The 130,143-nt window shown below is 48.4% G+C and overlaps 9 protein-coding genes and 2 long non-coding RNA genes across 43 annotated transcripts; 7 read left to right on the top strand and 4 right to left on the bottom strand.

Annotated features, from left to right (window-relative positions):
* The first annotated feature begins 24,720 nt into the window (after positions 1-24,720).
* CORO1A (coronin 1A) lies at positions 24,721-30,556 on the top strand. 5 transcript variants are annotated; one of them, XM_069570849.1, is made up of 12 exons: positions 24,775-25,230; positions 25,806-25,861; positions 26,771-26,969; positions 28,112-28,234; positions 28,332-28,461; positions 28,546-28,730; positions 28,889-29,008; positions 29,200-29,304; positions 29,416-29,561; positions 29,673-29,730; positions 29,826-30,041; positions 30,343-30,556. In XM_069570849.1, exons 3-12 carry the CDS (start codon positions 26,772-26,774, stop codon positions 30,445-30,447), a joined length of 1,386 nt encoding a protein of 461 aa, XP_069426950.1. In that variant the 5' UTR covers positions 24,775-25,230; positions 25,806-25,861; position 26,771; the 3' UTR covers positions 30,448-30,556. The 5 variants fall into 5 exon arrangements, with proteins under 5 accessions (XP_069426949.1, XP_069426950.1, XP_069426951.1 ...); XM_069570850.1 differs by having other exon boundaries at positions 25,002-25,230; positions 25,830-25,861; XM_069570847.1 differs by having other exon boundaries at positions 25,085-25,230; positions 25,830-26,212.
* Positions 30,557-31,713: 1,157 nt separating this feature from the next.
* Positions 31,714-37,093, top strand: SLX1A (SLX1 homolog A, structure-specific endonuclease subunit). 2 transcript variants are annotated; one of them, XM_069570871.1, is made up of 7 exons: positions 31,714-33,814; positions 33,917-34,193; positions 34,708-34,759; positions 34,903-35,241; positions 36,492-36,619; positions 36,794-36,881; positions 36,963-37,093. In XM_069570871.1, exons 2-7 carry the CDS (start codon positions 34,027-34,029, stop codon positions 36,990-36,992), a joined length of 804 nt encoding a protein of 267 aa, XP_069426972.1. In that variant the 5' UTR covers positions 31,714-33,814; positions 33,917-34,026; the 3' UTR covers positions 36,993-37,093. The 2 variants fall into 2 exon arrangements, with proteins under 2 accessions (XP_069426972.1, XP_069426971.1); XM_069570870.1 differs by having other exon boundaries at positions 31,734-34,193.
* On the bottom strand, positions 32,891-35,440 carry BOLA2B (bolA family member 2B). Its single transcript, XM_069570872.1, has 3 exons — positions 33,522-35,440; positions 33,335-33,432; positions 32,891-33,033 (listed from the first exon to the last, which is right to left on the bottom strand). Exons 1-3 carry the CDS (start codon positions 33,582-33,584, stop codon positions 32,934-32,936), a joined length of 261 nt encoding a protein of 86 aa, XP_069426973.1. The 5' UTR covers positions 33,585-35,440; the 3' UTR covers positions 32,891-32,933.
* LOC138429383 (sulfotransferase 1A1) lies at positions 36,963-41,761 on the top strand. 7 transcript variants are annotated; one of them, XM_069570852.1, is made up of 10 exons: positions 37,130-37,524; positions 37,617-37,979; positions 38,218-38,428; positions 39,302-39,486; positions 39,594-39,719; positions 39,808-39,905; positions 40,406-40,532; positions 40,634-40,728; positions 41,221-41,401; positions 41,525-41,761. In XM_069570852.1, the coding sequence occupies exons 4-10, from the start codon at positions 39,339-39,341 to the stop codon at positions 41,635-41,637; spliced, it is 888 nt and encodes a 295-aa protein (XP_069426953.1). In that variant the 5' UTR covers positions 37,130-37,524; positions 37,617-37,979; positions 38,218-38,428; positions 39,302-39,338; the 3' UTR covers positions 41,638-41,761. The 7 variants fall into 7 exon arrangements, with proteins under 7 accessions (XP_069426955.1, XP_069426952.1, XP_069426953.1 ...); XM_069570853.1 differs by having other exon boundaries at positions 37,148-37,524; positions 39,306-39,486; XM_069570854.1 differs by having other exon boundaries at positions 36,963-37,979; positions 39,266-39,486.
* Positions 41,762-41,914: 153 nt separating this feature from the next.
* Positions 41,915-83,148, bottom strand: SGF29 (SAGA complex associated factor 29). Of its 11 annotated transcripts, XM_069570865.1 has the most exons (13): positions 82,886-82,982; positions 73,988-74,075; positions 71,798-71,842; positions 69,398-69,592; positions 61,615-61,704; positions 59,470-59,545; positions 59,174-59,246; positions 44,730-44,794; positions 43,626-43,755; positions 43,404-43,550; positions 43,143-43,178; positions 42,886-43,048; positions 41,915-42,117 (listed from the first exon to the last, which is right to left on the bottom strand). In XM_069570865.1, the coding sequence occupies exons 5-13, from the start codon at positions 61,687-61,689 to the stop codon at positions 42,001-42,003; spliced, it is 882 nt and encodes a 293-aa protein (XP_069426966.1). In that variant the 5' UTR covers positions 61,690-61,704; positions 69,398-69,592; positions 71,798-71,842; positions 73,988-74,075; positions 82,886-82,982; the 3' UTR covers positions 41,915-42,000. The 11 variants fall into 11 exon arrangements, with proteins under 11 accessions (XP_069426966.1, XP_069426962.1, XP_069426959.1 ...); XM_069570861.1 differs by lacking the exon at positions 69,398-69,592 and having other exon boundaries at positions 82,886-83,128; XM_069570858.1 differs by lacking the exon at positions 69,398-69,592 and having other exon boundaries at positions 73,988-74,218; positions 82,886-82,975.
* On the top strand, positions 73,850-78,720 carry LOC138429389 (uncharacterized). The gene is made up of 3 exons (XR_011252786.1): positions 73,850-74,363; positions 74,982-75,121; positions 76,496-78,720. It is a non-coding gene; the product is annotated as an uncharacterized lncRNA (long non-coding RNA).
* On the top strand, positions 81,772-83,687 carry NUPR1 (nuclear protein 1, transcriptional regulator). Its single transcript, XM_069570873.1, has 3 exons — positions 81,772-82,498; positions 82,911-83,060; positions 83,390-83,687. The coding sequence occupies exons 1-2, from the start codon at positions 82,387-82,389 to the stop codon at positions 83,045-83,047; spliced, it is 249 nt and encodes an 82-aa protein (XP_069426974.1). The 5' UTR covers positions 81,772-82,386; the 3' UTR covers positions 83,048-83,060; positions 83,390-83,687.
* Positions 83,688-96,658: 12,971 nt separating this feature from the next.
* On the bottom strand, positions 96,659-98,806 carry LOC138429380 (uncharacterized). Its single transcript, XR_011252785.1, has 2 exons — positions 98,501-98,806; positions 96,659-97,783 (listed from the first exon to the last, which is right to left on the bottom strand). It is a non-coding gene; the product is annotated as an uncharacterized lncRNA (long non-coding RNA).
* Positions 98,673-104,315, top strand: IL27 (interleukin 27). The gene is made up of 5 exons (XM_069570845.1): positions 98,673-98,941; positions 101,272-101,444; positions 101,529-101,627; positions 102,647-102,805; positions 103,793-104,315. Exons 1-5 carry the CDS (start codon positions 98,911-98,913, stop codon positions 104,057-104,059), a joined length of 729 nt encoding a protein of 242 aa, XP_069426946.1. The 5' UTR covers positions 98,673-98,910; the 3' UTR covers positions 104,060-104,315.
* APOBR (apolipoprotein B receptor) lies at positions 104,196-108,650 on the bottom strand. The gene is made up of 4 exons (XM_069570831.1): positions 108,547-108,650; positions 105,531-108,206; positions 105,177-105,439; positions 104,196-105,085 (listed from the first exon to the last, which is right to left on the bottom strand). The coding sequence occupies exons 1-4, from the start codon at positions 108,601-108,603 to the stop codon at positions 105,016-105,018; spliced, it is 3,066 nt and encodes a 1,021-aa protein (XP_069426932.1). The 5' UTR covers positions 108,604-108,650; the 3' UTR covers positions 104,196-105,015.
* Positions 107,721-122,400, top strand: CLN3 (CLN3 lysosomal/endosomal transmembrane protein, battenin). 12 transcript variants are annotated; one of them, XM_069570833.1, is made up of 18 exons: positions 107,726-108,179; positions 109,060-109,466; positions 110,131-110,326; positions 110,512-110,603; positions 110,762-110,840; positions 112,407-112,503; positions 113,679-113,750; positions 114,143-114,222; positions 114,324-114,409; positions 115,282-115,354; positions 115,440-115,583; positions 116,519-116,631; positions 117,915-117,961; positions 118,041-118,109; positions 118,204-118,259; positions 118,394-118,487; positions 121,773-121,913; positions 122,021-122,400. In XM_069570833.1, exons 4-18 carry the CDS (start codon positions 110,558-110,560, stop codon positions 122,138-122,140), a joined length of 1,317 nt encoding a protein of 438 aa, XP_069426934.1. In that variant the 5' UTR covers positions 107,726-108,179; positions 109,060-109,466; positions 110,131-110,326; positions 110,512-110,557; the 3' UTR covers positions 122,141-122,400. The 12 variants fall into 12 exon arrangements, with proteins under 12 accessions (XP_069426935.1, XP_069426934.1, XP_069426943.1 ...); XM_069570842.1 differs by having other exon boundaries at positions 107,847-108,179; positions 112,035-112,503; XM_069570839.1 differs by lacking the exon at positions 107,726-108,179 and adding an exon at positions 108,693-108,765 and having other exon boundaries at positions 110,131-110,229.
* Positions 122,401-130,143: the final 7,743 nt, after the last annotated feature.

Raw genomic sequence — 130,143 nt, 5'->3', positions numbered from 1 at the left:
AGAGAATAGATATTGCTTTAAGTCATTAAAAAAACACTTGGTGCTAAGTTGCTTCAGTTGTGTCCGACTCTGTGCAACCCCATAGACGGCAGCCCACCAGGCTCCCCCGTCCCTGGGATTCTCCAGGCAAGAACACTAGAGTGGGTTGCCGTTTCTTTCTCCAGTGCATGAAAGTGAAAAGTGAAAGGGAAGTTGCTCAGTCGTGTCCGACCCTCAGTGACCCCATGGACTGCAGCCTTCCAGGCTCCTCCGTCCATGGGATTTTCCGGGCAAGAGTACTGGAGTGGGGTGCCATTGCCTTCTCCGAAAAAAAAAAAAAAAACAAACACTTGGGAGCCATATTTTAAAACTGTCTCAGCTTTGCAGATAATTATTTATAAAGGTGAAATGTATGTCCCTGGATGGAAGCTTACTCAATCAGTGACCAGAAATATTTTCCAACCAATTTCTTCTTTTGATTACTTAAAACATCTTTTGGTTAAAATATATGTATATATATATATATATATATATATATATATATATACACACACACACATTTTATACAAATGCAGACATACAGAAAGTGGGAGAATTCTCTTCCCTCTCAATTAGGTTTGTTTGTGTGTTTTCCAGAGTTACATGTGCACATGTTTTGGAATTCTATGAGGCTTATTATGAAAAATGGGTTCCCTTGTCAATCATGTTATGTTCCCCAGAGGTGCTAGATTCAACCCTGTTAGCTGGTTCCTTTCTCTCTGTATCTAAATAGAATAAATCTAAGTAGCCTCTATTACTGATTGTTGAGTCTTTGCTTTTAGGCATTTTCTATTATTATTTTGGAAGTTGGGGTTTTAATTCTTTCGTCTTTCATATACTTCCCACCTTCATTCTCACCATGTTACTGTATCACACACAATTTGGTTACATCAGTATTCAGAGTTCACATCACTGTAACTATGTAAGTGTTAGCCACAGGTGAACCATGTACTTACTGACTGCTTTTCCTGTACTTCTTGCTCCTCCCTCTGCCCCGCAACTGAGTTAATAATTGTGTCCTCTTTTTGTTGTTTTGTTTGTGTTATATGTGTCCTCAGTCACTTCAGTAGTGTCCAACTCTGTGCGACCCCATGGGCTGTAGCCCGCCAGGCTCCTCTGTCCATGGGGATTCTCCAGGCAAGAATACTAGAGTAGGTTGTCATGGCCTCCTCCAGAGGATCTTCCCCGCCCAGGGATCAAACCCGTGTCTCTTATGTCTCCTGCTTTAACTCTACCTTGAGGTGTAAATATCTCATTACATTCAAACCCATTAGCTTTTCTTTTTTTTCCTTTTCTGTTAGAAATATTTATTTATGATTTGGCCACGCTGGGTCTTAGTTGCGGCATGCAGGATCTTTAGTTGCAGCATTTAAACTCTTAGCTGCAGCCTGTGGGATCCAGTTCCCTACCCAGGGATCAAACCTGGGGCCCCTGAATTGGGAGCACAGAGTCCTAGCCACTAGACCACCAGGGACGTCTCCGGTTTTGTTTTCTAAGATACTTCTCTGTAGCCTTCTGACTGGTTTCAATCTGGAGTGGTTGGTTCTTCACGTCTCTCTTGTTTTGGATTTCTAGTGTCCTGGATTCCGTATCTCCCTCTTTCTTGCTTTATCTGTTATTTTGGTGGGTATGTTCTCTAGTACATTGATACAGAAGGATACAGTTTTGAGACTTGGTATGTCTAAAAATGTCTCTATTCTACTTTCATACTCAATAGCATAGATAGAGAATTCAAGATTGGAAGTGATTTGTTCTTAGTATTTTGAACACAGAACTCTGGCTTCTGGCTTCTATTGTCAGCATTGAGAAATCCAGTTCCATTCTGGTTCATGATTGTTAGAAAACCTATGAAGATTTCCCTGGCTCCAGTGTTCTAAAATTCTTGGTCTGGATCTGTTTCCATTGACTGTGTTGGACCCCATTAATTCATTCCCTAAGTATTTTTTCTTTTTATTGTAGAAATGTACATTAAAAAATATATATCACCTGAATCAATAAATAAAATATTGACAGTATTCCCAGAAGTCCAATCCCAGGCTGGTCCCTCCTCTGGAATTATAATGACCCCTGTGAGTGCTATGAAACCATCTTCTTGCTTGCCTTTATAATTTTTCCTCCAGTGTATAAATCTCTAAGGAATAACAATGCCAAACAAAACCCACTAGAACTGATAAATGAATTCAACAAGGTAGCAGGATACAAGATGAACATACAGAAATCTGTTGCATTCCTTTACACTAACAATGAAATATTACGGGAATTCCCTTATCGTCAGGTGGTTAGAACTCTGTGCTTCCATTGCAAGGTACCCAGTTTTGATCCTTGGTAAGGAAACTAAGACCCCCACAAGCTGTGCAGTACAACCAATAAATAAATAAATTTTACATTAAAAAATGAAATATCAGAAAGGGAAAGTAAAAAACAGTCCCTTTTAAAATGCATCCAAGGGCTTCCCTGGTGGTCCAGTGGTTAAGAATCCACTTCGCAATGCAGGGACACCAGTTCAATCCCTGGTCTGGGAAGATCCCACATGCCACAGGGCCACTAAGCCCATGCACCATGACTCCTGAAGCTTGAACACCTAGAGTCTGTGCTCCACAGCAGGAGAAGCCAACAAAACAAGAAGCCATGAACCGCAAGTAGAGAGTAATCCCCACTCTCTGCAACTAGAGAAAGCCTGCTTGCAGCAATGAAGACTTAGCAGAGCCAAAAATAAATATTTTTTTTAAATGCATCCAAAAAATATAAAATACTCGGGAATAAAGCTGACCAAGAAGGAGAAAGGCTGAGAACTATAAAACATTGTGGGGCTTTCCTGGCAGCTCAGTGGTAAAGAATCCACCTGCCAATGCAGGGGACACGGGTTCAATCCCTAATCCAGAAAGATCCCGCATGATGTGGGACAGCTAAGCCCGGGTGCCATAACTACTGAGCTGGCACTCTAGAATCCAGGAGGCCCATGGACCTAGAGCCTGCGCTCCACAACAAGAGAACCCACTGCAAGGAGAAGCCCGCACAGCGAACTAGAGAGTAGCCCCCACTCTCTGCAACAGGAGCAAGCCTGCAAGCAGCAATGAATGAAGACCCAGCACAGCCATAAATTATTTGATTAATTTTAAAAAACATGGATAAAGGAAATTGAAGATGAGTCAAAGAAATGGAAAGACATGCCATGCTTTTGGATTAGAAGAATTAACACTATTAAAATGGCCGTGCTACCCAAAGCAGTCTACAGATTTAAGGCAGCCTGTATCAAATCACCCATGACATTTTTCACAGAACTACAACAAATAACCCTGAAATTTATATGGAACAGTAAACGATTCAGAATTGCCAAGGCAATCCTGAGGAAAAGAACAGACCTGCAGGCATAACCCTCCCAGACTTCAGACAATACTACAAACCTTCAGTGATCAAAACAGCATTTGGTATTGGCACAAAAACAGACATATGGATCAATGGAACAGAATAGAGAGCCCAGAAATAAACCCATGTATCTGTGATCAATTAATCTTCAACAGATGAGGCAAGAACATACAATGGGGAAAAGACAGTCTCTTTAGCGAGTGGTGTTGGTAAAGCTGGACACCCACAGCCACATGTAAATCAATAAAATTAGGAAACTGTCAACATACCCTCACACCAGACACAAAAATAAACTCAAAATAGCTTATAGACTTAAACATAAGACATGAGATTCTGAGAAGATAGTAAGATTGGATTTTCTGCCAGAAGAAAGCATTTTATTATGTCACTCAGCTTCAGAGTGTTGCAAGAAAACATTTACACATTCAATGTTGATGAAGACATTTACAAATATAGATAAAATGTGATAATTTGCACTGTTTCCCAGGTTGGTGTTAGTGATGTCATTGGATTGCAGCATGAGTGGAAAAGTAGAGTTTCAGGATGTCAGGATTATACCTGATCTTTGAGCATCCTAAGTGGATTTTAAAGAAAAGGAAGATGTTGTCAAGGGCACAGCAGTGCTGGAAACATGAATATGAAGCTCATTTACCAACACACGCAGCTACTTTTAGGTTATGTGATAGATTTAAGACTGAACTCATTTATGAAAGGAGGGGACCAGTGAGAGAAAGTGTAGAAAACTCAATACTTGTTAGTCCAGGGGTCACTATTCTCAACAGTCTGTGGAAATGAATCATGACCATTTTGAGGATTTGCCTTTGAATACATGCTGCAATATTATAATATAATTTTAATTTCAAGTCAAAGCACATAATTTTCTCTACTTATTTCACTCATAAACCTTTATAGGAAAAGCCAAGCTGTAACCAAGAAAAAGCACGTGCCAACTCCACCTGAACCAACAGATGGAACTAGTGATTATGTACACTCATTTTAGCATTACTCAGCATCAGCATTATCTCTTAATCTTTGGTGTGTTTCCTGGGTTTGTGCTTGGTTTTGAGGTGTTTTACAAACACTGCTAACCCTGCTATGCCTCATCAATGTTAAAGTCCGAGTTAGAAAGTGTGCTTTTCTAAATAGGTCATAAAAAATGATGAATGGTCTTGCAAATATGGGATGAATTTTTCCCCAAAAGAAATCCATTCTAAAGAACAAAGATCCAATTATGCAACCTGCAAAAATGTGTCATTGACATTAATCATCAAGAGAAGAGGGGGATTGCCCTGGCGGCACAGTGGATAAGAATCTGCCTGCCAAAGTAGGCGACACAGGTTCGATCCCTGGTCTGGGAAGATTCCACATGCTGCAGAGTAACTAAGCCTGTGCACCATGACTACTGAGCCCGTCCATGCTCTAGAGTCCTCAAGCTGCAACTTCTGAGCCCATGTGCTGCAACTACTGAAGCCCACTTGCCTAGAGCCCATGCTCCACAACAAGAGAAGCCGCTGCGATGAGAAGGCCATGCACTGCAATGAAGAGTAGGCCTTTCACTCATTTGCTGCAACTAGAGAAAGTCTGTGCAAAGCAACAAAGACCCAGAACAGCCCTAAATAGATAAATACAATTATTTTTTAAAAGCGGCCCAAGACAGAGACCATTTTTTAAAGGAGAGAGAAAAAAGGAAAAGTGGGCACTTCCCTGGTGGTCCAGTGGCTAAGACTCTGCACTCCCAAGGCAAAGGGCCTAGGTTTGATCCCTGGTCAGGGAACTAGATCCCACATACCACAGCTAAAGAGTGAAGATACCATGTGTTGCAACTAAGACTCAACACAGCCAAATAATAAAATAGATGTTTTTTAAAAAGAGAGGAGGAAAACTGATTGTCAAGTGCCTCAAAACATATTAGTTTGATATTCACTAGTAAAACTTATGGACAAAGCTTAGTGAAGGTACTGTGTGGAAACTTTAGTCGCCTGACTCTGGGCGTTTCATATATCAAGGCCCTTCCTACAGAGCCAGCATCCAAGTGAGTAACCAGGTGCATGTGGGTAGCTGTGAGGTTTTCCCACTGACACCAAGATATTTAGGAAGGAGATTTTCTTCTGCTGAGAATGTCAACAGTAGTGCCAATAAAATGTTACCTGCCTAACTATTCATGATATTACTAGATGAGATCCTCTCACATGGCCAGTTAATAATACCTGCTCTGATGCTGTCCATAGATTTAAGTTTTCTCTTAGGGTCATTCAAACTCAAGCAGAGTGACAAGCTAAGTCTCAATAAAAAAAAAATTAACCTCTCATCTATTGAAAGGAAAACTCTCACAATTATAGGGTGGATCTACATGGTTAACACCAGGCTATGGTCATTTAAGCTTAAAGGCTCCTCTATGTTAGGCACGGTTAAATCATACTAAAAATGATCAACCTGGTAATTATGAGACAAGGCTGGGTTCTTTATGAACTATGCCTATTGTCACTCTTAGAGAGAGTGATTGGTATGGAATTTAGTGGATTTGTGGCACTAATATATGGCCTGACATCTACAGGGGTGAATACAAAGGTTTAGCCTGGGATTCCCATGAATTTAAGGTCATATGTGTTAACAAATTAGAGGCAACCTCAACCAATCTACCATTGGTATGATCCCAGTGGGTCAAAGATCTGTATTCTACTGGCATGACCATTTAGCAGCTTGTGTGTTGTGTGTGTGCCCCTTCAATGGGGTTGGAGGATGTAATTGACCATATCGAAGCCTTAACAACTTTCATAAGCTTTAAATGATAGTAACTGGGCTATTGGAGAAGGCAATGGCACCCCACTCCAGTATTCTTGCCTGGAAAATCCCATGGATGCAGGAGCCTGGTAGGCTGCAGTCCATGGGGTCGTTAAGAGTTGGACACGACTGAGCGACTTCACTTTGGCTTTTCACTTTCATGCATTGGAGAAGGAAATGGCAACCCACTCCAGTGTTCTTGCCTAGAGAATCCCAGGGATGGGGGAGCCTGGTGGGCTGCCGTCTATGGTGTTGCACAGAGTCGGACACGACTGAAGTGACCTAGCAGCTTAGCAGCAAGGAGGATTGAGGAGCTTGTTCTAAGTTTTAGGACTGATACAGTACTGTTTCATAGAAATAATCTAATCTAGGATACACAGCCTAACTCCCACTTGCTTTCTTACAGATGAATGAACATATGAACAGCCCTCATGATCTAACCTACTTGTTGATTAATAAACTTCTTTATTAGTTGCCCAAACTTTTTCTTTCAAATGGGACATGTAAACAATATTTATGGGGCATCCACTGTGTAGAGGGTACTGGGGAAACAAAGATGAATAAGATTTGATCCTTCCTTGAAAGAAGTTATAACCTAAATGGGGATCCATGCACATAAATGGTTCATTGTAATACTTTATAAGTGGAATTATATGCTATATTATTATTATTATGGACTTCCTTGGTGACTCATTGGTGAAGAATCCACCTGCTATGCAGGCGCCACAGGAGACAGGGGTTCGACCCCTGGGTGGGGAAGATCCTCTGGAGGGGGATCATAGCAAGGACATGGCAACCCAGTCCAGTATTCTTGCCTGGAGAATCCCATGGACAGAGCAGCCTGGCAGGCTGCAGTCCATAGGGTCACAAAGAGTCGGACACAACTGAAGAGACTTAGCATGCACACATTATTATTATATGGTATTATAATGAAGAAACCATTCAGCAGGTGCTATGGAGAAGGAAATGGCAACCCACTCCAGTGTTCTTGCCTGGAGAATCCCAGGGACGGGGGAGCCTGGTGGGCTGTTGTCTCTGGGGTCGCACAGAGTTGGACACGACTGACGCGATTTAGCAGCAGCAGCAGCAGCATGGAATGCAGACCAGAGAGTCTTCCTGGAACAGAAATCCATTAAACTAAATCCTCAGTTTAGTCCACAAGAATGAGAAAGTCATACTAAGGAGAGGGGGGGAGGTGAGAAGTATCAGGGTACCTGTAGGTGAGTGAAGAGCCTACAGCTAAAGAGTGAGTCCAGGGTCAAGTCATAAGGGGCACACGTGCTACGTTAAGGAGTTTATTTAGTTTTAGGCAGCAAAAAGTCACTGAAAGTTTTGAAGTGGGCTCTGACATCTGATTTACAATTTTGGTATTGTATTCGCTTTCTATTGCTACCCTAACAAATGACTACAAATGTAGAGACTTGAGACAACACATCTCAGTTCTCAGTTGGTTTCAGTTTTGTGGTACACAAGTCCACGTTGGCCCGGTTGGTTTTTCCATTCTGGAATTTTCTGAGCAGAAGTCAGGGTGTTGGCTGGCTGAACTCTGGCAGGGAGGCACAGTGAGGAATCCACTCATTCAGGTTTTGCATGGGACTAATTTCCTGGCTACTTTACCTGGGGGATGTCCTGCGCTCTCAGAGGCCTCACTCCTGCGCTTGCGCACGGCAGGGTCATCCCAAAGCTAGCACGGGCTGCGGATTTCTGTGTTCTGCCATACCTCTCTTGCTTCCAGCTGGAGAAAGTTCTTTGCTTTTGAAGAATCAGGTGTTTCGATTGGGCTCACCTGCATAGTCCAGGCTAATCTCCCTGTTTTAAGGTCTGTAAACTTAATTATGGGTTTCCCCAGTGACTCAGCGGGTAAACAATCCACCTGCAACGCAGCAGACACAGGAGATGCAAGTTCCTTCCTTGGGTGGGAAGATACCCTAGAGGAAGAAATGGCAACGCGCTCCAGTGTTCTTGCCTGGAAAATCCCAAGGACAGAGGAGTCTGGCAGCTACTGTCCGAAAGGGTCTCAAAGGGTCAGAGGTTGATAAGCACAGCACAAACTTAATTACACTAATAAGCTCCTTTTATCTGTGTCAGGGAGCATAGATTCCAGGAATTAGGTGTGGACATCCGCAAAGGGCCGTTTTTCTGCCTGCCTGGTTGTCTGCTGCTGCTGCTGCTAAGTTGCTTCAGTAGTGTCCAACTCTGTGCAGCCCCATAGACGGCAGCCCACCAGGCTCCCCTGTCCCTGGGATTCCCCAGGCAAGAGCACTGGAGTGGGTTGCCATTTCCTTCTCCAGTGCCTGGTTGTCTAGACAGCCGCTAAGGGCACAGAGCTCTGCTCACATCCATGCTGTGTCCCCATCTGGTGATTTTCCTCCCATCTTCCTGGCTGCTTAAAAAACAAAACAACAACAAAACGAAAGCACACAAATCACCGAAACTTTATTGAAGTATAATTTACGTTCATCCATTTTATGTGCACCATTTAATGACTTTAGTAAATATCTGGGGTTGTGCAGCCATTACCACAATCTGGTTTTAGAATCACCCCCGAAAGATTTCTCAGGTCCATTTGCTGCCCATTGGCTGTTTCATCTTAATTCTCTTTTCTCGACTGATTTTCCTTTGAATACTTATGTGGCCCAGGACTTTCTTTGGCTCTCTGGGAAATATCCACATTTAAGATATTCTTTACCAGGTGTGAAAATTATGTTTCCCATTCAACATTTCTCTTTTGAAAACACATCAAATTGTTGACCTTGTTTACCTCAGGGCAATGGGAATGGAGGGTTAGTGGTGAAATGACTTTTTTTTTTAATGTATCTTTTGGAATATAATATATGATTAGTGTGTATTACTCTTGAAATTAAAATTCTGGTGGCTCAGATGGTAAAGAATCTGCAATACAGGAGACCCAAGTTCAATCCCTGCATCAGGAAGATGCCCTGGAGAAAGGAATGGCAACCCACTCTAGTATTCTTGCCTGGAGAATTCCATGGTCAAAGGAGCCTGGCAGGCTGTTGTAGTCCATGGGATCTGAAAGAGTCAGATACAACTGAGTGACTAACACACTCTTGAGATTAAAATTCTTAATGGTGAAAACATTCAAAATGTAATTATTTACTATTCTGTGGCTGAAGTTTAAAAGAGATGCTTCAAATGCCAAGGAGCTTGAGTACCATCTGGATATTTTGTGAAAGACACTTCAGACTCAGATAGATGCCAAGGCCCTGCTTCTCACACTCTTTCAGTCATCATCCTGACCCTGAGAGGGAGCTGAGCTGGTATTAGCCCACATCCAAATCGTCAGAGGATTGAGTCCAGACTCGGAGCATACTCTGTTTTCTTAGTTGAGTCTTTGAAATAGATACTTCGAGAGAAAACCAGTTTGAGGAATGTTGACAAGGCCAATACAAAATAATGCTATCTAGTATTAATAGTTGTATTAACAAAGTTCCAAGATATGTTTAGGCCTAGAAACTGTCATATGTACTGTCTTTGTTGTTTTAATTTAGGCTGGTGTTTTTTACTTCTGCAGAGGAAGATAGAAAATTGTAATGATGATCTCAAAAAAAAAAAAAAATGTTCTCTTCTTGGTGGCTCAGAGGGTAAAGCGTATGCCTGCAATGCAGGAGCCCTGGGTTCAATTTCTGGGTCAGGAAGATCCCCTGGAGAAGGAAATGGCAACCCACTCCAGTATTCTTGCCTGGAGAATCCCATGGACAGAGGAGCCTGGTAGGCTATAGTCCACAGGGTGGCAAAGAGTTGGACATGACTGAGTGACTTCACTTTCTTTTACTTTTCTCAAAAATTAAAAGCTGTACCAGCTTTATACGGTTTGAAGGAGTAAAAGAGAAACTTTGAGAAATCTCACAATTTTCATTGTAAATCAGGTTCACCTGGAGTGATGAAGGACTTAAAATTAATGAAATATTAAACTGCTACACTGATAGATAATTTCTCATAATTACTAAAATATATTTAATAATTCTGGTTTAGAAATGTTTATGTTATTTATTTATTGTCCATGCTGTGGGGCTTGTGGAATCTTAGTTCCCCAACCAGGGATCAAACCCAGGCCCTTGGCTGTGAAAGTGCAGAGTCCTAACCACTGGACTGCCAGGAATTCCTAAAAAAAAGATTTATATTTTAGATGGGTGATAAGATAAGTTGATAGCAAGAAAGCCCTTATCTCTTTTCATTGAATGTAAAAAAATATGGAATTTAATACCTTAAAATTAAGAAAATTAGAGTCTGGTCACATATAATCCCTTTTTAAAAAACAGCATATTAAAATACATATTATATAAAGTTTACCTAAGTGTACAGTTCAGTGGTTTTTGTCCTTAGCATATCACAAATTTGTGCATCCTTCATCACTTATCTAATACCAGAATGTTTTAATCTAAAAGAAAAAACCCTAAACTCATTAGCAGTCACTCCCTATCCTCTGCTGAGACTCCCTGTTCCTGGCAACCACTAATCCAATTTTTGTCTCTGGATTTGCCTTTTCTGGACAGGCCACAGGTTAAGTTTTTGCTTAACCTGATTAGTTAACTTCTGGATTCCCTTTTTTTTTTTTTTTAAGATAGCTTTCCTTATCAGCAAAATGGAAGAGATTTAAAACATAGTACCTGGCTTTCCAAAAGTTATTTTTGTTGATTTATGTCAGCTTCCATTTAATTAAGAGATTTCCAATTTTTTATGAGATACCTTGGGAACATGACTACTAACTACATAAATAAAAAGGATTATAAAGGAAAACTTTGAACAATTATATGCCAATAAATTAGATAATGTAGATGGAATGGACAAAGTCCTAGAAAGACAAAAACTACCATCAAGAAAGTGAAAAACAACTCACAGAATAAAATATTTGCAAAAAAATAAAATAAATAATATAAAATATTTGCAGATCGTATATCTTACATAGAAATCATATCCAAAATATATAAAGAACTCCTACAATTCAGTATTAAAAATACAACTCAACTGAAAGTAGATAAAAGACCTGAATAGACATTCCTCCAAGGAAAATATATAAATGGCTGATGAGCATGTGGAAAGATAAATCATTCATCATCCGGGAAATCCAAATAAAAAGAACAATGAGATTTTATTTGCATCCGGTAGGGTGGCTATAAGAAAACAGATAATCATCAGAAGTTTCGGCAGGAAGTGATCACCAGTGTATCTTTTTTTTTTTTTTATGAGCAAGGACATCTTTACACGAGACACTCGCTAATGACTTCTTCTGGTCTCATTGGCCAGTTTATGGCAAATCTCCATCTTTGAGCCACTTCCCTGGTGGCTCAGAGGGTAAGGAGTCTGCCTGCAGTGCAGGAGACCTGGGTTCAATCCCTGGGTGGGGAAGATCCCCTGGAGAAGGAAATGGCAACCCACTCCAGCATTCTTGCTTGGAGAATTCCATGGACAGAGGATCCTGGCAGGCTACAGTCCTGGGGTCACAAAGAGTCGGACACGACTGAGTGACTTCACTTCACTTCACTTCCATCTTTGAACCAGTTACTGGCACGGGAATAGCATTTCCCTGATTGAGTTAGGCTAGTCATTTGGAGTGAAATGGAGGTTGGTAGGCAACAATCATACCATCACTACAGAGTTTCTAAGGAAATCACTAAGGAAATTCTAGTTCCTATTATAGAGCAGAGAGGATAGACAACAATCAGGAAGAAACAATAGGTATCTCCTGTACCATCAGAAACAGCTGGAATATAGTGAGAAAAATCACCAGCCTGGATACTGGACTCTGTCACTACCTTACTGGGTGATTCCAGAGACTGTTTCACTCTTAGGTCCTCAGTTTCTTCAAATAAAATGGTTCTTTCCAGCTTTGAAATACTGTGATTAGTATATATCCTGCCTTCTCAGTTCAGTTCAGTTCAGTCGTGTCCAACTCTTTGCAACCCCATGAATCGCAGCACGCCAGGCCTCCCTGTCCATCATCAGCTCCCAGAGTTCACTCAGACTCACGTCCATCGAGTCAGTGATGCCATCCAGCTATCTCATCCTCTGTCGTCCCCTTCTCCTCCTGCCCTCAATCCCTCCCAGCATCAGAGTCTCTTCCAATGAGTCAACTCTTGCATGAGGTGGCCAAAGTACTGGAGTTTCAGCTTTAGCATCATTCCTTGCAAAGAAATCCCAGGACTGATCTCCTTCAGAATGGACTGGTTGGATCTCCTTGCAGTCCAAGGGACTCTCAAGAGTCTTCTCCAACACCACAGTTCAAAAGCATCAGTTCTTCGGTGCTCAGCCTTCTTCACAGCCCAACTCTCACATCCATATGTGACCACAGGAAAAACAGCCTTGACTAGACGGACCTTAGTTGGCAAAGTAATGTCTCTTCTAGCAATGGAAAATGGCTCATGTTTTTCAACAACTCAGAGAAGAACATAAAAACCTTGGTAACTACCATTCAAAATCTTACTACCCTAATATTTACTTACCATATGGCTCCTATATCATCAGAAACATAGGTGATTTGGTGACAGTAGCTATATCATTGCAGTTTAGTCTATATGTTTGCCTGCTGAACACTAGTCTTTCTTCTGCCCTGATTTTACTTGGGAAACTGTAGCGGTCATGATATTTGCCTCCCAATATTCATTTCTATTTAATTTTTTAAAATATTTATTCATGTATTTGTTTGTGTTGGGTCTTAGCTACAGCATGTAAGATCTTCATTACATCATGCAAGTTCTTTATTACATCATGCAAGATCTTCATTACATCAGGCAAGAGCTTCATTACATCATGTAAGATCTTTATTACATCATGCAAGATCTTCATCACATCAGGTAAGATCTTCATTACATCATGTAAGATCTTTATTACATCAGGTAAGATCTTCATTACATCAGGCAAGATCTTCATTACATCATGCAAGATCTTCATTACATCAGGTAAGATCTTCATTACATCATGTAAGATCTTCATTACATCATGCAAGATCTTCATTACATCAGGTAAGATCTTCATTACATCATGTAAGATCTTCATTACATCAGGTAAGATCTTCATTACATCATGCAAAATCTTTGTTACATCATGCAGGATCTTCATTACATCATGGAAGATCTTCATTACATCAGGTAGGATCTTCATTACATCATGCAAGATCTTCATTACATTATGCACGATCTTCATTACATCATGCAAGGTCTTCGTTGCATCATGCAGGATCTTTGTTACATCATGCAGGATCTCCATTACATCATGTAGGATCTTCGTTACATCACACAGGATCTTCGTTACATCATGTGGGATCTTGATCTTTGGTATGCCATGTGGGAATCTGTTGTTGATATTTTGTTGCAGTAGGCTTAGTTGTCTACTAAGTTGACTAAGACAACTGCTTAGTTGTCTAGCATGTGGGATCTTAGTTCCCCAACTGGGTTTCTTTCATTGCAAGGAAGATTCTTTACACTGAACCACCAGGGAAGTCCTCCCATTCTATTTTAAATGACTGGTCTAAGCCTGTGTTTTCAGTGCCAGTGGTTTGGCCCTGATTGACTCCCCCCTCCCGGCCTGAAGAGTGGGCACTCAGTCTATTCCATCCCTCTGGCCACAGAGATTGGTGCAAAGATGGGCAGGTGACCCAAGCTGGTCCAGTAAGAGTCTGTTCATGATGTTTGCTGGGAAAGATAATCTCTTCTTTTTCTGGGGTTGCTCATCTGGTAGGTTTTAAACCTGGAGATCTGGTGGCCATCTTTTCCTGATCTTTTTTTTTTTTTAATCCTGATAATCTTGATAGCATCATTTGATCAGTGGTGTGAACCCCTAAATTCCCCCCCCTTTTTTTTTTGCTTACATTGATTTAAGCTGGTTTCTGTAACTTATTTCCCAAAAGACTTGGATAATAAAGACAGATTATTTGCTTATGGTTTCAATTAGATGTTCTGATGTGGTATAAATATGAGAGTAAAATCTGGACATAGATGAAAGAAAATGGGTTCATAAATAGCCACATATGAAGTGAAAAAAAATTTTTACTCACTAGCTAGTACAGCCCCTTTTCTTTCCCTATTTGGTTTTCTTTACCATAAGAAAGGAAGCAGAATACCTTATGGGTCTTTGAAAATGTCTAAAGACTGACTGTTTTGTGTCTAAGCTGCGACACAAAAAAGGGGTATGAAAAAGAAACAAGGATCTTCTCTCAAACTCAGTAATGCTGTACTGTGGAAATCCACACCCAGAATTTTGTTCAGACTCTATCTAAATTAATGGTGGTCTCTGGATCTTGGTTTCTTTACCCATAAAAAGGAACAGCTGGACAAAGATCCCTTCTAGTATTAATGTCCCAAGTGGCAATTGCAGAGCTCCCAAGGTAAGCTATAGGAAGGACTTGTATCACGTGGAGAGATCCTACCTGGGATTGACCAGGCTTTGGGATAAAATTCTCCCTATAGGTCATGTGTGGTGAGCTTGGTTTGCCAATTGCAAAATGGAAGTGGATCAGTGGTGGGTGTGGTTCCCTGAGAATGTAGCATGGTTGGAACACTTGAAATATACAGTGTGGTACCTCTTTGATGAATGTCCTTGTTTTATGTGTGGATCAATTCTGCTTTTCAGACCAGTCAAACCAAGCGCCCAAGTCTAAACTAGTGGGCTGTTGATCTCACCTTGACTCTCAGAACTGGGAAAGCCTGTGATGTACATAGGGCACAACTAGATCGAGGGGGCTTAACAAGGTCATTCTCTCCCTCTGTATCTCTCTGTCTCTCTCTCCCGCATTTCTCACTCCCACATGGTTTCTGCCTGTTGGCTTCATTCGCAGGAAAGCTTGCCCCACATAGTGACAGAAATGGCAACCAGAGAAAGAGCCAACCAAGGCAGACCTTAAATGGCCCTGCTTCTGCCCCTGAACCAGCTGGGCTGAACAGGCACAAAATCACCATCCATTAACCCAGTCCATGGAGTTTGAATTTTATTCAGAAGAATAAAGGAGCAATCTTAAAACGTTTGTGTAAGGTATTGACATGGTCCGATCTGTGCATTAGGGAGGAGTCTGGGTGAAGGGCAGGGATTGGGGGCAACAGAGGAGATGAAGTTGAGGAGACTTATTAGAGACTCTTGGAATCATTCTGGGCAGAAGTGAGAAGGGTTTGAACTAGAGTACAATAAGTCCCCTACATATGAATGAATTCCATTCTGAGAGCATGTTTGTAAGTCCAGTTTTGTTCATAAGTACCACAAAGTTAACCTAGGTAATTCAACTAATACAATCAGCTATGGGCTTCTCTGGTGGCTCAGTGGTAAAACAAGTGCCTGCCAAAGCAAGAAATGAGGGTCCAGGAAGATCCCCTGGAGAAGGAAATGGCAACACACTCCAGTATCCTTGCCTGGGAAATCACAAGAACAGAGGAGCCTGGAGGGCTACAGTCCATTTGGTCGCAAAGAGTCAACTGATGATTGAACAACTAAGTACTGTACTCAGTACAGTAGGTTTATAATACTTTTCACACAAAGCATAAAATACAAACACAAAAAATACAAACACAAGAAAACATGTCTAATCTTCCAGTATAGTGCCTTGAAAAGCACAATAGTACAGTACAACAGCTGGCATCCAGGGGGTGGCATTGAGGCAGGAAGAGGTACTGACTGGAGGAGGGGGAGGGGGTGGGAGATGGTAGAGCTGAAGGATCATCACCAGTAGGAGACAGCAAGCTGCAACTTCATGTGAACTGACTTACGTGACTGGACATGTGACCTGTTGTTTGGATCTTTGAAAGTTTGCAACTTGAAGGTTCATACGTAGAGGACTTCCTGTAATGGCAGTTGGGACAAAGGATGAATCAGTCAGAAAGGAAATTGGTGGCAGTGGCTTGGACAAGAGTTGGTGGTTGATTAGCAGTGTTGGCAAAGAAAGGTTTATGTTTATTGAATGCCCATCACGTGTTGGGCCCTGTGCCCAGCAGTCTGATGGAGAAGCTGGGCCTATAGTTACTACATAAAGTACTAATTAATGAGATAGAGGGATGCACTGGGACCACTGGCACAGGGAAGAAAAGAGATCATCTGAGGAGTGGCTGTGTGGGGGCGGGGAGTGTGAGGGACGGCGTCACAGAGAAGGAAATTTCTTTTTGTTTTTTAAATACATATATCTTACTGAAGTATAGTTGACTTACAGTGTTTCCATTGCATAGCAAGGTGGTTCAATTATGCATATACACATACATTATTTTTCAGATTATTTTCCATTATAGGTTATTACAAGACATTGACTATAGTTCCCACAGAGAAGGAAATGAGTCAAAAGATAAGTAGGGTTCAGAAGAATTTGGTAGCAAACAAGGAGTAAGAGATTTCAGCCCTGTGCTGAGGGCAGAAAATAGGGTCCAAAAATACTGTTGGCCAGAAAAAACCACATCCAAACCAAAGATATATTTAGTTTTGCTCATGTAATATTTTTAGAAATTTTTGAATTGGGTGCCAATACTGAGAGATCTGCAGCTCTCACTTAAAAATCCGTATTTCTAACAGAAGGTTTGGCTACCCTGGGCCCTCCAGGTGACAAAGGGCTAGGGCAGCCACAATTCCTCCATCCCTATTAGAAATTACCTGGCCTGCATCAGTGAGGTGTGTGACCTCCCTAGTCTTTGTGGTGGCTTAAAGATGGCTGAAAATTCTTTGTCACTCTCTGCATCAGAAGGAGGCATTAATTTTCCCTCCCCTGGGATCTGGGCTGCTTAACTAACAGAATGTGGTAGAAGTAACCCTGTGCCAGTGACAAGCCTAGCCTCTTGAGCGCTTCTCTTGGAATGCTGTCTCAAAACCGTAGAATAATGAGAGATAATAAAGCAGTTGTCGTTTTAACATATATTTATTTGACTGTGCTGAGTCTTAGTTGCAGCATGTGGGATCCAGTTCCCTCACCAGGGATGAAACCTGGGCCGCCTGCATTGGGAGCATGGAGTCTTGGCCACTGAGCCACCAGGGAATTCCTGCAGTTGCCATTTTAAGTCATAAAATTTTGGAATGGTTTCCTCTGCAAGAGGTAACCAGAACACCCACCTCCACATCTCCCCTTGTTGATACCTGAGGGCTCAGCCCCTGGACCAGAGGAATGAGGGAGCATGTTGAGCTTGGATGATGAGCCAAGACTGATGCTGAAGCTGAAACTCCAATCCTTTGGCCACCTGATGCGAAGAACTGACTCATTGGAAAAGACCCTGATGCTGGGAAAGATTGAAGACAGGAGGAGAAGGGGACGACAGAGGATGAGATGGTTGGATGGCATCACCAACGCAATGGAGATGAGTTTGAGTAGGCTCTGGGAGTTGATGGACAGGGAAGTCTGACGTGCTGCAGTCCATGGGGTTGCAAGGAGTCGGACACGACTGAGTGACTGAACTGAACTGAACTGATGAGCCAGAAGAGTGGATGGAGGAAGATGATGAAGGGCTTTGGATGCCATGCTGAAAAGTGAAAGTGTTAGTCGCCCAGTCGTGTATGACTCATTGCGATCCCACGGACTGCAACCCGCCAGGCTCCTCTGTCCGTGGAATTCTTCAGGCAAGAATACTGGAGTGGGTTGCCCTTCCCATCTCCAAGGGATCTTCCTCACTCAGGGATAGGCAGATCCTTTACTGTCCGAGCCACCAAGGAAGTCTGCCATCCTGAGGTGGTCTCAGCGTTTTCCGGGAAGTGTTGAGGACCAGGTGAAATTTTGTAAGGTAGGCAGAGAATGACCAGGGATCACACTATGACAGTATCACCTGCCTCTAGTGATGCTGTGAACGATGAATCAGAGGAAGGTGATCGGTCAGGGGGCTAGCAGCACAGCTCGGGAGGTGACAATGGGCATGGAGAGAAAGGGAGAGATTCAAGGTCAAGACTTCCTCCTCTTGTGAACCTCTCCTTAAGGTTCTAGTGGGATATACTGGTTGAGCCATGGAGTTGGTGGTCGGAACTAGGGAGCACAGGCAACAGGACGAGGCCACAGAAACAGCCTGGGGACTGTCGAAGCGTGAAGCTGCAGGGATTTCCCTGGTGGTGCCGTGGCTAAAACTCCTCGCTCCTGATGCAGGGGCCCTCGTGCTGCAACTAAGACCTGGTGCAGCAAATTAAATTTTATATATATATATATATATATATATATGTTTTTTAATTTGAAGTTGCTAATGTGAAAGAGACGGTGTAGGGAGTTTGGGAGGAGAGGTGGTGTCTTGGGGAGCAGTCTACAGACAGTGTGTTAAGCAAAGGGAGAGACACCCTGCGGAGCCCTGGGAGAAAGCTGCAGTGCAAAGGAGAGAATCAGGAGGCATGCATGCATGCATGGTCGCTAACTCACATCTGACTCATTGCGATCCTTCGGACTGTACCCTGACAGTCTCCTCTGTCCATGGGATTTTTCAGGTAAGAATACTGGAGTGGGTTGCCATTTTTTTCTTCCAGGGGATCTTCCCAACTGAGGGATTGAACCCAAGTCTCCTGTGTCCCCTGCATTGCAGGTGATTAGGAAACAGGCCCAGACACCAAAGAAAGGAAAAGATTCCAGAGGGAGGGAGTGGTCAGTAGCATGTTCCTTTGATGTAATGACCAGGAGATTATTGGTGGTCATGGCAAAGACACGTCTGTGTGGGAAGGTGGGGACAGAAGACAGACCCGTGAGACTAAGTAGGAAATGCAGAAGTGGATTCAACAAGTGTAAACAGCTCTTTCAAGTAACTTGATTGTGAAGTAAGACAGAGATGGGGAAGTGGTTTGAGGTTGCTAAGTGGAGAGAGGTTCCCCCAAAGGCACAGGGGACCTCAGTTTGTTTTTAGATACTAAAGAGAGAGGGTTTGTGGAGAGGAGAATGTGGTAATGCAGGAGAGGGGGTTAAACGATGGAGTGAGGTCACTGAGGAAGTGGGAAGGAATGCGTCCCAAGAGGGAGGAATTAACCTTGGACCCCAGGAGGACACCCCCTCTGTGATGACGGTCTGTGATTGTTTATAGGAGATGAAGATGTGGTCTCTGATGGGAGCAGAGGGGTTGAAGGAGTTCTCACCTCTTTTCTCCATCAAACTGGAGCAGTGATCGTCTCAAAAAGCTGGGGAAGGTCGCTTGAGTAGATGGCTGGTGAGAAGTGGCTGGCAACGTTGGCTTAAGCCTGAGCCTATGCACAAGGCATCCTTAGGGGCCACCCACTTAAAACCAGAATGGCTCCTGAATGTGAGTCAGGGCAGAGCCTGCAGGTGGGTGAGGACCACAACTGTGAGAAGGCCTGGGGGTCACCGGGGCAGGGTCTAGGCTATCAGGGTAATTTCTTGCAAATGAGACCCAGGCACCTCTTTACTTAAAGACTTATGTGGGAGACTTCCCTGGTGGTCCAGTGATTAAAAATCGGCCTTCTAGTACAGGGGACACAGGTTCAATCCCTAGTCGGGGAACTAAGATCATATATATATATATATATATATATATATATGCACGTGTATAGGTGCATGCTCAGTCGTGTCTGTCTCTTTTCGACCCTATGGACTGTAGCCCACCTGGCTTCTCTGTCCCTGGGATTTCCCAGTCAAGAATACTATAGTGGGTTGCCATTTCCTTCTCCAGGGGCTCTTCCCAACCCCGGACTGAACCTGTGTCTCTTGTGTCTCCTGCATTGGGCAGGCATGTTCTTTACCAGCTGAGCCACCAGGGAAGTTAAATATAGAGGCTTGATTAGTTTCCAGGTGGTGGTAATGATGACAATGATGATTTTGACAAGAATACTGCAAAGGTGATGCTACACATAAATTATTTTATAGGAGGCATATAATGTTTGGTTGTCCTACTTTTGATGATGTTAAGGTTCACTTTTGCTTTCCAGAATTTTGTTGTTTTCTGTGAAACATCAGTAAGAATCAGCCATAGGTATACATATGTCCCCTCCCTCTTGAACCTCTCTCCCTCAATTTTGACAGAAAACAACAAAATTCTGGAAAGCAATTATCATTCAATTAAAAAATAAATATATTTTAAAAACAAAATTCACTTTTGGGTTGTACTTTTTAGATGATCAAAGTCTGTTGCATTGGTGAAGCCATCCAGCCATCTCATCCTCTGATGTCCTCTTCTCCTTCTGCCCTCAATCTTTCCCATCATCAGGGACTTGTCCAATTAGTCAGCTGTTCACATCAGGTGACCAAAATATTGGAGCTTCACCTTTAGTATCAGTCCTTCCAATGAGTATTGATTTCCTTTAAGATTGACTGGTTTAATCTCCTTGCTGTCCAAGGGACTCTCAGGAGTCTTCTTTAGCACCACAGTTCAAAAGCATCAATTCTTTGGTGCTCTGCCTTCTTTATGGTCCAGCTGTCACAACCGTATGTGACCACTGGGAAGATCATAGCCTTGACTATATGGACCAGTAATGTCTCTGCTTTCAACACACTGTCTAGGTTTGCCATAGCTTTCCTGCCAAGAAGCAATCATTTTCTGATTTCATGGCTGCAGTCACCATCCACAGTAATTTTAGAGCCCAAGAAGAGGAAATCTGTCAGTACTTCCACCTTTTCCCCTTCTATTTGCCATGAAGTAATGGGGCTGGATGCCATGATCTTAGTTTTTTCAATGTTGAGTTTCAAGCTGGATTTTTCACTCTCTTCCTTCACCCTCTTCAAGAGGTTCTTTAGTTCTGCTTTGCTTTCTGCCATTAGAGTGGTATCATCTGCATATCTGAGGTTGTTGATGTTTGTTGGGCCTATCTTGATTCCAGCTTGTACCTCATCATTTCTCATGATGTTCTCAGCATATATATTAAACAGACAGGGTGACAGCAGACAGCCCTGTCTTACTCCTTTCTCAATCCTCAGTCAATCAGTTGTTCCATTCAGGGTTCTAACTGTTGCTTCTTGATCCACATACAGGTTTCTCATGAAATGAATGAGAAAAGCCAGACCCATACTGTATGGTTTCATCTGTATGGAACATTCTAGAACAGGCAAAGCTAATCTATACTGACAGAAAGTAGATCAATGGTTGCTGGGGTCTAAGGGTGGGAATTGATTGTAGAAGGGTGTGAACTTTGGGGAGTGATGGAAATAATCATATCTCGATTATGGTGGTAGTTAGATGCGTGTGCTTGCTAAGTCGTTTCAGTTGTGTCCGACTCCCTACAACCCAGAGGACTGCAGCCCACCAGGCTCCTCTGTCTATGGGATTCTTCAGGCAAGAATACTGGAGTGGGTTGCCATGCCATCTTCCAGGGGATCTTCCCTACCCAGGGATCAAACCTGCATCTCCTGTAGAATCCTGGCAGATTCTTTACTACTGAGCAACGGGGGAAGCCTGGTAATTACATAGGTATATACGTTTGTCAAAACTAATTGATCCATGTATTGTACTTAAACTGAGTGTGTTATATTGTATGGAAATAAAATTTATTTCATTTTTTAAGACGGAATGAACCAGTATTGGTTATATGTTGGTAACTGTTTCTTTGTTGTTTGTTTCCTTTCAATATTTACTTATTTTTGGCTGCCTCAGATCTTAGTTGCAGCACATGGGATCTTTCATTGCAGAGCAAGGGCTCTCTCTAGTTGCGGCACATGGGCTCAGTAGTTATGATACGCAGGCTTAGTTGCCCCATGATGTGGAATCTTAGTTCCCTGACCAGGAATCTAACCCATGTCTTCTGAATTGGAAGGTGACTTCTTTTTTTTTTTTCCTTTGGAAGGTGACTTCTTAACCACTGAACCACCAGGGAAGTCCCAGTTCAGTTCAGTCGCTCAGTTGTGTCCGACTCTTTGCGACCCCATGGACTGCAGCATGCCAGGCCTCCCTGTCCATCACCAACTCCTGGAGTTCACTCAAACTCATGTCCATTGAGTCGGTGATGCCATCCAACCATCTTATCCTCCTTCTTATCTTATCCTTCTCCTCCCACCTTCAATCTTTCCCAGCATCAGGGTCTTTTCCAGTGAGTCAGTTCTTCACATCAGGTGGCCAAAGTATTGGAATTTCAGCTTCAACATCAGTCCTTCCAATGAACACTCAGGACTGATTTCCTTTAGGATGGACTGGTTGCATCTCCTTGCTGTCCAAAGGACTCTCAAGAGTCTTCAACACCACAGTTCAAAAGCATCAATTCTTTGACACTCAGCTTTCTTTATAGTCCAACTCTCACATGCATACATGACTACTGGAAAAACCATAGCCTTGACTAGACAGACCTTTGTTGGCAAAGTATTGTCTCTGCTTTTTACTATGCTGTCTAGGTTGGTCATAAATTTCCTTCCAAGGAGTAAGTGTCTTTTAATTTCTTGGCTCCAGTCACCATCTGCAGGGATTTTGGAGCTGAAAAAAGTAAAGTCTGCCACTATTTCCACTGTTTCCCCATCTATTTGCCATGAAGTGATAGGACCAGATGCCATGATCTTGGTTTTCTGAATGTTGAGCTTTAAGCCAACTTTTTCACTCTCCTCTTTCATCAAGAGGCTCCACTTTCATCAAGAGCCTCTTTAGTTCTTCTTTGCTTTCTGCCATAAGGGTGGTGTCATCTGCTTATCTGAGGTTATTGATATTTCTCCTGGCAATCTTGATTCCAACTTGTACTTCATCCAGCCCAGCGTTTCTCATGATGTACTCTGCATATAAATTAAATAAGCAGGGTGACAATATACAGCCTTGACGTACTCCTTTCCCGATTTGGAACCAGTCTGTTGTTCCATGTCCAGTTCTAACTGTTGCTTCCCAGTTGACGGTAACTGGGTAACTGGGTTTTTAATTTGTTTTGAAATTTTCAAGACCTTTATTTTTTAAATATTATTTATTTTTTAATTTTTATTTTTTTGGCTGTACCACACAACATGTGGGATCCTAGTCCCCCAACCAGGGATCGAACCCATGCGCCCTGCATTGGAAGCAGAGAGCCTTAACCACTGGGCAACCAGGGAGGTCTGTTAAATTTTTATTTGTTATCTATTTTATTTTTGGCTGTGCTGAGACTTCATTGCTACCCGAAGGCTTCCCCTAGTTGCAGCGAGCTGGGGCTACTTTCTAGTTGTGGCGCACATGCTTCCCATTGCAGTGGCTCCTCTTGTTGTGAAGCACAGCCTCTTGGGTGCTCTGACTTCTGTAGTCATGGTGCCCGGGCTTAGTTGCCCTGCAGCATATGGAATCTTCCCGGACCAGGGATCAAACCATTGTCCCTTGCATTACAAGGCAGATTCTTAACCACTGGTCCACCAGAGAGTCCTGATTGATGATAATTATTGAACTTGGATGATGGGCACATACTCTAGGCTAAGTGAGCAGTGCTATGCACCTTTTACAGGTGAGAAAGCATCACTGAGACATCCCGAAAACCATGGAGCAAAGGTTCTCTGGGCTGACTCCATCATGCTCTACAGACCCTTTAGGCCAGGACAGACCAGAGGAGACCTTTTGGGCCTTGCTAATGAGTTTGGATTTTATTCTGAGTTCAGCACTTCAGTCCCTCTTTACTGTGTGTATCTTGCACCTTGGAAGGGCCTGTGGTCCTGTCTCCTTCCTGGCAGGTGTACCAGTCAGAACTCTTTCGGGTGTAAATGCCAGAAATCCAACTCAAAAGCATTGACTTAATTGGGAAAGGGAACCTATTAAAAGGTTAAGGGATTTGGGCACATCTTGATCCAGTTACTCAAATGATGTCTAGAATGCTGCTGCTACTGCTAAGTCACTTCAGTCGTGCCCAACTCTGTGCAACCCCATAGACGGCAGCCCACCAGGCTCTGCTGTCCCTGGGATTCTCCAGGCAAGAACACTGGAGTGGGTTGCCATTTCCTTCTCCAATGCATGAAAGTGAAAAGTAAAAGTGAAGTCGCTCAGTTGTGTCCGACTCTTAGCGACCCACCAGGCTCCTCCGTCCATGGGATTTTCCAGGCAAGAGTACTGGAGTGAGGTGCCATTGCCTTCTCCGTCTAGAATATGTCTGCTCATATCTTGCATCTGTAGTCCTCTGTGTGAGCTCACTTTTCCTACATGCCAGGTAATATTATTAAGCACTTGCTACACTTTGGATGAGGCTACACTTTGAACAGAAGGCTTTCTGTTCTCATAACGTCATGAGGTGGGTCAGACGTTGTTTCAGATGCAGAAACTGAGGCTGCTGAAAGAGGTTAGGGAATCCATCCAAGGTCACTCAGGAGGTGTGACATCCGGGAGTCAAATCCATAAAGCATCTGATTCTGGAGTGGCCTTTCTTGACCTTCACATGGCAACCTCCGTGACACAGTCTCTGAACCAAAGGATGGGAATGAACCCCTTCCTCGAGTCTCAAGCCCAGGCTCCGGCCTCTGCTTACTTCTTGGAGCTGTTATTTGTGCTTCTCCTTCCAGCGGGCTGAGAGCTCTCTGGGGCAGAAACTCTGACTCTTTCACCTCTATAACACCAAATTATATCATTTGCCCCTGGGAGGCAGGCAGGGCGGGGGTGCTCCTAGGTGAAGACACACTGAGAGGTTAAGTGACCCTCCCAAGGCCACCCATTTGTGCGTGTAGGGGCCTGAGTAGACCCCAGGTCTTCTGGGTGCAGGTGGACACAAGGTTCCCCCTCCTCTTTGCCGCTCCGCCTCCACTTGTTTCCTGACTGGAGGTGGGGCAGAAGGATGGTAACACAGCCTTTGCTAGGGATGGGGGCTATACTAAGGCCCGCTTTGAAGGGACTGATGGGCCATTTTATGGATGCCAGGGAAAGGATGGCGAGTAGGCTGGGGGTAGGCTGGAGAAGGGAAGAAGGAACAGGTTATTTTTGCATTTTTGACATTAAAAAAGTGCAGATTAGATTCTCAGCCACTGGCCAGCAGCATCTGTTTTGGTTTGGAATTGGCAGCTGAGGCGCTGAGCGCCGCTGCGGGAAGGGAGGGGAGGCTGCGGGCTGGTGGGCGAGGCGGCGCCTTGGCGGAGGGAAGGGCTCTCCCCTTTAAGAGCTCCGCCCAAAGGGGCGCTGCCACCCCTGAGGAGGCGGGCGCCGCCGCTTCTCATTCATTGTCTTGACAAGAGCATCCTCCGCGGACGTTCTCAGGCTCCGCCGGCTCCTTCCTCCTCCTCCTCCTCGCCCTCCTCCGTCTGGGGGGTCGCTCATCTCTCAGCCGCAGGTAAGGCTGGAGCCCGGCCACCCGGGCTCGGCATCGCTGCCCTGGGCCACCTGTGGGGCAGGCGAGAGCTTGGCAGAAGCCGGCCGTGGGGGTGGACAGACTGTCAGAGCCGCTGGCTCCGAGGTGGAGACGGGGCCCGTCCACGCCCCGCGTGGAGGGACTCGCCTGAGCGTGTGGGTGCGCGTGGGAGGGTCCACCCGTGTGTCCCAGAGCTCCGTGAGGGGGCGAGGGTGAGGGGCCACGCAGCCAAGATGGAGGTGGGGGAGCCCGGGGGTCAGGACACCCGCCGGCCTCTCCCCAGAACGGGAGTCTTTGGGGTGGCGGTGGGGGGCAGGGTGGGGTGAACCCAGTAGCTGCCCTGAGCTTGGAGACAGGAAGGGGTTGAGAGCAAAACAAGAAAAGGCCAAGTTCCCCTTTCCGTGGTTTCCGGGGCCTGGTACCTGCGGTGGGGGAGGAGGCAGGGTGGGGCGATGGCTTCCTGTCTCCCAGCCTCCAGTTTGGGGCTCCCCTGTTCCCAGACCTAAGCTTCCCTCCCGGAAGGGTCCCCTGCCCCCAGCCAGCTCCTCCTCTCACAGGCGCCTCATCCGCTTTCTGGACAGGTGGACCCACAAGCCTCCTCCAGAGTCCCAGGGTAGGTGAGGGTGGCAGGAGCTCCAAGGGAGAAGGGCTAGGCACGAGGGAGGTGGTGGAGGAGAGGCCGTGGGGCCCCCACACCAAGCTGGCAGGAGATGCTCTGGGGCCCCAGCATGGGGCCTGGAGCCTGGGGAGCCAGAGGCAGGTCCCTTGGCTCTGCTCGCTGTCCACCCAGCCATGGAGGAAAACTGTTCTCGCTGCTCCTCCGAGAAGTGAGCACCAGCCGCTTCCTTCCTGTGGATGGCTTCAGTGGCGTGGAGAAGGCCCTTAAGCGCACCTGCTTAAGTGGGGGCGAGAAGCTGAGGTGTGAGGAGGAGATGCTGGGACCCGAGCCATCTGCCTGCTTCTGGTACCCAGAGACCCGCTGGGGAAGCCCTCTGGCCATGGGGGACATGCCGCCCAGGCAAACCCACATGCCATTTCCCTCCGTGTGTCCAGCCTGGACCTGGAGGTGGGGAGGGCCCCTGCCTTTTAGATGGCTCCTCATGTGGGTGTGAGGGTGTGAGGTCTGGACGCTGAGGCTGAGTGCACCCTCCACACTGTTGCCCTGAGGCCCTGGAAGGTGGCCCGTCAGAGAGGATGGGCCCTGGGACTGTCAGCCAGTCCGCGGTCAAGTTGGCACTAGGTGCTACCCCTCACCCCAGGCTCTGATGTGGAGGCTGAGGGTACGGAAGACAGGCTTGGGACGGGTTGAGACGGTGGGCCTTGCAGGTCAGCCAGGGATGAGGAGGGGTGGGCAAGGCGTGTGTAAGGGTAGCTGGATGTCAGTGACAGAGGAGAGCGACAGGGAAGTTAGCTGAGACCATGGCTGCCAGACTGAGGGGTGGGTGTCCTGGGAGAGATGGGGGCCACTGGAAGGTCAGGGTTGACCTGAGGGGAGCAAAGCCTTTCACCCCTGTCTCACCAGGATGAGCCGGCAGGTGGTCCGTTCCAGCAAGTTCCGCCATGTGTTTGGACAGCCGGCCAAGGCTGACCAGTGCTATGAGGATGTGCGCGTCTCACAGAACACCTGGGATAGTGGCTTCTGTGCTGTCAACCCCAAATTCGTGGCCCTGATCTGTGAGGCCAGCGGGGGAGGGGCCTTCCTGGTGCTGCCCCTGGGCAAGGTGAGCCCCTGGAGCCCTGGGGACAGGCCCTCCTCCTAAGGGGGCCTCAGGTGATCTAGTTGGCCCCCTGGGGGTCCCGATGAGGTCTGCGGCTCAGGACAGTGGGCCGCAGTGTTGCCCTCTGCAAAACTGGGTTGAGCCGCATGGACCTTACACTTCCTCCAGCGCCTCCATGCAGTGCTTGGATGGAGCTGAAGCTCAGGGTTGGGAGTGACACGGGAAGTGTCAAATAGCAAGTCCTGCAGACCCAGGGTTAGCCCTCCCAAGTCTCAACCTGGAGCTTTCTCCTGCACACAGAGGCCTGGGATGGGGTCTGAGTGGGCCCAGCAGTGCTCTTAGGGTTTGGAGGGACCTCTCTGAGGCCCTGGGAACTCAGTGAGCTCAGTGGCTCCCAGCTCACAGGCAGGGATGAGGTAAGAGACCCTCTCCCCTCGCCAACCCTGGCCTCCCTCAAATCCTGCCCTCCCTGCTGTCTGCGGACCCCCCCGCCCCAGCACACTCCCGTGCTCTTGGGGGGTGAGACAGGAAGGGGAGATGGGCCCTCGGTTGTTACCTTAAAAGGGCTGATGGAAACATAGAGAAGAGGAAGTGGTTGTCAGAGTAAGAGCTGGGCCCGCACTTCACACAGGAAACCGTGCTGTAGCAGCCGTCCCCGGAAGCAGCCATTTCAAACCCGTTATAACAGACTTCCCCATCCTTGTCCTTTCGGGGGGACCTGTCCCCACAGCCCCATCATTCACACACACTTCCCTGGGGAACCCCAGCCCTGATACAACCACACCCTCAGCCTGAATCACGCCGGGGGCCTTGGCCTGTTGTGCCATGGAAGAATCTGGGGTGGGGGTGAGGGCGGGGGTACCAGGCCCCGGCTGAGATGGAGCTGGCAGGAACTTGGCCAGGGTCTGAGAGAGGGGCAGGACCAAGCCCGCATGTCCATCCTGCACTACCTGTAGCCAGCCTTCTGAGTTGCCCAGACAGCTCTGAGATGGGCAGAGCCCCAAACCCTCCCACCCTAGGTCCCTCTCTGCCTTCCAGGGACCCCACACCTTTCCCCTCTGTGCCTCTCTGAAGGGGTGTGGGGAGGTGGGATTGGGTTTGGTGGGCCAGAGCACCTCCCTCAGAGGCCCCGCTGTGTCCTCCAGACCGGCCGTGTAGACAAGAATGTGCCTATGGTCTGTGGCCACACGGCCCCGGTGCTGGACATCGCCTGGTGCCCGCACAATGATAACGTCATTGCCAGTGGCTCCGAGGACTGCTCCGTCATGGTGAGTATGGGGGGCACCCAGGGGCCAGGAGGGGGCTCAGGCACTGGAGCTGATGTTGGGCACCGCCAAGACTCACTTGCTCGCCCCTTCTCCGCAGGTGTGGGAGATCCCCGATGGGGGTCTGACACTGCCCCTGCGGGAGCCTGTCGTCACCCTGGAGGGCCACACCAAGCGCGTGGGCATTGTGGCCTGGCACCCCACCGCCCAGAACGTGCTGCTCAGTGCAGGTGCCAAGGGCGGGACGCAGGGAGGGCTGGTTGCCTGACAGTCGGGGGAGGCTCCTGGCTTCTGACACTGGGGACATCGCCCAGGTTGCGACAATGTGATCCTGGTGTGGGACGTGGGCACGGGGGCGGCCGTGCTGACGCTGGGCTCCGACGTGCACCCGGACACCATCTACAGTGTGGACTGGAGCCGAGATGGTGCCCTCATCTGTACCTCCTGCCGAGACAAGCGAGTCCGCATCATTGAGCCCCGAAAAGGCACCATAGTAGCTGTGAGTTGCCTTGACCTTTGACCCTAGGAGCTTAACCCCCCACCCCCCACACCCCCAATGAGGCCCCCTTAGATGTTGCCCACTCCAGCTCCCAGCTGGGGCCTGGCCCTTAGAGGGTGTGTGCGGATGCCTGACCGGTCCCCTCCCTTTCCTTCCAGGAGAAAGATCGTCCCCATGAGGGGACTCGGCCCGTGCGTGCTGTGTTTGTATCCGATGGAAAGATCCTGACCACGGGCTTCAGCCGCATGAGCGAGCGGCAGGTGGCACTGTGGGACATGGTGAGTGCTGGGCAGGGACCTGGTTTAGTACCCCCGGCCCCGCCATGTGCCTGGCTGGAAGGGCAAGGCCTGTTTGCCCACTGTGAGATGGGGGTTCCCACTGGTTGGCCTCTCAGCCCCAGGCCCCACTCCCCCAGTGGCGGAGGCCTGCCATGGCCCAGCTCATGGTTGTCCCCTGCCCATCTCTACAGAAGCACCTGGAGGAGCCACTGTCCCTGCAGGAACTGGACACAAGCAGCGGTGTCCTGCTGCCCTTCTTCGACCCTGACACCAACATCGTCTACCTCTGTGGCAAGGTGGCCCCACGGGCAGGGGGTTGGGGGAGCGAGGTGGGCAGGGGGACTTAGAAAGGACCATAGCTGGAGGCATCCGCTGGTGTTGACCCTCCCATGACCTACTGCCTGCAGGGGGACAGCTCTATCCGGTACTTCGAGATCACCTCTGAGGCCCCGTTCCTGCACTATCTCTCCATGTTCAGCTCCAAGGAGTCCCAGCGTGGAATGGGCTACATGCCCAAACGTGGTCTGGAAGTGAACAAGTGTGAGATTGCCAGGTGACTGCCCCTGCCCCTGACCTGAGTGCGCTCCTTGGGCAGCACTGACCCCCACGCTGACCTTTAGTCCCAGCCCCGCTGTGAGCACTGCTCACCTTCCTGTTTCCACAGATTCTACAAGCTGCACGAGCGGAAGTGTGAACCCATTGCCATGACGGTGCCTAGAAAGGTGATGCTCGAGGGTCCCTCCTCAGGCTCTCAAGAGTGGTCGGGTGGTGGTGTGGCCTGAGCACTCTCTTAACCAGTCCTGGCCTTGCCCCACAGTCGGACCTGTTCCAGGAAGACCTGTACCCGCCCACTGCAGGGCCTGATGCTGCCCTCACGGCTGAGGAGTGGCTGGGGGGTCGGGATGCTGGGCCCCTCCTCATCTCCCTCAAAGATGGCTACGTGCCCCCCAAGAGCCGGGAACTGAGGGTCAACCGGGGCCTGGACACTGGGCGCAAGAGGACGGCACCTGAGGCCAGTGGTGCTCCCAGCTCGGTGAGAGGCAGATGGGACCCCGGGAACCAGGGCAGGAAGGTGGGGTAGGGCAGGAGTGCTACTGATGTGGTCACTGACCCAGTGGAAAGAGGCTGGCGTTTGGGGGCAGCCACATACACCATACTGGGGATCCTTTAGGGGCTGGGAGTGGATAATCCTGAGGCCTCAGAAAACAGGTTCCAGGCTTATAGGCCTGCAGTTCTCTGGATGAGAGGAAAAGGGGCCCAAGCCCCGGGGGCTTGTGGGAGGAGGCCTAGTGGCCCAGGAGGGCCTGGGGCTAATGCTGCTTGGGGTCCCCCAGGATGCCATATCCCGGCTGGAGGAGGAGATGAGGAAGCTCCAGGCCACAGTGCAGGAGCTGCAGAAGCGCTTGGATAGGCTGGAGGAGACAGTCCAGGCCAAGTAGAGGACCATCAGCTGGGGCCGATGGACTCACCTCCCTTCCTTCCACTCCCACTCCTCAGGCCATAATGGCAGATAAGAAAATAATAATAAAATGGCTTTATTTTCTGGTACGTCGCAGACTGATGACTAGTCAAGGGGATGCTGGGTATGCTGAACTGACCTGCCTTATGCTTCCCTCTCCATAGCCTTGATGAGCCTGACCCCTGGCAGGGGGTGGAGAGATGCCTCTAGATGACCCTAGACCAGTGGTCCCTGAGCTTTTTGGCACCAGGGACTGATTTCATGGAAGACAATTTTTCCACCGATCAGGGAGGTGAGGGTGGGCTGGGGGATGGTTCAGGCATGATGCAAGTGCGTTCCATTTAGTGTGCACTTTATTTCTATTATTATTACATCAGCTCCATCCCAGATCATCAGGCATTAGATCCTGGGGCCTGGGAACCCTTGCCCTCGGCAGACGGGAGCAGGCCTTTGCGGGGCAGGGGGGAGCCACCCTGTGCTGACATGGGTGGGGAGCCTGCCCCGTTTCCCAGCTGGTAGGTCTGAGCTGCTCAGGGCTCCAGCCTGGATGGAGCCTCAGTCATTCTCATGTTTACTCCCCAGTCTGCCTTTGCTAGTCAACCACAACATCAGCTGTCCTGACCCTGCTGCCTGTGGGGGAAATGAAGCAACCAGCGCTTACATGACAGCTGTCAAGCTGGAGGCCCAAGGGATCAAAATAAGGGGTTCTTTGTAGGGAGGAAGCTTAGAACCAAAATAGTGGGCCCGACCTTAGTTTACAAGTGAGGAAACTGAGGGGCAGAGCAGGAGAGGGCAGATCCTGAGTCACGACACAGTCTTCCCATCCAGTTCAGAGCCTTTCCTGCCCCGTGCAGCTGCCGCTTAAGCTGTGTTGGTGGCTTCTGCCTGGGCCTGGCCTCTATAAGAGGGACCTGTACTGGCAAGGAGTGGGGAGGGGGTTGGGGGAAGGGGGGTTGGAAGTAGGTTTTTGATGGCCAACTTTCCAGGTGATTCCCTGAGCTGGGACACAGGGCTATTGAGGATGGGTGTCCTGGCCACAGCAGGGCTTCGTGCATCGTGCAGGAACCAGCAAGGAGGAAATGTCCCATGTGAACCCATACTCCCCTTGGGCTTGTCATACAAATGCCCCTGTCTGCCCACTTGAGCCTCAATCTCTATGTAAGCCATGTGACCCTGGGCAAGTCCCTTTTCTCCAGGCCTCCGTTGCTCATCTATAGAAAGGGGAGGGATTCTGCCACAGCTCTGTGAACATGGAGGGGTGGGGGTGGATCCAGTCAGGGGTGTGGCATAGAGAGAAGCAGACCATCTGGAGCTGGAGCCTGAGCCTAGCCCCCCCAACCCCCACCCTACCAACACACACACACACACACACACACACACTGCGATGTTGGGCCCTCCCAGTGAAGCAGACTTGTGAGTAGTTGCTAGTTCTTGTGGTCCAGGGAAACTGAAAAAAAAAAAGCTCAGGAAAGGATCCCTGGAACTCAGAAAGGTTAGCCCCTACTCACCATAACTCCTAGCTCCCTCTGAGGAGCTAGAGAAACAAGAGAGAGAGGTGGTGGGGGGTGGGGGGGTGGGGTGTGTGTGTGTGTGTGTGTGTGTGTGTGTGCGACAGTAATTTAGGGGCCAAGAAACTGGCCTTGAAAACAGAGGAACAGGGTGGGTGGGATGGTTGAAACCCACAATTTCTCTCCCCCAAAGAGCCCTGGCCCCAATTAGGACACTTGCTATTCCTCTTGGGTCTTGAGACCTTGTCTGTGTAAGGCCTAGGCAACCCTGTCACCCGTGTTGACACCAGGGCATCACCTGCCCCAATTGTGTGGCTCTGGTGACCTTATTTTCCTGCTGTAACCCTACCCCTATGCCCAGCCCACCTCTCCATTCCAGAAAAACCTCACTCCGGGGACAGCTGTGGCCACATCAAGCCCAGGACCAAAGGGTCACTGGACCTTCTCCAGGGGCCAGAAAACACCAGAATTCCAGGTGCTGGGAAGCCCCTGCTGGAGGACCAGGTTCCTGAGGCTGTGGAGGACTTGTAGGGGGTGTGTGGAATCCTCTATCATGCTTTGACATTGGGGTGATATACTGGGAAGAAGAAGAGGTTTGCAAGTTGCCCAGGGTCCTGAAACCTTGAGCACTTCCTCATCTGTGTATTTTGAAAGAGGACTGAACAGAACGCCCAGAAATGGTCAAAGAATCAGGGGTTGGGTGAGTATTGGAAGTACCCAAGGAGTCCAGAAAGGCCCACCCCGGAAGGGACTTTAAAGACAGACGTTTCACTTTATAAGTGGGGACACAGAGGCCTATGTGTGGACAGGAACTTGCCCAAAGTAAAACAATGGAGAGTGGAGGGTAGGGAGAAGCCAGGCCCTAGCCCCAGCCTCTGCACACCTCCCATACACACAACACGCTGACACAGGAGCTGGCCCTGATCCATAATTTAATGCGTGTGCAGGTCCGGGTCCCTTATTTCTGCTGCTCACGGGCCCACTGCTCTGGGGTCAGGGTTTTCTGCTCAAAAGCGTGAATGTGCAGGAGCTCTTCTGCTAGGCAAGTGTTCACAAGCCTGGGAGAGAGATGGGGTTAGAAATGGGGCAGGCTGGCGCCTGGGTCGCAGTCCCGGAAGCTAGGGTCTGCCGGGAGACTGGAGGGGTCCCCCAGGTTGTAGTCCCCGGGACCTGGGAACAAGAGAGGTAGAGGGCTTAAGTCTCAGTATTTGATGCTGGGGCCACGAAGGCGGGATCTCTGGGGTGGTGGTCTGTGGTGGGGCCGCATGGATGGGAGGGAGAGTTAAGGTTTCAGGAAGCGGCCCGGGATGTGGTCCCAGAGCTGGGGCCGCGCTGAAGAAGGTGTTCCCGGAATCTCACCGGTGTCTCTGAAGCAGCGGTTTCCCCTCGAACTTGGCCGACACCACGAGGACTCGGAAGCTGGACGCGCAACGGTTGGGAGTCGTGTCCTCCACTTCCTACGGGGCAGAATGGCGTGGATGGTGCCAAGTCCGCCCCCCAGAAGCCCTGTTCCCCTCGTTGGACGAGCCCAGGCCGCTCAACTCACCACGTGCTCCGCTTCCAGGTCCCGCTGCAGCTTCTCCCGGAGGTACTCGGCACTGAGTTCCATTGTGGCAGCCCAGCGAGGGCGGCAGCCCACCGGGGATGGAACCCCAGCTCTGACCCCAGCCACACTGCTTCCGCCCTTACTGGCACCACTTCCGCTGAGGCATCTACTTCCGCCCTTACTAAGACGTCCATAAACTCAGCACTTCCGCCCTATCCCAAGCCCAGTTTTCCAACTGCCTTCGGTTTCCGCTCCTGTCAGAGTCTGCATAAGGCTCCAGCGGACTCTAATCGGTACCCGCCGCCTGAACAGCAACCCGGGTTCTGTGCGCTGGTTTGGACACCCTAGCTCCAACTAGGAGAGGGTGCACGAGTTTGCATTGTTGTGACTTCTAGGGTACCTCGGGATAGCTCCCAGGCGCTTTCTCTGAGACAAGCATCTTGCGGCCCTGGCAGCCCAGCCCTCCTCGGGTCACAAGCCACAACAATCGACCCCCAAATTGGCGATGGGCCCCGGATGCTTCTTCGGGGTCTACCTGCTCTACTGTCTGAACCCTCGGCACCGGGGCCGCGTCTACGTGGGGTTCACCGTCAACCCTGCTCGTCGGGTGCAGCAGCACAACGGGGGCCGCAAAAAAGGCGGAGCCTGGCGGACCAGTGGGCGCGGGCCGTGGTAAGAAAAGGCGGGTCACTGTGAGCAGGAGGAGGACTTCAAGGAGAAGGCGGGGGCCGGCGAGGGAGAGGCCGGCTGAGAGGGGTGGAGCCAAGCCTGTGGCAGTGGGCGGGGCCCGCGAGGGGGCGGGGCCGGGCGGGAGTGACGGGGGCGGGCCTATCGCCGCAGAGGAGGAGCCCTGTTTGGGCCTGGGTCTCAGAAGACGGGGTTGGGTGGGAAGGGGACTGATCGAGGTTTGGTCAGTGACAGGGAGTTTGGTGAACAAGACTGGGTTGGAATAGAGAAAGCCTGGAAGGGAGAGGAACTGAGGAGGGCTGTTAAGCACCTGTGACTAGAGGTGGGGCCTGAGGTTAGCAGGTGCGAGGGGCTGGCTATATCACCACGAAGGGGGCAGGGCCTCGTGGGCTAGGGGTGAAGCCGATGTGACTCCACTCTCCGGTAGGCCAGGGGATCCGGTTTGACACGGAGTGGGGCGGGGGGCTCACGGGTCGCGTGCCCTCCTTCTCTTCCCTAGGGAGATGGTGCTCATCGTACACGGCTTCCCCTCTGCAGTGGCCGCCCTTAGGGTAAAAAGGAGTTGGGGGCAGCGGGAGGACCAGGGCTGGGGCTCAGGGCCCTCCCCGGGGTGCCCCCTTCCCCAGGTGACCCCCTCCCCCCCGTGGACCCCTTCCTCAGCTGATCCTGAAGCTCTGTACCCCCTCGCCTGCAGTTCGAGTGGGCCTGGCAACACCCACAGGCCTCGCGCCGCTTGACGCACGTGGGTCGGCGCCTGCGCGGAGAAGCCACCTTCGCCTTCCACCTGCGCGTCCTGGCGCACATGCTGCGCGCGCCGCCCTGGGCGCGCCTTCCGCTCACCCTGCGCTGGCTGCGCGCTGACTTCCGCCAGGACCTCTGCCCACCGCCGCCACCTCACATGCCACTGGCCTTCGGGCCTCCGCCGCCCCGGGCCCCAGCCCCGAGGAGTCAAGCAGGTCCTTCCGACGACACGGGATGCAAGCCGCAGCAAGACGTCGACGCGCGGTGCACCCTGTGCGCACGCGCGCTCCAGGTAAGACGGGTCAGGGCAGTTTACGGTTCAGAGGACTTAGAATCAAATGACAGGGCCGTTCACTGACACCTTTTGGGCACTCTACCCCCATCTCTATCCTTTTTTTGTGTGTGTGCTTTTGTCTGCCCTCGGTCTTCTTTTCTGTCCATGGGCTTTCTCTAGTTGCTCAGAGCGGGGGCTAATCTCTGCTTGCCGCCCGGGCTTCTCATTGCCATGGCTTCTCTTGTGGAGCACAAGTTCGGGCTCCCCAGGCGTGTGGGATTTTCCAGACGAGCGATCGAACCTGTGTCCCCTGCCCTAGCAGGCGGGTTCTTAACTACTGGACCACCTGGGAAGTCTGCTCCCGTTTCTACAATGGGAATAGTGCTTGTGGCTATTCCTCAAGGCCAGGGCCTCCTCAGGGTCTTTGCCCTTCCCCTTGAACTGGAAGATTCTTCCCTAGACCCTCCATCTTAAGAAAATGCCACCTCTCCTCCGGTCAACTCTTCCTTGGCTCTCCATCTAAAATTGCCTCTCTTTCTTGTACATCTCCCTGGCTTCCTTTAACGCCTGTTATTGTCTGACATATTGTATGTTTTATTTACCTTATTATCAGTCTTTCCCACCCCCACCCCCATATTAAACTCCACAGGGGCATTTAGTTCCTTTTCACTACTGTAGAACAGGGTCTGGTGCAGAGCAAGTGGCCAATAAATATTTACTAAATTAACTGAGATGATGTGTCTGGCTTCTACTGAGCTCTCAGTAAGTGTAAGTTGAATTCTTGCCATTCAAGGATTAAGTGACCTGTCTGAGATCTCTCAACCTGTAAGGAACTCTAGGTCTGGCTGCCCTAGCCATGCTGTTACATAATCACTGCTAGCACTCAGAGAAAACTGGCCAGCTTAGTCCCTGTGGACCAGTATTTTAGCCTCTCAGTGCCTCAGTTTCCTTACCTATGTGCTGTGTTTAGTTGCTCAGCGTGTCCGACTCTTTGCGCCCCTGTGGACTGTAGCCCGCCAGGCTCCTCCGTCCATGGGGATTCTCCAGGCGAGACTACTGGAGTGGGCTGCCATGCCCTCCTCCAGGGGATCTTCCCAACCCAGGGATCAAACCCACATTGCAGGTGGATTCTTTTGCATAAATGCAAATAATAGTAGCACATGCTTCATAAGGTTTTTTATGTCAAGCCCTTGGAACAGTGTGTGGTCCGTTGTTAGCTACATGATTACTCCCCGTTCTCTCTCTTACCTGCCTGCCACCTCCTGCAGGATGAAGACAGCCCCCTATGTTGCCCGCACCCTGGCTGTTCCCTAAGGGCCCATGTGATCTGCCTGGCAGAGGAGTTCCTGCAGGAGGAACCAGGGCAGCTTCTGCCTCTAGAGGGCGCATGCCCTGGGTGAGTCCCACATCCTTGCCCCAGGCTGGTTTAACTCGAGGGAGGTGGGAAGGGGGTGCCCATTGCCCAAGTCCAGGCCTGGGGTAGCCAAGGCCTTCTCTTGGCACCCAGGTCCTGGCCTGGAGGAGGCTTGTGATCCTGACTCTGTTTCCTATCAACCATACCCCCTGGTAGCTGTAAGAACTCACTGCTGTGGGGAGACCTGATCCGGCTGTGCCGGATGGGCACTGAGGAGGACGAGGAGGACTCAGAATTAGAAGAGGTAAGAGGTGGCTTGGACCCCAGCCTTTCTATCCCACCCTGTCTCCTGGGCTGCCTTTCACCAACCCTCTTGTCTCCACAGGAGCACTGGACTGACATGCTCAAGACCTGATTCCCAGCATCCTCAACCTCTACCCACTCCTTTCTGTTGCCACCCTCTGTGGCTCTGGCCAGTTTTTACTTGAATACAATAAAAAGTCTGAGTTCAGGGTACCTGCTGGTGTTTGCCAGGGGTGGGGAGCATGGGTAGGAGGCAGAAACCCTGATGGTAACTGGGGCCTGAAGAGGATAAGGGAACGGGGAGGGGCTGCTGGCCGCAGCATGGACCAGCCTCTGAAGTCATACTGTCCTTTGAGGGCTTAGGAGACTTACTCAGAGCCCACTCAGCTCCAGTGCCCAGCTTGACTCTGGTGGTGCTGGTGGTTTAGTCGCTAAGTTGTATCTGACTCTTGCAACCCCATGGACTGTAGACCGCCAGGCTCCTCTGTCCATCACTTTTCCCGGGCAAGAATACTGGAGTGGATTGCCATTTCCTTCTCCAGGGGATCTTCCCAACTCAGGGATTGAACCTGGTTCTCCTGCATTGCAGGTGGGTTCTTTACTGTCTGAGCCAGCAGGGAAGACTCTGGACTTTAATCAAAAGAGTAAGAACAAAGGCCAAGGAGGAGAGGAGGGTGCTCTCCCCCAACGGGGTCCTGTGACTCTCGAAGCCCCAACTCCTTGTCTCTGTCTGCAGAGCCTCGTTCAAACCCAGAGAAAGAAAAGCACCTTCTGGGGGCTGTTGCTTTACCAACCATAAATGAGGCTCCACGCTGTTCTTGGAGCTCCCTATGGGAGTCATGGAGCAGGGGCACACTCCCAGCGTTATTTGACGCAAGTGTTCTGGCTTTTTCCTATCCTACGCTGCCTCAAAAAGAGCTTGCTTGCGTGGCTCCACCCCAAACCCCGTCACCCTGCCCACGTACATCCCTCTGGACTCTGGACTCGCCCTGTGGTCAGAGCCAGAAGTTCCTGGAATGTTCAGGCTGCTGGGGGCCTGCGGGCTCCCTTCTACCTGAATCCTTGGCATCTTCAAACTTGGCCTGGAGCCGGCAGAACGGTGAGTGCCCCCACGTTTCCCCTCCTCTCCCCTACCCTTTCTAGACCAGGCACGTTAGAAAAAGCTGTCTCTTGGCCCTCTCGACAGAGGTGGAGTCTAGAGGGCAGGTTAGGAGCCAGGATTCCAGCTCAAAACACCAAAAAAAAAAAAAAAAAAAAACCTGAAAAACTATCGCACCCTTTCATCTAGTTTCAGCTCTCTGTTTTCTACACACTAAACCCACATCTTGGGTTTTCAGGCCAGGCTAAGCTGGGTTCCAGCTGAGGAGGGAACTTCACCCTCTCCTTCCTGGAGGACAGCCAAGTCCCAGTGCTGGCGCCAGGCCCCTCCCACTTGAGAATTACAAAGCTTGCAGCTCTGAGAGAAGTCCTGCACTCACCACACTGCGCCTGTTCTAAGCCCCACGCAGACACAGGCAGGGTCACAAGGCCAAGATCCAGAAAGATCAGGTGAGAGCGAGGTTGGGGGGCAGCAGGGCTGGATCCCGCTCACCTCTCGCTGCTGCTGGCTCTGGCTCCAATCCGGTCACTTGATCTCTCTGCTCCCACTTCTCACATCCCGCCCTTTCCCCAGCTGCTGCTGCTTTCTGCTGCTGCTGCTAAGTCGCTTCAGTTGTGTCTGACTCTGTGCGACCCCATAGATGACAGCCCACCAGGCTCCCCCGTCCCTGGGATTTCCAGGCAAGAACACTGGAGTGGGTGCCCTTTCCGCTAGGAGTGCTCAACTCAGTCTCCAGCCTGGCTTGAATCCCTCTTTTCCTCGCCCTTCTTTTTCTCTGCTGAGTCATCAGTTTTGCTCATTCACATGCAAAACTCTGACCCCCTAAACAGTTGCTCAATTTGCTGTGTTTTTCTCCAACTGGGAGGGGCTGGTTGGGCAAGCTAGATCTCAGGCCCAGCTGGCCTTTGGGAGTTTTGGGCCCAGGGGAGCTCAAGGGGGAAACAGAGGGAGGAGCCCATCAGAATTAGGCATATAGCAGAAGGGAGAAGACAAAGCAAGCTGGGGGCTGGCCGGAAGTTCAGACAGGCAGGCCCTAGAGGTTTTCTCAAGTGCACATTGAAATCCCCTGGAGAGCTTCCAAAAAACTGCTATCAGGGTCCCATCTCCAGAGAGTGATTTAATTGATTTAAAAGCTCTGCAGGCAAATGAAACTGTAGCCTGAGTTGTGACCCACTGCAGGAACACAGGATCTGGCTTTGAATCCCCACCCCACCACACTGTGAGCTAGCTCTGAGAGCTCGGGCAAGTGGCTCAGGCTCCCTTAGCCTTGGGTTCTTTACTTCAAGAATTCAACAGCTGGCACCATTGACATATTGTTCAAGGAAGGAGGCCACCTCCCGGCGCCCCTGAGGAGACAGCATGGAACTGATCCAGGATACCTCCCGCCCTCCAGCAAAGTATGTGAAGGGCATCCCTCTCATCAAGTACTTTGCAGAGGCCCTGGGGCCACTGCAGAGCTTTGAAGCCTGGCCTGATGACTTGCTCATCAGCACCTACCCCAAGTCTGGTAAGTGATGGGGATACCCAGGCCTCCGTTGGGCTGCAGTCCCCACCTTGGGCTGGGAGGGGCATGGCCTCAGCCCTGCTCATCCCCCTTCCATTCCCACCCACCAGGCACCACCTGGGTGAGCGAGATCCTGGACCTGATCTACCAGGAGGGTGACCTGGAGAAGTGTCAGAGAGCCCCTGTCTTCATGCGGGTGCCCTTCCTTGAGTTCAAGGCCCCTGGGGTTCCCACAGGTGTGTGGCGGGGTGTTGGGGGCAAGCAGAGAGGAGGGAGGTTTGACTGGGGCTCCAGCTCATGGATCTTGCCCTACCTACGGCTTAGGTGTTGAGGTTCTGAAAGATACACCAGCCCCACGGCTCCTCAAGACACACTTGCCCCTGGCCCTGCTTCCGAAGACCCTGCTGGATCAGAAAGTCAAGGTGAATGGCAGAGGGAGCCAGAGAAGGAGGCTGCTAGGGCCATCCCAGCTTTGGCCCTGCCTTCTGGGAAGGTCTCACTTCCTCCAGCCTGGTCTCATCTTAAGAAGGACTGGGTGAGGGGCGCATCTGCCTGATGCTCTAGTGGGGTCAAGTATCTGGTGAAAACGAGACTCCTCTGTGCAGAGTCTGGGTGCTCACAGGCCTGTGGAGGAGGGGCTGGCATGCCTTGTTCCAAATCCAGACAGAGTGGCGTTGAGGGGATTAGATTAGTATAAAATAAGTTTCAGGAACTAGCCCAGAGTTCAGCATCAGAGCAGGGTTCAGGTCCCAGTGGGATCTTGCCTGCACCCCAGGACTGCAGGCGAGTCAGCCTTTACCTGCTTCTCCTTTTGCCAAACTGAGAGAAGCTCCCTGGCAAGGAGGCCATAAGGGTGGGGCACCTAGTGCCTGGCATGCCACGTGGTGACGATGCTGGGGCTGGGGGTTGCCTGCCCCTCCAGATGATCTACATCGCCCGCAACGCCAAGGATGTGGCCGTCTCGTATTACCACTTCTATCGCATGGCCAAGGTGCACCCTGACCCTGGCCCCTGGGACAGCTTCCTGGAGAAGTTCATGGCCGGGGAAGGTGAGGCTGACTCTGGAGGAGGGAGGGGGCGGGCTGGAGCCAAGGGGCACCAGCTACAATTCATGCCAACCTCTGTGTCCGGCCATCTGCCCTCTCCCCAGTGTGCTACGGGTCCTGGTACCAGCACGTGCGGGAGTGGTGGGAGCTGAGTCACACCCACCCTGTTCTCTACCTCTTCTACGAAGACATAAAGGAGGTGAGACCACCAGCTTCTAGTTCCCTCCGTGCCACACACCTCACAGGGCCCTGCTGAGGCCCACTCAGCACCCTCCCCTATGGCAGCCCACAGACCAGCCCTCCTGGATCCCCTGCCCAGGACTGAAGAGGAGGAGTGTCCCCTCTGCGGCAGCGCCCTGTGCAGCCCTTTATCTCCTAATGCCCGGGTCAGCAACACGTGCAGACATTCATCTGCTCTGTACTGCCAGTGCTGCTTCTGGGACCACCGTTATGAAAGGGGACTGTCCCTCCTCTCAGCCAAAAGGAGCCAGACCTCTGTGATAAAGGATCATAGGGTAGAAGGCAGTCACACCTGCCCCTGGGAAAGAGGACCAGAGTCAAGGAACAGGGCCTGAGGTCTCTAGGCAGAAGTGGCCAGATGCCCCCACCCAGGGTTAGAAAGGCGCCTGCCTCCCTTTTCTGCTCAGCAAGTAATCCAAACCTCCACTGAAGAGCCTCTCCACTGCTCCAGGACCCCAAAAGGGAGATTCAGAAGATCCTGGAGTTTGTGGGGCACTCCCTGCCGGAGGAGACTGTGGATCGCATCATCCAGCAGACGTCTTTCAAAGAGATGAAGAAGAACCCCATGACCAACTACAGCACCATACCCACTGAAATCATGGACCACAGCATCTCTGCCTTCATGAGGAAAGGTGAGAGCCACCCCAGGGGCGAGCGTGGGCATTTGGGGAGGGGGGAGCCTCAAATGGAGCTGCCCTTTGGCCATTTGGGGCCACCTCTGTGCCCGGGACCTCCTTCCTGCCATCTCTCCCCAGGCATCACTGGCGATTGGAAATCCACCTTCACTGTGGCCCAGAATGAGCTCTTTGAAGCCCACTATGCTGAGAAGATGGCGGGCTGCAAGCTCCGCTTCCGCTGGGAGCTGTGAATGGTCCTCTGGAGGCGTGTGAAACAAGCCCAGCCATGGCTTCAGGAAAAAAATCAGATGCATCTGGAGGCGTGTGAAACAAGCCCAGTCATGGCTTCAGAAATAAAATCTGATGTGTGTTAAACAGAGAGCCTCTGTTGGGAGCAAAGAACAAACCTGAGCTAGAAGGGTAGATGCCCACTGGGACCCAATGAGGCCATCTCCCCTGGTGGCCTCTAGCTCGCCCTAGTGGGGAGGGAGAGAAGGGTCTGGAAAAGCAAAACCCAGGAGACATGGACAAGGAGGAAGAATATTTATTTGATCACAAAATCTTGTGTGTCCCCCTTTGAGGGTGTCAGCTGATTGTGAGTCTACTAGGCCACTTCACTTTTTCTTGGGCTCCTTACAAGCCACCACGTACCGCTGGGCTACATTGAGGGGAGGGGAGTAACCGTCTGCATAGGAGGTGTCTTCAAAAAGGACGGAATAGTCATCCTGGGGCTGCAGCAGAGGCAGACAGGAGGGACTGGTCAGAGAGCTCCAGGTGAGCCCCCCGCCCGACAGCACCACCACTAAGCTTAGTGACAGGAACCTCTGGCTCGTGGCCCCCCAGATGCGCCTGTCCTCATAGTCACTCATAAGTGGAGATGTGTGAACACAGTCCCTGTTACTACAGAACTCCTTCCCCAGTAACAAAAGGCCAAGGGTAAGGGATGAAGAGCAAGGAGACCACCACCTACATGGGTGGGCCGTAACTGGAGGGTGTGGTACCAGGGAGCCTGGGTTAAAGGGATCAAGGACAACCTAGAGGGCAACAGCAAGGATCCCGGAGGAAGAGGCAAGAATAGCCTTCAAACTCTTTCATCAGGTGATCAGCAGCAGCAATGTGGTCAAGAGCATGACAGGAAGCGGTTCAGCTGAGGAAAAGGCAGTGGGGCTGGAGTTAAGGGCTCCAAGACAGGCCCTGGGCATGGAGCGTCCCATCTCAATGCAAAGAGGAGGTTAGACTAGTGTACGCATCACGTCCATTCAGCTCAGGGCTCGCTAAGGCTCTGAAGCTCGGAAAGAGGAGGGTGGGCCAGTGCTGCCCCAGAAGGCAGGGCTGGAGGGCAGATTACGCAGAAGACAGAGCAACTTGCAGGGCCCTCTGAGCTCAGAGAGGCTGTGAGATGAGGACAAGAGGGGAAGGAGGTAGGAAGGTGACTCCAGGAGCCATCTGGCCACCTGGCCCTGATATTAGGGATGGCTCTCCTGTGGGGGCTGCCTTACCCGTTGTGGGGGTGTGTGGATCAGGGCACGGTAGAAGCAGGTGGTCTGGGGATACAGGGCCAGCACAAGCTGCTCCTTCTGGAATAAAGCTTCGGGGTCCGTCTCCGGGTTGGCCTTCCACTGAGGCAGTGGGATGATCCGCCGGCGGCTCAGGGTATGTCTCCTGGGGGTGGGGCTGAGGTCAGGTGGGGGCCCTGTCCCCGCAGGTTGGCCGCCCCCAGGCTTCCATGGCCCCCCCTCCCCACCAGCACACTCACTCTTTGCCCTCTTCATCAATGTCGTCTACCTCGTACCTGCGGGTGGACAAAAGAAAGGGCTAGATGCAAAAAGGGTCGGGGTCACAGTCCAAGTCGGGGAGTCGTGAGGAAGGGAGAGGAGGGCAGGGAGGGGAAGCAGTCCCCTGGTCCCCACAGGCACCCAGGGGTGTAACTTTTCTCCCAGCCTGCAGATGGGTGAGTGTGTAGCCCATGCAGCTATGGTGACGGGAGAGCAGCCCACGGGGCTGGGGGACCACTCACTTGTTGGTGGCGTGGCTGTAACTGACCACCTCAGCCAGGATCCACTGCTCATCCCCGTCCACAGCCTTCACCCGGGCAGCCACCTTGTCTCCAGGTTTGGCCACGTAGTCCCCAGAAGCCGGAATGGCCCCGCAGAGGGGTGGGGGCCTGAGGGCGGAATTAAAATGTTCAGTCATAGCCCCCGCCTTGCCAGCCCCTACCATACCCAGGGCCTGCCCTCACTTGTCACCAGGCTTCCCGATCCACAGGGGCAGGGTCATGGCTGACTGCTGCAGCAGGGTCATGAGCACCCCCCTGCGCATGGTCTTCCGAGGAGGCTCAGAGTCATTGTACAGGCCCGCGATCTTGGCCGCTGTGGGAGAGAGAAAGCCCTCAAGACATCAGATAGGGTGCCCACCCCAGCCCTCCCACACTGGCCCGTCAGAGCTCAGCCTGCAGCACCCTGGCCTGAGTGAGCACCAAGGGCCCATGTGCCATCCTGCCCCTTCCTCTAGATGCCCGCAGCGAGACCACCCAGACTGACAGATGGAGAGGTGGATACCCTAAGGGGAAGGAACAGGAAAGGGCAGAAGCTGGGGTTGTGGGGGAGTGGTCATGTTCTAGTTCTTGATCTGGGTGCCAGGAACATTTTGTTCAGTTAGTGAAAAGTTTCAGCAAGTTGTGTGTTCACATCTGTGTTCTTTCCTATTAACATATGTTGTAGTTCAACAACAAAAAATTTTTAAAAACCAACTCATATGTGGACAGACCCCTATCTCCTCGGGCATGGTTCAACACACCCAGCCACCTCATAACAAACCCAGCTGGTGGCGTGACAGAATTTTTGATGGATGAGGAGGTGTGGACTGTGGGTTCACTGGGGCAAGAGACTTGGGAAGGCCCTGGGAGCCTGAGGGATCTGGAAGCCAGCGCCTCATAACTCCATGCGGAAGGCTGGTTTCAAGACACCCAAGGTGCAGCTCTCAAAACACAGCCAGGTTCTCTTCAGAGCAAGAAATGGGAGCGGGGAGAATTCCCTGGCAGTTCAGTGGTTAGAACTCTGCGCTTTCATGGCTGAGGGTGTGGATTTAAAAAAGAAAGAAAAGGGAGTGGCAGTAGTGAAGGGAGTGGGGAGTGAGTGCCCCCGACAGTAGACAGAGCAGGGGAATCAGCGTGGTCTGCAGGGAGCACTGGGGACCATCCCCATTCCCTTCCCAGCCCCAGGCTGCTCCTGCTCCGTCAGAAGCCCCTGGACGATCCCACTGGACTGAAGTCACAGGCGCCCCCACAGGGAGACCGACTGTCGCTCTCAGGAACCATCACTCCACAGGGCAGTCTCTAACTCACCAATCCGCCTCTCTTCCAACAGAGACTTGATTTCTGCAATCTTATCTAGGGCTTTCCGAAGGATGCTGAGGTGGGGGGAGAAGGGAGAGAAGAGGTCTGTGTGAAGCACAAAGCACGGACTTCCGTTTCTCGGTACAGCAGGCTGGCCAGCTCGGACCAAGCCTGCTGCTGGAAACCATCAACTCTAAGTGTGTACTTTTTATTCTTAAAAGCACAAAAGAGCGGATGAGATGGGAGGAAGTAGTAGGATAAACAACCTAAGAGGGCTGGTAAGCGAAGTGGAGGGCTCCCTTTGCCTGAGGGCACCACACAAACGCTGCGGAAGGGCTGCTGGGGTGCCGGCAGCCTCTAACAGTTGAGATTTCGGAGGACAGAAGTTAGGGTTCGCAGTCTGCCCTAGTCACACATGTAAGAGGAGACACTCTGCAGGGCTATGGGGTCTCGGCCCACAGCAGGGCCAGGGGTGGCGGGAACTTGTCCTCACCCCCTGGAAGCCCCTGGAGTTCAATTATGGGGGCTCCAGAGTGGCCGGGACCCAAGATACCTAGCAGAAGTGCACACCAGTCCTCGCTGGAAAAAGACTTCTTCATCCCAGAGTATGGGGGACCTCCCCCAAAGAGTAGTTCAACAACAGTGAGCAGTGCTGAATCCACTTCAGGTCATTTATTCTCTGGCCCACTGCTCTAGCAAACCTTTAGTAAAAACCCACGTGTTAAGGAAGGCCTTGGTTCAGCATGAGACCCACGAGAACACAGCATAGTAGGGTCACAGAAGGTGTCCCAGAGGGTGTGACTCTTGAGGACCTGTCAGGCAAAGGCCAGAAGGCTGGGCAAGGGGCAGCCTCGGCAGAGGGAACTGGGCAAACAGAAGCAGCGAGGGATGAACATCTTGCCGCAGGCTCAGAGCATCGAAGCTCAGTGTGGCTGGCGTCAGAACAGGGACCACTCGGCCAGACCCACCATGGGGTTGTGAGTGAGCACTGGGACACAGGGCAACCAGGCAGAGGAGTAAGCTCCAGGAGGCCAAAGGGAACTTGGAAAGTCTGATCACTGCTTCTGGGCCTGTTGGGAGGACATCCTTTTACGTAGTTACGTCCCAAATTATTTTCTGTGAGGTACTGATGGTGTGGTTCTCAGCCCTAGATGGACAGCAGAATGCTCTGGGGAGCTTTTTAAAAAGAATCCTAATTGTTTTAAGAATCCTCAGCAGATGCCAAAACTAGTAGGGGGTAGGGGAGTCTGATGTGAAATGGGCTATGTACATAGTCTCAAAGTATCTAAGATACCTGTCAATTACACAATGAAAATAGCCCTAACTTGAGGAGAAATATGGAAGAGCCCACCTTTACCAGTGAGAGTTTTGCCTTCTAATATGAACGCGGAGGACATCACTTCCAGAAGTGTAAAACCTGAATCTAATTGTGAGGAAACAGCAGACAAACCCAACTGAGGGAGATTCTACACTGGCTTATCATTTTCAGAATGTAAAAGTCACAAAAAGCAGAGATAGCCTGGGAACCGTTCCACAATGAGAGACTAAAGAGATGGGAAAACTAATCCGTGCTAGGAAAATATTCTGTTCTTTTGCTATCAAGGTCATTTAAATAAGACCTGTAGCTCAGTTAATAGTTTTATATCAGCGTAATATCATAATTTTGAGAAATGTGCTATGGTTGTTTAAGAATGTCCTTTTGAAAACCACATGCTGACTGATGTGTTTAGAGGTCAAGAGGCATCAGGCATGGTGTGTGCAACATACAAGGTTCAGAAAAAAATTTTTTGACTATACAGAGAACAATAAAAGAGAATGTGGTAAATATATATTTACATAAGTCTGATCATATACAGATTTACATAAGTCTGATCATTACATAAGTCTGATAGAGTACTCTTGCCTGGAAAATCCCATGGATGGAGGAGCCTGGTAGGCTGCAGTCCATGGGGTCGCAAAGAGTCGGACACGACTGAGCGACTTCACTTTCACTTTTCACTTTCATGCATTGGAGAAGGAAATGGCAACCCACTCCAGTGTTCTTGCCTGGAGAATCCCAGGGACAGCAGAGCCTGGTGGGCTGCCATCTATGGGGTCGCACAGAGTCGGACATGACTGAAGCGACTTAGCAGCATCAGCAGATCATATAAAAAGTTAATACCAGTGCAAGAATTCCACCCTAGTTAAATCAGAACCTCTGGGCGCAGCCAGACTTGAGAACTAGTGTGTAAATGTACTCCACTGGCAGGTAAGTTTGTGAAATACTGAGTTAAAGAAATTGTTGCAGAACGTGGCATAGCCTTTACCACTTTAATTTGCATTATGAATCTCCAAGGAAAGGAATGTAACATTACTGCAGTCCATGGGGGTCTGCAAAGTGTCATACAACTTAGCTACTGAACCACAACAAAGTTACTGAAATTCCACTGGGGAGGTCTGAGGAAACAATGTTTTAAGATCCTTTACTATTTCAAGAGCAGTTTTCTGGAACTGAAATTTCTGCCTCTCCAACCAGAAAGATCAATCAGAATGACCACCCAGCAAAGCATGGGTCTGTACCTTCTAGCAGGCAGCCTGCCAGCCTGCCAGCCTGTCAGCACCCATCAGGGAAGATCCACCCCAAGAGGCTTGCTTCCCCTGGGATAGTGGAGGAAAGGCCTCTTGCTGGCTGATCCTTTGAAGGGTCCTCAGCCAAGAACCCTGAGCCCTAACTTCCCTCCCCAACCATTAGTAAGGGCCTAACCAGTGTGGGCTCTTTAAAGTAATCCAGTACTGCTGCATACCAGTTCACAGTAATTATTTGATTAGAGTGAACTTTTAAAAAGAAAATGAGTTAAAATTCCTTGTGGGCTTTCTTCTCTCTTGCTGAGATAGTTGGAATTGTGCTTGCAGAGGCAGACAGAAAGCAGCTAATAAGCCAAGGGGTGCTGCACAGATGGAACTGCCCGGGAGCTGCCCACCCTCTGGCCACATACAGAAGAAGCGGCCACATACACCTAGCAGCGGCGCTGGCTGTGGGGTCTCCCTCAGCCCCAGGCCTAGTGGGAGGATAAACTCAATAGACTCTAGACTTTCAGGCACATGGCTTCTCTGCCCCCCTGTAACTGGTCTGTGTCTGCGTATGACCCTGTCAGGCCTGAGAAGGGACTATACCTTCCCTCCAGCTTCCCAGCGGACACATCCTATGATGGATAGAGACTGTCAGGAAGCAGTTGACAGGAGGCTTCCTGTGTGCTGTTTTGGATCTGTCGTGAATCCTCTGTTCCTTATTAATTCCTGAATATTCAGGAATTAAGAGGAGTGGCAAACCGCTCCCAGGGCTAAGGAATGCATGCATTTCCTTCGTTAGTTTTTCCATACAGTGAGAAGTAACTATTTACGACCCTCTTCCTTTTTATGAACCATTTGGTAAAAGTCATTATTTACAACCCTCTCTCTTTGATATGGATTGCCTTATGTTTCCTTGATAATTTGTAAGTCTGGACTTTTGATCTTTATCTTTGCTGAACAAAGCTACCTTGTAAGACAGTATATATACCCACACTATGTTGAATAAAACACGCTTGTTCCATCAGAGAGAGCTTGGGTCCCCGTGTCTTTCTTTCTGTTTCTCTCCCTTTCTTCCTCTCTCTCAGGCTAATTCTCTGGAGCGCAGAAGCCCGCTGAGCTCACTTTCTTGCCCAGGCTTGCAAGACCCTCGTGAGAGGGCACCCTGTGCCTACGTGAAGCAGTGCAAGCCCCGTATCAAGGGCTTTATTGGTTTTCTGCATAAACCAAGGAACATCAGCCTCTTTCTCTCTTTTACTTTACTAAGTCTTTTTCTTATCGTCGACTCCAGACCACCAGGTTCCAGTCCATTAAAGGACCTCAACAAGTGGCGCCCAGAACAGGGACCTGATACACGTGGCAGATTCGGACGGAGTGACCTATTGAGGTGGGTAAGTACTAAGACGTGGGACAAACGGCTGGAAAGCCCCATCACTTTTCTACTTTACTTCATCACTTATTAAAAGTTCAGGGACTTTCAGTTTCGTGCCAGCAAATAGAGGCTTGCCTTCAGACAGTGGTTGAATGTAGCCCTTGGTTCCCTGATGAAGGTAGTTTTGATTTAGAAATTTCGCACCAGGTCAAAGAGAATGTTGAACAAGCCGCCAGACAGGGAAAAAATATTCTGATAGATTTCTGGCCCCTATGGGCTCTCATTAAAGCTGTGATTCTGCCATTTCAAGGTAAATTCTAGCCCTCCTGATATTCAGCAACAGGCAGAACACTTATTACATGAATATGAATTAGATGATGAAACCTTACAAAAGGCCCAATTAGAACATAAAATATTTCAGAGTTTTCCTATAAGCCCTGCCCTGGTTGCTCCAAGCACTCCTCCCCTGCCAGCGGGCACAAATCCCAAAGTCTCTCCCTTGCTAGAACCTAATGATTCTGGCAATAACTCCCCTAAGACACCTTTTGACATTAAAACTGACAAGACCTTTCTAAATAACAATAGTAAGTTTTTACCACATACTATTAATTGTAAAATTTGCTACCTACTCACTCTCCTTCATGACAGAGGCTTTCTGAATTGCTGGCTTTACAAGTCTCTGAAGCCGATGGTTTCTCCGCCTTTCCAGTTTTTAGAAATCCTGACGCTCAATATGAGGGTATTAACTTTTATCACATGCAACAAATTAAAAGCTCTCCCTAAACCAGGAGAATATCTTCAGTGGATAATGTGGTTTCATGATAAAGCCAGAGACCAGGCTAACAGAAAGGCTTGAGCTGGTACTCCCCAAAATCAAATTACTTTTGAGATGCTAACTGGTACAGGACAATTTGACGCTGCTGCTGCTGCTAAGTTGCTGCAGTCGTGTCCGATTCTGTGCGACCCCATAGACGGCAGCCCATCAGGCTCCCCGTCCCTGGGGTTTTCCAGGCCAAGAACACTGGAGTGGGTTGCCATTTCCTTCTCCAATGTATGAAAATGAAAAGTGAAAGTGAAGTCGCTCAGTCGTGCCCAACTCTTAGCGACCCCTTGGACTGCAGCCCACCAGGCTCCTCCGTCCATGGGATTTGAGATGCTATCTGGTACAGGACAATTTGACACTACAGAAGCTCAAATACAGTGCCCTCCTTTGTTACATGAACAATTAAAAACAGTGGCCCTTGAAGCTTGGGATCAAGTTACTCCTCAAGGGAGCCTACAGGTAGCTACACTAAAATATTGCAAGGACCTAATGAAATGTATGCTGATAGTTTAGCTAGCTTCGAAACTGCTATTTCCCGTACTGTAATTGGAGAAGAAGCCAAAGGCCAACTAGAGAAATTACTTGCTTATGACAATGCAAATCAGGAATGTCAAAAGGATTATGTGAAGGCTTGTTGCAATCTAGGATCAGAAACTCAAAAGATGCAAATGCTAGCTGAAACAATGGTTGCTGCCTTAAGAAAGGGAAATGAAGGATGCTTTACATGTGGAGATAAGAACCATTTAAAAAGGGACTGCCCTAAGAAAGCTACTAAAAAACCTCCAAAAATCTCCCCCCACAAACCTTTGGTCTTTTACTTGGCTGATCTAGTTTGACTTCTAAAGGAATTACTGTTCACCCTGGGGTCATTGATTCAGATTATAAAGGAGAAATTCAAATTATGATGTCATCTCAGATTTTACAGCAATTCAAAAAGGGGGATAAAATTGCTCAATTACTTCTTTTACATTTCTATTAACTCCTCTAATGATGTACGGACAGGTGGATTGGGCAGTACAGATCAAAAACAGTCCTTTTGGACATCATTAGTATCTGAATTTGCCCGACCGACTATAAATATCAAAATTAATGGCAAAAGATTTTCTGGTCTCCTCGACACTGGATCTGATATTACTAGTATTTCCAAACATTTATGGCCCAAATCCTGGCCTGTAAAAAAATTTGCCTAACTGCAGGGATTTCTCAAACCAATTTATCAGAGTACTCAAATTTACCCATGTGAGGGACCAGAAAGCCAACCTGCAACATTAAGACCTTATGTGATAGATGCACCCCCTAATCTAATAGGAAGGGACTTACTTATGCAATGGCAAACTCAGATATACATTCCACATTTTTCCTAGGGGCCACTGCTCATTTAAGAAACAATACAATTATTAAAATAACTTGGAAGAATGACAAGCCTATTTGGACAGAGCAGTGGCCCCTTAAGAATGAGAAATTACAGGTGGCTAAGGAACCACCCTTATGGCAGAAAGTGAAGAGGAACTAAAAAGCCTCTTGATGAAAGTGAAAGTGGAGAGTGAAAAAGTTGGCTTAAAGCTCAACATTCAGAAAACAAAGATCATGGCATCCGGTCCCATCACTCCATGGCAAATAGATGGGGAAACAGTGTCAGACTTTATTTTTGGGGGCTCCCAAATCACTGCAGATGGTGACTGCAGCCATGAAACTAAAAGACACTTACTCCTTGGAAGAAAAGTTATGACCAACCTAGATAGCACAACTAAGGTCCATCTAGTCAAGGCTATGGTTTTTCCTGTGGTCATGCATGGATGTGAAAGTTGGACTGTGAAGAAGGCTGAGTGCCGAAGAATTGATGCTCCAACAGTTGTGGTGTTGGAGAAGACTCTTGAGAGTCCCTTGGACTGCAAGGAGATTCAACCAGTCCATTCTGAAGGAGATTAGCCCTGGGATTTCTTTGGAAGGAATGATGCTGAAGCTGAAACTCTAGTACTTTGGCCACCTCATGCGAAGAGTTGACTCATTGGAAAAAACTCTGGTGATAGGAAGGATTGGGGGCAGGAGGAGAAGAGGACAACAGAGGATAAGATGGCTGGATGGCATCACGGACTCGATGGACATGAGTCTGAGTGAACTCTGGAAGTTGGTGATGGACAGGGAGGCCTGGCGTGCTGCGATTCATGGGGTCGCAGAGTCGGACACAACTGAGCGACTGAACTGAAGGAACTTATAGATACACAACTAGAATTAAAGCATATTGAGGAATCTTGTTCTCCTTGGAACTCTACTTTTGTTATAAAAAAGAAATCTAACAAATGGTGTCTCCTAATAGACCTTAGAAAACTTAATGTATCTATGAAACCTATGGGTGCACCAGGAATCCCATCACCTACCACTGTTCCTCAAAACTGGCACATTATTATTATTGATTTACAAGCTTGCTTTTTTAATATACCTTTACATCCTTTAGATCAAGAGAGATTCGCTTTCTCTCTCCCTTATCCTAATCATATCGGACCTCATAAACGGTACCAATGGACTGTACTGCCACAGGGGATGATGAATTCTCCCACCATGTGTCAGTCCTATGTAGCTAAAGCCCTTGAGCCTGTAAGAAAACAATTTCCTAACTTTCTTGTTATTCACTATATGGATAATATATTGTTTTCGGCTCCATCTATCTCAGAAACTCAACATATGTTTGATATAGCTCAACTATGCTTAAAAAACTCTGGATTAATCATTGCCCCTGAAAAAATTCAAACCTCTACACCTTACCATTGCTTGGGGTTTGTTGTTAATAGACAATGTATTACTCCTCAACTAACTCAGATCCGTACTGATAAATTATCAACCTTAAATGATTCTCAAAGGCTCTTAGGTGATATAAATTGGATTAGACCTTCTTTGCTGCTGCTGCTGCTGCTAAGTTGCTTCAGTCACGTCCGACTCTGTGCAACCCCATAGATGGCAGCCCACCAGGCTCCCTCGTCCCTGGGATTCTCCAGGCAAGAACACTGGAGTGGGTTGCCATTTCCTTCTCCAATGCATGAAAGTGAAAAGTGAAAGTGAAGTTGCTCAGTCGTGTCCGACTCTTCGCGACCCCATGGACTGCAGCCCACCAGGCTCCTCCATCCATGGGATTGTCCAGGCAAGAGTACTAGAGTGGGGTGCCATCGCCTTCTCCAAGACCTTCTTTGGGCATTGCTAATTATCAACTCAATTTAATACTTTAAAAGGAGATCCTGATTTAAATAGCCCTCATTCACTTTCTCAAGAGGCACGAGAGGAACTCTATTTAATGCAAAATAAATTACAAAAACAATTTCTTACTCGAGTAAAACTAGATTTACCTCTAAAATTATTTATACTCCCCTCTCTTCATTCTCCCACAGGACTTCTTACCCAACAAGAACACCCAGTAGAATGGATCTATACCCATTTTAGGGTTAAAGTCACTTACACCCTACCTTGATTTAATTGCTCTAATCATTATCAATGGAAGAAATAGGACTAAAACTCTAATTGGCTCTGATCCTCATAAAATTGTAGTACTTATCAATAAATCTCAATTTGAGAAAGCATTACTGACTTCTACTGATTTCCAAATAGCTTTTCTGGAATATTTTGGAGAAATTTCATTTCATTATCCTTCTGGTAAGCTGTGGAATTTCTTCAAAAATACTGAATTTATTATTTCCCACATTATCAGCTCACAGCCTATACCACAAGCTGAGGTTTTTTTTAATACAGATGGGACTAAAAATGCCAAAGCTTCATTCTGGTCTCTTAAGGAATATAAAGTCTTTTATACTAAATTTCATTCTGCTCAACAAAAATGAATTATATGCTCTTATTCAAGTTATTTGCCTACATCCTTACCCCCTTAATATAGTCTGACTCTATATTCAGTTTTTGTATTACAAAATACAGAAACCTCCACCATAAACTCCAATCAGCCTATTATTCAACAACTCTTTTTCGAACTACAATCTGTTGTTAGAAACCGCAATTCTCCCATTTATATTACACATATTCAAGCACATTCTTGCCTTCCCGGTCCCATGACTCATGATACTCCAGAGGAGAAGCATGCTCTGTTGCATAACAATGCTGGCTCCCTACACCAGCTATGGAAAATCGCATACTGCCAGGCTAAAGAAATTATTAGTAATTGCTCTACTTGTAGATCCTACATCTTCAACCCATTGTACAAGGTATTAATCCTCGCAGTTTGCAACCTAATGAACTATGGCAAATGGATGTAACTCATTGCCCTGAACTTTCTCCATTTTCTTTCTTGCATGTCTGTATCGACACTAATTCTTCTTTTATTTGGGCCACACCTCTTTGTGGTGAGGCTACACAACACGTTACAACTCACTTATTAGCTTGTTTTGCTGTAATGGGAACTCCTAGTTCTATAAAAAGACAATGGCCCTGCTTATATTTCTAGACACTTTAAACAATTTTTACAATCTTTTTCTATTAAACATATTACAGGTATTCTGTATAATCCACAAGCACAAGGCATAGTCAAATGAGCACATCACACACTAAAGTTGCAAATAAAAAAATTTAAAAAGGGGGAATACACAGGAACACTACTGTCTTCCTTATCTAAAGCAGACTTTACTAGATTCCAACGTAAGATATTTTCTAAACCTATAACTATTGTTAATACAGCTTTATTTGTTTTAAATTTTTTAAACTTACCATAGGGAGATATCTTAACAAGAGCAGAAAAGCATTTCGAGGAATTGAAGGACACTTCTCTTTCTCTGTCCATTTGGTACGAAGACGGGTTAACAAAACAGTGGAAATCTGGGAAACTAACCTTACAGGGAAAGGGGTATGCTTGTATTTCCACAGATGGATCCAACGAACTCACATGGCTTCCTCTTTGGAAGATTCGACCCAAGGGGGCCTCTGGCCTTCAAAATAGAGATGAAACAACAAAAGCCCCAGGAGGAAGAAATTCCAATACCGGCCATGGCGGCTCTAAAGCTCTCCGGGAAGCACCGCCCTTGGTGGCATCAACCTTATGATCTCCCCACTTGGGGACAAATAAAACCCTTACTAATTGAGCTGAAAATTTGGTCTCTCAACAGGGAATACCTCGAAGTCCTGAATACATTCTCCTGGCAATGCTCAGTCTGCTTGCCCGTGCCTCCCCCGTTCAAGCTCTAACTAATCATACTTACTGGGCTTACATACCCAGCCCCCCTCTACTACAGGTGGTCGAATGGACGGAGAGAGGACCAATCATTTCAACCAATGACTCTATACATATGCCTGCTCCCTGGAACATTAAAGGACCCTCACACCCTTCGAAGAATGAAAACTAATATTTCTCTAGGTTGTGAAGTCCTTCCTTCATGCCTGGGCCCAGTAGAATTATGCATAAACGTTAGCCGACAAACTTGGGCTTTTGCCCTGCCTCCCAAAAAAGATTTTTGGACGTTGTTTGGATTATTTACTGCCTTTTCTTTGTCTGTGAACCATGTTTATACTACTGAGACTTTAGGGAAAGAGTTAGGGAAAGAACAAAGAACATTATGCAAAGGGTTTACTTATAAGAACTTTACATATACTCCTGTTTGTTGGGACAAATGTCAAGCCAAATCAGGAAAATTAATGTCTGTGGCTAATCATATAACTGTTGATTGGGGACCCCATGGTACGTGGTTATCTAACTGCTCAGATGTTAACAGCACTGTGTGTGATCACACTGCTCAAGCGGCATGGAAGGTTAATGACACTGCGATGGAGCACCACCATGACAGAGGACTTCTCAGTTGGCTTGATGGTGGACTGGCCCCACCTAGTCCTAGGATCGTTCTCGATAAACAGAGTGGGCCTGAACAATGGGACATTTGGAAACTTGCTGCGAGCACCAAAGAACTTGGGACTTGGGACCGGACATTTCACAGGGACCAGTCGTAGTCAAAGTAACTATTTATTCCACTATAATCAATCATATTTTATACAGGCCTGTGTCCCACTTCCTTTTGTTATAGCCATAGGAAATTTACAATTCAATAAGACTTTACGTTCTGTAACTTGTATTAATTGCAAACTATATACTTAAGTCCTCTATTTCTTTAAGAAATGATTCCCTTTTGATTCTTCGATCTCGACGTAATTTGTGGTTACCGATAAACCTCCAACAACCCTGGGAAGAAGGTCCCATGGCTGGACTTGCTTCCAGACTACTTACTAAACTGCTCCAACGATCTAAACGATTCGTTGGATGGCTGATTCTTGGCATTTTGGGGTTAACAGCTATTTGCACCACTGCTGCTGTTGCTGCTTTACACACCTCGATTCAAACACATAATGTTATCCAAAATTGGACTGAAGATGCTCATAATATGTGGGCTACTCAGGCTCAGGTAGATGAGGATATTCAAGAGGAAATACAGGAACTAAAAACAGCCATCAAATGGGTCAGAGATCAATTAATAGATTTGCAAAAACAAGTGATACTAAAATGTGATTGGAATTCTACTCAATTTTGTGTTACTCCTGTTCATTTCAATCATAGTGCCTACAAATGGGAAAAAATCAAATTTCATTTACAAAACGTACATGATAATGCCTCTCTGAATGTACAATTACTGCAAAAGGAAATCTTTGAAACCTTTTCTAAACGTCTGCCCTCTTCCACTAATTTGGAAACTTTAGCTGAACAATTAGCTGATCAATTATCTGGGCTAGAGCCACGAGGATGGTTTCAAAGTATTACCCACAGCATCGGGTCTGAAACTGTAACTTTGGTGACTGTCATTGTTGTTCATCATTGCCTTTCTATAAGGCTGGTTAATACTAAACCAACTCAATTGGTCAGGACCCTTTTTACAAATATGATAAAATGCATGCATTTCCTTCGTTAGTTTTTCCATACGGTGGAACTATTACGACCCTCTTCCTTTTTATGAACCATACGGTAAAAGTCATTATTTACAACCCTCTCTCTTTGATATGGATTGCCTTATGTTTCCTTGATAATTTGTAAGTCTGGACTTTTGATCTTAATCTTACAAGGTAGCTGAACAAAGCTACCTTGTAAGACAGTATATATACCCACACTATGTTGAATAAAACACCCTTGTTCCATCAGAGCTTGGGTCCCCGTGTCTTTCTTCCTGTTTCTCTCTCTTTCTCAGGCTAATTCTTTGGAGTGCAGAAGCCCGCTGAGCTCACTTCCTTGCCCAGTCTTGCAAGACCCTCGTGAGAGGGTGTCCTGTGCCTACGTGAAGCAGTGCAAGCCCCGTGTCAAGGGCTTTATTGGTTTTCTGTGTAAACCAAGGAACATCAGCCTCTTTCTCTCTCTCTTTTACTTTTTTATTGTCGACTCTGGACCACCAGGTTCCGATCCATTAAAGGACCTCAAAAGAGATGAGAACCCTTCCCCCACCGTCAGCACTGCAGGAGGGTGTCCACGTCTCAGGTGCCCACACACAGGCAGCCTGCTGACCAGACCTCGGCGCCTGGCTCAGACAGACAGTACAGGCGCTAAGGCATTCATTCTCTGCTCCAGGCACTTAACGTTTAAGGCTGTGACCACCCAGGTCCTCACAAAGTTAAACTGGACCTCTGCCTGCACTGGATTAACTACTCATCAAACTACCTTCCTTCAATGGAACTCTGAGCGAGGCTGCTAGTGTCTGTGGCCAAAGAGTCATAGAGGACACCATCCCTGACACTCTGCCCTTCTGAAGCGGCATCGGAAGAAATGCCTTCTGAATCAGTGTCAGAAAATATCTTGTTCCCACCAGTCTGGGTGTTTGGGGGAGAATGGATACATGTATATATATGGGTGAGTTACTGCTATGCACTTGAAAGAATCTCAACACTGTCAACTGGCTACACTCCAATACAAAATAAAAAGATTTTAAAAATACATTTTGAAAACAGGAAAAGAAAATATCTTGTCCCCCCTGGAATGGCTACCCGTCTCCACTGGCACATGGAAAGTGACATCTTTGATCCGTCTCCTTTGACTCCTGCCAAAAGAGACGATTGTTAAATGAAGACAGAGGGTTTTGTGTTTTCTGCAAAAGCAGGAGGAAAACTGCTGGGAAGAGCTGAAGGCTCAGATGAAGGAAGAGCAGAGTAGGTGATGAAGCAGCATGTGCTCCTGGGGCCTCTGTAGTTTCACGAGAGGTTTACCACAAATATCAGGAAGAAGAGCTGACAGGCACCACAGCACCCGGTAAGGGCCACGTGGGTACGAATACCACCACGTTCTCCCCACCCAGACGCAGAGCTCCTGTGGGCACGGCTGGTGTCTTATCTGCCTCACTTGCTCTTCTGTTCCCAGCGTGGTATCTGGAGGAGAGGACTCCTTACTTAATATTTAGTGACTGAACGTAAGAAGTTCTGAGAGTCTGAAAGAGTCAAATGGCAGCAAAACTGCCAGGGACCTGTACTTCTGAAACAAGCTTTAAGTGTTAAACTCTGGAAAGTCGAGGCCAGAGAAGAGCCCACACCATCTGGCTGCAGAAGCGGTCACCTCACTCTGCCTCACTCTGCTGCCAGTCAATCTGAGAAGGGAACGTCTGCCTTTTACTTTCAAATGAATGTGAGTCACTCTGACCTATACAAGCCAAACTCCAGGCCCTCTAGTGGGAAAGGGCCCCACAGTGAACCTTCTAATCAGGAGAAGATGGGGGTGGGCAAGGGCAGGCTGGAAAGCCAAGAAAGCAACACCTCCGACCAGAGTTCACCGTGTCCCCTCCCTGCCAGTCAGCCCCACCCTTTTTTGTTTCTGCTCCCCATCAGACCCCTTTGACTAAGCTAAAAACCCTGGAAAGCTTCTCCTCTCCCATCTGGTCCCCAATTTGATCTCAGAACCTGCCTCTTGTTTTTCCAGCCCCACTGACATTGCCTCAGCCCAACTCCATCATATCTTATGCCTGGTCTCCAAGCTAGGCTTGAATCTTACCCAGTCTGTTCTCTGTGTGGCAGCCGGGCATTTCTCTCCTGCTCTTGTACCATCTTTGGCTTCCTATTGCCTCCAAGATAAAGTCCAAGTATTGAAGGCCCTCCCCTCTCCCAGCCACACAGGGCTAGTTCTCACTCCCCAAATGCCTGTGCCCTGCATGTGCTCCTCCACGGCCCTGGCACACTCCATCTTGTCTGCCTACCCATCCTTAGCTCAAGTTTCTCTTCCTCCCTGAGAGGGTCCCAGATTCTCTGCTGGCCCACCAACTACACTGTCCTGTAACTTTTTTAGGCCATCTGTCCTTTCTGGATGGCTTGCCCCTGAAGGCAGACCCCTCACCATCCTTGTGTGTCTCTGTGGAGACTGCCCAGCACCAGGCATCACCATGGGTTATGGTCAAAACGGTTTGAAAAATACAGATATTAGTGACTTTATATGCATTACCACATTTTATGTTGACAATTCTATAGGGAGTTATTATCCCTATTTTAATGGGGGAGTAACTGAGTCTCAGCTCAAAAGACCGCCCAAGGTCAAGTGGTAGGGAAAAGGCAGCGCTGCGATTTGATATACGCCCTTCTGCCATTTACACAACAGTGGGGCCGGGGAAGAGGGACAAGAGTGGGCTCTAGAGAAGCTGGGCCCTACAGGAGAGGCTGGGAGTCAGGATCTGCTTACACCTGAAGGGGGGGTGGGCAGGCTGGGGCCGTGGGCTCCTACAGCCCAGCACCTGGGTGAGGAAGGAGGCACCAGCAAAGCAGAGGGACAGTACTCACTTGCACTCAGCCTCCGCGTCAGCTTTGGCAGTTGTGTAGAGGCCACGCAGCTTTGTCCGGTAATAGGGAGAGACTGCAGAGTAAGCACAGGGAGACAGACGCATGGGAGTCTGTCATCCATCTCCTGGGTCATCCTGGGTCACCTGGCCCGAGTGGAAACTGCCCTTCAGGCCTAGGCAGCAGTTCATTTCGGATCAGGCAGACACACGCAGACGTCGCTTTCGAAAATGAGGCCAGCCAGTCTCAGCTCGCACCCACCCCCTCCTCACCTTTCTCTCCTGAGCCCAGCTACTCACTCTTGTTCTCGGTCTGCATCCGCTCGTGGGTCTTCTGGATGTTTACTAAGTTGTGTTCACTCCTCGAACGCTCTTCCTGCAAGGACAAGGTTGACAGGACATGATGGGGCCCTTCATGCTGCTGTGCTAAGTACCCTACAGCCCTGGCCAGAGGCCCCATAAATAGGGCCCTCATTTTGTAAATCCAACTTTCAAATCCCTAAGTGCAACAGGATTTTTTCCCCTCACCTAATGCAAAAGCAGTACAAAAGGCATTAAAGTTCAATCGCAAATTATACATTTAATGACACTCCTTTATCAAAAAAGACAAAGTGATCCACAGATTCAACGCAACCTCCATCGAAATTCCAGCTGGCTTCTCTGCAGAAACTGAAAAGCTCATCCTCAAATTCATATGGAAATTCATCTGACCCAGAACAGCCAAAACAATCGAAAAAGAAAAACAAAAATAACATGGGAGAACCCACACTTCTCAATTTCAGAACTTTCTACAAAGCTGCAGTAGTCGAATGGTGTGACACTGCCATATTAATCAATGGAACAGAATTGAGAGTCTAGAAATTAACACATGTATCTATGATCAATTCATCTGGGGAAACAGGGGTAGGGAAGGAAGCTGGTACAATTCTTCCCCACATCAGTGATCCTAGGACCAAGGCTGCAAGTGAAGATGCTGGGAGCTAGGATGATTCCTAAGAAAGAAATTGTAATTTTACCTTTTAACCTTTATGTCAGAATTTCTAAAAACCTGAGGGGGTAGCCATCTGGCAAAATGGAGTTAAGAGTTAACGCAGTTATATCACATAATTGAAACAGCCCACTAACTCAGAAATCACTGAATCATGGCCAACTGTACTAAAGCCTGATCATAAATCTGGTAAATGGGCAGGGCCAATTCTGTTGCAAAGGTAAAAGAAACTGCTCTGTAATTCTTGCTGTTCTATGATGAAACCAATTTTACTATGATCACACTTCATTATGTTATAACACACTGGTGCTGTCAGTAAGATTTAACTATGTTTTGTTAAGTAAATCAAAAGCTAATACTGATAGTGATGACCAAATGTATGAAGAGATTGAGTCAAAGTCTTTTGAGAATGAAATACTGATAAAAAGTGACTAGCCTGAGGAGGAACTGGATTTGACTCATCAGCTAATTTTAATGCTAAACAGTTTCACATAAATCTCTCGTAAGGTACAGAGAGTGGAAGATGAAAGAGGAAATTGGGTAACCAAGTTAGCACAAAAATATGAAAGCGCACGTAATGGTTCTATAGAACAGATTTAGTTGTTTCTTTAAGTCTATCTCGACCCTACAAAGATTCCTGCAAATGTCAGGCATATTCATCCTGATACTACTCTATCAGGTATACCTGGATCTGCTATATAAATGCTGTGCATGCATGCAAAGTCGCTTCGGTTGTGTCCAACTCTGTGTGACCCTATGGACTGTAGCCTGCCAGGCTCCTCTGTCCATGGCTATTCTCCTGGAAAGAATACTGGAGTGGGTTGTCATGCCCTTGTCTATAAATGCTATACTAAATGTAAATGTTCAAATGATTATTTTGCTGTAACAGAGCCTAGGCCAAGGGCTAAGGGAGGTGGGTATGCAGTTAAGGATTAATTCAGCAGGCTAGGGTTTTCGAAGGCTAGGCGTTTCAAAACAGGGTTGGCCCTTGACCAGCTCTTGGGAAATAACCTCTAAACATACCTGGAATATTTTGCCTGATAAGAGTGTCTCTGTTTACCTGGAACAAGGAGGTGGAGGCATACGGAAAGTGACTGCTACTGGGTCTGGGGCTTTTTTGAAAATGTTCTGAAATTGATGACAGTGATGGTTGCACAACACTTTGAATATTGGCTTCAAATTGAACTGTACACCTTAAGTGGGTGAACCGTATGTGAATACAGCTCAGTATCGCAATATTGCTGTTACTAACCAAAAAGAGCCATGAAATCCTGCACGTGACAGAAAATCCAATAGGCACGGCGGGTCATACCCTACCTGCTCCTCCTCTCACCTTCATGACATCATTGTGGTTCCGGCGTGTCCAATCTGTTTGAACACAACCGCCCCTGCCCCCTCCACAGTTCAGTATCACAGCCCATGAGCCCCTCTAGGAGTGGAGGGCTGTGGCTTTTTACCTGGGTTTGCTTGATCAGCTGATGGAGCTCCGTGAGCAGTTCTGCAATTCGGGAATCAGCAGACACGAGGGCCATGGTATACAGAGGCGCCTGCGAGGAGGGGAGGAAAAGAGAACTTATTAGTGGCTGTTGTGGGTTTAACCATTCTTCTGGTTAGGACGCTGCAGTCCTAACCTCTGGTACTTGTGAATGTGACCTCATATAGAAATAGCGTCCTTGCAGATATAATTAAGATGTGTGTTAAGATGAGATCATACTGGAAAAGGGTGGGCCTTAGTCCAACATGAGGGCTTCCCTGGTGGTTCATGCAGCTTCCCAGGTGACACAGTGGTAAAGACACACAGGTAAAGCTGCCTGCCAAGGCAGGAGACATAAGAGACGTGGGTTCAGTCCCCGTGTTGGGAAGATCCCCTGGAGTAGGAAATGGAAACATGCTCAATTTCCTTGCCTGGAAAATTCCATGGACAGAGAAGCCTGGTGGGCTACAGTCTATGGGGTCTCAAAGAGTCAGGCACGACTGTGTACACACACACACACATAGCCCAATATGTCTTGTGTCCATGTAAGAGAAGAAACAAGAGACACACAGAGAGAATGCCAGGTGGAGAGACAGACATATACAGAGGGAAGACAGCCATCTGACAGAGGCAGAGACTGGAGGTAGGCAGCTGCAAGCTAAGGAGTGCCAACGATTGCTGGCAACCACTAGAAACTGGGAGAGAGACATGGAACATACTTTCCTTCTGAGCCCCCAAGAAGGACCCTACCCTTGATTCTGCAACTAACAGAACTGCTTGAGTTTGGAATTCTAGCCTTCAGATCAGTGAAAGAATACATTTCTTTTGTTTGTAGTCATCTAGTTTATGGTCATTTGTTTATAGCAGCCCAAGGAAACTAATACAGTGGCAAGTGGTCCTGGAATTCTTCCCCAGTCCAATGATGCTTGGATTCGGTATGTTCAAACAAGTCAGGAGTACTTAGTAAGTACCTTTCAAAAGCAGCTCTTGGATTCAAGCATTCTGGTTTACCCTCCTCCCGCCTTTTTTTTTTTTTTAAACTTTGCTTCCCTGATAGCTCAGTTGGTAAAGAATCCACCTGCAATGCAGGAGACCCTGGTTCAATTCCTGGGTCAGGAAGATCCGCTGGAGAAGGGATAGGCTACCCACTCCAGTATTCTTGGGCTTCCCTTGTGGCTTAACTGGTAAAGAATCCATCTGCAATGCCGGAGACCTGGGTTTGATCCCTGGATTGGGAAGATCCCCTGGAGAAGAGAAAAGCTACCCACTCCAGTATTCTGACGTGGAGAACTCCATGGACTGTATAGTGCATGGGACTGCAAAGAATCGGACACGACTGAGAGACTTTCACTTTGCCCTTTTTTTAAAATCTGTAAAATGAACACTGAAATAAGATCTTATATGAAGACACATTCCAAGTCATAAAGCACTGTTACCTTTTTTTTTTTTACTGCAGAGGGAAGAGAAATTAACTACTAAAAGTTTCTAACTTAAGGTAAGATAAATGTATTCTGATGAAAATAAAATGCAACAGTAGATAAGCAGGATAAAAGACAATAATAGGCGATTTTAAAAGCAAGCTACTGTTTTGCCAAGATACAACCTAAATGTCCATCAACAGATGAATGGATAAAGATGATGTGGTGCAGGTATGCAATGGAATACTACTCAGCCATAAAAAAGAATGAAATAATACCATTTGCAGCAACATGGATGTAACTGAAGACTATCATACTAAGTGAAATCAGTCAGAAAGAGAGAGAAAAATACCATATGATATCACTTATATATGGAATTTAAAACATGATTCAAATGAAATCTATCTATGAAACAGAAACAGAATCATGGACACAAAGAACAGACTGGTAGTTGCCAAGGGGAAGAGGACTGGAGAAGAGATGGAGTGGGCAGTTGAGGTTAGGGGATATAAGTTTTTATAGACAGAATGGATGAATAACAAGGTCATACTGTATAGCACAGAGAGCTATATTCAATATCCTATGATTAAACCATAATGGAAAAGAATATTTTAAAAAAGAATTTCAGGAATTCCCTAGTGGTCCAGTGGTTGGGACTCTGCACTCTCACTGCTGAGAGCCTTAATTCAATCCCTGGTCAGGGGAACTACAAAATCCCACAAGTTGTATGGTACAGCCAGAAAGTAAAAATAAATTAAAAAATGATTTTAAAAATTAAGGAAAAAATAGTGTGTGTGTATATATATATATATATATATATATGGCTTCCCTGGTGGCTCAGAGGGTGAAGCGTCTGCAGACGCTTTAGCGCGGGAGACCCGGGTTCAATCCCTATGTCGGGAAGATCCCCTGGAGAAGGAAATGGCAACTCACTCCAGTACTCTTGCCTGGAAGATTCCATGGACAGAGGAGCCTAGTAGGATATAGTCCATGGGGTCTAGACTGAGTGACTTCACTTTCACTTTCATATATATATATAACACTGAATCACTCTGTTGTACAGCAGTAATCAACATTGTAAATCAACTATACCTCAATAAAAAAATTTTTTTAAGTATGCTTTTGTAACTAGGTAAAAATGGACACATGCTTAAAGAGAAAAGGAGATGGGAAGAAAAAAGGGAAATTTTTTAGGATGTTGAAATTTTACATGATCCCCCTACCTTCTGGGAAAGGTGGTTCAATTAATACATCTCCATATCCACAAAGATCAGCTTCACACTGAATCTCCCCCACCCCTCCTAGTAGTAAACTGAATTCCTTGTATGTAAATATTCATATCTTAAAATTTCTGCTTTTGTTTATTTAAAAAGCAATATAAAAACCAGGAATACAGAAGAACTGCCTCAACTTCATCAAGGGCATCTATGAAAACCCATAGATAACCATCATACTTACTGGTGAAAGACTTAAAACTTTCCCCCCTAAGATCAGCAACAAGTCAACACTGTTCTGGAGGTTCTAGTTAGGGCAATATAATGAAATAAAAGGACCAAGATAGGAAAGAAAAAAGTAAAACTATCTCCACCTGCAGAAGACATGGCCTTGTACACAGAAAACCCTGGATACATGTTTATGTATGGCTGAGTCCCTTTGCTGGTCACTTGAAACTATTACAACACTGTTAATCAGCTATATTCCAATACAATATAAAAAGTTAAAGAAAATCCTGAGAAACTCACTAAACAACTATAAGAACTAACAAAGGTTAGAGGAGAGAAGATTGCGAAGACAAAAATCAATTGCATTTCTATTCAGTTGCAATGAACAATCAAAAAATGAAATTAAGAAAAAATTTCATTTATAATAGCATCAAAAAGAATAAAATACTTAGGAATAAATTTAATAAGAAAAGTACAGAATTTTTACTCTGAAAACTAGAAAACACTGTTTAAAAAAAAATAAGATGATCTACATAAACAGACACCCATATTCACGGATCAGAAGACTTAATATTATTAAAACAGCATTACTCCCCAAATTGATCTATAGTTTCAACAAAAGCCCTATCAAAATCCTAGCTGGCTTCTTTGCATAAATTAACAAGCTCACCTGAAAATTTACATGAAAATCCAAGGGATCCAGAATAACCAAAATAATCTTGAATTATAAAACATATTACAAAGTTATAGTAATCAAGATGGTATGGTACTGGCATAAAGGTAGACATAAGATCAATGGGACAAAATCAAGAAACCACCAATAAACCTATATCCATGGTCAACTGATTTTCCACAAAGTTGCCAAGACAATTTAATGGGGAAACAATAGTCTTTTTTGATAAACGGTGCAAGGACAATTGGATGTCCACATGTAAAAGGGTGAATGTGGGTCCTTACCTCAGACCATATACAAAAATGATCTGATTAGACCGCCTAAGATATACAAATGGCCAACAAGCACCTGAAAAAACGCTCAGTATCATTAGCCATCCAGAAATTAAAATCAAAACCACAGGAGATACCAGTTCACACTCACTAGGATGGCTGTAATGAAAAGGAGACGTAATAACAAGCGCTGCTGAGGACGTGGAGAAACTGTATGAGTGGGTTTGGGTTAAGTGAAATGTGGTATTATTCATACAACAGACTGTATTATTACAATAATAAGGGATGAAGTAGTGATACACGTGACAACACGGACAAACCTTGAAAACATTGTGCCAAGTGAAAGAAGCCAGACACAATAAACCTCATATTATATGGTTCCCTTTATACGAAATAGCCAGAATAGGCAAGTTCACAGAAAGTTGGCCAGGGCAGGGGGTGGGTGGAGATAGTTGAAAAAGGAAGGGGAATGACTGTTAACGAGTATAAGGTTTTTTGGCCAGGTGATCAAAATGTTATACAATTGATTGTGGTGATGACCGCACAACTCTGAATATACTAAAACTCACTGAATTGTATTTTCTTGGGCTTCAAAATCACTGCAGATAGTGACTGCAGCCATGAAATTAAAAGATGCTTGCTCCTTGGAAGAAAAGCTATGACAAACCTAGACAGCATAGTAAAAAGCAAAGACATTACTTTACCGGCAAAGGTCTGTCTAGTCAAAGCCATAGTTTTTCCAGTAGCCATGTATGGATGTGAGAGTTGGACCATAAAGAAAGCTGAGCGCTGAAGAATTGAAACTTTTGAACTGCAGTGTTGGAGAAGACTCTTGAGAGTCCCTTGGACAGCAAGGAGATCCAACCAGTCCATCCTAAAGGAAATCAGTCCTGAATATTCATTGAAAGGACTGATGTTGAAGCTGAAACTCCAATACTTTGGCCACCTGATGTGAAGAACTGACTCATTTGAAAAGACCCTGATTCTGGGAAAGACTGAAGGCAGGAGGAGAAGAGGAGGAAGACAGAAGATGAGAGGTTGGATGGCATCACCGACTTAATGGACATGAGTTTGAGCAAGCTCCAGGAGTTGGTGATAGACAGGGAAGCCGGGTGTGCTGCAGTCCATGGGGTCACAAAGAGTCGGACATGACTGAGCGACTGAACTGACTGAATTATACATTCTAAATACATGTCCATCTCCATCTCTGCCAGCCTTCAGCAAACACTAATTTACCTTCTGTCTCTAGATATTTACCTATTCTGCACTTTATTTTCTTTTATTGTTCAATAATACTCCATATTTGCATATACTACATTTTGTATATCAGCTCATCAACCGATGGACATTTTGGGCTGTGTTCACTTCTTGGCCATTATGAACAATGCTGCTATAAATACTTGCGGCCATGTTTTCATTTTCTGGGCATGTACCAAGGAGTGCAACTGCTGGGTCATATAGTAACTCTATATTGAAGCTTTTGAGAACTGCTGGACTGTTTCCGATGTGGATGTGCCATTTATATCTCCATCAGCAACATAGGCGGGTTCTGCTATCTCTGGTATCTGCATCAACATGTGATATTATCTGCCTTTTTGTTATAGCCATCTGAGTGGGTATGAAATGCTAACCAGTGGTTTTGCTTTGCATTTCCTTGATGGCTAATGATGTTGAACATGTGTTTAAATGCCATTTTTGTATCTTCTTGGGAGAACTGCCCTTTGCCCATTTTTATTGGTTTTATAAAAGTGATTACTGAATTGTGTCCTTTAAAGCACATGTCCTCAATTTTTATGAAGTCCAACTTAGCTGCCACACATCTTTTTTCCTCACAGGTGCAGTGCTATTTTTACCACTGCAGGCCTTATATAATGCATTTTAATACAAAGAATAACATGTCCTTTAAGAAAAAAAAGTCTAGTTGCACTAATTAGAACTACATGAAATCAGGGATCTAGAGTTTAAGAGATTCAAAATGGATAAATTTGAGGATGAATAGCATAAAGGTCATTGATGAGGCTACGGATGATCTGCTGAGCAAAGAAAAACGGGGAAAGAGCCCCCACTGAACCACAACCAAGGTGAGGGTGTGGACCAAGGATGAGTCCCATGGGAAGATCCTGGGAAAGACCAGATCAGCATGGAAAAATGTTGCTCTCTCCTGCCACACAAAGCAGAATCCTGGTTGGAACCACCTGCCTTCTACATGCCTACGCTGTGCATATTAAAAGAGAGGGAAGCCCCCCAAATGGACAGGTGGGTTTTACTTTATACAAATGTTGACAGCAAGCACTCCCATTCTGCTACTAGAAAAATCAGTTACCTTCTCCAATAATTTGGACACTTCAAACCTCTTCTCTCCTCAGTACCTTTGCTCCTGCCCTCATACCTGACTTTGGGTCCCCTTTACTGATGTCCAAGGTTCCTACTTTGCTCAGATGACAAGCCAGAGATCATGAGGTCTCTGGAAACGATCCCACCATCAAAACCATGACCTAGTGCAGCAAAGCTCCATTCCACCTTCCCCTCAAGAGAGAAGACTGTCCTTTCCCTTACTGAAGACTAAATCCTCCTTCATCTGTGCTCTGAACCCCATCTCCTCTTGCACCACTTGACATGTTTTTCCTGTGCTTTACAAGCAAACAAGCACACTTTGGGGCAGGGACCCATTTTAAAAATAAGAGCTTCTGAACTGCATGGTCACCTCATGGACCCACCCATCCCTGGTTCCACTTCAAAATTAAAGTTGTCCAAGCATGTGCCTCTCTACTTCTTCACCCCTATTTCCCTTTCCAACCCACTTTCAGCTAGCTTCATCCTCACCAGTCCAGCGAAAATGTTCTCGAGAAAAGTGAATCACTTCCTACAGGTCAGAGCATTGGATCCTTTCCTGCTTTATCCAACCTGACGTGTCAGCATGCAGGCACAGGTGTCCCTTCCCTCCTCCACCTCTGGCTTCAGGGCCTCCCTGCTGTGTGGGGTGCCTACACCTCATCTCAGCTCCTCCTTGGTCTCCTGGGCTGATCTCCCTCCTGAACATTCTCTAAATGCTGGAGCTGGGCTTCCCTGGTGGCTCAGGGATAAAGAATCTGCCTGCCAACGCAGGAGACACAGGTTCGATCCCTGATCTGGGAAGGTTCCACAGGCCATGGCGCCACAACTAAGAAACTAAGCCTGTGAGCCACAGCTGCTGAGCCACATGCCACTCACGCTGAAGCCCGCGTATCCTAGAGCCTGGGCTCTGCAAAGACAGAAGCCCACACATCTCAACCACAGAGCAGCCTCCGCTCACTGCAACAAAGAAGTCCGCCCAGCAACGAAGATCCAGCAGAGCCAAATACATAAATCAAGAGAGTCACAAACGCTGGCGCTCCTCAGGGCTCAAGCCGGGCTGCTGTCCCCTCTCACTCCTAGGTAACTCCTCCCCCAGCCCTGTCTGTGCAATTATATCTCCAAATCTTAATCTCCCTCACAATTAAAGAGGGTGATGGATAATACCACATGCCACAGAAAAGGACTGTCTCCAGAACTGAACAGGGTGTTACTGATGACCGTGGGAGAGAGGGAAACACTGTCAATGGGAGGGACCAGGCAGGAGGGGTGTGGTAGCAATGAAGACAGCAATTCCCAGCTAGCAGGGCTGTGACCCAGAGACAGCGGAGGAGGCTTGAGAGGGAGGCAAGTAGACAAAGGGATTACAGGTGGAGGAAATGGAAGCACGTTGGCTGAGGGGCAGGAGCACACCGAGAACAAGTCCCAGGATAAGAGAACAGGGTTGCATGTGAAGGGACAGGAGGGTGAAGGATGGGTCCAGCCCTGAGGCCTATCTAGTGTCATCATCTGCTGACATTCCTTCCAGTGTGTCTTATCTATAGACTCACAAACACAGATGTCCTGTCCCATCCCACCCTGCCCTCCAAAGAGCCTGAAAGGCACATTCTTTCCCTCTTTTTCATTTTACCTATTTTTGGCTGTGCTGGGTCTTCCCTGCTGTGCGGCCTCTTCTCTAGCTGTGGCGAGCAGGGGCTACTCTCTCCTTGTGGAGCACGGGATCTAGGGCACATGGGCTTCAGTAATTGCAGTTCCTGGGGTCTAGAGCACAGGCTCAGTAGTTCTGGCAAATGGGCTTAGTTGCTCTGCAGCATGTGGGATCTTCCTGGATCAGAGATCGAACCCATGTTTCCTGTGTCTCCTGTACTGGCAGGCGGATTCTTTACCACTGAGCCACCAGGGAAGACCTACCCTTTCCTTCTTTGTCAGGGTCCATTTTCCTCAACAACCAGCTCAAGACTGGCTTTGTGTGACTAACCCTAAAGAAGCCTAACTTACTCTTATTTGACTTTTCCTGGACCTACAGGCTTCCCTAGTGGCTCAGAAGATAAAGAATCTGCCTGCAATGCAGGAGTCCTGGGTTCAGTCCCTGGGTTGAGAGGATCCCCTGGAGGAGAGCATGGCAACCCACTCCAGTATCCTTGCCTGGAGAATTCCAGGGACAGAGGAGCCTGGAGGGCTGCATTCCACAGGGTCGCAAAGAGCTGAGCACGACTGAGTGACTAACACTTTCACCTAGCTCTATGACAGCTTTTCAGCCAGTAGTTGTAAGTAGATCTTTTCTTCTCCACACAGCCTAGAAAGCTCCACAGGCAAGAAGTCATCTCTGCTGTCTTCAACAAGCCCCTTTCATCAATAACCCCACTGATAAGCAGTGTCAGGAAATTGCCCACTCCTTGAAGCAAACAATGTTGTTTCTTGGTTATTTCTCCACAAAGATCCCACGTATATTTAAGAAAAAAAAAAGTGCTGTCTCATAAAACCTTTTGCAATGAGTAGATGCAGAAACAGACACACGAAACTGCGGTTGAAACTGTCAGCAAACAAGTGAAAAAGTGGACCCACCTGGTCTGGAGGAGTAGGTCAAATACCAAGCCAGGGAGGGCCTCATCCTGCAACCAGAAGGCAGCAGCGGGAAAGGAGGGCCCCAAATTTGACGAGAGGCCAGTCTTAAGGCAGAGGAAGACCCTACACCAACTGTCAGGACGCACTCACACACAAAAAAACCCCTCACTTGTAACTTTTTAAATGCTCTCATCTCACCTCCTTTCTATTTGATGTGAAGTAATTCTGAAGTGTAGATAAGGCAGTGCCAGGAAAAGACAGGGGACTGTATTATTAAGTTGAGCAAAGCAGTCAAAGGCACAAGCAACAGAAAATGCTGACACATCCCAAGCATAGGGGAGTGATCATGGCCGCCATCATTTAAGGGGCCCTCCCCTGCTTGAGCTCTGCCCACTAGGTAGCACCCTGCCTGGGAGAAGCACCTCATTTTATGATTTTACAATAAACTACTGCTATCTCTGGGCTTCCCAGGTGGCTCAGTGGTAAAGAATCCACCTGCCAATGCAGGAGATGCACGAGACATGTGGCTTGATCCCTGGGTCAGGAAGATCCCCTGGAGGAAGAAATGGCAACCCGCTCCAGGCAAATGCCTGGAGAATGCCATGGCCAGAGGAGGGGTGGGCAACAGTTCCTAGGGTCGCAGAGTCAGACACAACTCTGTGCCTGAGCATGCACACACTGCTATCTCCAGATCCAGTCAGCTGTGAACTTGAATTTCCCCAGAAAATACACTCTCAGTAAAGGTTCCTGTAGCTCTCCACTCTGAAAACACTAAACTTGCTGGTGCAAAACAAGTGGGAACGCAGACTTGGAACCACAGCTAAACAAAAAGGCCAAGGAGCTCCCAGCTGGGAGAAAACTGAATGTTCAGCCCAAACTGCCTGTTATCCAAGTTCAAGGGTCCCAGTTGATCTCAGCATTAGTCTCAAACCAAGGAGCAGTTGTGTAATCCCCATAAGGTTTCAGAATTCTTATGAATTTTGAGGCAAGGCCCAGTAACCCTAAACCTTTTGGGTCCTAGAACCCTCTTCTTTCCACTGACTTTCTACTTCTACCCACAAGGGGAACCACTGTTCTGCTACGTTCTACTACAGACCAGTTATGCCTTTTCCAGAACTTCACAGAAATATAATCATGTCATCTGTATACTTTAGTGTCTGGTTTCTTTTACTTAATGTGTTTTGAGACTCATCTGTGTTGCTGTGTGTATTAGGAGTTTGTTCCTTTCTATAGCTGAGTTGCATCAATTGTATGAATAAACCAGTTTATCTAACCTGTTTTCTCTGAATAGCATCTATGTCTGTTTTGGGCCATTATGAATAAAACTGCTAAGAGCAGTCACATGTGAATCTTTTTAAAGAAATCTGTTCCTTTTTCCTAAGTAAACATTTAGGTCTTGTAACAGTACTCTAATTTCCCTTTGGGAAACCATCCTTCATCTTGGCTCCAAGGCTGGGTACACCACCTGGCTCCACGGAAGTATTAGTCTTCCTGTCCAGCACAACTGGTTCTGGAAGAGATGAAAGTGAAAGTGAAGTCACTCAGTCATGTCTGACTCTTTGCGACCCTGTGGACTGTAGCCCACCAGGCTCCTCCATCCATGGGATTCTCCAGGCAAGAATACTGGAGTGGGTTGCCATTTCCTTCTCCAGGGGAATCTTCCTGACCCAGGGATCGAACCCAGGTCTCCCACATTGCAGGCAGACGCTTTAACCTCTGAGCCACCATATGTGACCCAAATCTGGCCAACATCAATTTCAAATCTCTTGCTAAAGCGATCTACAAAAAAAAAAAAAAAAGACCTCTTTCTGTTGGCTAAAAGAGTAGCATAGAAGCCTGGAACTGATGGAGATTTTTGCCTGCCTGAGGGAGAAATCAACATGGAGGAAAGCAGAGCTGAAAAGACACAGAAAATACTGGTGACATAACCAAGGCTTCTGGATACAGCCATACCTGGAGCTGGTACACCTGGGACTCTAGTTAGAGTCAACAGATACTCCTTTTCTGCTTAGGCTAGTTAGAGTCAATAGATACTCCCTTTCTGCTTAGGCTAGTTTGGGCTACCTTTTTGTTACATGCAACTAAGAAGTTTAACTAAAAAAGAGGTAATTCATAGGGACCAAGGCTGTGAGGAAAAGCACATAGTAACTGCTATACATACAGCCTAAAACTGCTGTCTGACCCTCTTGTACAAATGAAAATAGTCTATACTTAAACCACTCTAAAAATAATCACATAGGACTTAGGACAATAAAAGCTTTGTCATAAGTCAAAGAGAAGCAAGGCATCCAAGACTACATTCAGATCCCATACCCTCCATTTAGCCACATCAGTAAGAATCTACATTAGTTTTGTTAGAAAATATTTATTTATTCATTCATTTAGCTGCAGCACACAGCATCTTCGTTGCATCATGTGGGACCCATGGACTCTCTGGTTGTGGCTATGGGCTCAGTAGTTGTGGTGCTTGGGCCTAACTGCCGCACGCCACGTGGGTTCATAGCTCCCTGACTAGGGATCAAACACTGAGTCCTCTGCATTGCAAGGCAGATTCTTAACCACTGGACCACCAGGGAAGTCCCTCAATTCGGTTCCTTTTTAAAATTAAGGAGACCTGATGATTTCCACCTATCCCACCCTGCACCCCAACCCAATACCTACCAGGCTTTGGTACTGAAGCTTACATAGGTGACTCTCATTTAAGCCTACATCAATGCTACAAGCCCACCTTCTTTACAGCTGGGGAAGCTTTAGTTCAGTTGGATGAAGTTATGCTAGGTAACTCAGGAAATACAAGTAGTTGAGCTGCCACTGCAAGCCTGCAAACTATAAAATCTATACTCTTCCTTCCAAGTTTTGTCACACTTCAGCACATTCCATAGCAAAAAGAGATCAGTTCAGTTCAGTTCAGCCGCTCAGTCGTGTCCGACTCTTTGCGACCCCATGAATCGCAGCACGCCAGGCCTCCCTGTCCATCACCAACTCCCAGAGTTCACTCAGATTCACGTCCATCGAGTCAGTGATGCCATCCAGCCATCTCATCCTCTGTCGTCCCCTTCTCCTCCTGCAACTGCATCAAATACTGCTACAGGTCTGAGAACTAAACACTGAATTTGGTGACCTAGAGATGACTGGTGGCTTTGACAAGGCGCTATTTCAGTGGAAGGGTGGGGGCCCAGGCCCGACTGGAGTGGGTTCGGAGGAGAAAAAGTGCTAGTGAGTACAGACCGAAATTTTGGCTGCAAACAAGGGCAGAGAAACAAGGCGCCAAGAGAAATATGAATGAAGAATGAGGTCATTCGGTTAAGATGGGCACATTGTGAGCAAATAACAAATGCTATCAAGGTTCGGGGCCCATCCTCTCCCTTTGTCTTCTAGCACCTGGCCTGGGTACCCAGCCTCCCCGGGCCACTGCGCCAAGCTCCACATGCGGCGGCTTCCCACCCGCGCAGGGCAGGCAGGCGCACGCGCAGACGATACACCAGCCCTCCTTCCCGGCGCCCCGCCTTTCTCCGCCAAGGCGCATGCGCGCCGCCCCTCAAGAGCACCCTCAGCGAGGCCGGGGCATGGAGACCACCGGCCCTCCACTCCCGCCATCCTGCAGGCGGGGGTGTGCGGCGGAAGGGGGTTGTCCCAGACCGCGATCCATACCTACCTACAGAGCCACGGGTGGAACAAGCACGTCGCGCTGGAAACTGCGACGGCGGGAGCAGGCGCGCGGTCCCTCGAATGCTCTTCAGAGTCTGCAGATGACAACGCCCTTTACGTTCGAAGATTCGCGGCAGGACGAGACCCACACAGCTTTTTTCCCTCTTATGAGCTTAGTCGCAGCGCGGAGGACCCCTCTACGCATGCGCCGTCATCCTCTGTGACGTGCCGCGCTGCCCTTTGGGAAATGTAGTTTTCACTTTGACACACTGCTCCCGGCTTTTCGGCCGAACCGTATTTTACCAAACCAGGGTCTTTGTGTGCCATGCCCTCCTCCAGGGGATCTTCCCCACCCAAGGATTGAACCGCGGGCGCTTGGATTGGTAGGCAGATTGTTTACCACTGAACTACCTGGGAAGCCCTTCTGAGAAAGCTACAATGTGGCAAAGGAATCTGGGGCTTCCTTGTCTATCCTTCTTCATCTAACACATCTGAAATGCTTTCCCAAAGAGCCTTGAAAAGTCACAGCAATCTTCACTGAAGGTCGCTTGAGGGCACATGGAGAGAGTTACACAGAGTGCTTTCCTTTTACTAATCCTTTTACTAATTCCTCCCTTGACAGAGTTATACTTCTGAAGGCCATGCTCTCATCTCTCTCTCCTCTTTGCTTTCTCCTGCTTAAGACCTGGCTTTTTTACATGAGGGCTTCAGGCACTTTCTGTGTAAAAAAACCTACAGTCACTCAGCTTGACCCTGTTCACACCCACTCCTCACCCATTTGAGCAAAACAGAAAGTTTTCTCTTCACCTTGGGAGGTGGGAGGTAGGAGGTGGGAGGTACTGTAACCATTGTATTCACTTTTAATGGTGATTTTTCTTGACACAGACAAAAAGCCATATCTTGACCAGAAGGTGGCATAGTATGCATGGAATTGAGTAAAGAAAAGGGATGAATTAAACTGACCCTTAACATTTTCCTTTTCTCCCCTCCTTCTAAAACAGGTAACTTTGCGAGGCTATGAACTGTTGCCCACCAGGCTCCTCATACACTGTGAAAAAGTCAAATGTTGCCGGGATCTAGCATCTGGAAGTAAAAGTTCTCCAGAATCCCAGTTGAGGATATAACCTCTACGGAGAGTTTGGTACACAACCCCACTGCTCACTATAGTTTTTACTATAGAAATAGGATTATAGACATGCTTGGGCAGCAATCCCTTGGACCCAGGCTTTCCCTGGGGTGAGAGAGTGGGAGGTAGGGACGGAGGGGAGGGTCTCCCCTTGGGTATTTAGCCCTGGGCTGGCACCCAGTGGTGAAAGGGGCAGTTCAGTTCAGTTGCTCAGTGTGTCCAACTCTTTGCAGCCCCACGGACTGCAGCACACCAGGCTTCCCTGTCCATCACCGACTCCCGGAGCTTGCTCAAACTCATGTCCATGGAGTTAGTGACGCCATCGAACCATCTCATTCTCTGTCGTCCCCTTCTCCTCCTGCCCTCAGTCTTTCCCAGCATCAGGGTCTTTTCCAGTGAGTCAGTTCTTCTCATCAGGTGGCCAAAGTATTGGAGCTTCAGCTTCAGCATCAGTCCTTCCAATGAGTATTCAGGACTGATTTTCTTTAGGATGGACTGGTTGGATCTCCTTGCAGTTCAAGGGACTCTCAAGAGTCTTCTCCGGTCAGAGGGGCATTAGGTTGCAAATATTTTCTCCCATTTTGAGAGTTGTCTTTACATTTTGTTTATAGTTTTCTTTTCTGTGCTTAAGCTTTTAAGTTTAATTAGGTCCCATTTGTTTTTATTTTTATTACTCTAGGAGGTGGATCGAAAAAGATCTCACTGCCATTTACATCATAGAGTGTCTTATCTTTTCCTCTAAGAGTATTATGGTATCCTGTCTTCCACTTTGCTCTTAAATCTATTTTGAGTTTATTTTTCTGTATGGTATTAGGGAGTGTTCTGATTTCATTTGTTTTCATGTAGCTATCCAGTTTTAAAAGACACTTTAAGCAACAGGGTTTGGAAAATCTTTTTTTTTTTTTTTTGATTATTTATTTTGACTGCACAGGGTCTTCCTTGTGGCCTTTCTTTAGCTGTGGTGCACAGGCTTCACACAGGCCTAGTTGTGCCCCTTAGCATGTGGGCTCTTCCCCAACCAGGCATTGAACCCATGTCCCCTGCATTGTCAGGCAGATAACAACTGGACCACCAGGGAAGTTCCTAGAAAACCTTAATGTCTACACCTGGGTGAGCATGAGTCATGTATGTTTTCTTTTCTTTATGTCAGAAAATTGTAGACATGCTGAATCATCTTGTACTTGTCAGTAGACTTAGAGAGCCAGGCAGTGTTAAAAAAAATAGCCCTGAACTGGAAGACAGGAGGCTATTGTTTCCTAAATCCAGGCGTAGAATTTCCTTGTACTCCAACTCCTTTGGTTAGCTAAGTGCACTACACTTTCTCCCCTTTCACCTTCCTGGGACCCTGTTTCACAGCCTCCTGGTCTGACTTCTGCTCATCCTTTCCAGGTCAGCTAACACATGACCTACTCTGGGAATTACCAGTCTGGATGAGGTCCACCTTGCAGTTTGAATTTGTTTTTCTCGCATTACTTATCCCGCTGTCTGGTAACAGTAGCTAGTCTACAAACCCACTGAAGGTGGGTACCATGTTCCACTTACTTTTATATCGCAGCACCAAACAAGTAACTTGCATGCAGTTTGTGTTTGTAATATTTACTTATTTGGCTGTGCTGAGTCTTAAATGTTGCACTCAGGATCTTCAGTCTTCATTGCCATATGTAAGATCTTTAGTTTCAGCATATGGACTCTTAGTTGCAGCATGTGGTATCTATATCTAGTTCCCTGACCAGGGATCAAACCCCAGGCCCCCTGCACGGGGAGCATGAAGTCTTAGCCTATATCACCAGGGAAGTCCCTAGCATATGGTTAATGCCCTCACATCTGTAGAGCAGAGAATCTTAGTCACTCTGGTCCATACTTCCTTGTTTGCTAAATGAGGTTGGGTTTGCTGACTCTAGGGAGACTTCCAGTAATAGAATTTCTTATTCTAGAGTTTTCTACTGTTGTTTTATCTGGTCATGTATCTTCTTTACTTACCAAGAGAAATGTCACACCTGTATTATGCTGAAATGAAATACTCATTATCTATATTATTTCAATAGATATAATGCAAAAATTTGAATGATAGTATACATGATGTTCTGTTAACCTAATGTTTTCATTTAACAATGATTTATGGACAGCTTTCTCATCAAAGCTAGCAATGTAGCTTATTCTTTTTAATGGTTACAGAATATTTCACAGAAGGGTGTTGATCAATCACCTACTGATGAACGCTTAAGTTGTTTCCAGTTTTTCATAACTACAAACGAAGCTGGGGGTATTTCTGTAGGAGATTTCTCGGGGAGTATGTGTATTTAACAGTCTTATCAATACTGCATCCATTGGCACTTGCCTGGCAGTCCAGTGGTTGGGATTCTGCACTTCCTGTGCAGGGGGCTCGGGTTCAAACCATGATTGGGGAGCTAAGGTCCTGCATGTTTGAAGCCAAAATATATTTTTATTGAACACTTACTATGTTCTTTACCTTGGAAGAAAAGCTATAACCAACCTAGACGGCATATTAAAAAGCAGAGACATTACTTTACCAGCAAATGTCCGTCTAGTCAAAGCTATGGTTTTTCCAGTAGTCGTGTGTGGATGTGAGAGTTGGACTGTAAAGAAAGCTGAGCGCAGAAGAATTGATGCTTTTGAATTGCAGTGTTGGAGAAGACTCTTGAGAGTCCCTTGGACTGCAAGGAGATCCAACCAGTGCATCCTAAAGGAAATCGGTCCTCAATATTCATTAGGAGGACTGATGCTGAAGTTGAAACTCCATTACTTGGCCACCTGATGCGAAGAACTGACTCACTGGAAAAGACCCTGATGCTGGGAAAGATTGAAGGCAGGAGGAGAAGGGGACAACAGAGAATGAGATGGTTGTATTGCATCACTGACTCGATAGGCATGAGTTTGAGCAAGCTCCGGGAGTTGGTGATGGACGGGGAAGCCTGGTGTGCTACAGTCCAAGGGGTCGCAAAGAGCTGGACATGACTGAGTGACTGAGCTGAACTGAACTGAATGTTCTTCACCATCTGAGGCACCTAGGTATTGTACTAAGTTTTTATAAAAATTGGTCTTTTAATCCTCCCAACAATCCTCCCAGGTAGGTATTGTACTATTATCAATCTCTTCTTACAAATGAGGATACTGAAGAATAGAGAGGTTAAGTAGTTTGTCTAAGGGTACAATTGGTATTAATAGAACCATGCTTTGAACCCACGCAGTCTCACTGCAGAGCCTACTCCTTTAACTGCTAACTAGACTTGTGGGGTTGAAGCTGCAGCTCCAATACTTTGGCCACCTGATGCAAAGAACCAACTCATTGGAAAAGACTCTGATACTGGGAAAGACTGAGGGCAAGAGGAGAAGGGGGCAACAAAGGATGAGATGGTTGGATGGTGTCACTGACTCAATGGACGTGAATTTGAACAAACTCCGGGAGATGGTGAAGGACAGTGAAGCCTGGCATGCTGCAGTCCATGGGATCGCAAAAAATCAGACACAGCTGAACGACTGAACAACAGCAACAGAACTAGTGGGGACAAATCATGGAGAAGTAAACAAAGATAGTTTTGATTAGTAATAATTGAATGCCGTGGAGAAAGTAAAATGAAAAGGTAATGTACTGAGAGATTGTGTGGTATTATGGATAGGAAATGTGCGCTGATTTGCTAAAGACCCGCCTCTCCCAGAGGGCACAGTATGTTATTCCTCACTTCTTGGGTAGCTGGCCTGGTCCAAGGTAGGCACTGTTTGGGAGGAGGGGAAGAAGGAGGAAACCCTGACAGCTGTCTCCATACACACGGCTGTCAAATCTTTGCCAGTGTTTGGTCAGCTGTGCTGACTTAGAATGAGGCCTGGAACTAGGGTCAGACAAACGGTGGGAGGAACCCTTCACCACTCATCAGTCGTGTGACTTTGAGCAAGTCGCTCTGTGAGTCTCAGTTTTCCTTCTTTGAGTGTTAGTCACTCAGTGATGCCCGACTCTTTTGACCCCATAGACTGTAGCCCACCAGGCTCCTCTGTCCATGGAATTCTCCAGGCAAGAATACTGCAGTGGGTTGCCATTTCCTTCTCCAGGGGATCTTCCCAAGCCGGGGATCAAACACGGCTTTCCCACACTGCAGGCAGACTCTTTACCCGCTGAGCCACCAGGGAAGCCCTTCCTTCTTTGAAGACTGGGGGAAATAGCAGTGCACCACGCTCGGGTCTGGAGGAAGCCCTCTGGCACATCAGGCCCTGTTGCCTTCTCCCTTGACAAATGAGCCGACTCAAGCTCAGAGGGGATTCAAGATCTCCGAGCAGCTAGCTGGGGACTGGCAGCAGAAGTGAATGAGTGAAAGATCGCCCCTTAGAGGCAGCTCGGGAATTTGTGAGCATGTTGGTAGTCATGATGACCTCGGATTGGAGCAAAACAGTTCATCCTGCCCAGAATTGTCCCACATCCCACACGACATCTGACTATCCTGCTAGACATTCATGAAGGTATTAAAAATAAAACTTTGGAGAAGGAAATGGCAACCCACGCCAGTATTCTTGCCTGAGGAATCCCATGGACTGACGAGCCTGGCGGGCTACAGTCCATAGGGTCGCAAAAAGAGTCAGACACGACTGAGCAACTAACACACAGACACACACACACTTCTGATCTCATGAAATAACCTAATAAATGAGTCTTTAAAAAAATAAAAATAAAGCTTATTTTAATGACCCGAGCCTAGAACCTACCCTAGAGCCTATCCCATCTTGTGTTATGCTTCTTGTTGTGTTGATTCTTTGTGACCCCATGGACTGTAGCCTGCCAGGATCCTCCATCCATAGCGTTCTCCAGGCAAGAATACTGGAGTGGGTAGCCATCCCCTTCTCCAGGGGATCTTCCCAGATCAGAGATCAAACCCTTGTCTCCTGCACTGGCAGGTGGATTCTTTATCACTGAGCTACCAGGGAAGCCCCCTTGTGTCATGCTGGAGGGAATTATTTTGCTACAACGCTTCATGATAAAGCCCACTATTTTGCAAGGACTCCATATTTCCTAATTTCTCCACCTTAATTTGCCTTGGTGTGTTTGCTATGTTTGTTTACTATGTTTGTTAGTCACTTAGTTGCACCCAACTCTCTGTGACCCCATGGACTCCTCTGGGCTCCTCCGTCTGTGGGATTCTCCAGGCAAGAATACTAGAGAGTTGCCATTTCCTTCTCCCATGTTTAAGTTACGGTTAAATTCCTCTTTCTCTTATCATCTGCTCTGTTATTATGATCCCCGGGAAACCAGAAGCTAAATCTAATTCTGGCTCAGGCCAGGGAGAAATGCAAGCAAGAGTGTCCCTTCTTGTTCAACAGAGAATGATACTGGGTTATTATAAGGCTCGGGGGAAGACGGAAGTTTTGGTAATATTGAAATGGAACAGTATTTCAGTCGGCTCACAGCAAAGTGGGAATGTGAGCAGGGAATTAACACCTAAAACCTATCCTGGACTGAGACCACAGAGCTAAAAAAAAAAAAAAGGAAAAATGGAATGTTGCAGTCTGCTTCCTTCACTGTCGGAAGTGCTCAAGCCTCAGCTAAAGCAACTCAGGGTGTGGCCGGTCTGGGTCAACAGACCCACAGGGTCAGGCCCTTCAGGCAAGAGTGGAAATTTCCACTTTCCCCTGTTTCTTATCCGATCCCCTTCCTTTAATTAATATTAAATTAGCACAAACATCTGTTTACTTCACAATGGTCTCTACCTCAGTATATCCATGGTTTGAAATATGTATTATTTTGTTTATTTTTTAATAAAGGTTTTGTTCTTTTTTTAATTTTTGGCCATGCTGAGTCTTTGTTGCTGTGCAGGCTACTCTCTAGTTGCGGTGCCCGGGCTTCTCATGGTGGTGGCTTCTCTTGTTGCAGAACACGGGCTCTAGGGCACAGGCTTAGTAGTTACAGCGATCGGGCTTAGCTGCTCCTTGGCATGTGGAATCTTCCCGAATCAGGGATGGAACCTGTGTCTCCTGCATTGGCAGGTGGACTCTTTACCACTGAGCCACCAGGGAAGCCCCCTGTATAACTTTATTTTAAATTGATTTCCTTTTATGTCTCTTTTACATTTCAAGGAGAGCAATGCAGTTTACACTGTAGCAAGTACTTTGCCATCGATTATCTCATTTGATCTTCTTCCCAACTCTAGGTGGTGCTAGTCCTAAAGAACCCACCTCCCAATGCAGGAGATATGGGTTCCATCCCTGGGTCGGGAAGATCCCCTGGAGGAGGGCATGGCAACTCACTCCAGTACTCTTGACTGGAGAATCCCCTGGACAGAGGAGCCTGGTGGTCTACAGTCCATGGGGTTGCAAAGAGTCAGACACGACTGAAGCGACTTGGCACAAATGCCAGCTCTATGAGGTAGATACAGTTACGATTACCCTCCGTTTACAGAGGAGAAAACGGAGGCTCAGCGAGGTAAATTGACTTGTCCAGGGTCATACAGGAAGTAGTGGATCAAGGGTTTAAATCCAAGACATCTGGCTCCAGAATTGGCTTAACCATTCTGCTAGTCTCCCTCTCAGGAGAGGGAGATTACCTAGGGACCCCCAGTTCAGGATGTTAAGGGGGGTTTCCAGGATATTTTTTTTTTCAGGATATTTTTTATATTTAAAGAAAAAAAAAAGGGTTGGGTGTGATTAGTGTGAGGATCAGTGACATAACACATGGTGGGTTGTACCCTCTCCTGGATCCTTCTTCACTCCATGTTCTGCCACCAGGGTCCTAAATCTGAGCCAGAAGTGGGTGGGGTGGGGCTCAGCTGTGTGGCCATGACCCCCAGCCCAGGAGGGGTATGTGGCAGAGGGCAGAGGGCATGAGATGGATAAGGAAGCAATCAGCCAGGTGAGGCCCTCAGTTCCCTTTGGGCCTTGACCACAAGCACTGTTTATGCCCAAACCCTGTCTCTTACCTCCTCCCCCGTGAGGGGCGGGGATCTCCTCTGTGGAAAACTACCCAGCTGGGCCAGCCCCAGTGAGAAAGAAGGCGAAGGAAGGGGGCTGGGACTCACGGGACCAGCTCTTCTCCACCACCCCCCAACCCCCACCCCCACCCCGCTCTCTCTCTCTCTCGTGACTGATGCTTACTGGGCTGGGTTCTGGGAAAAGGCCAGATTGCATCAGACCGGGCCTGAGGGGCCAGAGCCAGGCTGTGGGCTGAGGAGGAGACGTGGCTTTATAAGTTGAGGCCAGTGAACTGGGAGGTGTCAGCAAACCAGACACAAACAAAGCTTTAGAAGACGGGAGAGGGAGAGACAGACAGACAGAGAGACATTATGGCCACCTTCCCAACAGCAGCCAGCCCGTCCAGGCAGCCCCCAGGCCCAGAGGATGAAGATGTCATCCTAGACGAGTACGACCTCTACAGCCTGGCTCATTCTTACCCGGGTAAGTTCTGGCCCCGCCACCTTCTGGATCCTTCCGTTTCCAATGCCCACCTTCACAAGTGGACTGAACCCCACCTCCCCAAACTAGGATTCCTCCTTGGGCTCCTGCCCACTCACCACCTGTTTCTTTGACCCCTGGAGTCACCCCCTTCCCCGCAACCCCTCATCCAGTGAGTGTTGTCCTACTCAGCCTTGGGACCTCACATACTTCTAGAATTTTGGAGATCACGAGGGAGGGGGAAAGTCCCTCAATCCACAGATGCGGAAGCAGGGACAAAGACTGCCCTAAATCTATGCGGTGACGATCCCCGGCCTCCCGACTTTAACCCAAGCTCTTTCCACCCCTGCCCTCCGTACCCCCTGAGCCTCACACCTCTGCCCACCTCACCATGGACTCTCGCCTCGTTTCCCAGGAGTGGGAGGCCGGAAAGGTCGCAGCAAGAGAGAAGCTGCCATCAACACCAACCGCCACAGCCCTGGTGGGCACGAGAGGAAGCTGGTGACCAAGCTTCAGAACACGGAGCGGAAAAAGCGAGGGGCACGGCCCTGAGACAGGACTGGAGGTAAGGAGTCAGGGGCCCCCAGCACCTGTACAGGTCCCTCAGCCTGGGCGGGACAGACCTCAATGTGCGAGGTTGGGCGGGGAGGAGGGAGCCAAGAATTGTTGTCCCAACATAGAATAAAATGAGACATACGTTTGAGTTGCCTAGCGACCAGAGCAAAGGGAGAAACAGACCCTTTGCAAGTGGAGCAACATTTGATTTACAGACAGGAAAACTGAGGCCCAGAGAGGGTAGGGTCTTTCTCTAGAGTCATGGAGCAAGTGAACAGGAGAGGCAGAACTCGAACCCCAGGCTTCAGGATTTTTCACCAGCTGCTTTCCTTCCCCCAGATGAGGCCAGAGGACGGACCCCCACAGCAATGGAAATAGGACCGAGGAGGAACCAGCCCTTGGGGGCGGGATCCAGGCCTGCTTGCCCCACCCCAACCCCAGGACTTAACCCCACCTGACTGAGACTCCGGGGGCGCCACGGAGGAAGCACCCCCGGCCCCAGAGAAAGGACAAGATGGGGAGCAAGAGGCAGAGCATAGACAGAGGCAGAGTCAAGAAGGTACCTCCCCCCAAAAAGAAAGAAGGAGCCGGAGCTCCCCAGGGTGACGGTGAAAAATAAACAAAGTGTAGCAGCTGCCGACTGTTTGTGCGTTGTGTGTTTTTGTTCTCTCTTTGTGTGGCTTTTTGGGTGCACACTTCTTGCCTGCAAGTGTCTGCGTTGGCGTGAACCAATGGGAGCATTTTGGTGAGTGTTTGTTTTGAGCTATGTGTCTGGGAGGGGTGTTTCTAATTTTGTATGGCATAGAGGTGAGCTTTTTTTTTTTTCTTTTGGTATATATGTGTTTGGGTGCATTTGTTTCTGTGGTTTCTCGTGAGGTGTATGAGAATTTCCTCTGTTTCTTTGAGATGCTGCCCATGAAACAAGCCCCCTCCTCAGCTCCTCTCCATTTTTGGAACAACAAACTTGTTGTTTATGTCGTCTTTGTATCAAACCACCTCTTCAAGTGAATGTTATTTATTGGTGCCATCTGCAAAATGGCGAAAAGTGGGATTTAAAACATTTAGGGACTTGCCCCAAGTTACTTAGGGCTCAAATTCAAGGATTCTTATTGTCCTCAAGTGTGAGGTAGGTCCCTTTGCCAAGGGGGCCGCCAGGACAGTGTTCTGGAAAGTCAGGTGAGCAGGAAAATTCTTATCCAGTGTTATCAGTCTTAGAGCCAGACTTCCAGAAAAAATGTGGAGTAAGTAAGAGGCATGCTGGGAGCTGGTAGGGTATGTTGATTGAGAAAGAGACTCAGGTTGCTGTAATGAAGACTCAAACAAAGCAGAATAGAAAGTTCTCTCTGTATCGCATAGCAGTTCCAAGGATTGGTACTCTGGGGTTAAAATGGCAACTCCATCATGTCAGGGATTTCAGTTACTTCTGGCTCATTTTTCAGCCACTTTTCAAACATGGCTACCACTCTGCACTCCAACCTAGCTGCTCCAGTACCTGCCATTTCATCTGCATTCAGCTTATGTAAATAGAGTGGGAAAGGGACCAATAATAAGGAGGCCGCAATAATATATTTTTAAGGCCATAACCTAAAAGCAGAACACATTGCATCTGCTCAGAATTTAAACATATCACTACACCCAACTACAGGAGAGGTTGGGACACGTAGTACATAACTACTTAGCCACGTGCTAGCCCAAACTGGGGGAGAGTTTTATTATTAAAAGAAGTAGGAGAGGGACTTCTCTGGTGGTCCAGGGGCTAAGACTCTGCGTTGCCAATGCAGGCAGCTTGGGTTCGATCCCTGATCAGGAAACTAGATCCCACGTGCTGCAACTAAGACACAAATAAATAAATATTTTTTAAAAAAAAGAAGAAGAAGCTGGAGAGAGTGAATATTAGAAGGAACTAGCAAGCAAAAAGGGGTACAGGATGGAGAAAACCCCTCAGTCTGGCCCTGAGCATAGCCTTTTTCCTTTTCTCCTGTCCACTGCATTTAAACCCTGGGTTGCAAAACTTGGAATCAATTACTCTCAAGGACCCAAGAATATGAACAAAGGAATAAGGCAGCAGTTGGAGCAGAAACAGATGCACAGCAGATTAAGACCAGCTTGAACCTTTAAGAACCTTTATCCATCAGGCTCCCTTGAGTTGCCTAATAACTCTCCTAGAATCTCTGACCTGAGAAGGACATTAAAAGATATCTTTCCTGGTGGTCCAGTGGCTAAGACTCTGCACTCCCAGTGCAGGGGACCCAGGCTCAATCTCTGGTTGTGAAACTAGATTCCACTTGCCACAACTAAAGGTCCCACATGCTGTAATGAAGATTGAAGATCCTATGTGCTGCAGCCAAATAAATTCCTTTTAAAAAGGCATCTAGTCCAATCTTGTCCCCAACTAGGGATGGAGCCAGCACCCCCTGCTTTGGAAGCACAGAGTCAACTGCTGGCCTGCCAGGGAAGCCCCCAGAGTTATTCCTTAATGTGAGCTGAAATCTGACTCTCCTACCTGCCCCTTGAGCAAGTTTCTGTTTTCTGGTCCCTTCTATCTGAGATGCTTTTATTCTCACTAATCCTGCAAGGCTCAGCTCTTCAAAGTCTTCTCCTATTTGCCCTCCACCACCTGACTCCTTGCCTCCACGGCAAGCAAGCCTGTGCCCAGAATCTCAGTCATTTTGACATTTAGCTTCTTCAGATTTCCCTTCAAACCCCTCTTTCCACGACAGATTATTTATTCATTCCTTTAATACTTATTGGATGCCTACCATATTACCAGGACTTGGTTGAAGATATGGCCTGGGAGGAGGGACAAACAGGACCCTGGTAGGATTGGAACCAGGCGTTACAGTCGGTGTCATTTCTCGGACTCAGGGGTCAAATGGCAGGAGCAGCACTAGGCAGTAGCTCTCTGCCTAGGATAGATCTGATGTGTCAGCTTGATTAGAGCATAGCAACAGCTCCCATGCATTGGGATACTATTCTCATGGCACTTGTTTTATAGGTACTGCCCCACTTAATCCTCACAATAACTCAGTAGGCATAGTATTATGTGCTCAGTTGCTTACACGCGTTCAACTCTGCAATCCTGTGGACTGTACCCTACCAGGCTTCTCTGTCCATGGGATTTTCCAGGCAGTACTACTGTTGTGGGTTGCCATTTCCTCCTCCAGGGGGTCTTCCTGACCCAGAGATCAAACCTGCATCGCCTGTGTCTCCTGCATTGGCAGGCAGATTCTTTACCACTGAGTCACCTGGAAGCCAGGTAGAGTATTACTGATCCCATTTTGCAGACCAGAAAACCAAAGTTTCTGTAAAAGAGAAGTAACTTCATCAAAGTCACACAGGCACAACCTGCAGAAGCTGAGACTTTTAAATCAGGTCTGTCTGATTTTCAAAGGCAGGTTTTCTGTTTGTGACTACATGCCTGAGAAGAACTGACCATGAGGAATCCTAGATGCTAGTTAATTTCTGGTCAATTTACTTGGGTCTGAGCCTGTTTCCTTCCTCTGTCAATTGCTGAGACTATCCTGTCTTCTTTCAGCTTCAAAGGAGAAAATAGGCTGGGTGAAAATAGGGTTGTGTCTTCAAAGGAGAAAACAGGGTTGTGTCTCACTGGGTGTGGTCACTCCCCAGGTAATGGATCCTTTGATCCACGCTTGCCAGGAGGCCCCACACAGGACCCCTCACACGACTCCTGGTCCCACCCTTCCCTGGCATAGCCTTTGCTTGGGAGGTTCCAGGAACCAGATAATTCTTGGACTTATAGGACGTGCAGAGTTAAGGAGCCCCACTCTTTTCCCTTTCTCGAAGGGGAAATCAAGGCCTGGGGGGAGTGCAGGAGGGCGGAACTGGCTTAAACACACAGGGGATCCAATCAGGACAAGAACCCTCCAGAACCTCCCTCTTCCCTTCCACTCCTTTCTTCATCTTCTCCTGCTTGTATGTAATACCTGTTTCCCCAGTTTCTTGGGTTCCTTCTGAGAACTGGAGAGTTGACTGACCTCTCTTTCTTCCTCAGGGGCTTATGGAAATTTCCAGGTAGGTTGCCACACTTCAAAGGATTCCCAGCTCCTTGCAGAGAATCTGGAAAGACGCCGTGGGGCTCTGTATTTACTTGTCCTTGTCTGTCCACTCCTTTCTCAAAAGGCCAGCACTCAGATATATATATTTTTTAAAATCAGGATCACGCGAAGTTGATTTTAAATGAACACTTTAAAGTTTTGGGTTTTTTTTTTTAATTTTTATTTTTGGCTGCGCTGGGTCTTTGTTGCTGTGAGCAGCCTTGCTCTAGTTGTGGTATGCGGCTTCTCATTGCAGTGTCTCCTCCTGCAGCAGAGCACAGGCTTTAGGATGCAGAGGCTTCAGTAGTTGCTGTACTCATGCTTAGTTGCCCCGCAGCATGTGGGATCTTCCTGGACTAGGGATTGAACCTGTGTCCGCTGCATTGACAGGCAGATTCCTAACCGCTAGACCACCAAGGAAGGTCCATTTTAAAAAATTAATTATTTTAAACATTTATTTGGCTACGCTGGGTCTTAGTTGTGGCTTGTGGGATCTTTTTTAGTTGAGGCATGGGAGATCTAATTTCCTGACCAAGGCTGGAACACGGGCCCTCTGCATTGTGAATGTTGACTCTTAAGCACTGGACTGCCAGGGAAGTCCCTCAAGTAGCAATTTTTTTAAGTGGTTCTATTAATAATAATAACAGTCCTAGTCCTAGATACCGTTATTGATGAACTGTCTCAGGGTTTTCCCAGCTTTACCTTTCACAGTTTTGTGATTTCTGCCTTATAAGCATTCAAGCTACACCTTCTTACTTTTTTACTCAAATATATATAAAAGGAAGCTACGTAATTTTCAAAAATGGAAGCCCACAGTCACTGTCATAGTTAGAAAGTAAGTGTAAAAAGAAATACCTAACCATAATTTTAAGTCCACCTGACAACTTTGTGTGTTGAGTCATAAGTGTCCACACTTGGGGGAAAAATATCAGTTGTTCACGAATCAGACACTGTGCCAGGAACTCTGTGTGCATGGGAGACGGCCTCATTGTAATCACCAGGAAAAGGAAGAAAATACTGATTCCTGGCTCTCTCTCCCAGAGATTCTGATTTCATTGGCCTGGAGTGCAGCTTGGGCATTGGGACGTTGAAAACTGAGTCAGAAAGAGAAAAACAAATATGACCTACTAATGCATATATGTGGAATCTAGAAAAATGGTGCAGATGAACCTATTAGCAGGGCAGGAATAAATATGCAGGCGTAGAGAATGAATGTGTGGACACGGGTTGGGGGAAAGAGGAGGTGGGAAGGACTGAGAGACTGGAATTGACATAAAGACACTGCTGTGTATAAAACATAGCTAGTGGGGACCTGCTGTATGGCACAGGGAGCTCAGCTCCATGCTGTGAGGACCTAGATGGGAATGATGAAGGTGGAGAGAGAGGTTCAAGATGGAGGGGATATATATTTACGTAGGGCCTATTCACTTTGTTGTACGCAGAAACTAACAGAACATTGTAAACTCTGCTGCTGCTGCTGCTAAGTCGCTTCAGTCGTGTCTGACTCTATGCGACCCCATAGACGGCAGCCCACCAGGCTCCCCTGTCCCTGGGATTCTCCAGGCAAGAACACTGGAGTGGGTTGCCATTTCCTTCTCCAATTGTAAACTCTACCTCAATTTAAAAAAAAAAAAAAAAGTGATTCAAACGTGCAGTGAAGTTTGAGAACTGTATTTACCAAAGATGATCACAGCAAGATCCCACCCCACAAGCTCTCCTGACAGTACAGCCTTGATGCTCCCTCCATCAACTGGGGGATATGGGACTCTTTTCCTTACGAACACACGAGGACCTATGCGACCGCTTTGACTGATGGACCGTGGCGGAAGTGGTATTTCCTGAAACACCAAGTGCTTGTACCTTGTTGGTGGTTTTTAGACCCCAGCCACCCTGTTGTGAGGAAGTTCAAGTTAGCCCACGTGAAAGTCAACATAGAAAGTCACGTGTTATTAGTGGTCTGACTTCTGGTGCGGCGGAAGTCCCAGCTGAAAGCCATCTCCGGCCTCCAGACATGTGAGTGAAGGGAGCCTACAGAGGGTAGGGTCATCTTCAGCAACTGAATCTTCTCAGATGAGGCCTGAGATATAGTGCAGTAGAGACAAGCCACCTCCAGCTCCTGATCCGCAGAATATCTGGGTGCATAACCAAATAGCTGCTTGATACCATTATGTTTGGGGATGGTTTGTTGTTAGACCAGCCTTACTTAGAGCTTCCCCAGATCCATTCCAGATCCTGCCTGCAAACGTGGCTGTGACCTGGGACAAGTTATTATTTACCCTGTATCTTAATTTTCTCGACTGCAAACATTCACCTCCCAGAATGGTGTGGTGTGTTTTGTTTGTTTGTTTGTTTGATTTATTTTTGGCCAAGCCTTGAGGGGTTTGGGATCCTAGTTCCCCAACCAGGGATGGAACCCGTGGCCCCTGCAATGGAAGCATGGAGTCTTAACCGCTGGATTACCAGGAAGTCACCAGAATTGTGCCTTTATTGTTGTTTTTTCTTTTGCTGCTTGAGAGACCTTAGTTCCCTGACCAGGGACTGAACCCTGGCCGTTGGCAACAAAAGCAGTGAAAGCATGGAGTCCTAACCACTGGACCGCCCAGGGAATACCCACCTCCTGAAATGGTTTGAGGATACAAGGAAACTGTTTTTCAAGCACTTCGTAGGGTACCCAAAAAAGATCTTAAGAAGGCAGCAGAGTGACAGCTGACAGCATGGGGCTCCGGGCCCAGACTGTGGGTCCAAGTCCCAGCTCGCTCACCATCTCTGTCTGATCTTGGTCCAGTTATTTGACCTTTCTATGCCTCCATTTCCCCATATGGGGAGTAAGAGTGCTGAGAACATCCATCCTAGCATTATGGCTATGACTGGGTTAATGTAAAATACATAGTAAACATCAAGTGAGTGAGCTATTAAAACAAGGGTACAGCCAACATAGCTCAGGTGTGCAAGAAATGAGATCTGAATTGATATTTCCTGTTCCTTTTCTGCTGGGTGGCAGGTGTTTGAAGGGGTCAGTTTGCCATTTTTCCCGCTCCTTTTCCCAGGGCTCCCCAGGAGCAGAGTTAAGAGGAGGCATGAATCCTCTTGGCCTTGACATCCCCTGGGTACATTGGAATCTGCCAAGACATCCCCCCTCTGCCTTCCTGTCCTTTCTGTTCTTTGCCGTCAGCCACACAGCACCTGCTCTTGCTGTGTTCTCTGGACCACCTCCCGCAGCCTTTGTGTCACACTGGGGTGCAGGGGCACTGCTGGGGTCTGTCCACCTGGAAAACGGGGTACAGTTCTTTCCATACCTCAGATCTCACTGAACTCTTCAGAACAGTCTGGTCAGAGGAATCCTTTCTCAAGGACATGCCTGTTCTAAGATCTCCCTCTGTCCTTTCCAAATTGCCTCCTTCTTCCTTAACTTGGGGAGTATTTTATGTTATTTTTGGCGGTGCTGGGTCTTCACTGTGGCACACAGGGTTCTCTAGCTATGTGGGCTTAGTTGCCCCATGGCATAGCAGATCTCAGTTCCCTGATCAGGGATCAAACCCGTATCCCCTGCATTGGAAGGTGGGTTCTTAATCACTGGACCACCAGGGAAGTATTTTAAAATTTGCCCACTCCCCACCCCATCCACCCTTCTCTTGTGTCCTCATGATTCTCTGTGCCTTGAGTCCCCTGTGTTAGTCGCTCAGTCATGTCTGACTCTTTGCGATCCCATGGACTGCAGCCCGCAAGGCTCCTCTGTCTGTGGGATTCTCCAGGGGAAAAGAGTGGATTGTCATTCTCTTCTCCAGGGGATCTTCCCGATTCTGGGATCGAACCTGGGTATCCTTGCATTGCAGGCAGATTCTTTACCATCTGAGCCACCAGGGTTCCACCAGGAGTCCCCTAAGGCTGTTGAAGTAAAAAGGAAACTTCAGTGACATCCCTTCCCTGTAGCCATGGAAGTCCACAGTGATTAAACAGTGACGGGATGAGCATAAAAAGAAGAGGAAGAAAACTCCACCTGGGTTTGTAGGAAAAAAAATGTCTACAATCGCAGTGACTTTTATTATCATAGCGAATATTTACCAAAGTCCTGAGGGAGGGAAAAGATCTGGGTCATGGGTTCGTTCACCAACTGTCACGGGCTGAGCCAGGAGGAGACCAGCTGTGCTAACACCCACACCCAAGCTTTCTAGAGAGTTCTGTGGTCTTCAGGGAGCCCAGGGGGAGCAAGCTAAGAAGCAAGAGCACCTCACTCCCCCGAGGCCCTGTGTAAGCAGCCAGCCTGGACAGAGGAGACTGCTCCCCAGAGGCTGGATCTGGAATCCAGGTCTCTGCCAACCAGAAGCACTTTCTTTTCTTTGTAAAACAAGGTTCTTTTTGCTGCTCCAAGAACAAAAGCAGCTGATACTGTGGAGGCGCTATGGTAAAGAAATTGCCTGCCAATGCAGGAGACTGGGAGACATGGATTTGATCCCTGGGTGGGGAAGATCCCCTGGAGGAGGGCACAGCAACCCACTCCAGTATCCTTGCCTGGAGAATCCCATGGACCGAGGAGCCTGGTGGGCTACAGTCCATGGGGTCACAAAGAGTCGGACATGACTGAGCACTGACTTAGCACACACCCACGCTGAGGAATCAGAAGACTCCTCACATCTTGTTCTGTCCTCTTGAATGAACACATTCTCCTTCCAACTTTAGCAAAACACTGGATTTATAAAATTAAGCACTTTGTGAAATGTTTGAACCAGCTCTGTGCAGCCTCGCCCTGTTATCTCTCTTTCGGAGAACAGTTGGGAGAGTTGTTAACTGCTTAAGGAAAAGAATTATTTATTCCTTCAGCAGCTATTTCCTGAACCAGGGAATATTCAAAAAGCTACAGATACAGTGGCCAATGAGCTCTTCCCTTTTGGAACTTATAGTGAGGGGCAGACAAACAAGAGAAAAAAAAAACAAAACATGAATTTCAGTGTGGCTTGTCCCTGGTGGATCAGACAGTAAAGAATTCACCTGCAATGCAGGAGACCCACGTTTGATCCCTGGGTTGGGAAGACCCCTGGAGAAGGGAATGGTCCACTCCAATATTCCTGCCTGGAGAATTCCATGGAGAGAGGAGCCTGGTGGGCTACAGTCCAAGGGGTCACCGCAAAGAGTCAGACACGACTGACCAACTAACACTTTCATTTCTGTGCAATTTAAAATGCCTTGGGTCTTCCCTGGTGCCTCAGTAGTAGAGAATCTGCCTTTCAATGCAGGAGACACAGGTTTAATCTCTGATTCAGCAAAATCTCACATGCCTCAGAGCAACTAAGCCCATGTGCCACAACTTTTGAACCTGTGCTCTAGAGCCCGGGAGCTGCAACTACTGAACCCTGGTGTGGGACTTCCATCGTGATCCAGTAGTTAACCCTCTCTGCTTGGGTGTGGCATTCTAGGTTCTCAAACACTGTGCCTTAGCATCAGTGTCCTCTGGTTCCTCTGCTTCAGAGCCAGTACCTGGCACTAAGTAGGTGCCTGTAATATTCTGTAATATTCACGAATCAATGCATCAGACATAGTCTTGATTAGGTGCTTCCCTGGTGGTCCAGTGATTGAGAATCCACCTGCTAATGCAGGGAACATGGGTTCTATCCTCAGCCTGGGAAGATCCCACATGCTGTGGGGCAGCTAAGCTCGTGCGCCACAACCACTGAGCCCACATGCCTAGAGCCCGTGCTTCGAGACAAGAGAAACCACTGCAATGAGAAGCCCTCGCATCTCAACTAGAGAGTAGCTCCTGATCACAACTAGAGAAAGCCTGAGTGCAGCAACAAACACCCAGTGCAGCCAAAAATACATTAAATATATATTTATTAATTTAGAAACTGTGAGTGTGTCCCATTTCTGGGAAGTGAACTTTCCACTCACCAAGGGGCTCCAAGTGCAGTGCTCAGGATTAAGTAACAGACACAGCAGTCAGGGGTGGGAGAGACCTCATGGCAACTGCCAGCTGAGGGGCCCGGGGTTGGCATGGGGCCTAGGGTCAACCTCAGAGGGTAGGGCTGCTGGACGACCTGGTGCTACCCCAGGGCCCGCTGTCTCTCTCAGACACTTAGCAGGGCCTGGCCCAGGGCTCAGCCCAGAGTCAGTCTTCATTCCAAGTTCTCTTCTTAGGGAGGCTTGATGAAACCTCACCTAAGCTAGGAAGTGAGTCCCAACCAGTGGTGCTCAGATCCAAGGCTGTCCACACTGTGGCCCAGGGCCTGCTTGGAGGGCTGTCTCCCAGACACCTCTGCTTCAGGCCCAGACTGTGCTCCAGAGAGGCATGTCTCTGTTACCAGGCTCCTTTGGCCTGGGGACCCCCATTTGCACTCCAAATCTGTCTGAACGTCCCAAGCTCTAACTGCAGCCTCTTCTGTTCCTTCCTCATTTGCTCTCCATTTTTTATATATTTTATTTTATTTATTTGTTTTTGGCTGTGTGCGGGATCTCCATCACTGTACAGGCTTTTCTCTAGTTGCAGCGAGCAGGGACTGCTCCTGGTTGCAGTTGCAGGCTTCTGGTTGTGGTGGCTTCTCTAGTTGTGGAGCATGGACTCTAGGTACCTGGGCTTCAGTAGTTGCGGCACATGGGCTCAACAGTTGCGGTTCCCAGGCTCTGGAGCACAGGCTCAGCCGTTGTGGTGCACAGGTTCAGCTGCTCCAAGACACGTGGGATTTTCCCAGACCAAGGATCAAATCTACGTCTCCTGCACTGGCAGGTGAATTCCTTAACCACTGAGCCACCAGGGAAGCCCTCTTCCTCACTCTTTTCTTGCAACTCTTTAGCCTTTCTTTGCCCATTGATAATAACCATTTCAGAGTATTTATTAATGACAACTAGCGTTGGGGTCGCACAGAGTCAGACATGACTGAAGTGACTTAGCAGCAGCAGCAGCAGCGTTTCCTAAGAGCTTGTGGAGCAGGCCTTATACTACTGCTGCTGCTGCTGCTAAGTCACTTCAATTGTGTCCGACTCTGTGCGACCCCATAGATGGCAGCCCAGCAGGCTCCCCTGTCCCTGGGATTCTCCAGGCAAGAACACTGGAGTGGGTTGCCATTTCCTTCTCCAACTACAAAGAGCTAAAATTTACAGCTTTACTATGTGCCAATCCCCCTTCTAAGCACTTTGCAAACAATAGCTCATTGAATCCTCTAAATAGTCTTATGACTTTGGATTATTTTCCTCATTTTGTTTTCCTCTGGGCTGCGCTGGGTCTTTGCTGTGGTGCGGGCTATTTCGAGTTGCCACGTGGCCTTCTCCTGCTGCTGCACAAGGGCTTCTCCCGGCAGTGGGCGGGCTTCTCCTGGGGGGCAGAGGCTCTAGAGCTTGTGGCTCAGTAGCAGCGGAGTTCGTGCTTCTCTAGTTGCCCCGAGACATGTGGGATCTCAGTTTCCTGAGCAGGAATTGAACCGATGTCCCCTGCATTGGAAGGCAGATTCTTAACCACTGGACCACCAGCGAAGTCCCCTTTCCTCACGTTAGAGATGATGAACCTAGGCACAGAGAGGTTACCTAACTTGCTTAAGACAACACAGCTGCTCAGCGGCAGTGCCAGGCATTTATGTCTATAATCGTCACTGCTGTCACAGCTGGCTGGCAGGAGTAGCGTCCCCACTTGGTAGAGGAACCAAGCACAGGGAGGTTTCCTGCCTTGTCCAAGGTCACCCTGGAAACTCTTGGAGCTGCAAAAGGTCTGTCTGACTCCCCACTGGAGTCCTGAGACTTGAAACCCTCTGCCTTCCTAATTTTGCCTTCTCATTTGGGCTGAGAGGTAGGCAGGGCTGGGATGGCGGGCCTCGTGTTCCCGATGGGGAAACTGAAGCCCAGCATGTTTGGGCAGAGAGGAGCAGGGACTTGTGTTGGGACTTTTCACCCCCAGGCTGGTGTTTTTTCTCTGCAGCGCTGACTCTTAGGCTTCAAACTCTTCCTTCCTGGCACTCAACAGAGCTGGCTTTCCCACCTCCTCACATTCCGTGAAGCGCAGTCTTCCTGCCCCTGTATTCATATGTCGTTTTCATAGAATGTTCAGTGATGAACGCCTTGCGGATGGCAAGGTGGCCCCTGCACCCCCTTTCTCTCAGCTCTCCCCATGTGCCTGCTGTGACCTAGAGAGTGCCCCGCTATGGGAGAAAAAAAAGGAGGGACTGAGGGTGAGAAGCCTTTTTTTCTTGCTAGACTTCCCCTGCCCCACCCCCAAGGTCGGGGGGGGTGTGTGGCACCCAAGCTGCCTCACTGCTGCCTTGAGCACAGGGCAGGACGCTGGGACTCCAGTTGTATCCAGCTCTTTGCAACCCCAAGGACTGTAGCCCGCCAGGCTCCTCTGTCTATGGGATTATCCTGGCAAGAATACTGGAATGGGTTGCCATTTCGTCCTCCAGGGGATCTTCCCGACCCACGGATCAAACCCACATCCCCTGCGTCTCCTGCATTGGCAGGCAAGTTCTTTTACTCCCGAGACACTGCAGAAGAAACCATAGACGTGGCAAGGAGTAAGGCGCATGCGTACAAGGAGTGCAATGATCAGGGCTGGGATGTAGGACTTTATTCACCTCTCATCTTGCTAGAGCTGATGGGTGCTGTGCCTAGCCTCTGGGTCTTATCACTTGCGTTTTGGAGATAGCAGTGTGACCCCAGCTCCAACTTAGCCTTACCTCCCCCCTCAGTCTTCCTGCCTTCACTGAAGGCCATCTTGGTTTCACCAGGGGGTTAGTTCCAAACCTCGAAGCTGACATCATGGGGCCCAGGGATTCCCCTGGCCAGCCCAGGCTGAAAACGAGGGAATTGAGTTCCAGTCTTCATTCTGCCACTGATCTGCTCTGTAACCTTGAACAAGATTTCCCCGCCCTGATTCCGTCCTGATGTCACATCTGAGGCTTCTAACTTCTGCTTCCTGAACTCAGGATTCCCATGCAACCCCATGGAGTGCCCCACATGGTCAGAGCTGTAACAGGGCTTGGAAAATAATCAGAAAAATTGGCAGATGGTTCCTTTCTCTCTCTGTTTTTTAATCATCTGGGTTTTAATTTCTCTATGTAATCATCATGGCAGCATTTGAAAATTGTTATCACTCTTCAATGAGGAAACTGAGGTCCAGAGCAGGCTAGTGACTCACCTGAGGTCACCAGGAGGGTTCGCTGTACACCAGAGTCTAGAGCTCTTTCCAGCAGTTGTTACCCCTCACCACATCCCTTCCATTTCCTGCTGGCCCCAGCCCAAGCCTCAACCCACCAGCCAAGATCTACTTGTGGGAGCTGAGGCCCAGGTGGTAGACTCAGGCCCATCCTTCAAGGATGTGGGCAGAGGCTGGCACAGCCTTCACTGGCCCTCTGGCTTTTTGCCAAGGATCTACTAAGATCTCTCCTAGGGCTAGTGCTCAGCAGCCCGGGTGCTTCCTTACCCACTCAGCACCTGGCTGAAACCTTGGCCAAACTGGGAGAAAGCTGGTTGTGAGACCTCAGGGCTTTGCTGGTCCCAAACTTTCTGTTTCATCTTGGCAGTTTACAGCTCACCAGCCATCAGCAAAACCTGGATTAGACACTTGTTGGGAGAAGACAGATTGGTTCAATGATTTATTGAGAACATGCTCTTGTTAGCTACTGAGGATGCATCAGTGCATAAAACAGGCAAAAATTCCCATCCTTGTGGAACCCATATTCTAGTGCCTGGAGACAGAACGAAAAAAAGAGAGAGAGAGAGAAAATGTTCAATATCTAAAAACACTTGATATCTAAAGTGCTATGCAGAAAAATAGTACAGGGAAGGGAATAGAGAGTTCCAGGGGCAGGGTCACCTTTTCTCAGGGTAGTCAGTGAAGATCTTATTTGTGAAGGAGACATTTGTGCACAGTAGTAAGGAGGGAGTGAGCTTTGCACACATGAAGCAGAACAGCAAGTGCAAAGGTCCTGAGGCAGGATGTTCTAAGAGCCAGGAGGAGGCCAGTATGACTAGAGAGGTATGAGTGTGGATAGAGTGGGCAAGACAAAGAAATGTGAGATGTCCGCTGGAGGCAAGATTCATGGCAGGAAGGGATGAGCCATTCAGGGAAGAAAGCCCATGCTGAGGGGTCTGGGTACAGAAAAGGCTGGGGAAAGGGAACTCCAGAGAAGGCAGTGAGGGCATTCTAGGCTGAGAGACCCGCCTGTGCAAAGGCAAAGAAGCAATTGGTGGAGCAAGACGAGGGCTGGAGGGAGATGTGAGGCTGGAGGAGTCAGCCGTAGCCAGATTGAGAAGCAGCAAAGGCCGGGAGGTTCCAGGGAACACTGAGACGGCTGGGAAGGTCAGGAGGTTGTGGTCAGAGAGTAGAAGGTGGGGTTCGAGGTTTGAAAGGTAAAGCGGCTCTGGGTGATGGCAAAGAGTCAGGAGTGGCTGTGGTTGGGGAAGGGGCAGAGTGTCCATGCCTCCAGGACAACAGCAGGGCTCGGGGATGTGAGGAAGACCAGCCAGGGCCTTGTCAGCATCAGTCTCAGGATGGATGGGACCCGACAGGGAGGAGTATCAGTTGCCTGGGATGTGGGGGAACGGGCTGCCACCACTGGGGGGCGCTGCAAAGGAAACTGGTCCGGGATAGGCAGGTGCCAGCCACTCTTCCTTTTCCTTCTCCAGTGCCCTTCTGCATGGTTCCTTGGCCAGTGCTGATACTTCCCTGGGAGTTGGTCCCTGGTGGCCCTGCGCATGGGCACAGCTGGGGAGGCAGGGTATAGGAAGGGGAAGCCCCTTTGGTTTCTGTAACACCCCCAGGGCTCAGCAGGGAAACCCCATGGGTCCTAAAAGGAAAGTGGCAGCAGTGGGCTTGGGGGAAGACCAAGAAACCCCATCTTCTCCTTGAAGATGGGAAATCCAGGGTGGGCCTGAGGGCAGGGCAGCGCTGGAAGGGAGATCTGTAACCAGCCCTGACAACCATCTACAGAGCAGAAACACCAGAGCAATGTGGGGACCTGGCCGAGCCCTGATCCTGACCTCACAGAACCCCAACCTGGGCATGGGCTGAGCCCTGACTCTGCTCATCCACTGAGCTCTTAACTTGGCCCGGTTCCACACAGGGCCCCCCCATCATTGATAGCTCTGACCCCAAACACAGGCAGAGCCAGGGTGTTGACCCCAGATGAAGTTTCGAGTCTGGCTCTAGACCAAGCCCTGAGTGCAAATCCTAGATCTGATCCTGGCTGAGGTCTGAGCTTGGCCCTGAATGAACCTGTTCTCATCCCACCCTGACCCTGACTACAGACTGAAAGCTTGACTCTGCCCAGACTGAGACCCTACCGCCTCACACAAAGCCCCATCCCGGCCACCCACTGAACCCTGACCTCTCTGGCACTCCCTCCCTCAGCCATCTGGTAAACCAGCAGAGCATAAGGATGACTCAAAACCCCAAGTCCCCTCTAATGGGCAATCCCCTTACCTGGCCATCCATCTTTGGAAGGACAATGGACTGTGATGGCACTGGGATGATGGTGACAAAGAAGAGAAACAGGAGAGGGGCTGGAGTCTCTGGGACCTACTAGCAAGCAGAGTGGGGCGGCTCACCCAAGAGTGGGGAAGTAAGGGGATGGCTGGACTGTAGAGTGCAGCAGGGAGTCAGGAGCTGAGATTGACCGAAACCCCAGCTTCCCGCCACCCTCACTGCACCTCCCACCCTCTCTGGGAAGGGAAATTACATTTCCTCATTTTAGCAAGGGGTGGTGATGAGGGAAGACTCGGTGAACACAAAGCCGAAAGTAGAAGCGGGATGGAAAGTGAAACTGGGCGCAGCCCCCAGTATAAGACTCCCCCTGCCTGGGAGATGGCTGTCCAAGGAGGCTGGGCCCCACCATGGGCCAGACGGCAGGCGACCTTGGCTGGCGTGAGTTTGAGGCCAGGGTTGGGGGCAGAGGGGTGGGGGTTTGGCTGAGACTGGGCAGAGGAGGGGTGAACATGACCACTGTGGATGGGGGCCAAAGGCTGAGGGGCTACAATGTGGCCAAGACTAAGGAAAGAGGCTGAGCAAGTCACACACACACACACACACACACACACACACACACGGATATAGGACACAGCTGGCTGAAGGATGGGAATGAGATAGGAATAACTTGGGGAGAAGGGCTGAGGCAGAGGCTGGGGCTGGGCAGAGGGTGGGGCAGGTTGGCTAGCATGAATGAGGGGACAGGAGTAGAAGGGAGGATATTTGGTGAGAGCTGGGCTGAGGATGGGAAGACCTGACTGGCATGAACGGGGAAAACTGGGCAGGCAGTTTGACCAGGATCAGGGCCAGGCAGATAAACTAAGCATTTATTTGGGATGAATGAGCCCCTGCTCAGTCAGCTTGGCTGAGAACTGGGGCTGGCTAGAGGAAGGACAGAAGGAGCAGGGGACTGGGGGCCAAGGAGTCAGCAGCCTTACTGGGTCAAGGGTGTGGAGTTTGAAGCTTGGAAGGTAGCTTAAGCTCCAGTGGGTGATTGAAGGACTCAGAGGTGGAACCAGAGCTACAGGCAGAGGAGCCAATGGCAGGGTCAGGGTACAGACCAAGGGCTGGAAGATGGGGACAGAACCCTCAAAGACCAGGTCCAAACCCCCAGGATTGGCTGCAGAGGGGAAGGAGAAGCCAAGGGAAGGGTCTGGGGGCTCCAGAGTCCAAGCAAAAACGGGGGGTCAGCAGGAAATGGCACAGCTCAGTTCTGGGTGGGCAATATATGGAACTAGAAAGGACCTCACTCTGTCTTAAGTCTCCAGGGTGTCAGAGTGGCCCCCAAGCCACGGAGCCTGAATGCTGGAGATTAGAGACAAGACCCACCATCTCTGGAAGTCCAGGGGGGTAGTGGAAGCACCCAGAAGTTCCCCTTAGTCTTTACTGAGACGACATTTCAAGGAGCAGAGCTCAGGGTTTGGAGATAGAGAACAGATAGGAAAGAGGCAGGGAGAGAAGAGGGAGTCAAGAATAGACTTCGACTTAGTAAGCAGTTTTGCTTTGGGTTTCGAGTAGAGTTGTGCAACTGCCTAGGGATTGCTAGATTTCCTCTCCCTGAAGAAGAAACTGCCCTCTTCCCAGAGCTCCAGCCCCACTGCCCCTCTTCCTTCTTTCCAGGAAATGCAGGGCGGGAGGCACTTGCAGAGATCAGCCCATCTGATCCTCCATTTTACAGATGGGAGCCCAAGGCATAGAGATCAGAGGTGGCTTGCCCAAGGGAAGAACCCAATTGAGAAACAGGGCTGCTGCCTCCCATTCCAGGCCCTCCTCCCTCTCCTGGGACCCCTGATTCTCCCACACTGCAGAGTGATCTACCTGCCTTGAGGGAGGCTGGACCCATCTGTCCTTCTGACTCTCTGGGATAGAGCCTTCAGTATCACCAGCCTTCCCCTGGGGTTCTGGTTCAGGCCATCCAAGCCACCTGGCTAAGCCTGGGGAATCATTTGCAGAATAGACTGTGCCCACTGTGGTGGAGGTGGTGGCCTTCCTCTGAGGTCCCTGGAGGGAGCACTCAGGCTCTGCATTTGGGCCAATCTGGGTGCCAGTCCTGGTCCACTCACCCTGTGGCAGGTCACCCTCCCTGAGCCTCACTTTCCCCATCCGCAAAATAGGGAGAATAATAGCACCCAGCCTGCCTCACACCCTTGTGCAGTTTGTGCACTGAGGAAGACACTTGGCCAAGGGAGTTAGTGGCGATCCAGATGCAGCCCGAGATTTGCTTCAAAAGTGGGCACTCTGCGCCAGGCTGTGTGTTCCTGGGGAAGGGGCATTTTCCTTTCATTGTACAGAGAGGCATGCGTGCGTGCATGCATGCCAAGTCACTTCAGTTGTGTCTGACTCTGTGCGACGCTATGGGCTTCAGCCCATCAGGCTCCTCTGTCCGTGGGATTCTGCAGGCAGAAATACTGGAGTGGGTTGCCATGCCCTCCTCCAGGGGATCTTCCCAACCCAGGGAATGAATGCGAGTCTCTCATGTCTCCTGCACTGGCAGGCGGTTCTTACCACTTGCGCCACATGGGAAGCCCATAAGAGATGCCATATGGTGTCTCAATAGCTCATTAGTGGTTTTGAGGGGTCAGTGGGATGACACATAGTGCGTGCCTGTAGCACAGGCTCAGAAAAGGCATGGTCCCTTCCTTCCTTCGCCCAAGTTCTCCCCCAGCTTGCCCCAGGTTCTCCCCCAGCATGCCCCTCATCTTGTCCACTCCCCTCCCCCATCTCTCCAGGGCTCAGCCTTTTGCTGCTCTTCTTGCTTCTGGCTCGAGCTGGTGTCTGGGGATTCCCGAGGCCCCCAGGGAGGCCCCCCCTGAGCCTGCAGGAGCTGCAGAGGGAGTTCAAGGTCAGCCTGCATCTCGCCAAGAAGTTGCTCTCTGCGGTTCGGGTCCAGGCTCATCACTTTGTGAGTTTCCCTAATGCAGCTGGCTCTGGGGATGGGAAGATCCCTAACCCCCTTGAGCCCCCACTTAGAGATCTTGTCCCATAGGCTAAATCTCACCTGCCAGGAGTGAACCTCGACCTCTTGCCCTTGGGAGAGCAGCTCCCCAACGTTTCCACGACCTTCCAGGCCTGGCGTGGCCTCTCTGTGAGTGGCGGACTGGCGGGGTGGGGCAGGCAAACTGGCAGTAAGGCTGGTCTGGGTCCATGGAGATAAAGCCCACTGAATTGAAGCTGGGTTTGGGGATAAATTGAAGCAGAGCGCCTGGATGAGGCTGGATAAGTCATTGAGTATAAAGATGACGCTGGAATAAAGAAGGCATTAGGAAGAAGGTAAGAATGAAGCTGAGCAAGGACAGAGGCCGGGACGGGAATAGAATGGGATTGGAGATAGAGATTAGTAGGGAGGAGGCATGCAGTTGGTATGAGGAGTGAGAATGGTGAGAGGTTAGGAAAGGGAAGAGGTCGGAGATGAGTGAAAATGAAGTGGGGGACAGAGAAGGAGTGAGGATTGCTGGTGATGCTGGGACTGGAATGGGGGTGGGTAGAGCTGGAGATGGGATGGAGACACGGTGACAGTGAGGCTGGACACATGGAATAAGATAAGAATGGGATGAGATGGAATAAGAATGGGAATAAGGATGGGAAAGAAGATGGAGACAGAATAAAAACAATGAGGAGATGGAGCTGGGATGGGATGGTAGAGAGGGAATGGAATGGGGCTGCGGGTAGAGACTGACAGGAGGCTGGAGATGCGGTTACGGGTTAGAGATGAGTCTGGGCATAAGACTGAAAATGAGGTTGGCAAAGGAGATAGGATAGAGATCAGAGACTGTGGAGATAGGAATGGTGATGAGTACAAGAAAGAAGTACGGATGGAGTTGGGGTTAAGGATGAGAATAGACATGGAGGGACTTCCCTGGTGGTCCAGTGGTTATGACTCCATGCTTGCACTGCAGGGGGTGTAGGTTCACTCCCTGATTGGGGAACTAAGATCCTGCATGCATGGTGTGGCCAAAAAAAAAGCTCTACCTAGAATAGATTTGGTGATGGAATGGATGGAGACTGGAGTTGTGTTGGGGATGGGACCCAGAGAGAGATCAGACGGGTTGCAAGTGGATCCTTGGCCTACAGGCCTTTCCTGATGCCTTCCCTCCCCTGCCACAGGACCCAGAACGACTCTGCTTCCTCTCCCTGACACTTCGTCCCTTCCATACCCTGTTGGGAGGGCTGGGGAGACAGGAGTTCTGGACCAGTTCGGAGAGGATGCAACTGCAGGCCACGAGGTTGGATCTCCGAGATTTGCAGCAGCATCTCCACTTCCAGGTAGGGTGTCCATCCACCCTCCTCCACCCCCAGAGACCAACACACACAACTAAGGCTCACTGGCTCTTTTTTTTTTTTTTTGGTACTTTTTTCTTGTATTTTTCATTGGCTCCCTTTTAAAACACTCCCAGACACACCCTGCCCAGACATAGGGTGTCTGGAAGGAGATGCTGTGTGTGTGTGTGTGTGTGTGTGTGTGTGTAGGTAAACGAGGTCCTGGTGTGTGTGTGTGTGTGTGTGTGTGTGTGTGTGTGTGTGTGTAGGTAAACGAGGTCCTGGCTCTGCTCCCTGAATCTTTGCCTTCTGTTGGGGTCTTGGTCTTAAATGAGAGAAGCTAGGACAGCACCTAGCATCAGCAGGTCCTGCAGCCAATTAGGTTCCCTTCTCTCTCTTCCTCTGACATCACCAGATTTTCTTGAACATTTCAAAGGGAAATAGGAATTTTATCCTTAATAAAATAATAGAAAAGGAAGACAGCATAAAAACTAACCAGATCACCTTTATGCCCATTTCTGATCCTAAGATGACTCTTGAGAGAGGAGCTTCCAGTTCCCTGGTGGCCTAATGAGACTCCTACTAAACCTCTCAGGACTCCAGACTTTCATTCCTGGGGACCAAGTTCAATCCCTGGTCCGGGAACATCCTTAAACCCTGAACCACAACCAAAAGGAAAAAAAGAGAGAGAGAAAGAGAGGAACTTCCAGAACCCCCAATCCCCAGGGTAATCCTGGGTGAGTGACAGCCTGCTCTGTGAGCACCATCTTGCCTTGTGACTTCCAATTTTTTTTTTTTTTTGAACCAAAAAAAGAATCAGGCAGTTCACATGAAACCATGACATCATGGAAGATGTGAAGTAGGGGTTGTCCAGGGAAATCTTAACCTTGTGGTCTCTGATGTCACTCTATACCATGGGGCACAGAAAGAGATAAGGTTTCACTTGGGGTCCCAGGCTGGCCATTCTCTGACCCCCTGGGCCTCTCCTTGCAGGTGCTGGCTGCAGGATTCAACCTTCCTGAAGAGCATGAGAATGAGGTGGAAAAAGGACTGCTCCCAGGGGCTCTGGGCACCCCCTTGCAGATATCTGCCCAGGTATCCTGGTCCCGGTTTCTCTACACTTACCGGTTGCTACACTCCTTGGAACTTGTCTTGTCTCGGACCGTGCGGGACTTGCTGCTGCTCTCCCGGGCCGGGAACTCAGTCCAGGCCTTGGGGTTCCCTACGCCCAGCTCCAGCCCTGAAGGAGTGACCTCTTAGCTGAACCCATTAGGACTTGAGGACTGGAGTCTGGGCCATCAGACAGCCTCCAGCTCATTTGCCTTAGACAAGGCACGAACGACCCCATCCCAAACCCTACCCAATAACTTAAGGCCCCTCCAGTCCTTGTCAGATATTTATTTCTTAGATATTTATTTATTGTTTAGAAAAATGAAGGTTTATTTATTGTTTTGGGGGCCTGCTAGTCATCCTCAGACTAGGCCACCATGCTGTCTAATAAAGCACTCCCACCCTCTCTCTGCCTTGGTTTCTTTCCAGAGAAGGGGTGCCTGACACCGAGGGGCCCTGGCGCAGAGGCTGCAGCTTTTAGCCACCCTGGACTCCTCTCTGCTCCTCCATTTTGAGGGTTTCTGGCCCACCTTCTCCCACTCTGGTTTGTTCAGCTGGTGGTTGCCATAGTAACCAGCAGAGTTCCTGGACTCAGCTTCCATTCTGGAAGTTCCAGGCAGCGGGCATGCTTTCCTTTGATTGCAAATGGAGCTCCACAGTCCCTCCTGACCCTTTCCTCCAAGCTGGCTTCAACCTCAGAGGTTTGTGTTCCTCTTCCACAGTGCCGAGGGCCTGGTCAGGGACAAGGTTGGGGAGAGCAAAGAGTGGGTGCTGTCCAAGAGGGAAGGCTGTGGGGAGAACTGTCTCAGTCTTCACTCGGTCATCCGAGCAGCTGAGATAGATTTAGGAGGCAGGCAAGGCAGGCCCTCAGAGAGAGGCAACCCCAGCAGGGCAGGGGTCCATCAGCCACACTGGAGAGGCAGACTCCTTAAGTTCACAGTTCTCACTGGCAACCGGTTCTGTCTGCTCCACGGTGACACACGCAGGCCCGGGGGTTTGAAAAGGACGTGCCCAATGCGACAGGGGGAGTCAGGCTGAGCAGGGTTCAACCCAGCCGTCCCAGCAAGCCTTGCTTGGCGCCTGGCTCCCGGGGCCTTAAATCCCAGTCACTGGGGCTTTGGCTGGCCCAGCCGGGCTCGCAGTTCTTGCATCATGCCTGGGTGTGCCAGGCCAAACCTGCAGATGGAAGACAGGCCATGGGGAGCTGGCCTTCAGGTGCTGTCAGCCTCTTCCCCAGGCCGGCCGGGTCACCCCACCCTGTGCTCACCCCTGTCCCAAGGGACTTCTCCTGGCCGGCAGTGGAGTCCCTTCAGGCCTGGGGGGCGTTGGCTCCGGTGGCTGCTCTGGCTGGATTCTCTGCTCTGGGGCTGATGGCTCCTCCTCAGGTGGAGGGCTGGGAGACCCCTCGGGTGGCTCAGGGACCGGGGTCCGTCGGAAGGAGGGCCGGGAGCGGCGCTGTGAGGAGCTGCGGGACAGGAATACTCGGCTCCTCGAGACAGAGACGTCCAGGCGGGACCCAGGGAGCAGGGCCTATAGGGAAGAGGGGACAGGGTACCACGGGGCCGGCTACAGCTTTGAGATTTTGCTCTGTCCCGCCCTGGACCCTACCCAGAGCGCTCACCTCACCCCACTTGCTGTGAGCATCCTGTCCAGGGCTCCCGTCAGCCTCCCCTTGTGGTCCAGGCCCAGCCTCCACAGGGTCCTCATTGGTCGACTGGTCCTCCTGGCCTTGGACACCCTCCAGGCCTTGGACACCCTCCAGGCCTTCTGGATCAGTCTCCGCGGCCTCTGCTTTTTGGCCTCCAGTCACCCCAGCATCCTCCATGTCAAGGGGCCTTTGTGTTTTTCCCTCCTCAGGGTGCTGGTTCCCACGCTGTGCCTCACCCCTCTGCCCCTGCTCCCTCGATCGCCATGCCCCAGCCTCTCCTTCCCACAGTGCCTGCCCTCCCAGGAGGTCCTCTGCCCTCAGCACCTGCGAGCCCAAGGGAAAATCATCCACCCCACAGATTCCTTCTGCCCCTGCTGATTCCCCTAGAACCACTGGCTCTCCCTCTGGCTCACTCTCCAGGGCAGCCTCAGGAGCCTCTGCTTGGCTACCTCGGCCAGGCACCTCCTCCTCGGCTGAGCCCTCCAGGCCAAACTCCTGCCCCCCTCTCTTCTCTCCCTCTGCAGCCTCCACCAGCTCCTCACCTCTGTGAGCTTCCTCTCTCCCTTCCGAATCCCAGCCTCTCCCAAAGGCATCCCCAGCCTCTCTTTCGGGCCCTTCCCCAGGCCCAAGGGCCCCTCCTTCCAAAGCTACCTTATCCTCCACCATCTGGACAGCCAAAGAATCTGCCTCCAGGCCCTCGCTGCTCTGGGGGCTCATAGCCTCTGCCTCCAGCCTCCAGCCTCTCCTGGAGGCTCTGTCCTCCCCGCAGGGCCCAGCGGCCTCTACCTCCTCCTCCTGGGTTTCTCTGGTGTCCAACTCTCCCAGGAACTGGCTGGTCCCTGCTTCTGCCCCAAGCCTTCTGCCCTGCTCCTGGTCCTCTGCTCCCGGGGCCTCCCCCTCCTCTGCTCCATGCCAGGCTTCCTTTGCTTTCATCCACTCCCCACCTGCCTCTGGGATCGCTGGCCGTGCCAACTCTCGGCCTCCTGCAGCCTCCACCACCGATGCCTGGCCTCTTGTAGCCTCCTCCTCCCCCTCTTCAGCATCTCCTTTTTCCTCCTGGGCATCATCTCTCTCCACATCCTTTCTTCTGTTTTCCCAGGCTTCGGCCACAGAGCTGTTAGGCTTCACATGCCCCACGTGCCTGGGACATTCCTGCTGGCTCCTCCTTGTCTCCTCTCTGCCTGGGGCTAGAATGCTCCAGAGCTCTTCTTTACCCACTGGCCCTTCCTCGAGTTGCTCTGTTGTGGTCTGGAGGCCTCCCATCAGCTCAGGTTCTTGGCCTTCAGTGACTTTGTGCTCAAGGCCACCCCACTCCCCCTCCAATGCTTCATCCCCGGTCTGAGTCTCTTCCTCCCCGCTCCCCCCATTGAACTGCTGGGGCCTGGCCTCTGGGGTTGCCTCTAAGTCAACATCCCCTTTAGCCTCATTGGCTACTTTGTTCTGGGGCAGCTCAGCCTCTGCGGCCAAGCAACTCTCCTTCCTCTGCTCCTCAGCCTCATCTGTTTGTACTACCTCCTGGAGACTGGCTTGACCAGCCTTGACCTCTGAGTCTTGCCTCCCCACGGCCTCTTCCTCAGCCTGATCTGCTTGGCCCTCAAAGCCCTCCCTTACCTCCCCCACTGACCTCAGATCTTCCTCAGCCTCCCTCCCTGCCGCCTGGCCTTTGGCTTCTTCTTCCACTCTCCCGGTTCCTAGGACCTGGGTCTGTTCAGGGAACAGGCTTGCTTCGGTCTCTCTATTCTCATCCACCTCCTCCTCCTGGTCTCTCTTAGAGGTCTCCTCTAGGGCCCAGACTCTCCCAGTACCCTCTGGGATCCTTTCTCCTGGAACTGCCCCATATTCTGTCTCCTCGACTCCTGGGAGGTCAGCCTCCTTGCCCAAGGCTTCCCCATCCTCAGATTCTGCCCCTGGCTCCTGGGTCCCCTGTGCCCTTGTGCTTCGGCCACACCTGACCATTGTCACCTCTTCTTCCCTCCCAGCCCCTTTGGCCCCAGGGCCCTGGATCTCCGCTGCGGCTGCCTCACTTACGACCTGCTCTGACTCCTTGCCACCCCCTGCCACCTTGTGCCCATCAGCACCGGCCTTCCCCTCAGGCTCCTTGTGCCAGGCCCACTCTGACTCCACCCCTCCCACCACCACTGGCTCTGCGGCCCTGACCTCTTCCTCCTCCCATTCCCGTGTTCTCGGTGTCTCCTCTCTCTTCACTTCCTGCTCATCATGCTCCTGGCTCTCCAGAGCTTGGCTCCTCCTATCTTGACCAACCTCAGACCCTGCCTCAGACTTCTTTCTGGTCTCCAAGGGGATACCTGAATCCTGGCATCTGATGGCTTTGGCTGCCTCCCAGTCCTCAGTGTCCTGCCTCTCAGCTTGAGACCCATGGGAGCTGCCTTCTCCCCCACCCCAGGTCTGTTCTGTAGCTGAGCTTTCCTCCCAGCATCTTCCAGTCTCTCCAGGCTGTCTCAGCCCTCCATTCTCCTTGCTTTGACTGCCTCCAAGATCCTCCAGGGCCTCCTGGGCTTCCTCTTCCACCTTCCCCAGGGGCCTTCCTGCAGCCACCTCCCTCGGTTCCTCAGCTGCACATGCCTCCTTCCTCTCTACAGTGGGGACTTCATCTCCTATAAGGTAGGAAACAAAAGTGCTGAGAGACTCCTAGGGAAAAAGAGAGAGGGAGACAAAAGGCATTAAGGGGAGGCCCAGCCCTTTCCCTGGGGGCCCTGGACCAGAGGAACTCAGGATAAGAAAGAGGAGTTCTAGGATCTGGGGGAAGGAGGAGGACAGGACCTGCAGAAGGAGTAGGAAAGGGCCCAAATGAGAGGTCTGTGGATGTGTTTGTGGGGGTTGGGGGATTGAAATCCAGAGAAGATTGGGCAAACAGGCTGCGTGATCCTGGGGAAGGAATCTGGGTTTGAGGAGAGACTCAAAGGGAGAAAGGAAGGTGAGGCCCTAGAGAGCAGGGTGAAAGTCTCCAGCATCTCTATGCCCCTCTCACCAGTGCCCCCCTCAAGGCCTGATGCAGCCCAGGGAGATGTAGCCGGAGGAAATCCATCCTGTCTGTCTCTGTGTGTCCAGAAAACTGATAATGACTGTCCCCACCCACTGAACCAGTCTTCCCGACTACCCAAGACACTTCCTCTTCCCCTGTCTCTTCCTGACGTATCCCCACCCCAAGCCCTGCCCACAGCTGCTTCCAGCACAGGTTGGAAAATAGGTATCTATCACATAAGGGACTTGGATGTGCATTTGGAACTAGAGGGTAAGGGAGGAAGACCAAAAGGGAAAAGTGGGAGCTGGAGATCTCAGAATTGGGGTCTGCTGAGGCAGTTTGGGGCAACTGCAGCTCAAGTGACTCAGGTCTTGTATTTACACCTCGGCCATTTCCGTCTCCCCTCAAAGCCACAGCCTCTCTGTGAGAGGAAGCTGGGGTTTGTGGTTCCTGTTTTGCCTGGGGACAAAGAGTAGGAGTGAGCAGGGGGCTGGTAAGAGCTCTGGTTTCTCATTTCAGGGTCATTAATGCTTCCCCAAGAGGAAGAAAGAGCTGGATTGGTGGCTCCAATGCCCATTTGCTCATCTGTAGTCATTCTTGCAAAACGAAACTTGGCTACACTTTGTACTGTGGTTATTCACGTCTACCTCCCACCTTCCTTTGAGTTCCTTGAAGGAGGAGGCCATGTATGACATGTTGCTGAATTTCTAGAGCCCAGTATGGGTAGTAGGATCCTGTTTTTCATTGGTTGAGTGATCTGGGAAGCATACCATAGGGGGTACCTTTCAAACAGCAAGTCTGAAGGCCTGGTGGGGAGGAAGAGCTGGGAGAGGTGGGCACTGACTGTTGGAAGCCCACAAGAGAGATTAGCAGGGGAAGGACGTGATGAAGAAAACACAGGATGCTGCTTTACCACCTAGAGGAAGGTAAGAGAATAATTGCTCCTTATTTGGGACTACGTGAAATGACTTTAATCTACACCTCTTCCTCTACTCCCTCCCGGAGCCTCACTTTCCAAATTTTCAATGAGAGGAACTAGATGAGATCGCAGACTCAGAATCTCCAGCCTTAGAATCATTTGGTCTAATCACCCTTAATGCAGGCAGGAATCTGCAGCCAGCTGAGCCACCAACCCTGTCCCTGGTGCTCTATTTCTTAATGCCGAGTTTCTAAAGTCACCTTTAGGTCTGATGTTGTACAATCATCAGTAACTTTCCTTTTTTGTTTTCTCATCTGCAAAACTAGGGTTGAACTACCTTGGTTCTAACATAAATTAAGAAAAGAGTTCTCTTAACTCTTGGATACTGCCAAGAGATAATTCATGACATCTTATTAGGTGGGTGCTATCTTTACTTACAGTTTCTAAAGCAATCTAAAGGCAACAGATAGGAATAAGAATGTGATGCGGCTGCCTTTGTTGTCAGCCAGAAAGTCTTGGGTAGCTGTGTGGCCATATTTGTCTCTGGCAGTTGCAGGCCGTGAGAGAAGCTGAAGCCGTTGGTAGCCATGACTAGTGCTGGCACGACGTTCAAGGCCTTGGGCGCTGCTACCTAACATCATGGCTCTTGTTGCTTATCCTATCCACACCAGTTTTAAACCGGTGGTTCCCGGGTTCTCCCAGCCTCTATCTCTCCTACGCCTCGGAGTTGGGAAGGTCTAAAACGAAGGCAGAGAGAAGACCCGGAAGTGGTGAGGACCTTGAAGCACGTGATGAGGGAGCCACCGGTGCGGTCACGTGACTGTCTGTTTAAGGGTGCGGGTGCGAAATGTTCAGCTGCTCTTAAAGGTACAGGCTGCAGGGCCCCCTGCTTTAGAGAGGACGGGGGCAGAGTCCGACAACCGGGGGTGGTAGGGCGTGCGAGGGCGGGAGATGGAGCCTCGGGTTAGGGTCGCGGCTCGCCGGGCGTGAATGCAGCGGAGGACTCGGAGCTGGGACGGCAATGGGGCGTTGATCCCTCTTACCTGTCTCAGACCCTCATCCGTCCCATTGGAGCCAACTTTACCAGAACTTGATGCCATGGGAGGCTGTGCGGGCTCGCCGCGGCGCCTTTCGGATTCCGAGGGTGAGTATAGCCGCCGACCCTCACGGGATTGACTTCCTCTGTCCTCGCGACGTACCTGACAGGCTCGGGCGCTGGTCGGCCCCGGGAGAATATCCGTGGGACCATCGTGCACCTGAGACTGGGGTGGGGGTCATGCCCTTTTTTTCTCCCCCTTTCAGGGGAGGAGACAGACCCGGCACCTCGGCCTCCGCTGCAAGACAGTCAGGGCGCCCATTGGAAGAACGCGGTGGGCTTCTGGTGAGTGGCCTGAATAAGTAAAAAGCGGGTGGGAAGAGTTGAGTTTCAGAAAAGGAGCTGAATTCACAAAATATTTTTATTGTTTGTTGTTTTGGTCGCTAAGTCGAGATTCTTTTGCAACCCAGTGAATTGTAACCTGCCAGGCAGGCTCCTTTGCCAGCAGGATTTTCCAGCAAGAATGCTGGAGTGATTTGCCATTTGCTTTTCCAGGGGATCTTTCCCACCGAGGGATGGAAGCGACATTTCCTGCCTTGGCAGGCAGATTCTTTACCACTGAGCCACCAGGGAAGTTTTTTTTTTTTTTGCCCTGAGGTCCACTGTAAATTTTCCACATTTCACTCATTCACTTTCACCTTTTGGTCCGTTCCGCATATCACCTGGAGGGTTATTTTCTTCTTGTTTTTACTGCAATGAACTCAGCCTTTAAATTTGTAAATACTTGTATTTTTAAAAAGAAAACTGTAAGTCACTATTCTGAATGGAAAGCCAGTATTTTCTTAATGCATTTTTGAGTAAATACATCACTAACTTTAAAAAGTCATCTGTCTACCTCCTGAAATCATTCAAACACTGAGGCTTGGGAAATAATTTTAGCACTAATTTAAACATCAAGGGAGCTTCCCTGGTGGCTCAGCAGTACAGAATCCACCTGGCAAGCAGGAGAATCAGGTTCAATCCCTGGGTTGGGAAGATCCCCTGGAGAAGGAAATGGCAACCCACCCCAGTATCCTTACCTGGAAAATCCCATGGACAGAGAAGCCAAGCGGGCTACAGTCCATGGTGTCGCAAAGAGTCGGACATGACTTGGTGGTGTTTACAACAACAGCAACAAGCATCAAGGACTTGGGTAGCAGATTGGGTTGGAAGTGAGGCTTCTCTCTCTGAGCCTCAGTTTCTCAGCAGTAAAATGGGAGAAGCAGCAGTACCACTTCGTAGGCTTGTGAAAAGGACACATGAAATTCTATTGCTGTGCCCTGTTCCCTACCCATCACTGACAGCAGCTGTGGGAGATGAGAGTAAGTGAACAAGATCCTTCATAGATCATAAAAGGTGTTATCTTGTTTTGATCTCTACATCACTCTGTAAGATAGTTAGCAGGGAAATTTGTATCCCCATTTTACACGTGACTCAACTCAGGCCGCTCAAGTGGAAGTGGCAGACATGGGACCTGAACATAGTCCTTTGGGTTTCAAGGCCCCAGGATCTCTCTACTGTACCACAGTTGGAGACAGTGGATCCGTGGATGAGAAATGCCCCAGGGACTGAGTCATGGTGGGAGCTTGGAGGAGAGAATCATCAAGGATGACTTCCTTCTCTTCCTGGGAGAGGTCTTGGAGATTAGATGTGAACCTAAATTTGTCATCTCGAGGCCTGTATTTTGAACCCTCCCACCCCATGGGGATGTGGTCTGAAGACAGAGGAAAAAGAAGGCATGGGAAAGTGGGAGGTGTGGTGCTGGGACGGTGGATAGATTGTAGTGCTAAATATAAGTTATGATCTATTCCCTTTTGTCACTTGCATCTCAATAAAACTGGGGGTGGGGGGAATCTGTCCTGCTCACTCCAGGCTCTTGGGCCTCTGCAACAACTTCTCTTACGTGGTGATGCTCAGCGCTGCCCACGACATCCTTAGTCACCAGAGAACAGCTGGGAATCAGAGCCATGTAAGTGACCCTCTCTACCACCACCACCAGTCGCTGTGGGAAGAGGAGGGACTCACCTTGGGCCGAGACCCACTTGAAACACTCGTGGAATGGGGTGACTAAGGGGTGGGGCAAGATGGCTAAAGTTTCCAGACCTCAGAGCAGTAAGGGCCTTTAAGAATCAATTGGTATGGGCTTCCCTGGTGGCTCTGTGGTAAAGAATCTGCCTGCCAGTGCAGGAGACAAGGGTTCAATCCCTGATCTGAGAAGATCCCACATGCCGCAGAGCAAATAAGCCCATGGGCGACAGCTATTGAGCCTGTGCTCTGGAGCCCAGGAACCGCAACTATGGAGCCTGTGGGCTGCCACTCCTGAATCCTGAGTGCCCTAGAGCCCCTGCTCTGCAACAGAGGGGCTACCACAGTGAGAAGCCTGTCCACTGCAACTAGAGAGTAGCCCCCACTTGCCACAACTAGAGAAAAGACTGCAACAATGAAGACCCAGCACAGCCAAAAATGGATAAAATTTAAAGCTTTTTTTAGAAAAGAATCAATTGGTTCTTGCAAACCAATTGCAAACTCAAATGTTGGCTGGATGGAACTATGGTCTAAAGCATGGTTTTTTAACCCCAGCATTATTGTTGACATTTGGGGCTGGATAATTTTTTGTTGGGTGATTTTCCTATGCATCATACAATGTTTAACAGCATCTCCGGCCTCTACCCACTGGACACTAATAGAATGTCCCTCACCCTCCAGTTGGTGACAACCAAGAATGTCTCCAGACATGGCCAAATGTTCCCTGGAGGGTATAATCACCTTTGGTTGAGAACTTCTTGTCTATCATGAGCTGGAGGAGGCAGGCCTAGGAGGAGCAGCTACCACCTTGCAGGTCCAACAGGGAATTTGGTCCAAGAGCAAATTTTTCTGGAAACCTAGGTTTTTAAAATGAAAGTTCCCAAGTGTGTTACCCAAATAAAGTCTGTTTACAGGGCCCTCTTTGGCATGTCGACCGTTAATTTGAGACTCCCGTGGAAACCCCCTCCCCATTGTGCCCATAGAGAAAGTGAGGTCTCAAGAGGCCAGGGCTGACCCAAGGACATCCTTCCAAGTCAGAGCAGAGCTGGGAATGGAACCAGGCCTTGTTTGTCTGCCCTCCTGCCTCCCTGGGTGAAAAACTTTCTTCTCTCTCATCAGGTGGACCCAGACCCAACGCCCACCTCCCACAATAGCTCATCTCGATTTGACTGCAACCCTGTCTCCACAGCAGTGAGTACCCATCTGCTCCTTCCCTTCCCCTTCTTCTGGGTCCATAGATCCCACCCACTTAGAACCCAGCACCCATGATTCTAATCATTAAGGCTGTCATCTACTGAGCACTTCCTGTGTGCAGCAGGAGTTAGCTTATTGAATCCATATAACAGTCCTGTGAATTAGGCTCTATAATTATCTCCATTTTCTAAATAAACTGAAACTCAGAGAATGTGAATACTGAACACATAGCTCAGGAGTGGCAGAGCTGGGACTGGGATCCAGACCTGTGTGATATCAGAACCTGTGTTTGTAGCCCATCTAATCGGGTTTCTGTCTTTCCCTGGCCACTGGGTTGGGAGGCTTGTCCCTGGGAAGGTCTGGGGTCTCATTTGATTCTCTGATCCCAGGCGGTGCTTCTGGCTGACATCCTTCCCACCCTCATCATCAAATTGCTGGCTCCTCTTGGCCTTCATCTGCTGCCCTACAGGTCTGGGTGTGGGTGGTGGGAGGAAAGGCAGATGGGGTCTGTGAGTGGGGAGGCGGGGAGGGCTGGGGAGCTGACCATCCCCATCTCCCACCTCCCTTCAGCCCCCGGGTGCTCACCAGTGGGATCTGTGCTGCAGGAAGCTTCCTCCTAGTTGCCTTTTCTCATTCGGTGATGATCAGCCTGTGTGGTGAGTGGGAGGTTTTATGTCAAGTGGGGGGTTCAAAGGATCCACAACAGACAGGGTAGTTTCCCCAACTTCCCAGAGGAGAGAAATCATTTTTTGTAACCCTCAGACACCTGCTAAGACTGTCATGGTAGGAGATGGGAGATGAGGTCAATAGGGAAGGATAGGTAGGGGAGATGGGAGAAAATGGACTGAATAGGTGGAAATCAAGATGAGCAGTCACCAAGAGTTTGTGATGGAGGTGGAGGAGGCATCAAGGACAGGGAATTCTTGGGAATTTCCTGGTGGTCCAGTGGTTAGGACTCAGCGCTTTCATTGCTGTGGCCCAGGTTGGAAAACTGGTTGGGGAACTAAGATCCTGCAAGCTGCGCACCCAGCCAAAACAAACAAAAAGAATGAGTTCTTGCTCGTGGTTTGATAGCTGGGTGGGTGGAGGGTGCCATTCCCTATGAGGGGACGTACAAGCAAGGGGCTTGGTTCCACTTCACATCTGGAGCCCAGCCTGTCTAAGGGAGCTGTTTTTATTTATTTGATTGTTGGCTGCGTTGGGTCTTCCTTGCAGCAAGAGGGCTTTCTCTAGTTTGCGGCATGTGAGGTCTTCTCTAGCTGTGGCTCAATGTTCTCTTGTTGCGGAGCATGAAGTTAGTTGCACAGCATCATGTGGGATGTTAGGTCCCCGACCAGGGATTGAACTCACATCCCCTACACTGGAAGGCAGATTCTTAACCACTGGATCACCAGGGAAGTCCCAGGAGATGTCTTTTCAGCCCCTCCGTGTGGATGCAGAGGAGGCTGCGGCCACACCTGCTTAGGGGATCGGGGCTGTTGGGGAAAGGCTGGCTGTAGCCACTGCCATGCTTGCCCCCCCCCCCCAGGTGTGGTCTTGGCTAGCATCTCTTCAGGTCTGGGGGAAGTCACCTTCCTCTCGCTCACTGCCTTCTACCCCAGGTAAGCAGGCAGAGAGGGGAGTGGGGGGCGGGGGTCCCACTGCTGGCTTTGGTCCTGCCTAGTGCTACTGTGTTCTCCTTCTCAGGGCCGTGATCTCCTGCTGGTCCTCAGGTACTGGGGGAGCAGGGCTGCTAGGGGCGCTGTCTTACCTGGGCCTCACCCAGGCTGGCCTCTCTCCCCAGCACACCCTGCTGTCCATGCTGGGCATCCCCACCCTGCTGCTGGCCAGGTAAGCAGCCGGGATTCAAGGAGCGAGAACTTGACTGTGATGCTGATCTTCAGATCCCTACAGCCAAGTGAGAGGATGTGGCATCTCTGACAGGCCTGGGTTTGGATTCTGGAGCCTGCTCCTTGTTAGCTGTGTTACATGGGACAAGTTGCTTTACGTCTCTGACCCTCAGTTTTCCCATAGGTGGATTCTGTTCATTTTGTGTGTGTTTCCATGTGTGTTAGGAAAACATTTTCATTGGTCAATCAAACCTGTGATTTCACAGAAGATTGCTTAGGACCAGGCCATGTAGAAAAAGGGAATCAATTGAAAGGGAAATAGTAAAAAATATGATATACAGGAGGGATATGGACATGGCGAATATCATGAAGGCAAAACATAAGTGACCGAACTTTGGGAAGTTCTGAAGTGCTCATCCAGAGTACAGGATGAGCACATCATAAATGGAAGCTGGAGCGATTATTGGGACTTCCCTGGTGGCTCAGTGCTAAAGAATCCACCTGCCAATGCAGGAAACTCAGGTTCGATCCCTGGGTGGGGAAGATCCCCTGGAGAAGGAAATGGCAACCCACTCCAGTATCCTTGCCTGAGAAATCCCATGGACAGAGGAGCCTGGCAGGCTGCAGTCCATGGTGTCACAGAGTCTGAGACGACTTAGTGACTAAACAAGAGTGATTATTAGGAAAATAACAAGAAGGCAGAACTGACAGGCTTGTTGTGAGCAGAGAGTCAAAACGAGGGCCTGTGGATTAGAAACAACAAGGATATACATTTCAGCTCCAGAGGAAGAAGCATTTTTGCACAGTTGGAGGCTCTCTGGCCGGGTTTGAGGTGTCTTGGAGGAGAGGAGGAATGATGGGGGCTATCCTGGGAGGGGGCAGCCTTTACAGCCCAACAGAGGCTCTTCAATCTTCCTTCATTCTGTCCATTTCTAGCTATTTCTTGTTGCTCACATCTCCTGGGCCGCAGGATCCCAGAGGGGAAGAGGATTCAGACACAGCAGCTCGGCAGCCCCTGATCAACAATGAGGCCTCAGAGTCGAAGCCAGGTAGGAAACTCAGGAGCTCCTCAGAGCGGTGGTCACTTTCTCTCTCTGGGTTTCAGTCTTTCTGTGGGGAATTTGGAGGGGACGTGGATGGGCATGTCAGTTTTGGTGCGAGCCAATCACATTCATCGGAGAAGGAAATGGCAGCCCACTCCAGTACTCTTGCCTGGAAACTCCCGTGGATGGAGGAGCCTGGTAGGCTGCAGTCCATGGGGTCGAGAAGAGTCGGACATGACCGAGCGACTTCACTTTCACTTTTCACTTTCATGCATTGGAGAAGGAAATGGCAACCCACTCCAGTGTTCTTGCCTGGAGAATCCCAGGGACGGGGGAGCCTGGTGGGCTGCCGTCTATGGGGTCGCACAGAGTCGGACACGACTGAAGCGACTTAGCAGCAGCAGCAGCAATCGCATTCATCTCTTCAAGAAACACTCATCTTTGGGACTTCCTTGGCAGTCCAGTGGTTCAGACTCTGCGCTTCCAATGCAAGGGGCATGGATTCAGTCCCTAGTCAGGGAACTAAGTTTCCATATGCTGTGCAGTATGGCAAAAAAAAAAAACTATCAAATACTACGTGTTGTATCATTTGTAAACAAACAACCAGGTCAGAAACTCATTTTCACATGTTGTTGATAAGTATTAGAAGAGCATGACAGAGTGATGTGCTCGGAAATGACATGGTGGAAAGGAGAGGGGTTCTACTTAGAGAAGGTGCCCATCGAAGGCTTTTTGAGAACATCTCATTGGGCTGAAATATGAAAGACAAGGAGTCAGTTCTGTGTACATTGGCGTGAATAGGTTCCAGGCTGAGGGACCAGCAAGTGTTAAGGCCCTGTGGTGGAAATGAGCTTGGGTGTTCAAAGTAACAGAAAGAGGGGCCCAGTGTGGCTGGGGCAGGGCCCTGTATACCACCATCAAGCTGTAAGCTATACAGGGACCTCCCTGATGGTCCAGTGGTTAAGACTCTGCTTTCCAGTGCAAGGGGCACAGGTTCAGTCCCTGGTCAGGGAATTAAGATCCCACATGCTGAATCATGTGGCAAAAAAAAAAAAAAAAAGGCTATACAGGAGTCATGAAAAAGTCTTTTATCTGGTTACTTTTTTTTTTTAATCATGGTAATACCCATACCATGAAGTTGGCCCATTTAACCATATTGAATTGTACAGTCCAGTGGCCTGTGTGCATTCACATTGTAGTATTGGCTGGTTGATTCCTGCACACCAGCACCCCTTTTTCTGAGTCAAGGTGCTGACCTCACCTGCCCTTCTCTCCCTGCTGCCCTGCAGGCTCTGGCTCACCCCTCTCCCTTCAGGAAAGGTGGACCGTGTTTAAGGTACAGACGATAGCTGTGGCATGTCCCCCGCGGCCAGCGTTCATCACCCGCCTCCCGCTCACGTCTCCTGACTTTCCAGGGCCTGTTGCACTACATCGTCCCCTTGGTGCTGGTTTACTTTGCTGAGTATTTCATCAACCAGGGACTTGTGAGTGAGGGCTGCCAGGAGGGGTGTGGGAACGATGATGGAGGTGGGGACCCACATGGCCTTGTCCATCTCCTCTGTCTGCTCTTTGCTGCAGTTTGAACTCCTCTTCTTCCGGAACACGTTCCTGACTCATGCTGAGCAGTACCGCTGGTGAGAAGAGTTGGGGTGTGTGGCAGGACCGGCAGGGGGCTGGGGGCGCCCCTTGATGATGACTGGGGTTGGGAGGGGCTGCCCTGCCGAGGAGGCACCAGAGGGGCTTCCTCCTTCTCTGCGCCTCATCAAAGGTACCAGATGCTGTACCAGGCCGGTGTCTTTGCCTCCCGCTCCTCCCTCCGCTGCTGTCCCATCCGCCACACATGGGTCCTGGCCTTGCTGCAGGTACTGAGCCCCTGGCCCTCACTTTCTTCCTCCCTTGGCTCCCAGCTTCCCCAGGGTCCATCATTTCCTTCCCTCAGCAGGGGTTATTGATCACATCGCATCATGTTTTAATCATGGGGAATGGAAGCCAGCAGGGGTCGGCGTAAGATGCATGGCCTCAGGTGCTCAGCAAGCCCCGGTGCATATCCCAGCTTCTATACTCAGTAGCTGTGTGATTTAGGGCAGGTCTCTGAACTAATCTTGAACCTCAGTTTCCTCATCTGTAAACTGGGCATGGTTGTAAGAAATGGAAATGTGAAGCATGAAAGAAGGAGAGTGTGTATCATGTCTTAATCAGTTAGGTGACTATTTACCCAAGCCTCATGCAAAGAGACAGACTTTCAAAGAATGTTTCTAACAATCAGAAAATGTCCTGTTCTTTTATCCTGGGTGGTTAACTACATAGAAACAGTGACTTTGTGAGTAAAGCAGGTTATTTATCTCAAGACTGGTGAGCAAATTCATGGCAAAGGTCAAGTAAGTGATTAAGCTTTAAATGAGCAAAAACACCTTTCTGTACAACAATTTTAATGAAAGGAGTTTTACATAACCAGCAATCATGTTTGGTTGTCATGCAATTAAAGCCACTGAAGGTAACTAATAAACCTTCAACTTTTTTTTATAGAAGAAAACATGATTTTAACCAGTCATATCTTTTTATTTGTTTCTAAATGTCAGAGTTCTTGGTCAAACAAAAATAAGTCCTTATTGTGTGCTCAGCCACTCAGTCATGTCCAACTGTTTGCAATCCCGTGGTCTGTAGCCTGCCAGTTTGCTCTGTCCAGGGGATTTTTTTTCCAGGCAAGAGTACTGGAGCGAGTTGCCATTTCCTTCTCCAGGGGATCTTCCAAAACCCAGTGATTAAATCCACATCTCCTGCTTGGCAGACGGATTCTTTACCACTGAGCCATCAGGGAAGCCCGAAACAAGTGGTTGGCAACCTCCAAATTATTTTAATATCCCTTTGGATCATGCTCTTGGGAACAGAAAGAAAGAAAGAAAGTGAAGTTGCTCAGTCGTGTCTGACTCTTTGAGACCCCATGGACTGTAGCCTGCCAGACTCTTCCGTCCATGGAATTTTCCAGGCAAGGATACTGGAGTGGGTTGCCATTTCCTTCTCCAGGAGATCTTCCCTACCTAGGGATTGAACCTGGGTCTCCGCAGGCAGACTCTTTACTGTCTGAGCCACCAGGGAAACCCAGAAGGGCATATAAAAAGGTGACCTTTAAAATAAATCTCACAAAGGTCCATCTAGTCAAAGTTATGGTTTTTCCAGTAGTCATTTATGGATGTGAGAGTTGGACTATAAAGAAAAGTGAAAGTGAAGTCGCTCAGTCGTGTCCGACTCTTTGCGACCCCATGGACTGTAGCCTATCAGGCTCCTCCATCCATGGGATTTTCCAGGCAAGAGTGCTGGAGTGGATTGCCATTTCCTTCTCCAGGGGATCTTCCCAGGAATCGAACCCAGGTCTCCCACATTGCAGGCAGACGCTTTACCGTCTGAGCTACCAGGGAAGCCCACTATAAAGAAAGCTGAGCACTAAAGAGTTGATGCTTTTGAACTGTGGTGTTGGAGAAGACTCTTGAGAGTCCCTTGAACTGCAAGGAGATCCAATGAGTCCATCCTAGAGGAAATCAGTCCTGAATATTCGTTGGAAGGATTGATGCTGAAGCTGAAACTCCAAAGCTTTGGTCACCTGATGCGAATAACTGATTCACTGGAAAAGACCCTGATGCTGGGAAAGATTGAAGGCTGGAGGAGAAGGAGAAGACAGGATGAGATGGTTGGATGGCATCACTGATGCGATGGACATGAGATCGAGTAGGCTTTGGGAGTTGGTGATGGATACGGAAGCCTGGTGTGCTGCAGTCCATGGGGTTTCAAAGAGTTGGACACTACTGAGCTGCTGAACTTAGAGGAAAGTCCTTTGCCCTTTTTAATAATTTTAACTCATTTCTATGATAACAAGGTACAGCATTAGAATAGATTATACTTTAATGTTAAGTCAACTGCATGCAAATATCCTCTCAGTTTCTTCCTTATTTATTTAAACTACTGCCAGCCCAGGGCTTTGTACTTGCCAAGTTCCAAATTGTATCAGTTCTTAACTCAGGAATCTTCATTAGATGCCACTGAAATGGGTCACTTATGATTTTCGCTATAATTTAAGCAAGGCCACTTCATAGAATTAGCGGCGTATAATTGTTTGATTCCATTACAGAAAGCATCTGCCCCTAATGAGCCAGGTGAATGTGTCTATAGTCTTTCTGGGATGACCTTGGTATTACTAGGGTATGCTCTTTTAGATGCAGATCCCTGAGCCCACCTCTGGCTTCCTGAATTAGAACCTCTGAGGGCAAGGCCTGTGTAGGTAACAAGACCCACAGGTGATCTGTATGTATTGGCTTGGCCAAAAAGTTTGTTTGGGTTTTCCCATGCCATCATGGGGAAAACCTCGAATGAACTTTTTGGCCAACCCAATACATTAAGCATGTGAACCACTGGGGTGGCCTACAGACTGGGGAGGCAAACTTATGTCCCACTGGGTCAGTAGGATGCCTTGAAGGACTAGGACACTAGGAAGGGACCTACACCCTTGAGTGGGGTCAGCAAGCCAAACATCCAAGCCCCGGTTTCTCAATCTCAGCTTTATTGGCATTTTGGGCCTGGATGATTCTTTGTTGTTAGGCTGCTCTGGGAGCCACAGGATGTTGAGCAGCATCCCTGGCCTCTGCCTACTCCATGCCCGTAGCACCCTTCCTCCCCAGGTGTAACAACCAGGGACATCTCTGGATGTTGCCGCATGTCCCATAGGCAGCAGAGTCATGCCTAGTTGAGAGCCTCTGGTCTCACTTAGCATCTGGTTGGTAAAATCAAGGGGAGGGGAGACCTCTCCACTCAGGGAGCCTTTGGGAGAAGGAATGAAATCATGAGAGTGAGAGTGGCCTTGATCCAAGCTGAGCCGTGAACAGTGGTGACTAGGAGAGTCCAAGTAGGGGACTGCAGGCTAGCATCCCAGATGGTGGGAGAGACACGGGCACGGGGAGGAGGGGAGGAGACCCCTAGGGTCCAGGCTGCTGGGAAGCGGTAGGGAGGCCTCCCCCAGATCCCAGGGTCCGGTAGGCCAGCTGGGTGTTGGAATTTGGTCCCCGCCTGTCAGCCCTCACTTTCATCACAGGACAGCACCTCCCTTCTTGCCCTCCTCTGGTCCTCGGTTCACCCCTCCCCTCTCCCTACACCCACAGTGCCTCAACCTGGCGTTCCTGCTGGTGGACGTGTGGCTGAGCTTCCTGCCGAGCATCTACCTCATCTTCCTGATCATTGTGTTTGAGGGGCTCCTAGGGGGTGCGGCCTACGTGAACACCTTTCACAACATTGCCCTAGAGGTCAGCACCAGCTGGGCGAGGGCTGTGGGTGGGTGGCCTCTCTGGGAAAAGTCCCAAGCAGGGGTGTTGAGGACTGAAGCCTCACCTTTGCTCCCCACCCTCCCCAGACCAGCGATGAGCACCGGGAATTTGCCATGGCAACTGCCTGTATCTCCGACACCTTGGGGATCTCACTTTCAGGGCTCCTGGCCCTGCCTCTGCATGACTTCCTCTGCCAACTCACCTGACATTCTGACTCCTCGGGACATAGGACACGCTGACCTGGGACTCTACTGATAGGTGGGCAGGTTGAACTGACCCCATCCCTACCCAGATCCCATCTATGAGATCTATCCCCAGCCTTCCCTATATGGCTGGAGTGTAGAAAAGTGCTGAGGCCCCATTCCCCTTGGATGGAGGGGCAGCAGTTTTTCTACCACTACCAAGCTGGTTTCGGGAAATTTCTTGCCATTAGGCTGTCGGAATAAATGCCTATTTTATCAATTGACTCTTGTGCCATTTTTCTCTCTGAACACATTTGCTGGGACTTCCCTGGTAGTCCAGTGGTTAAGACTTCATCTTCCAATGCAAGGGTTAGGGGTTCGATCCCTGGTCAGGGAGGTAAGATCCCATAAGCCTCTTGGGCAAAAAACTAAAACATAAAACAGAAGCAGTATTGTAACAAATTCAATAAAGGCTTTAAAAAACAAAAACATTTTCTTCTGTTTATAAAAATGGTAAGTTCACTATGGAATATATAAGGAGAGTGTAAAGGAAGTACTTCAGCAAATTGTCTAGTCTTTGAGGCTTTGTTTGTTAATTCCTTTATTCATTTACTCATTCATTCACTGTGTGGGACAATCTATATACCTTTTTTTTCTGCCAACATGTAAGTTTCCAAACCTGCAGAGGCTGAAAGAACTTGGACAATGAGTACTATTGTGTGCACCACCTGGCTTCTACAATGGATGTTTTGCTGTTTGCTTTGTCATGTAGCCAACCTTCCACGCACATCTAACCTTTCCTTAGTTCAACTTATTTTTGTGATGTATTTCAAAGAGGGTGACTACAAACCACCTCCCTCTGAATGCTTCAACAGGCACAGTTTTACCTAGAATCCAGTCTTGTTTACAGTCCTTTTTCAAGGTATTACTTATATACAGTAAAATGCACAAATCTGTTACATATTTTCAAAGTAACTGAGGTTGACTTTGCAGTATTTCCCACCCTTCATTATTACTGTCGCTACCATATTTGCTATACCTGGGCATAACAATATTAAGATTTTTCATTGAAGCAGTTAACTTTTAATAAAATTTGGTTATTTTCAAGGGAAACAATGTTACTATTAAAATCATGAGTTTGGAATGCTAGTGTTATATATATTTTTCAAGAACGTGTTAAAATATATAGCTATTGGGATGTAAAATGAACATTCAGGTACCCTCTGAGACTACCCCATCTCTAGCAGTGATATTTTTGGCCCACATTCAGGGAAAATGAGGACTTGGTGGTTGACAGCATGGGCTTTGGAGGTGGAGAAACCTGGTTTCTATCTGCTATCCAATAGTTCTAAAATCTTAAATGCAAATCTCTTCATCTCTTTGAACCTCAATCTCTTGATCTGTCAAATGTTAATAAGACCAACAGATCATAAGGTAGTTGTGGAGATTACATGGGCCCCTGGGAAAGCGTGGCACTCAGTTAATGTTGACTTAGATCACGTGGTGGTTTGACTACCTTTCATCTTATTTCAGTGGTTCTCAAACTTTAGTGTGCACCATGTCGTTCAGTCCTTAAGTCAGTGTCAGACTCTTCGCGACCCCATGGACTGCAGCACGCCGGGCCTCTCTGTCCCTCACTATCTTCCAGAGTTTGCCCAAGTTCATGTCCATTGAGTTGGTGATGCTATCCAATTATCTCATCCTGTGCTGACCTCTTCTCCTTTTGCCTTCAATCTTTCCCAGCATCAGGGTCTTTTCCAATGAGTATGCACCATAAGGCTTGTTGAAATACAGATGGCTGAATGCATATCCAAAATATGTAAAGAAATAATACAATCCAGTAGCAAAAAAAAAAAAGACAATCCAATTAAAAGTTGACGAACTGAATAGATATTTCTCCAAAGAAATATGAAAGGTTAATAGGTCAACAGGTACTTGAAAAGATGCTCAACATCACTAGTCATGGAAGTTCCCTGGTGGCCTAGTGGTTAGGATTCCTGGCTTTTAGTACTGTGGCCTGAATTCAGACCCTGGGCAGGGAACTGAAATCCCGCAAGCCAAGTGGGGCGGCCAAAACAAAACAAAAAAACCGCTAGTCATTAGGGGAATGCAAATCAAAACCACAGTAACATGTCACCTCTTAGAATAGCCATCCTCAAAAAGACCAGAGATAACATGCTGTCAAGGATGAATAGTAAAGAGAACACTTGAGCATTGGTAGGACTGTAACTTTGTGCAGCCACTATGGAAAACGGTAAGATCTTCAAAAAATTAACTACCATATGATGCAGCAATTCCTTTTCTGAGAATATATCTAAAGGAAATGAAAACACTGACTTGAAAAGATACCTGGACTTCCCTGGTGACTCAGTGGATAAGAATTTGCCTGCCAGTGCAGGGGATACGGGTTTGATCCCTGGTCTGGAAAGATTCCACATGCTGTGGAGCAACTAAGCCTGAGCGCCACAACTACTGAACCCATTCATCCTAGAGCCGGTGCACCTCAAGGAAGAGTAGCCTGGCTCACTGCAACTAGAGAAAGCGACGAAGACCAAGCACAACCAAAAATGAATAAAAATTTTTAAAAGAAAAGATATCTGCACCCCTATGTTCACAGCAGCATTATTTACAGTAGCCAAGACATGGAAACAACCCAAGCATCCACTGATGGATAAGTGGATGAAGAATTTGTGGCAAAAAAAAAAAAAAACACGAATTCTACCATTTGCAGCTACATGGATGAAGCTTGAAGGCATTATGCTAGGTGGATAAGATTGATAGCAAAAGACAAATACTGTAGGATTTCACTTACATGTGGAATTTTTTTAAAAGCTTTTTTTCTTTTGTCTGCGCTTTGTGGCTTGTGGGATCTTAGTTCCCCATCCAGGATTAAACCTGAACCACATCAATGAAAGGGCTAATTGATGATCCATGAACATGGGATGTCCTTCACTTATTTATTAATGAAAGTGTTAGTTGTTCAGTCGTGTTTGACTCTTTGCCACCCCATGGACAGTAGCCTGCCAGGCTTCTCTGTCCATGGAATGCTCCAGGCAAGAATACTGGAATGGGTTGCCATTTCCTTCTCCAGGGGATCTTCCCGACCCAAGGATTGAACCCAGGTCTCTTGCATTGCAGGCAGATTCTTTACAGTCTGAGCCACCAGGGAAGCCCGATCTTTATTCTTTTTCAACAATGTTTTGCTGCTTTCATCATACACATTTTGTATCTCTTTTGTTAAATTTATGCCTTGGGACTTCCCTGGTAGTCTAGTGGTAAGGAGTCTGCCTTCCAGTATGGGGGACACAGGTTTGATCCCTGGTCTGAGAACTAGAATCCCACATGTTGCAGGCCAACTAAGTCTGCCCGCTGCAGTGAAGACCCAGCACAGCAAAAAAAAAAAAAGATAAATTTTTGCCTAAATATTTTACGGTTTTTGGTGCTTTTGTACATGGAATTACTGTCTTAATTTCCTTTCTGGGTTTTTCATTGCAAGTGTCTAAAAATACAATTGATTTTTGTCCATTGATCTTTTTACCCTCTAACTCTGCTAAATTTGTTATTAGTTCAAATAGGTTTTTGTAGATTCCTTAGTATTTTCTATACACAAGATTATGTTCTCTGCTAGTCTGGATGCCTTTTGTTTCACTTTCTGGTCTAATTGCACTGGCTAGAACCTCTAGTACAACATTGAATAGAAATGACAACAGTGGACATTCTTGTCTTGTTCCTGATCTTAGAGGAAAGCTTTCAGTCTTTCTTCATTAACGATGATATTAGCTGTGGATTTTTTATGGATGCCTTTTATTATATTGAGGAAGTTCCCTTCTATGCCTACTCTATTAGATGTTTTGATCATGAATGGGTGAAAAATGTTGTCAAATGCTTTTTTTTTTTCATTTATTGAGATGATTATGTGGTTTTTAATTAAAACTGACTTTGCAAGACTTCCCTGGTGGTCCAGTGGCTAAGACTCTGTGCTCCCAATGCAGGGGGCCTGGGTTCAATCCCTGATCAGGGAGCTGGATCCCACAACTAAGAATTTGCCATAACTAAAGATCCTGTGTGCCACAGCTTAGACCCTCTGCAGCCAGATAAAAATAACTAAAGAAAAACAAACCTGACTTTGCATTTCTGAGAAAATCCCACTTGGTTATGGTTTATGGTTTATGTATGAGATTTTCTAGTAATTTGCTGAGGACTTTTATGCCTATATTCATGAGAGAAATTGGTCTGTAATTTCCTTTTCTTGTGTCATTTTTGTTTGGTTTTAATATCTGGGCACTGTGGGCCTCAGAGTATGAGTTGAGAAGTATTCCCTCTTCTATTTTGAAGGAAGAGTTTGTGAGGAACTGGTGTTAATTCTTTAAATGTTTGTAGAGTTAGGTAGCGAAACCATGTGGTTCCAAGCTTTTCTCTGTGGGTAATTTTTGCCTTTTGGTTATTGTTCTGTCGCTATTGTTCTGTCACGTCCAGTTTTTTGCAACACTATAGACAGCAGCACGCCAGGCTTCCTTGTCCTTCACTGTCTCCCGGAGTTTTTGCTATATGTGGCTTTTGAGCAGTTGAAATGTGGTTAGTATGACTGAGAAACTGAAATTTTAATTTCATTTAATATTAATGAGTTAAGTTAAATATAATGAAGCACAGATGGTTGTTCTTGTAGAACAGGTCTTGAACAGTGGTAGTCAATGGGGTGGTACTGCCCCCTGTGGTCATTTTGGTAGTTGGTGGGATTTTGAATCTTATTGTAAATGGGGCAGAGAGCCTTCTAGAGGCTGAGGGCCAAGCCATCCTACTGTGTACAACATGGTCCTGTGTGAAGAGCAATTTTCCTATGCCTGAGTGATTTTCAGTGCCACCACCCCCCTCCCCTGCCCCGCCCAAGACATCTAGCTCCATGTAAGCCCAGAGTATATCTTGCTTAGTTTTAGTGTACTTGAATTTTCCAGGATCTCAAGTATCATGTTCATGGAAGGAAGAATGTATTATGTTTTGTTTGAACATTTATCAAGAGCTTGTTGCTATGTTTGAAAAATCCCCTTAGTAAAGGGAATATCCATTGCCTCACTCACTGTGATTCTAAGTATATATAAAAATGCTAAGTATACATATACATCCTTCTTTCAAAATGTCAAACATGAAGGAAGAAGTTCATTTGTTCATATGATAATTGTCATTTCATAAATCCGAACAGTGTCACTGCAAATAGGTGCAATTTTCTATTTCTTTATATCTTCTAAGGAACTGTCTCAATATTTACATACTTTAATATGTATTTTTTAAAATTTATTTATTTAGATGTGCTGGGTCTTAACTGTGGCCTGCAAACTCTTAGTTGCAGCATGTGGGATCTAGCTCCCTGACCAGGGATCAAACTCAGGGCCCCTGCATTGGGAGCCCTGAATCATAGCCACTGGACCACCAAGGAAGTCCCCAAATATATATTTTTAATGAAACTTTTCCCCTGTTTTTCCTTTATAGACATACTTAGAGCATAGCAGGATTTACTGAAGCTGGATATACGCTTACTTATGACTCAGTTACCTGACCCAAGAGGAAAAGTATTTATGTCCACAAAAAGACTCATATCAAAATGTTGATAAAAGCTCTATTCATAATAGCCTGAGACTGGAAACAGCCCAAATCAACAGGCAAATTAATACATTGTGACATAGTCACACAGTTGAAGACTATTCAGCAATCAAAAAAGGAAATTCCAGTTCATGGAACAACATGGATGAATCTTATAGGCTTCTGAAAGCAGCTAGACACAAAAAGAGAACATACCTTCTAATTCTATGCTTACATGAAACTCACGAAAAGGCAAAACTAATAGATTATGGTAGAAGTCAAAGCAGTTGGTGCATTCAGCTGTATATGTTTTCATTCATAATAATAATTATTGTCTTTCAGCAATAATAATGAAAAGAGCACATTACTGAACACTCTGTTGCTCAGTCATGTCCAACTCTTTGAGCCCCCATGGACTGTAGCCCACCAGGCTCCTTTGTTCTTGAGGATTCTCCAGGCAAGAATGCTGGAGTGGGTTGCCATGCCCTTCTCCAGGGTGTTCTTCCCAAACCAGGGATCGAACCCAGGTCTCCCACATGGCAGGCAGATTCTTTACCGTTTGAGTCACCAGAGAAGCCTTTATTGAACACATACTATTGGAAATTCACTGAGGGGGCAACTAAGACACACAAAAAGACACTATCCCTAACTTCAAGGAGTTCAGTGGCTATTTGGGAAAATAAAACACACACAAAGTAAAACTGTGTGTCAGAAGGTCATATTATCTATACAGTTCATAAAATGTTTCAAGATATTTGTTTTAAAAGTGGGGGATTGCATCTGCCAGAGCTGAGACCTCGGTGGCTAGAGTTGAGTGAATAAGCATGGTACCCAGGATCTAGCCCCAGAGAGGAATCTCAACGCCATCCCCCGCTTCTCTTCTCTGCCTCCTCTCAGCCTACCCCTCTTCCAAATCATGATGTATTCTACTGTGGTCAATATTAGAAAATAAGACAATATGTTCAGATGAGTCTTCTGTGGCCTCCAAATTAAGGGACCTAGTTTTCAAGACCTCACTCCATCACTAGCTTAACCATTACCTGCCCTTTCAGAGTCTTGGTTTTTCTCATCTGTAAAATGAGGTTAGCAAAAGCAGCTTTTCCTGCCTACCTACAAGTTTGTTATGAGTTTCAAATGCCTTTATGCATTTGAAATTGTGATTCAAGTGCCGGTAAAGATTATCATCTTTCTGCTTACTGGTTGCATTATTACAGACACCGAGAGAGAAGCAATTTACTAAGGGCCATGTGACACCCACAATGGATGGGAGATTCCAGACTGCTCAAAGTTCCTCCAGGGTGTGCTTCTTGTTCTGGAACCATCAAAGACCACACCAAAAAAACCCAAACTCTAGGCATTAGTGAAATTCATCCATTAAAAATGTTCATGTTCTGCTTGGTTCCAGTTAAGGAAACTAGTTACACTCAAGGAAGATGTTCTTGGGTTTTTTATTCTGCTGCCCTCATTCCCATCCATCTTGCTCACAAGACCAAGTTGTGGCAACAACTCAAAAATAGTTAGGATCTAGCTCTAAAACAGCCAAACTCTCAATAATTCAGATGACTGAAAAAATACTTGAGTTAAAATATAGGCTAGCAGTGTGATCCTGGGCAAGTAACTTGGCCTTTTAGGACATCAATATCCTCTTCTCTAAAGTTGGAATGGGGGGCTCCCTGGTGGTCCAGTGGTTAGGACGCCACTCTTCCACTGCAGGAAGCGTGGGTTCGATCTCTGGTTGGGGAACTAAGACCCCAAAAGCAATGTGATGTGAGGGGGAAAAAAAAGTTGGGATGATCACAATTGCCTGGGACTTTCCTGGCCATCCAGTTGTTGAGACTTAGCCATCCGGTTCAGAGGATGCAGGTTCCATCCCTGGTCAGGGAACTAGGATCCCATATCCCTTGCGGCCAAAAAGCCAAATCACAAAGCAGAAGCGGTATTGTAACAAATTCAGTAAAGACTTTTAAAAAAATCTCCTTCTTCAGTCACTAAGGCGTGTCCAACTCTGCGACCCGATGGACTGTAGCCACGAGGCTCCTCTATCCGTGGGATTCTCCAGGCAAGGATACTGGAGTGGGTTGCCATTGCTTTCAGTGGTACGATAATCTGCCATTAAAAAGAATAAGCAGGAGGGAGGGATAAATTTGGAATCTGGAATTAACGGAGATGCACTACTGTATATAGAGAAACAACCAGGACCTACCATATAGCAGAGGGGCCTATATTCAATGTCTTGTAATAATCTATGGTCAAAAGGAATCTGAAAGACGACATCGTTACATGTATAACTGAACCACTTTGCTGGACACCTGAAACACTGTAAATCAACTATACTTGAATTAAATAAAAATTTAAAAAAACAATGAGAGATCCATAAGCATTATAGAATGTGCTGCAAGATATATGAACAATGAAATAAGATGCAGGAGAGCACATAGAGTATGACAGGACTT

This window comes from Ovis canadensis, chromosome 24 (genome assembly GCF_042477335.2).
Source record: "Ovis canadensis isolate MfBH-ARS-UI-01 breed Bighorn chromosome 24, ARS-UI_OviCan_v2, whole genome shotgun sequence".
Taxonomy (NCBI): domain Eukaryota; kingdom Metazoa; phylum Chordata; class Mammalia; order Artiodactyla; family Bovidae; genus Ovis; species Ovis canadensis.
This window is presented reverse-complemented; position numbering and strand designations above follow the sequence as displayed.

Coding starts and splice junctions, on each gene's coding strand:
- CORO1A (XM_069570847.1), top strand. CDS start 25,959: ATGCTCTGGGGCCCCAGCATGGGGCCTGGAGCCTGGGGAGCCAGAGGC. Junction 29,305..29,415: donor TCGTCTACCTCTGTGGCAAG/GTGGCCCCACGG, acceptor TACTGCCTGCAG/GGGGACAGCTCTATCCGGTA. Junction 30,042..30,342: donor CCAGTGGTGCTCCCAGCTCG/GTGAGAGGCAGA, acceptor GGGGTCCCCCAG/GATGCCATATCCCGGCTGGA.
- BOLA2B (XM_069570872.1), bottom strand. CDS start 33,584: ATGGAACTCAGTGCCGAGTACCTCCGGGAGAAGCTGCAGCGGGACCTG. Junction 33,433..33,521: donor ACCTGGAAGCGGAGCACGTG/GTGAGTTGAGCG, acceptor TCTGCCCCGTAG/GAAGTGGAGGACACGACTCC. Junction 33,034..33,334: donor CCGCTGCTTCAGAGACACCG/GTGAGATTCCGG, acceptor TCTCTCTCCCAG/GCTTGTGAACACTTGCCTAG.
- SLX1A (XM_069570871.1), top strand. CDS start 34,027: ATGGGCCCCGGATGCTTCTTCGGGGTCTACCTGCTCTACTGTCTGAAC. Junction 34,194..34,707: donor ACCAGTGGGCGCGGGCCGTG/GTAAGAAAAGGC, acceptor TCTCTTCCCTAG/GGAGATGGTGCTCATCGTAC. Junction 36,620..36,793: donor CTAGAGGGCGCATGCCCTGG/GTGAGTCCCACA, acceptor ACCCCCTGGTAG/CTGTAAGAACTCACTGCTGT.
- LOC138429383 (XM_069570854.1), top strand. CDS start 39,339: ATGGAACTGATCCAGGATACCTCCCGCCCTCCAGCAAAGTATGTGAAG. Junction 39,720..39,807: donor GGCCCCTGGGGTTCCCACAG/GTGTGTGGCGGG, acceptor CCTACGGCTTAG/GTGTTGAGGTTCTGAAAGAT. Junction 39,906..40,405: donor TGCTGGATCAGAAAGTCAAG/GTGAATGGCAGA, acceptor CTGCCCCTCCAG/ATGATCTACATCGCCCGCAA.
- SGF29 (XM_069570863.1), bottom strand. CDS start 61,689: ATGGCCCTCGTGTCTGCTGATTCCCGAATTGCAGAACTGCTCACGGAG. Junction 59,247..59,469: donor GATGCAGACCGAGAACAAGA/GTGAGTAGCTGG, acceptor CTTACTCTGCAG/TCTCTCCCTATTACCGGACA. Junction 43,049..43,142: donor ATTGATGAAGAGGGCAAAGA/GTGAGTGTGCTG, acceptor CCCCACCCCCAG/GAGACATACCCTGAGCCGCC.
- NUPR1 (XM_069570873.1), top strand. CDS start 82,387: ATGGCCACCTTCCCAACAGCAGCCAGCCCGTCCAGGCAGCCCCCAGGC. Junction 82,499..82,910: donor CCTGGCTCATTCTTACCCGG/GTAAGTTCTGGC, acceptor CTCGTTTCCCAG/GAGTGGGAGGCCGGAAAGGT.
- IL27 (XM_069570845.1), top strand. CDS start 98,911: ATGGGCCAGACGGCAGGCGACCTTGGCTGGC. Junction 101,628..102,646: donor AGGCCTGGCGTGGCCTCTCT/GTGAGTGGCGGA, acceptor CCCCTGCCACAG/GACCCAGAACGACTCTGCTT. Junction 102,806..103,792: donor AGCAGCATCTCCACTTCCAG/GTAGGGTGTCCA, acceptor CTCTCCTTGCAG/GTGCTGGCTGCAGGATTCAA.
- APOBR (XM_069570831.1), bottom strand. CDS start 108,603: ATGGATTTCCTCCGGCTACATCTCCCTGGGCTGCATCAGGCCTTGAGG. Junction 108,207..108,546: donor AGGCCTTGAGGGGGGCACTG/GTGAGAGGGGCA, acceptor CTTTTTCCCTAG/GAGTCTCTCAGCACTTTTGT. Junction 105,086..105,176: donor AGAAGTCCCTTGGGACAGGG/GTGAGCACAGGG, acceptor TTCCATCTGCAG/GTTTGGCCTGGCACACCCAG.
- CLN3 (XM_069570838.1), top strand. CDS start 110,450: ATGCAGCGGAGGACTCGGAGCTGGGACGGCAATGGGGCGTTGATCCCT. Junction 114,223..114,323: donor CTTCATCTGCTGCCCTACAG/GTCTGGGTGTGG, acceptor ACCTCCCTTCAG/CCCCCGGGTGCTCACCAGTG. Junction 118,260..118,393: donor CATGCTGAGCAGTACCGCTG/GTGAGAAGAGTT, acceptor GCCTCATCAAAG/GTACCAGATGCTGTACCAGG.